This window comes from Vidua chalybeata, chromosome 6, assembly GCF_026979565.1.
Source record: "Vidua chalybeata isolate OUT-0048 chromosome 6, bVidCha1 merged haplotype, whole genome shotgun sequence".
NCBI classification, from domain to species: domain Eukaryota; kingdom Metazoa; phylum Chordata; class Aves; order Passeriformes; family Viduidae; genus Vidua; species Vidua chalybeata.
In genome coordinates, this window is record NC_071535.1 from 51,279,029 (window position 1) to 51,423,207 (window position 144,179).

Here is a 144,179-nt window from a genome sequence, read left to right on the forward strand (position 1 = left end):
AGAAGTTGAACTGATCTGTTCATTTGCAAAATGACATTTGATGTGACCTCTGTTTCACTTCTGTCATTATATTTTCATCCCACTTCTTCCTACAGTTTGTTGATCTGAGCCAGGAATGTAGAGCTTGATTTTCAGGGTACTCTGCTTCTGAGATGAGAGGGGACAGAGGCATTGTCAGTCACCCCTAGCTGGGAGTAAAAGGAGGAAAAACTCAGCAACGTTCACAAATTTGGCATAAAGGAGCGATCTGAACATGTAATGGTGTGCCCTGGCAGCCTGTCTTCAAATAGATCACACTGGTCTTAAATCCAAATCCTGTGTGCCAGCAATCTTAGACAAAGAAATTGAAAAGCTTTGGGCTTGAAATCTGATTTAAATTTAAACCATAATTGATTTTTTTCCTCATTTTGATTTTTATGAACAGATGGACTATAGCTAGCAGTTGCCCTTGAGGAGTCTTTAAAAATGTAGTTCTGTGAACTGTTTCCCTGAAGATTGATACAGCTGTTATTTCTTCAGCTATCTCTGAATCATCCTCAATTACTATATGTCTTAATAAAATAATTATAGGTTTTATCCAGGAACTGAGCTTGGCTCTGTACTTTTCATAAAACACTTATACAGAGTTGGTTAGCAAAAGAGATGATTTAACCCAAGTTTTCAATTGCTTAGCTTTGAATTTTATTCTCTTATTCAATGTTTTGCTATTATGTAGAAGCTATATTTTCTTGAAACTGAAATGAAAAAGGTTTTGGCTCCTTTTCCATCTCTTTACACTTACTAATTTGTCTGTCAGAGTAAATCACACACAGAATGAACTTAGGAGAGTTATTAGTTCAGATGAAGCTATTCAGACTCAAATGAATAAATAAATTATGATCTTGCCCTGCAATGTCTCTGCTTGTGCAAACGTTGGTCCACTCTTCCCTTTTCCCTCTGTATGTACAATGGGGAAATTCTTTGTAGAAAAGATCAGTTTTAAATGCAAGCTGAGAATGAACAGAATGAAAGTACTTGGCATTAGCTGTGAATGACAAGGTGATGGAAGTTGGGGGGTTGCCATGTGAAAATGTCGTACGAAGGTGCAAACTCAGTTCACGATTTCATCAGGTCCTTGCCCCTCTGTACCTCCAGATACATCTTTGACAGTGTCTTGGGCAATGGCAGAGGGGAGGGCAGCAGGTGAAACATCTGCCACAGTCAGATGTCCAGTTGCTGACACATTAAGGCTGGCAGGTCTCTCTTTCCCTTCAGGTGCCCTAGGACATTTGGGCTAGAAAACACTTTGCTAAGAAAATGTTTTGTTCCCTCTGCACCTTCCATTTTTTGCCACCCTTAAAGACCTCTTTTACTTGTGGCAGAGATTGGGCTAAAGCACCAATCTTTCTTCTGGAGAAATGTGAGGAATTCAGGAGCCATATAGCTTTCCATGAGCCTTTATACAATGGCACAGTGGGGATTGTTCTTATTTCAAGGTGAGTTACAGATTATCAGAAGTGTTGTCAGTAAAAGATTTTCAGCTTTATAGAAGTTGTGTTTCCATCTTTGTTTTCTGTATTATTTTGATGCACATAACCTGTAATTTACAGGTACTGTTAAGGAGGATTGCATGTGCTAATCTTTTGCCTGGAGGAATTTTCAGTGTGTATCATACTGAAATGGAGAATGGAAGAAGTCTAATCCCTAGCTTGCTTTCAGTCCATTGTGCCCAGGGGCTGCCGCTGGAGTTTTGCAGGGCTTCTTAATGGAAGTTGTCAGTTCCATCAGGATGTGTTCAGAATAACCTCTGGATTCTGGTGTTTCCAGTATCTTCAGTACCTCAAGAGTGAGTGTTCAATAGGCATGTTAGAGATGTGGGCCTTTCTAAAAACCTCACAGATTTTGCTTAAATTACAATGGCTTACAAGTTCATCTTAGCATAAGTGATTCAATTTATTTTCCATCTTTGCTTTTTGTTTGTTTATTTGTTTTGCACAGCTCTTCCTCCAGATAATGGCACTGCAAGGGCAGACAAACACATTTGGGGGCTGTCCTGCATCACACTTTGGCTGCCTTGGGTGTTTCTGCTGTAAACATTGCACAAGGAAATAGAGACCTAAGGGTGAGGCGACTTGTTCAAAATCACATAATCAGGTCCTGAACTCATTCAGCTGAAATTCAATCTCATGTGCTGCTGCAATTAAATTGCAGTTTGCTGCCTCCTTTGATGATTTGCTTTGATGCCTGGAGTTCTCTAACTATTCAGGGACTACAGGTGCTCATAACACTACCTTTGTTCATTAATATTTTCTTTTAAATAAATGGGAGATAGATTGCTTTGGAGATGCAGCTAATCACAAGATCTTAACTATAACTCGAGCACCTTTAGAAAGAAATATGTGATGTTGAAAACCTGACATTTTTCAAGATAAATATATCGAATCAATTCTGCTCTTGAGATTGCAATTGAAACAGAGGCACATCTCCCTCTGTATCTGCTTAGAATTCACTTCATGTCAGTGGGGAATGAAAATAAGTTATATTCAGTGACTCAAACCATTGATTGGTAGGTGTTAAAAGAGCCCAGGCTTTCCATTTTAAGTTTGGTCAGAATGTGCCTGTGTCATGTAAGCAGGCAGGAGTATTCACACCACTCAATATATTTCACAGCTGCTATTCTGCAGGAGTAAAATACACTGATCTCAAGGTGTAGGGGATATATGCACAGAGACACCCTCTGTTTTACTGTCACCCTAAAATCTCACTGGTGGCCAGAGAAGTTTTGTTAAGCAGGATGCCAATATGAAAACCTAAAAATTTTCCAGTACTCTTTTTCTTATTTTCATAAGCCAAAGGTTTCATTTAGAGGAAAATCACATTTGCTGATTCTTCCAAATATTTGAATTAATGAAAAATTTTCTCTAAATGTCAAGAGTTAATTGCAAATATTTAAAAATGGTATAAGGGAAAGATGGCACTTACTGAGATTAAGAGAACTTGGTATAATACCTCTTGAAGCTGGGGTTTTCTTCCTCTCAGAACCCCTACCCTGATCATGTTAGACTGACCACAGGATATATTTGCAAAAATTATTCCATCAATTCCAGTGGAAATTCTGGAAATGTCTATTTATTGGCAATTATTTCCTTACAAAACATAATTTTCATCTGAGTCCGCCCTACAATGTCTCATTTCAATGTTATAATGCATTTAGGTCAGTTGAAATGCCTGCATGCCATGTGAGTAGCAAAGGAAAAGCCAGGAACTCTTCAAGTGTTTTTTGACAGCTGGGGCAAACAGCAGGGAAACATGTGGCACTCTGTGGGGCTGGGTACTTTCAGTAGAAGTTAGCACCACAATATATTTTTTTACAAACTGATTTGTTTTTAGAAGACAATCTGAAGTCAAGTCTGCTGTTCAGAAAAATATGCATTATGTTTCCTTTCAAGGGTTGCTCATTTACTGTATGATTGGCATGTGTTGTGCAACGAAATTTATTGCCATGAAGCAGTAAGAAATCAGAAAATAAAAAAAGAAAGTATCAATACCCACCAGCTGCTTCTGTCTACTTCAGGTTCCACATCCCTTTGCAAAAGTAATCTGTGACACTTTTCTAATTGAATTACTTACTCCAAGATCCTGTATGTGCTATTCCTGGAGACTTTTCATTGTTGTAGGGTTGTTGTGGGTTTTTTCCCCCCAGCCTGCTGATATATGGACCTTTTGTGTGTAGTTTCTGTATTTAGTCCATTAACTCCCACTCTGTCTTTTAGACCTGAGTCTCCTGTTCTGGGTGTTTATTTTTATACAATTTCCCCCTCTGTCTTATTCTCTCCTTTTCCACAACAATTTGCCTATTACACCTACATGAACTTTCTCAATGTTTTCTGGATTGGCTGAGTTTTTTTCTCTTTCTCCTTGATTTAACTTCCTTCACTGAGTCTTGCTTTTGCTTTGACATTTTTGCATTTGCTTTGACATGCTTTGACAGGATGGGTCTTGTTGAGCTGGGTCTGGTAGAGAGTTAATAGGAAAACAAGCCAAGAGGCACAGAAGGGAATTTCTCCAGGTCTCTGTGTCTCAATACATCTCTTGAGTATTCAGGTACAATGCAGCACTGGCTGCAAACAGGCTGTTCCATTACCACTTTCCTCATGTAAAGGAAGACAGTGTGGACAAGGATCAATAAATAGCAAATGTCAGAACGAGGAAACTGCTCAGCATTTCCTGAGGAAGAGACTGTGCTTTGGGCACAGTGGGTTCTCAAGGACACTGTTAGATTTGGACTCCATGAGAGGGGAGCAGAATCACACAGCAGGTATAACAGGATATATATATATATATATATATATATATATATATATATGTATCAGGTATAGCCTGTGCCATCCATCCACTACATACAACTGCTTCATTACGGCTGCTAGAGGTACAACATGTACATACATTGTATGTATATAGAACACAGCTAAATATACTACTGTTTTCTGGGAAAAGGGCCATGAGTGGTTTTTGAACAGTTTCCTAGTAAATGCAGAAAATCTGGTGGCTTCTGTAATGCCTTCTTCCCCCCAGCTCTTTCCTATTCTTTCTTGTTCCTCTTCCAGTCAAAGCGTGCTGACCTTCAGAGGTTAACTGTTCTGTGCAGGACAGTACTGCAGAGACAGAGAAATCCCTTCCTAAAGACCTGAACCTCTAGCTTTCCTGAAGAATCTTAATTCTTTAGAGCCAAGAAAATGGGACAAAGCTGTGAAAGGAAGAAATGTAAACTGAGACACTCAGTCATATGGGAATGGGAATGATGGGTGGTACCAGCAGGAAGGCAGTCACAGATTCTGATGTCCTAAGCTCTCATGCCCTTTACCTTTTTCCTCTCCTCAGCTCTCTCACTAAATCCAGCCTTGTGGCTAAGCTTTCATACTTATTATGCTTTTTTTTTTTAAGTGAATACATAATATATTTTCCCAATTCAGACAATCTCCCTGGTTTCTTATTCTCCATAGCATGTATCTTCATGTTCACTGAAGGAGAGTTGCATTGTTCTCAGAGTTTCCTTTTGATTTAGTCATAAATAATACATTTTGTGTGAAGCTATAATCATCCTTGCTTTCAGGCAAGGATAATTTGTAACTTGTTGCACCTGAAGGGGAGTTGAAAGGCAGGGTTACAATCATGTTACCAGTGTTCTGGCCCAGACTGGAATAACAGTGTTTGGTGCACGAATGAAACAGGCACATGAATACAGCAGGAAGGATAGAAGGAAAAATGCAGTATCCATGCAAGGAAAGTGTAACAGGATTTGGCTTGGAAGAAAAACAGGGAACTGTCACTGATAAAGAGGTGCAAAGAAATCCCAAAGAGTCAAAGTAGCAATTCCTGAGTTGGATATTAAATAGAATATCCGTAAATATCTACCTACAATAATTTAGGATAAAGTGGATGTTGTCTAAAAAGGGTCTGAGGGGCCAAAAAAAAGTTTGGTTTATGGAAAGCAAAATGAAGAAAAAGATGTCTCACAGTCATCTCCTTGTATAATACTCTGCACAGGCTCAGATAATTTTGTATCCATGTAATTTTTTAGCATTTACTAGAAAGATGTAAACTATTTGATTGACCTCTGGTTTTAATTCTTATCCTAAAATTACATAAGAAATGTTGCTTTAGGCTACCTTCTGCCGTGGAGGAGAAATCTCTTTGAATAACTTAATTTTTTAAAGTGGAAGTCTTATTTTAATGCATCTCCAGCCAAAAAAAAAAATCCTGCCCTGGCATTCTCCAGTGGAAACTGGGGGCTGCCCAGCAAAGAGCAGTTAAACTTTGACAGCCACATCACCAAGTAAACACTGAAACAAAGCATTTTATAAGAACATGATGAAACACAGAAAGAAAAGGGCTCTTTAGGCTGGACCACATTATTGAACAGTGTCTCACATTTAGCTTATGTTGAGCTATTTGGCCACGGCTTCAGTCATCTATTGAGATAAAGTAAAAAACTGTGTGCTGTAATCAATAACATTAATAGCGTTTGCAAACAGAAATTCTCAGCCAGCATTTTAGGTTAATTTAGTGTATCTGTGCATTTGAAATTATTACCAGTTGCATTAGATTTGTAATTTAGGGAAAAACTGAGTAAGCAACACGCTCTCATCTTGTCCTTGTCCTGGCGACCATGGAGGACTTGGGAAGCACCTGGCACACACTACCCAGAAACTGATTTGTATGCGCTGGGGATGGGTGTTCTGGGGAGGATAACTGATCTTCCCCCAGCTTGTCCAGAGGCTTTCTGTACAGCCGCAGCCAAACCAAATCATCTAGTTCTTGCCTCAGTTTGTCACCCCTAACATGAATGTGACATTTTATGGCGTTGCAAAGATGATGTAAAGCAGTCATATAGTGTCACGGATTGGCCAGAAGTGCAGATGATTGCAGTAAGCCAACTTAATAAATTGCATAAATTCTTAAGGAAAATCAGGTGTTTCCATGGCAAGATCAAATATATTTAGCCCATTTTACCAGAAAGACTGCAGAAAGACAATAATTTAAATACTTATTTCTGCTCCTTTTGAAAAGTTTTACCAGCTAGATCATTTTAAGGAAGAATAAAAATAGTAACTTGATAGTATTTAATCTTAAATATAATCTGAAGACTTTGAAGACTGTAGAATGTTTCCTCGCTGTAAAAATGCTCAGCTATTCTAAAGCTGGTTTCCAATTTTCCAGCTACTTTGATTCCAAACAAAACCATTCAAATCTTTTTTCTTTGTACAGTGAATTCAACCTCATTTTAATTTGATTGCAGCTCTGTGCTTAAGTGTAATGGAACATTAATTCTCTTAAAATCTGAGCCTTTTTTTTTTAATAGGAGCTGACTTCTTTCAGTAATCATGTTTGATGGAAGAAATCTAGAGGGTAAAAAATGAGAGGGTCATTATCATGATGTTCCATCTGAACACCTATGGCAAAGCACTTCTGGTTCTACTTACAAGTTCTGCTGGGAGCATTTAAATTTTCTGGCTCATTGTCAAGTGAAGTTAACAGCTTTTAAGGGCAGATAAGTCACATCTGAGTTTGAACTATCTGTGAAATGGAAACATCCCAGAGATTAGGCAGGATTTTGTTTGGCTTTCGTTTCACTCCCCCACAGCTAAGTATGAACATTTAAAACTAAACTCTCAGCTGGGTAGACAGTTTTAGATGTATAATTTCAATGTTTGGGTGTTTGGTTTTTGGTTTTTTTTTTTTTAACAATAACTGGAAATAATTCCTATGTATACTTTCACAGAATAGTTATGAAGGATATGCTTAGCTTTAGATTAATCTTGGGGTTTTGCAGTAGAGATGCTTCCTTACCATGCTGCAAAAGGAGGACTATTTAATATGAAGAAGACATGCTATCATTTGCTAATAGCTTGCAAGAATTTCAGCCTGGCTCTGCCAGTCTGAGCTGGAAGATCCTACTTTTGTCCTGGAAGGACATCTCAGGGTCCTCTACACTTGGGACAAAGGGAGATGCAATATTTTCCCCTCTTGCTGGCTGAGTGTAAAATGATCTCCAGAAATGAGATTCTTCCATTGCCATCTATCCTGTGATTCCATGAAAACAAAACAAAACAGAAGACTAAACAGAAAAGGAGTCAGAACAGAAAATGATCCTTGACTTTTGGAAGGCAAAAAACCCACCCCAAAATGGCATAATTTTCATGGGCAGTAAATCTGCATTTGGTTTCCTATAAATTTAGACCTGTCTTATAGGGAAGAGACATGTACTTTGGGCAGGGGTATTTTTTTTTTTAAATACGTCTCTTTTATTTGGTATTATAACTGCCTTGATTGATATGTAAATAATCTAAATGGTTTAGAAAAGTCCAAAGAGCATAAGTTCTAGAAATGAGAGCAAAATTACAGTGCAAAATTTGGTATATTTATAGATAAAGGAAAAAGAAACCTTTTAAAGCAAAACTTAGGTGAAATAGTATGCTGAAATGGCATAGGATTATCCAATTTTGTATTTAAGCGCTGTCATAGGAAAATTCATCCTTCATGAAAAATCGCTTTAGGTATTAGGATGTAAGAATCATGTTAGAGAGCAGTCAAGCAGGGAGTCTGAAGGGAATATGGAACAGAATCCACGCCGCAAAGTGACCCCACTGGATTTAGGTAATTGTTCAATGGGACAACAATTCCAAAGATGACAGGAGCTCCAATTATGTTGATAGTAGATTCTCACTCAAGTTTCAGTGACTTCATGTGCACCACTGACATAGCTTGGTTTCCTCTCAGTAACAGGATTTTTTACTTACACTGGAAAATAAGAACACTGGATGTACCCAGTGCAAGACTTTGAGAGAGATGCTGAGTGTGTTACAGGATGTGGTATCAGACGGAATTAAAACTTCTTTAGAAGGTGTTGAAAACAGGCCACCATTGTTGAAAGCAGGCCACCCACACAAGGACAGTGACATATGAGGTTTGATTTCTAGTGCTAGCAAAGGGAGCTTTGCAGCTTTCCCTCCACAAAAGTTAGCATTTTCTCATACCTTCCTATTCTATAGGAATGTGTAGATGTAGGTGTCAGCTTGATGTTAACTGTTAAAGAAACTGGTATTAGACAGGATCTCCTGGAGCTAGGCAAGCTCAAACTGAAGTGACTAAAGTGAAAAATTACCTTCAGTGGCAAGAGAACTCTATTCTGTTATTGCAGGATAGATTTTTTTTCAGGGTGTTACTGATAAGTATTTATACTTCACAGCCTCACAATAAATAAGCAGGAATGAACTTATTGGAATGAGAATAGATGAAATGCAATAAGGAAAGGTAAGCTTTTATGGAGAGATGGAGAGGATCAACCATATAAACACTGCAATTAGTCTTTCATGTACCAATCTGTTTCCTCCTCAGAGTTTCATCTCCAAATTGTTCACATTTACCATAAAATTTTCTTGTTATGGTTGAAATTGGGGTATCAAAAATAATGCCTTTTTGTTTTTCTTACTAGGGAAACCTAGATCTAACCTGGGCTTCTTTCTGTTTAAGGCACAATGAGAGTGAATTTGGCATAAGCCTCATCCAAAGACCACAACAACAGGCAGAATTACCTCTGTCATGTCTTTGGTATTACTGAAGTGTTTAAGGCCAAAATTACCATTCAGGGCCATGATTTTTTTTTTTTTTTTTTTTTTTTTTTTTTTTTTTGAGAATTTTCTTATTTTTTGATTTGGGAAAACGTTAACTTCCTCAGGGTTTATTCTGAATTTGATTGAACTCATTGGTTGGGAAGAAATATACTGACCCTGATGAATATCAGCTTCACAAAACCTTCAACTTTTGCATCTGGTCCTGGTTAGATCCACAGTTTGATTTTCAAACAAGCAAACAAAATATCCTAGATATTCTCACAACTGATATGAGCTTTATACAGAAAAATCCATTAACATTTTTAGGAACTCCCAGTTTGTAAGGAGTACAGATAAATTTTATCTGGCATGGTTTAACTTCAAATATGATCTCTTGATTCTAGATACATTGGAATGGAAAAATCTAAACACAACCACTTCTGTAGCCATGCCAGCACAAACACATCCTTCATTATTGCTTGTCAGTTGGAGCTTAAAATTAGAAAATCTCAAGCCAATAAATGAAAGCTCAGAATCTTTACACATTTATGGCAAATCTGTTCTGTTTGTGCTACTGTAAGATTTAAAAGGCTAGATAGAAGTGTTTCTGCACTGTGCTTGAGCTGGCCCAGAGACAACAAACTGGCAGCTCATGCCCTTGTAAGAAACCTCAAAAGTAAAGATTGTTTTAGTTTCCTAGGTGTCTTTTGAAAGGGTTGGGAACTGTGAGTTAGGATGTGTGTTACACCCCAGCATAAACCGAGGACAGGTTATTGAGTTCATCACTACACTTTCCCCTTCCTAAAATCAGCCTTTGTCCAGGTCAGGCCAGTTTGCAGCTCACCTGCAAACGAGGCAGGAATTTAATTCAATACATAACGTGAGCCTATTGTAGCAGCTCTGAGGGTTAGGAAACCTGAGGCACAGGACATGCAGACCTTTCTCTCTGTAGAACACAAGCTCTGAACAGTGCCGTGCTCAGCAGTGCAGATGTAACAGTGGGCCTAGAAAGAAATACAAAGGCCTATAGGTAGATAAAAACCCCTCTATAAAAGATACTCTATGCTCTTTTTTCAAACCAGTATACATGTTTACTATTTTTTTTTCAATGGACTAAACAATAAAAATTAAATTTCCCTATCATGGGAAAATTAGACTTAAAATAAATGAATCTGTGAATTTAGGAAAGAGCTTATATCAGTTTCTTGTTTTATTGCTTTCTTAGGTTCTCCAGGCTTCCTTTCAACAGTGTTTCTGCTTTGATGTCTTGCTCTCTACCCAGATTGCCAGAAGGCTTTCTGTTGCAAATGCAGATGTTTTCAACTGTTAGATACAGTTGTGTTGTATTATTCATCACCTCGATATAAAAATGTATTAGTGGGACACTTATTTTACACAGAGGACAAAAGAGGGATAATTGGAAAGATGGCAGACTGTATACAGAGGAAGATGTTGCTTAGTGAGACATGTTTGGCAGTGGAAGAGATAGGTTTGCATCTGCCCCACTCTGTTTCATGTGTATGTCCTTAAACCCTTAAAGCACTGTTTTTCTAACAGACTGTCTTGCCCATCAGGCTGGCATCTGAAACTAATTAAACATGGCTTTTGAGAAGTACAGCTCTATTCACAGAGAGCACCTAGGAATCATCATGGTATGTCAGGGTTATTTGTTGCATGCTGGTGCTTTTCCCTGTTTTTTTGTTGTTTTAGTGCTTGGTAAAAAGGCCAGGTCTTCCCTGAGCTGCTGGAATTACTAGAGATACCAGTGAATGGATCTGCAGGTCAAGGGTAATCTTGAGGCTTGTTACACATTAAAATGAACACCTCAGTCTTGCTCCTGACAAGGATTTCTCTGTAACACTTGCCCTGTCATTCAGAGATTGCTCTGTGTGCCACACAGACAAAGCAGAGGGACATTCAGAGAAGGCTGGTGAGTTGTGACCCTGCTCAGAGATGTGCAGTAACCCTGCTCTTAATGCTGCCAGCTGCAGAAGATTGGTATTCACCTTTCACTCCATTCAGCTGCTTCAGAAATGGAGGCAGAGCATTGCTGGTGAGAAAGAGCCAAAGCTGGACAGTGAAACCATACAAAACATATTTAGTACAAAACATATTTAGATGATAAAGGAATGAAGGAGAATCAGGGCTGGGGAGGATGAGGAAAAGGGTTGGGGGCATAAATAAGCCACTCAAAAGCAGATAAAATGTCAGAAAATTGTTTTCCCCTTCTTCCCATAAAATATTCCTTATCTTTCTTCTCCTCTGTCAGCTTTCCTTGGATGGACATTATACTCGGTGCATGCTCATCTTTCAGGGCACCCTGGCAGTCTCCCATTTTGAACACCTGGTAACTCTGTAGGCTTTGTATCTGTGAATCCAAACTTGATCTTGGGCTGTTAAATGGGCAGTAAGGCACTTTCTTATTTTGTATCACTCCAAAGTTCAAAGGCATCTTTTTGATATGTGTGCATTTGCTCATCTACCAACCTTTACACTTATGGCTTTTTGAAAATAGATATTCTAATCATCAGTCTTGAGAACTTTTGTCTCTGAACACAGGAAGCCCTTCTTTTGTCTGTCATCTCTTCTGTAGAGGCCTCAGTGCTTAAAAAGCATGCAGCTTAGCACCAGGAGATGGGAATCTCTCCTTAGCCGCTTCCCCATGCTAATAGCACTGCCAGGTGGTGGTGAAGCCGTTGTTTCACAGCTCCAGGTTGTGCCTGACTGGAATGGAGGCAGCTCTGTCCAATCCAGTGCCTGACACTGGTCAAGAAAGCAGCACAACGTTTTATTTGTATGGATAGGAGGGAATTCTTCCTTAAAAGCAGATCTTGTTTGGACTTCGGGAACAGGTTTACATTCTGGTTTCTGGATTTAAAATAGCCTCTGAGAGTGAGGAACATGATAATGTTTGTGTTGCCGGCTAAGCGTGGCATCATCTGTTGACTCTGCTGGCTTCCGGGCCCTGACCATGATCTTTGGTAGTGAATCCAACCATAGAAGAACGTTGAGTGAAAAAGTATCTCCTTCTGTTTCTAATTTTCTAAATTATAATAGTCTCCTTGCCTCTTATGCTATAAACCCAAAATGAGGCTTCTTTTTCTGTTCTACTCTACCATTTCTAGGCACGTACCTCTAAACTCCTCATCTCTGTGTTCTTAGATGAAGCTTTTCTTTTTTTTTTTTTACTCTCTGCTGAGATGAGCATCTTTCCAGAGCCTTAATCATTCATCTTTTGTTTTAGTTCTGCAGTCCTTGTGATGGGATAACCTGTACCATAACCTTCTTCCAGATGAGTTCACACATCAGGCAGAAGACCAGTATTGCAATTTGGGTATGGTTTAGCAGGTCAGAGCTTCACATCTTTGTCACTAAGGTGCTCCTCAATATCTAAGCCTTTCCAAGGTATGGTGAGTACCACATTTAACTCTTTAGTTGTTTATTTCCCTGTTTTGGTAGAAAAGGTGACTTCAGTTAACTTGCAAGTTTTCTTTAAATATCTCCCCCGTATGCAGTACAAACGTTACCTACAACAAAACTTTTGAGATACTAGAGGCCAGACTGGCATTGTTCAAAGGAAATAGAGACAGTATTTTTGATTAATCCTTTTCTTCCACTAATTTTTTTTCTCAGGTCATGTTTCTTCCATGAAGTCGGTAACTGTTTCTATAAGCTTATAATCTGACACGGGATTTACATGGTTTAAAAGGGCTTTACTTCTGCTGTGGCTGTAGAGCTGGAGCAGAGCTGGTCTTGTGCTGAAATGATGGGTGGCCTGTACTGCGCCCGTGTAGCAAAAGGTGGGTTCCTTAGGGTGCCGTGACTGTTCTCTGCTCGCAGCCAGCCTCAGCTTGCCACCATGGTTTTCCCAGGAGAGCTGCCGGCGCTCGCGGCCGTGCCAGGCCTAGCAGAGGCGGCTGCGACCACCAGATCCCAAAAGCTGTCATCACCGCAAGGCATCAGTCCGCTGCTGGCAAACCGAAACCATGGATTCTCCCTTAGGGGCCGCGGTAAACTCTTACTAACAGCCCCCAGGCCTTGGTTCCTCGACCATTTTGGGCTGAGTTGCTGCAATTCATACATTTTGGCGGTGGGCTAGGTTGAGAGGAGCCTGCGTGCAGGCTGCGCTTCCCTCGCACCTCTCCGCGCCCCGGTCAGCCGAGGTCTGCCCGGCCAGCGCCCGACTCATGGCTCGGTCTCTGCCGATGCCAGGGCGTGCTGTGCCGTGCCGTGCCGAGCGCAGCCCGTGCCCCTTCCCCGCGGCCGCGCCGCCCGCATATGCCCAGCGGCGGCGCGGCTGACGGGCCAGGGGCGGGCCCGGCACGGAGGGAGGCTCGGGTTGGCTCGGCTCGGCTCGGCTCGGCGGGACCCGCCTCGCCCGGGCGATGCCGGAGGGCGGCGGCGGCGGCGGCAGCGGGGGGGCGGGCGGGTAGCGGCAGCGGGGACGCAGCGCTGCTGCCCTGCCTTTCCCTGCCCGCCGCTGGCCCTTCCCTCGCCCCTCCCCGCTCCGGTGCGCGACTCAGCCGCCGCTCCGGGCAGGGAGGAAGGGCTGGGAGCCGCCTCCCGCTGCCCCCGGCCGCCCCCTCCCCATGCAGCCCAGCCCGCCGCTGGGAGCCCTCCCCGGGGGGATGTTTCTGCGGCCGCTGCCGGGATAACCGGCGCGCCGCCCGCCCCCGCCCGGACGGAGGATGCTGGCCGCGCCGTGGCGGGTTCCGACTCGGGCAGCAGCGGCCGCGTCCGCCTCCTCGGCTCCGGGCAGCGCCGCCGGGGAGAGATGAGTTCGCGGCACCAGGCGGACTGGATCCCTTACAGGTAGAGGGAGACCCCGCAGGAGGCGGCGGGTGGGGCGGAGGCACCGGGGATGCCCCTGGGTAGGAGCCGCTGCCCCTCGAGGGGTCCCCGCCGGAGCCCGCAGCTCAGTTGCGGGGCCGGGGCGGCCGGACCTCCCCTGGGCGCGGCCGGGCCGGTGGTGGGTCCCGCTCGGGGGAGCGGATCGCGGGCCGGCCCGGTCCGGGAGCGCCCGGTCCCGCCTCCCAACTTCGAGTCGGTGCCGCTCTGCGAAGTTCGGGGGCTGCTCTCGGGGCGAGCTGTCAGCCCCGCGGGGAGCGGGCAGAGCGCGGAGCTGTCCTGCCCTGCGGCCCCGGCTCGCGGGCGGAGCGCTGCGCTGTCGGTGGCGGCTACCGCGCCTCGGGCGCCGGCCCCGCGCTGCCCCCGCCGGCGGCGGCTCCGGGAGCGCGGCTGCGGGCGGGCGATGCGCGGGGCGGCCGCGGCCGGCGGTGCCGCCATGGCGGGGAGCGGGATCGCCATGGCAGCGCCCGGCCCGCGGCTGCCATTGGCTCCACCGTTGCCATAAGCTACGGGGGCCGCGGCGCGGCGGCGGCGGCCCGGGAGCCCCGTGCATCAGCGGAGTCGGCCTCGGGTGCGCGGAGCCCCCTGTCCCTCCAGCCCTGCAGCCGTGCCCTACCCCGAGAGCCCAGGTGTGGAGTGGGAGCATCCGCGGCTGGATGGAGGGAATAGTTGGTGTCAGACTTGCCGGACCGAGGGGAAACAGAGACAGATATTTCGCTGCGAGCGGGATGGGCTGTTCTAGTAACAGATCCCTTTCCGAATCTGCTATTCTGAGTACATTAACATTATGAGTTTGTTTGGTTTTATTTTTAGTTTTCGTTAAAGTGTCTTTTTCAAGCTGAATTTTTACAGAAGGAAATCACGAGGGGTTTAACAAGGTGCTCTGAAAACGACAGGAAGCATGTTTCTTTCATTTGTTTGGTTGTAAGTGAAACACGGTAGATACAGTAACATAGGAAACGAGGACACAGTCTTATGGTGCGCCAGGTTTAGGTTGGACACGAGGAAAAAGTTCTTCACAGAAAGGATGATTGGGTATTGGAATGAGCTGCCCAGGGCAGGGGTGGTGGAGTCACCATCCCTGGAGGTGTTTAAGGAACGACTGGATGTGGCGCTCAGTGCCGTGGTCTGGTTAACACGATAGTATTCAGTCATAGGTTGGACTCAATGATTTCAGCAGTCTATTCCAACCTAGTGGATTCTGTGATAAACCTTTTATTTTTGTTGGAACTAAAAATATATGCAGAGTGCACTTTAAAAGGAGGACAGCTGCTTAAGCAGGTCAGTTGTAGTTTCCCACATTCTTATTGACAGTGTTTGTAGCAGACATGTGCCACAATAAATGCAACATGAACACAAATACATCACTCCGTAATACAGAGAAAAAAAGCCCTAAGATAACTGCACAAGTGGAACTCTCCTATTTTGATATGTGCACATCATAGCTCAAATCAGTAGAAGAATTAGAAAGAAAGAAAGAAGCATGATTACAATGAATCTAAGAATATTGCCACTCTCTCAGCAATAGCACTTTAAGCCCATGCATTTTGAAAAGATGTAAGGAATTGGCAATAAGGCTTCAAAAATAACTAGTGGATGCATTCTGATGCAATTTGAAGCCTTGTAATGAGGACAGAAATACCAGAGGAACAGTTGTTCATGGTTCATCCCAGCAGCAGTGGAAGAGTTTCTCTCTTCTCTCACTGTACACAAGGCTCTGCAGAGGCCAATGCCAAAACTTTGCTGAGGGGTTTTATAGCAGTGGCCTCAAAGAAGGAAGTAAAACATTTCTATTTCTGCTCAGTGCAGCACGAACAAAGGGAGACAAAGCAGCAAATCTCAGAGAAACACAGATTTGATGATACTCTCAGATTTTCTAATATAATGTTATTCTTGAATGTTAATGATGTGTTTATGGTCAGAAACTGCTGAGGACTGCTCGAAACCAAAAGGCAACCAAACCACAGTTCTGCTCTGAAGTGTCTTTATTTAGGCTTCTAACAGTGTTCTCTCGAGAAGCTGACTTATTTTTCAGTCTTCAGAGGTAATTTTTGAGTTAGAGGTATATCGTTGCAAATCTTATTAGACTTGCATGTGTAAAGCATCTTCCAAGATCCCCTAAACATACATGCCCAGGAAGCAATGATTTCTGAATGCATGTGTGACTGAATTTACATGTGAAAGCACTGTATGAGTAAATTAGGTCAAAGTACCATTTCGAGGGAGTGAAATATACAAGGAGAAGGAGAGACCTGATGTGCACCTCTTGGAACAGATCATCTTCTCTCTGAGAGCAAAATGCTCCATGCTTATCTGCCCTCTTGCTTCACATTCTTGTTTACTGTGGTGAGTTCAGTGGTTGCTGACTCTCAGAACCCAGAGGGAGGTTCAGCACCTTCTTTATGGTCTGGGTGGCATGTGACAGCCAAGAGTGTCACTGCTGCTTGTGTGGGGGACAGAGCATAGGCTGCTGGGCATGCTGAAGTCTGGAAAGATGTATCCTGGCACTGGAACATATGTGCAGCTATATATCTGAATTAACTCAAGCAGAGAAGGCTTGTATTTCCACTAGTAAAATGTCATATTTTTCCTTTCAAGTGAAATGAGCCAGAGGGAGTCAGTTCCACGTGTGTCATGTACAATTCATTAAGCAGTCCACCTGCATGTCCACAACTTACAAACTTACACTTCCCCTTTTAAGATGCTGAAAACATTTTGAGTGAGTTAACAAAAAAGAGTAGGCAATTTTTTCAGTGTCAGTGCTAGCTCATGCTGAGGTCAATAAAAGGTTCATATTATTTGCGAGTTTGTGATTTCAGTGTTTTGCCCTTATGTCTTTTCATCCTCTCATAAGTATTCTGCTTTTGAAATGTTAATAGTCATAGGATGAGATTTCATTTCACTAACATTATGAAAAATAATTGGGAAGCTGTTTTTTAAAAGTAAATATATTGCATTTATTTTCATGAAACACATGTCATAGATAGAAATTTAAGTACATAATTAAGCACTTATATGAAGCTGCACACGAGGTACAATGAGCTAGGAATTCTTTAAATTGTACCTGCTTTTAACAGTGTCTCTGCTCTTTATTACAAAGGGTCAAAATAGTTTAGATGCAATTAAAAAAAAATCAGTTGCAGTCCATGTAGCTGCTCCCAGCCCCAAAAGTGGTTTGCAATGGAAGAGTAAGGTGTAGCTTCTTGAGGAATTATGTTCTCAAGCACAGTAGTGTTTTCCTTTGGTATCCTTCAGCAGTTTCTAGTAGAAAATACAATGCAGAAGTGTCTGGGAATCATTAAATTCACAGGATTTCAGGTTTTTTATTCAAAAGTATGTTTTTGTTTCATATATTTTTCTTGAACTCATTTTTAATTTATAGCATTTCTTAAATATAACATACTCGTTTTTATTTTATGCTGGTGTGTCTTGAATAAGTGAAGACATTCCTCATACTATAAAACTGCAGTCAAATAAAACTGCTGCTAGGTAAGATGAAAGTATCAGTAAACTCAGTTACAGTAAGGCCCCTGTCTCTATTATTATTATTTGTTCTTATGTTTTCAGCTGCTTCTTTAACAATAAATCTTGATCCTGTAACTTTAAAAGTAGCATTTACACAACCAGCTAACCTGTTCCATGAGAAATATCTAAATGCCACCAGCTGAAAAACCCAATCCACACAGGAATCAATTCAATGCAAGTCCCCAGAGTTCTCTATAAAGTATGTGTGGTGCTGCTGAGCCTTGGTTTGTGTGGATAAACCTGCCATGGCCAGAGGGGACCCCATGAACTGTGCCCTGATGGGGCCTGGCACTTGGCACTGAGGGCATTGAAGGCACTGAAGAGAGCAGATCACACAGCCTGCATTTGCAGTGGCACAATATGTCTTGAAATGTACATGATGGTGGTAATAATGCACATTATTTTTGTTTGTGACAGGTTTTATTATGCTCAATTTTTGTAGCTTTCGTGAATTTGCTCTGAAGTTTTAAGGCTGTGCTTAGATATTGCAGCTATAAACAGTCACAAGTTATTTACTTGCAAAGGGAAGGATTACAGTTGGAAGAAAATTGTGGAGCACAGCTGGGTTGTAAATTCATGAATCATTGCAATTAGGGCAGATAAGAAGATTTCTGAGAGTGTGATGTGTAAACAAGTCCTGGAACAAAAATGGCCTTGAAGACACTCATTTCTGTGCATGTTGTTGAGGTAGTGGGATATTATAAACCCTTAAATTGTGGCATTGTGAAGGCAGCAGTGCAGGTGGAGGGCTCACCTTGCTGCAAGGTGCAGTTTGTGACTGAGAGCATTGCAACGCAGGCAGGCTCACTCCCAGCCTCCTGCCGTAGGGAATGGCATAGATAATTTACAAGAGCTGCTTTTTTTAAAGAAAAGAGTTCAAACACTGTGTCTGTCCTCTTCTCTGAAACAGGCTGTCTTGTCTCAGGCTATTCAGTGTATAAAATTAGCCTGGTCATGTGCTTTTAAAACATTTAAGCTAGAGCTCCTCCTTAATGGAACTCTCTGCTCTTGCATGGAGTGTTCCTGCTGTGGTGGTTTGCCCATCATCAGTGTGAGGGAGATGTCAGAGGCAATTGCTACCCCGAAGCTGGTAGCCTAAATCAACCAGGCAGAAAAGAGAGGTGAGGAAAATAAGTATCCCAAACCGTGGAGGTTGCAGGGTGTTGGCTTAAATGGAAATGGGACAAGGCTCAAGGGAGAAGAGCTGCAGAGCTGGGTGTGAAACCTCGCTATCTTGTGCTTTGCAGTGTGCCAGAGGTGCATTTAAGAAATGGGTTGAAGGGGCTTTGCCACCCATTGCACAGGCCTTATGACAGTAAGTGATGCACCAGTTGTCCCAGAGCATGGCCAGCCCCCACCACCTTTGCGGTATCAGCAGCCAGATTGAGATGAAAACTGATTTTTTCACAGACCAGTGGATTTCTGGTAGCAATAATCATTTGCAGGTTCCTGGCAGTGACAATCATTTACAAGCCATCTGTGCCAGATTTGGATCACAGCCGGGAAGTGGATATGAAATGTAACGTCTCTCCTCTTGTACTTCTCTGAGTCGGTCAGTTTTGATTCTTATGCCTGAAGCTGTTTGGACATTCCCTGGAGTGGCATCCATTTAGACATGCAAGCAGCAGTTTTTCTGGAAGGTGGTACTTTTTAGCTAGTAACTAAAAATTGCCATTCTAGAGAGCTGGATTCTTTTCACACTTCCTCCTAATTTTTCTTCCTCTCACACTAATGACTTATTTTCTAATTCATGCTTTTCTTTTCTTTCTACCAATGAACAGGTTTCTTTTTGCCATTTTCCCTACATCTTGCTCTTCCTGCTTCTTTTTCTGTTCTCTTTCCTACCTTGAGATTAATCATGAAAATAGAATTCTGTCTTGTCAGCTGTATGGTGCCTGCAGAAGATACCCTTCTCTGTAAACATTTGCTATTTAATTTGTATTTTATTGTTTGTAGCTCTTAAAGAAATCCATCCCAACTTCTCATTGTGTTACTTAAGTAGTTAGTACCTCTGTGATTTTTTAAAATCTGAAATTATTTATTTTGTAGATTATTGAGAATTAATTTCAGTGTTTGCAGTGGTGTATTCAAAGATTAATGCCTTAAGCATGGATATTGCAATTGGTGTTTATTTTGTATCTCACTTACTGCTGAACATTTTATTCCTGTAGTATGTGAAACCCAGTAACTGGGACTAGGAGATGCCCTTCTTGGTTACAGGTCTGTGTTATGCACCGGGGGTGGCAGGGACAGAAGAACTGTTTTCCCACAGTTTTTGCAATCTCTTTTATCTTGATGTAATGGCAGGGCGATGATGATAACTAGCAAGTTCTGAGCACTCTCAGCTGAGAGTGTAACACCTCTTTGGGCCTTGCTGTCATTTACATAATGCTAATAATATGCAGGTATACAGCAAGGCAGTCTTCAGGCTGGAAAATTTTCAGTTTAGAAGGCAGGTACAAGGCAGGGGCGCAAAATGCAAATGGAAAGCTCAGGGTGATTGCTGGCATGGTTTTTTTTTTTTTTTTGCTTTTGTTTTTGTTGCAGGCATATGATCATTAGCTTCTTTGAAATATCTGTTCTTAAGAAAATGGGAAGTCAGGGGATATTGACTCAGATAAGGAAATGTGCTCTCAGGGAAGGGTGTATAGAGTGTACAAAGGCAACAGTGGGAGAAGGTAGAAAGACTGGAATAATTATTTTGGATGAGTACACATCATAAAAGATGAAACTTTTTTTCTTGACATAGTTATTTTATGCCAGGTTGTTTCATCTAACACTTGATGGCAATGTAATTTTTGTAGTTTACGTTTATGTTGTGTAGCTTCGTGACATTTAAAAGCATGGTTTGCTCCATAATTAAATTACTTTTTAGATGGTTTTGTATTTTATTCTTTTATGTTAATAAGAAACTAAAAGATATCTTTCCTTTCCCTTTCAGTGATTGCAGCAGAAGTAGGTTTCATACTTTTGTATTGCTAATAACTTGATTACTTATTTATCTATTTTTTTATCCTTAAAGAGAAATGGTGACCCAATTGAAAACACTTCCTCCTTCACAGAAATACAGTAGGCCCTGCAGAGAAGAGGAGAGTAACTGCTTCTGCCAGGACAAGAACTTTGCAGCTTTGTACATTCAGACCAGCATCCTTCCCCCTGAAAGCAGGGATGCTGCAGGATGAGCAGGACTAAGGCTGCCCTCTGCCATCCGTGCAGTTGTGTGGTTGCTTGCAGGGAGCTGTCACAAAGAGGTGGCACCAGAGCCTTTCTGACTTAGAAGGAGGTTAGACTGGTGCCATCCCTTTCTCTGAGCTCATGTTTTAGCTGAGCAAATAAGGGTGAGTGATGCGTAATGCATGAATATCACAATGTGCTTGTGAGTGACACACTTACCTTGCTCTCTGACAAAGCAAGTGCCCCAGTCATTCTTTCTTGAAGTTGAGTTCTAGCTTGGATTCTCAGATGTTTATGGAAATTAAGTCTTGAATTGCAAATTTCAGTGGAAACCTCGTGATCCCTGTTGTGATGCATGTTAACACAAGCCTGTGAATATCATAATTCATGATTACTGTAACTCATTTGACACAGGTAATGAAACCACAGCATGAAGTTTTTAATGGTAATTTCAATTCCAATCACAGTTCTAACTACCAGCAGATGAGATATTACAAGATGAAGAAATTCCTTGATTAGGTGCAAATGATGACTAAGATGGAAGTTGTATTTGCAAGTAAAATACAAGTACATTGGTATTTGATCTACAGTTAGGGAAGGGATCTGAACAGTCCTGTCTTTCAAATTTGGTATCAGTTTGAAAGCAAAATGAAGTTAAAGGCTAGGTATTTGCATTAGTTACTCCTGTGCTACAGCAAGAAACATAAGGAAAACAGGTCTGGTTTTTTTTTTTTTCAGAGCAGGTTGTTGCTAGCCCATGTTACTTACTACAGCAGCATTTTCACTTGGCTGCAGTAACAGAAACAAAAACAAATTACATTGCATCACATTGCAATTCTCACTTCTGAAAATTTGAGGAAATTATTGAATGTACTGTGGAAATTAAAGAGTAGATAACTTGTCCAGACAATGACTTAGACTAACTGCTCGGATCAGGCTGAGTGGAAACCAAAAGACTAAGACACATACTGTACCCTGGAATTCATCTCACTATTTTTGGCAGATATAAATTCCAATACTCAAGCCAGGAATGTGAATTTCCATTAAACAGTGTTTTGCAAACCTAGGAATTGCTTCAAGTCTTCTGTGCTGAAACTTAAGCTCAGTTGTATGGGTGACTAATGCGTCTTTTGGGACACTGCATCTGCAGAGCAATGTTAAATAACTTTAAAGATGTCTCTACACACCATTGAGTTAGACCTTGATAATAGATTCTTCCAGGTTACTGAATCTTAAATCACTCCACTGGCTGTTGCTGCAGATTTAAAAAGTCAAGTATAAGGTTTTAGAGAAACTTTCTGTGTTTGCTCCAGAATACCATTAACATTGTTTTATTGTTCTTAAGGCAGAGCTCATGTGCCTCTGCATGTGGCATATTGTTACATCTCTGCCATCATAGAATCATTTGGTCAGAAAAGATCTCCAAGATCATCAAGTCCAGCCATTTATCCCACATTGTCAAGCCCACCACTAACCCGTGTCCCTAAGGGCCACATCTACACAGCTTTTGAATACCTCCAGGGATGGTGACACCACCACTTCCCTGGACAGCCTGTTCCAAGGCTTGACAAATGTTTCAGTGAAGAAATTTTTCCTCATATCTCACGTAAATCTGACCTGGCACAACTCTGAGGCTGTTTCCTCTCATCCTATTGCTAATTGCTTGGGAGAAGGTACCAACCTCCACCTGGCTACAGCCTCCTTTCAGGTAATTGTGGAGAGCAGTAAGGTCCCCGGAGCCTCTTCCAGGCTGAATACCCCCAGCTGCCTCAGCTGCTTCTCACAGGACTTGGCTCCAGACCCTCCACCAGTTCCCATTTCCCTTCTCTGGACTTGCTCCAGCTCCTCAATGTCCTTTCTCAACTTAGAGGCCCAGAACTGGACACAGCACTTGAGGTGTGGCCTCACCAGTGCCCAGCACAGGGGACAATCCCTGCCCTGCTCCTGCTGGCCACACTATTGCTGATGCAGGCCAGGATGCCATTGGCCACCTTGGCCACTTGGCTCATGTTAAGCCTGTGTTGCAGCCCCCCCACTCCTTTTCCACTGGACAGTTTTCCAGACACTCCTCCCTGACCTGTAGCACTGCCTGGGGTCATTGTGACCCCAGGACAGGACCCAGCACTTGGCCTTGTTGAACCTCCTGCTGCTGGTCTTGGCCCATCAATCCAGCCTGTCCAGATCCCTCTGCAGAGCCTTCTGCTCTCCAGCAGATCAACCCTCCCAACCAGCTTGGTGTCACCTGTGAACTGACTGAGGGAACCCTTGATCCCCTTTTCCAGATCACTGGTAATGGGTCACATCAGAAATGCACAAGTGATTCACTCCTTCGAGCAAGGTGCAGTTCAGTCTGGGAGGAGCTGGGGACTGCCACATTTAAATTGTTTCCAGAATATGTGTTAGATTGTTTACAGCTAGGAATTGTTTACAGATGGGAATCTGCCACAGCACAGTTCACAATGGGAATATAACTTTTAATGTAGAATCATCATCTGGTCTGAAATAAGAATATTCATGTTTTGGTTATTAAAAGAGCACTAGCCACCTATGAGCCACCTAATATAGGCTCTGGCTTTTCAGAACACTAGGATAATTCTTGGATCTGCCAGGTATATTATTTAAGAAATACTTTATTAATACCCAGAGAAACTGGGCCATCATATCAGAACAAAAAGATCATAACATTGCTAGAAGTTTGAGGCATCCTGGAAGATGCCTTTTAAATGTTGGCTATTTCAAATAATGATATACTTCAGTATTCTGGCAGTCTTGATACAGCTTGAAAAAATCTTAATTACCTCCTTGAGGCTTGAATATCATTCTCAGAATTTGAAGATCAAGAAAAACCAGCACAGGAGAAATTTAATTGAAATTAAAAGTCCTTCCTAGCTTCCTTCCTTCCTTTCCTCTGTCCTTCCTTTCCGCCCTTTTTCCTTCCTGTTATTGTTCCTGGGCACCCACTGTTTTTTATTAATTTAATAAAATTGCCTTAGGATTTGCAAGATGTAGGTTGTTCTGAGTAGTATTGGAAGGAAAAAAGTCCTCATATCCTGTGCACCTTGAGTCAGAGTGATTTCCAGATTATTCTGTTGGAAAAAAATGTGGAGGTATCTTTGCATAAGATGGAAAGTGGGATAAGCAAGTTCAGGTGTTCAAGTCTCTGCTCCTTGTTTCATTCTTTGAAAGGTGTTTCTAATACCTCAGATGAGTGCCTGGATTTTCAGGTTATTTGTTGATGTGTGCTGGGCCCAAAATTTTGTTCTGAAACTGTGGAGGTCATTAATTTTATAAACTTTGGATTTGATAAATTGGTGTTCTCTTACAAAGATTTCTGGTAAGAGAATCCAGTGAACTCTAGACTTGGAAGAAAATATTTTAAAAGTTTAGGAAATTAATTTTGCTTACAATAGCTGTAGTTTCTGAAAGCTGTCCTTTCATTGATATATCATCAAATAGTGTAAGCTATAACCAAATTGAAGGAGATAAACAACTGGGAGATCACTGGGAGCTTACTGGGAATGACTATCCTGTTTATTGCTTGTTGTATTCTGTTAAAATATAAAGTTTTGAAACAGAAGGTTTAAAACCAAGCAGAATAGCTGTATTTTATCTTTAGGCTGGTATAGGTCTTTCAAAGGATGGAATGCTGTGAACCTGTCTATGGCTGGATTTTCAAGAGTGCTCAGATTCTGTTGAAAATACTTAATGTGGTGGAATGAGAAGGGAGGAGGACTGTTGTGCTGCCGAGTCAAAATGACAAACAGCATGCAACATAATGTAGTTTTTACGTGTTCTTTGGCAAAACCAACTACTTTTCTTCTGAAAAAGCTTATTCTGAAAAAAGATGTAAGATACATTAGGGACACAAAGATTTTCACTGCATTGTGTGATGGACTGTAAATATGCCCAGTTGACATTGTGAAGCATCCTCAAAGTAAGTCTCTGTGTGTTGGGCTGAAAATTCAGCCCAAAGGGTTTTATTTTATAGCCAGCTCTGCAATATTGCGTTTGCTGTGGTCTTGGATGAACAGTGCCAAACACAAGCACATATTGCAATAAAGAGTGAACAGAAGGATGTTGTTCTGTATGGTTTTGCTTTTCACTTTGCACTTGATGACATCTGTCTTGTTGCTAATTTTTCATGACATGGCTATGATACTGTTTCTATTTTTTTTGTTTTCATGCCATTAGAATAGGTCTATGACTAGCAGTGATTGAGCCATTATTAATAAATCCCTGAGTTATTTACTTTGGGAAGTGAAGGCATTTGTTTTCTTTTTACATCATTAAATGCCTGCCTCTGTTTCCTAATGATACTCAATACTTAAAGAAGCTTGTTTTCCTTGTTTCTGTGGTTCTTTTTTATGTGTGTCCTCTGTACCTGGCTGATGTTGGTTTTGGGAGAACAGTTGATGTGCTGCTGGGAGAGTGCCTGGACATAGTGTGGCTTGTGCTAAATTTGACAGTCAGTGGCAGTATTTCTTATAATCTTCCAGCTCTTCTTAAATTAAATCTTTCAATAATCATAAAGCAGATAAATATTTGAGCAGGATTCTAGGTCTCTGCTGCCATCCAAGAACTGTCAGCAGCAGTCTTTCTACAGTAGATTCCAAACTCAGGAGGAGGTCCTTCTGTCAGCAGGTGGGAGAAGGGGGAGCAGATGTGTTCCCTGGAGAGCAGCCTGGTTTGCCAGCACACAGAGCTTCAGAAGGGTGGGTGAACAGTCTCTGGTCACTGCTGGGGTCACTGCTGTGGGTTGGCAGTCCAGAGAGCCACCCTGTGTACTGCCCAGTTTGACACTAGTGAAGATAAGAGTGGGTGCACTGGTAGTGTGCAACGCCATCCCACAATGGTAACACATTTGGAGGCTCTCATACAGAAAGCTGTTGCTGTCTTATAAATTTCTAGCTAGCTTGGGCCAGCCAGCTTTATTTCCATAATTCTGCTGAACCTCCTTACCCTGTTCCAGTTTTGGTAGAGGTCCTGAGTGAGCAAGGAAATTGAGCCCTCTGAGTCTGACAGAATGAAGCTGAGTGACATTCCGTGGATGCTCCTTCAGGCTGAAATGGCTCACCTTGTATCCTGCAATAAACACAAACTCATGGGTTGTGCACTGAAGTATTAGAGCTATGAAAAATGTGCCAATAACAATGATCACATGCTGCATCAATTAGACCTTCTGTGCAGTGGGCAATTAGTGTTTCATAAAGAAACCAGAAGATACACAGTCATATGTATTTATCAGAGAGAAGAAGAAAACATCTGCTGGTGTATGTTTTGATTAGACCCAAAGGGGGAATCTTAGCTTCACTCCTTTTTAATGGTCCAATAGCTAAAATCATTCTTTCTGCCTTACTTAAATGCATTTGGAAATAGCTTCCCACAGTGCCTGAAGTGGTTTAATTACATCTGGTATGGTTAGAAGAGATCTCCAGCTTTGTGTTGCAGAGCTTCCTCTAGCTGAGAGGATGCGTGCTCGCTGATTACACATTTGGTTGTCTCCTTTGCCTGGCATGCTCCTGGTGATTTACAGTGTGGCTGTGGCTCAAGAGCTCAGTGGGACAGGCCCCTTGGTGTGCTGGATGCACCTTGGCATTGTGCTGGAGTGCACTGCCAAGGCTTGTGACTCACTGCCTCGTGTCCTGCTTGGTGTGGAACTCCGGGAGAGATTGCGAAGAAAGAGATGTATTACCCCTGTGTTACTGATAGGGACCCTGCATATACAGAATTATGGCTTTTCCAGGATGAAAACTCAGTAGCAAGACTGGGGATGGAATTATATTTGCTTTAACTTCCACCCTTCTTTCCCCCAAATAAGATTATCTTCTTTATTTCACTTATATTGCTCTTTGTCAAATCCAAAGTGGGCTAGTGACAACTATGCATAAAAAAAATGAGCCCAGTAAATTTTCTTCGCAATATGTTGCTGTTGGAAGGAATCTTCTTATATATATCTGTAAGAAATGGTCCTAGGATCCATATGAAGACTAGGATCCCTGCATTTCAGATAGCAGAATTCCTATAGCTGTCCTTCATAATGTTCCCTATGTGGATTCTCATTGCTCTAGTCATATTAGGGAGCTGAGCCCCAAAACATCCTCTGACAGAGAAACTGCTTAAAGCCTTTACCTCGATCCAGCCACCATCTTAATTACAAAATCTGATGGATTTAGAAATATTAACCCTCTTTAATTTTAGTTGAAATTAATCAACTGAAGAAATTATTATAGGCATTATAATGCATAAATCTTTCTTCATTACAAAACCAGGCAAAACCTCTTATACAAATTGTCAGTGAAAGAATTTGAAGTTTGAGTACTCTGGTCTAATTTTATTATACAGGTCCCACAGAAATGAAAATTTTTCCTGAAACTTCCAGAGGTTCCCTGCCTTCTACAAAATGTGACATTAACATACATGTTTCATGGGAGATAGATAACTTTAATCCGTCTCTGACAAAGACCGAAATATTTTGAATTTAATTTTAGTTATATGGTATGATCTACTTCCTGTTCTAGGAAATCAGCAACCAAGCTGATAATCACATATTTCTGCTGACATTTTACCCTTTTTAACTGAAAATATTTAATGGGAGGGAAGTACCAGGCTTACAAGTGTGTCCAGAGACAAGGCTGTGCATGGCACATCAGCCCCCAGTGGAGATTCCTTTTGCTGTAATTGTTGCTAACAGGCATCATACTAGGTGAAGTGGAATAATTAAAATGGCAACTTCAGCCAGGTATTAAAAAGATATGAAAAGGGTGGTGGAAGCCCTTTCCTGTAATGTTTTGCTACGGATGTCACAGCACCTGAACAGCTCTTTGTTCAATAAAAATGCATTACATCTTATTCTGCCAAGCCTTTGCTTCGCAAATTAAACACAAGACAGCCTCCTGGCAAGATTTGTATGTTTTTGCTGTGCCTTTCATATCCACAAAAGGTGTTGGTAAACTTTTCTGTGCAGTTTGTCAACACAACCTTTCTTTAGCAGTTAATCTGATCTACTTCAGCTGTGATCTGCTTAGTTACATTTTTAAATGGCACATGGGAGCAAATTAGATTAGGCTTGTTTTCTTTGTTGAAAAATGGAAAGCACAAAATCCAAGACTTGTAATATCTTGAATTACCTCAGGACCTGTTTCTGTCACGCTTAAACAAATCTGCTACAAGGGCATGGCTGCATCAGTGTTAGCTCTCTAAAGCTGTACCGGTTTAGAAATCAGAAATTGAAGTGCATTTAAACAGATTTTTTTTTTATTTTATGATCAAAACATTTGGGGTGGGAAACAATTTGTACTTTTTTTGAATACATGAAGAGTGCCATTTGCTAAATTCTACATTCTGGTTATCCTTTCTATCTTGAAGCTTTTTTATTAAGTTGTAACCACATAGGAAGCAGTACTTGTCACAGTATAATTGCATATTGGAGATTTGTGTAAGTTCCATACCTTGAATCCACAAGCTGAAGTTCAAAGTGATACTATAGTTCATCTTCCTTTAAAAAACAAGGAAATAACACAAAACCACCCCCAAAAGTACCCAAACCCAGTGATACCCAATTATGCTCAAACATCTGAATTATGTTTTAAAGAGGAGAATTTGTCTGTTCTATGCAGTCTGTAGAGTCAATAGGTTTTTCCTATGTTATTTCTTATCCCTGTCTTTGTGTGGGTTGATAACATGTCTGAATCTTAGAGAATGAAGAAGAAAAAGACAAGCAAAACAGATTTTGTGTTAATTGGTAAGTGAACTGCAGTATCTGTATCTAGCATGAAAGCAACCATTGGAATTGCAGATTTGGCTATCCATTTTGTTTCTAGGAACTGACAAATGTACAATTTGCAATGCTATGTAATTATGATCTGATTCTAGAGTACTGTAATTTCTACCAGTATCTAGAAATATATAATTTTAGCATAAATTTTCAGTAGAGAATGTGCAGGGATTCGTGGCACAACCTTAATGAGAATTACACTGCTTAATTCCTTGGATATGATGCTGGTATTGTGTCCTTTATCTATTTTGAGAGGTCATATTATACTGAAAATCTGTAGCAGTACATGAACAGCAAAGGATACTTGTGGCTTTGTGTGAGAGCTGTCCATCAGTTTATAGAACCTCCCTTTTGCTTAGCCACTGGCACATGGTGAAGGGAAAAATGGATGCTTAAGTAAAAACAATTTAAAAAATAGTAGATTGGATAAATGCTGACATCTTTTTATCTAGTTCTTTTGGATATTTTGTTACAGTCATGAATGACAGCTTCTTGCCAGTTTAAGAAAAACAAATACTTAGAATTGATGCAGCTTTTTAAATCTAATTATCTTATGTGTGCTTTATTTCAAAGACAAGGTTACTCTTTTTTTCATGTAATGTATTTGTGCAAATCTTAGGAGTTTTCAAAGCAACAATAAAAAGCATCTTAGTGTCTTTCTTTTTTATTATTCCTCCTTGATTACTGTTTGATGGCACTGGTGAATATTTGACAAGCAGTTTGGAAAGCAAAGATAAAAATGAATGATTGTTTTATCAGCCATTTATTCTGGTGTTTAACATTCTGTGTGCTATAAGTTTTTATTGCGCAAATACTTAGCCATTTGAGCAGGTCTAGATGGCAATATTTATGTCCAGTATTAATAAGTGATGTTAGTCAGTTCAGGATCAGAACCCTAAAACTTAAGTGGTGCATATATCAAACCCTGTTTTCAATTTGATTCAAATGAAGTAAAAATAATTTTCCAGAGTCGGAAATGCCTTGCCTGGGGGACTGACTTTGCTCTCAAGCAGTACCACACAGACTATTCATGTGACAGTGTTTTAAAGCCCAGAACAATAATTTGAAAAAGGTAGTTGCAGTTAGAAATATGAATTAGTTGGGTCATGATCATTAGCTCTAATTTTTTCAGTAATTTGGTAACTGTGTCAGCTATGAGCTGCATACGGCAGAGGAGATTTTCAGCTGAAGATCCAAAACTTTTTGGGGACATGGATTCCACATTCTCTGAAGCTGTGAGTCTGGATGCTATCTTGACTCCTCTACCACAGCCTTTCTCAAAAGTCTCATTTCTTGCTGGCAGCACACATTTTTGCATGTTGTATACATCTCACAGAGCAGAACTATGTGTCCTTAAAGGAATTGCTATATCAATTAATTGCCCAACACTGAAAGAATCCAGCATTTGAGTCATACCAGTTAACGATGATAATTTTACACTGTAGTAGAAAAAAAAGTAGTAGTTTTCCAATTTTTGTTTTTTATATATATACACATATATCTATGCATATATACTTAAATATGAGGAAATAATGTCTTGTCTGGTTTCTGTTGAGACATCAGGCTGGATAGAGCAGATAATGTATCACTTTTCTCAAGCTATCACACTCCTTAATAATGAAATGCTTTTAAAATATTTTTCCATTTATACATCACTGCAGCAAGGCATTTTACTTAGCTTTTTTACATTACCACACAATGTACTATGAAGTGTTTTCACTTAGCTTTTTGTAGCACCACACAATGTACTGTGAAGTGTTGAGAGAATAATCCAGAGTAATTATTAGACTAAGTGATAATTTCATTGGAGGTAGTTAAGGAGAACCAGATGAAGATGATTGCCAGATATAACAAAAATGGTCACAGGGTAGTCATAAAGAAGTATAGTTGGGATTCTGATAATTCATAGTGAAAATGGAACTAAAAATACTGCAATAACATATACCTGACCTGTTTTAAATTTGACTAATTTATTTGAAATACTTCAAGCTGATGTGCTAAACTAGGTGTATAAATTCAAATTGGTGAGCATGGTTAATGTTTATGAAAAACAAAGATGATTGAATTTTATGCAATATACATATTTTAGTATGCTGCAAAAAGAGGTGTGTTGCATAAGAATACTGAGACACTTACTTGATGTGACACTTCAAGTACTTTAAGTGTAGTGAGTGCATTTTGCTATTAAAATGGCTATATTTTCTTCAATTTGAAACAGAAAAAGCATGCCAGCATATTTGGGGTTAAATTAAGTATAGCCAGAGTATGTAAATATGGGTTGAATGGGACAAGTTAGGCTTTTTTCCCTAAATGTGTCAAAACGTACTACTTGTTCCTTTTCCTATTACATCCTATGACATGTGACTGTATAGTATTATCCCATGTTATGTTTTTCTCCCCCTGTTTATTTTCTCTCTACAGATATTTTTACTAGAGAAAGCAAACTCTCTTGGCTGGGAGTTACATACAGATGTGGAGAAAAACATTTAATGTAACAAAAAGAAAGAAAAGCTGAAGTGCATTCCAATAGGTTTGGAAGGGGCCTTTAAAGGACTCATTGGAAAACAGAGCTAGAAAATTTGCTTTCAGTGTACACAAACAGTGTGGGTTCACAGCTGCAGCAAACCCTGTGTTGTAAAGTTTTTCTGCTGCTTCTTAGGTCTTGAGAATAGATTCCATTTACCACACTTGGTTGCACTCAGAAGCAAAGAAAAGGGATTAGCTTAGTTTTGAAGTAGACAACAATGTTCTTCAGGTTGTTTCCTCACAGGATCATCTTCACACAGGGAACTGATAAATTGGAAGATTAAATATGTAACTTGTTTTGAAATTATCTTTGAATGCCATAGACATCACTGGGATTGAATACCTGTGTCTCACTAAAGGGGAGGAAAATCACCATCCCAGCCTTATTTTTGCTATAGTTTTCTAAGATTCATTTAAATCTGAGAAAGAGTCTCTTTCTGTGCAGGCACTGTGTATACACATTGTGAAAACAACCCTCTGTCTTCAGGAGCTTATAATTAAAAACTCCAGCCTGGAGGGATTTATACATATGCATCTTTTTATACAATGTGAAGATAGTGGCAACTTTCTCATGAGATTGAATTCATGGTTTTGGGGATTCAGGGCCCAAGAATGAAGATCAGGCTGTATGGAATACCTCATCTGTATAGAGTGCTGTTAGAAATAATGACTTAGTTTTCATTGTAGGGAACAAAATAGAGACCAAATGGTGTTTGCTACTTTTGATAGCTGTCAACATCTTGCCAGTCTTGAAATCCATATCCATGTACTTATCCATGAGATCTGACAAACTCATTTTCCTCTCACAATGTTGTCCAGGATTGTCAGTATTTGCTACTAGTATAGAAGGTAATACAGAGAAAGAAGTCAAACCAAAATGAAAAATCTGCTTTCCTCAGTTCCAACAGAGTACTAGGTTGGATTATAAAGATAGTATGTGTGTGGGGGGAAAGTGACAAAATATTTTGTTTCACGGTTAGTATTTATCATGAAATGACATGTCTTCCCTTAGAAACTCTATTCCATAGAAACTGTAAAACCACCTGTAAAAAGGAAAAGGGAGCTTGGCTGTTTCAATTCACTAGCATCTATCAGAGTTACAATTCTTTCTGTATTTTTGTTCAGTTTTGATTGTTAGAGCAGCAAAGGTAAACTAGATAATCTCTTTCAACTTCATGTTTTCAATAAATGGATAGCTTGATTTTACGATTTCTTTAAAAATACAGTAAGTACAACTCCATCTTTTTTGTAAACACATGCACAGGCAGTGGGATCCGTTAATACTTTGCTGCATGAGTGAATTACCTCAAATATAATCCATTTCAGCAGCAGCATGTTTGATCTACAAATTCATGCCTGTGTTTGCACTCCTGCTGCAGAGAGAAGCCTCACTGAACACCTGCAGCAGTGACCCTATCGCTGGCATCAGTGTTTTGTTTGTTAAACACTTCACAATTATGTTATTATTTAAAAGGCCACCATTGTTTCTAGGTTAATTACTGTACCTGTGAGGCTTCATTCTTGCTTCACAAAGGTGTTTCCAAGAGGAGTTAAGACTTGTTTGTTACTCTCATTTTACAGGTGTCTTGGAAGGTTGTACTTTTTGATGTACAATAGGCCCAGTAGCTGCCAAGTGGACAAACCCATGTTTCATAGAGCATGTATAGGACAAGGAGGGAAGGGAGCCAGCAGTCATCTTGTGCAAGTTTTCTCTTCATCACAGTGGCTTACAGTGTTTTCCACATCAAAAAAGCAGAGGTCTGTTCTGGGTGATGCCTTTTACCTGGTCAGCAGTAATGGAATGGGAGAATCATTGTGGCCAGGCAGAGAACTCTTGCTCTGCAGTGTGTGTATGTGTAAGTGCAGTCTCCTTATCCAGACAGTGCTTTTCCCTAGTTTCTGCTCATTTAATTTACTGTTTGTTGTGGTTGGGTGCTTTGTACATTAAGGGGTTTGGTTTGTTTGTGCATATATTTTACTGTTTTAACAGCTGAGATTGGTGGGGTTTTGGTACTGAGAGAGAAACCTGGCTGCTCGGGCTGGATCTTTCCAGTGGCTGGCAGCAATGTGTTTTTGATAAAGGCACTTCCTGAAAGTCGTGTCATTTGTCATCTGGATCCATCTGCATTGCAGGTAGTGTATCTCCAGGTCACAGCGGTTTTTTTTTTTTTTTTCCTTTCCAATTTACTCCTGTTCAGGTACTTCTTGTCAAACTACTTTAAATGCAATTTTAGCATAGATCACCCAAAGGCTATTGTGTTTCACTGCTCCATCATTCATGTTTATTAAATTCACTTGTCTCTTTTGGGACATAGATTCCTTCTCTTATGTTGTGTTCAGAGTTTGTGTATTGAAGGAGGGCGAGAACTCAGCTCTTCCAGTAGGTGATATTTTCATTACCTGCATTTTACTGCCATATGCTGTCTTGTTCTGTTCTGTGTAATTGCAGAGAATGAATCTGTACAAATATTAGTTCAACTGATCTTTCCAGGGCAGTAGTTGCAGCTCTGTAGTTCAGTTATTTAAAACATGCAATGTGCTGTAGGGAATAGTTTTGCTTTTCATCTCACTAGATTTTTTCCTGGCTGCTTATCATCCTCACTGAAAGCTGTCAGCCTAGGCATTTCAGATCCTAAACTGTAGTTTCTTTTTTCTACGACTACAGTTTTGTTCTGATTTTACTCAAAGCTGGATCTCATTACTTCAAAGCATATCTGAAGTATCTGCAGAGCTCCTGTTGTTCCCTTCAGCACTGAGAATCTCTTGGGTTATTTGCTCAAGAATGGTCAGTGTTTGTTTTTATATATCCTCTAATACATCTGCATCTAACAATTGCAATACAATAGATCTAACAATATATTTTACCTGACTCTGATGGGTTTTTCAAAAACTTAGTCTAAGTAGAACATTTACAATTGCTGTTGGTTTCATATACCAACATGTTGGTTTCATATACCCCTAAGGTTGTAACAATTGGAGATCTAGTTTGATGAACTGTTCTAATTAAAACAGACCAAAATGCTGTTATGGAATCATAAAATGGTTTGGGTCAGAAGGGACCTTAAAGATCATCTTGTTCCAACTCCCCTGCCACGGGTAGGGACACTTTCCACTAGACCAGGTTGCTTAAAGCTTCATCCAGCCTTGCCTTGAGCACTGCCAGGGATGGGGCATGTGCAGTTTCTCTGGGCAGCCTCTGCCAGTGCCTCACCACCCAAACAGTAAAAATGTTTTTTCTAATATCCCATCTAAATTGACTCTCTCTCTGTTTGAAGCCATTCTCATTTCCTGTACTACATGCCCTTGTAAAATGTCCCTCTCCATTGTTCTTGTAGCTCCCTTCAGGCACTGGAATGCCACAAAAAGGTCTCCCCTGAACCTTCTCTTCTCCAGGCTGAACAACTCCAACTCTCTTAGCGTTTCCTTATAGGAGGGTGCTTCATTTCTCTGATCCTCTTTTTGGCCTTCATCTGGACTTGCTCCCACAGGTCCATATGCTTCTTATGTTGTGGGCCGCCGAACTGGACACAGGTGGGGTCTCAGGAGTGCTGAAGAGAGTGGGAGAATCCCACTCTCCCATCCCAATCTCCCATTCCCTCACCCTGCTGTCCATGCTGCTTTTGATGCAGCGAGGACATGTTTGGCTTTCTGGGATGAGAGCTCACATGGCTGGGTCCTGTTGAGCTTCTCATCAACCATCACCCTCAAGTCCTTTCCTTAGGGCTGCTCAATCCCTCCTCCTCCCAGCCTGTGCTTGTGCCCTGACCCAGCTGCAGGATCTTGGACTTGGCCTTGTTTAACTTCATGAGGTTCACACCGTGCCACCTCTCCAGCCTGTCAGGGTCCCTCAGGATGGCATCCCTTCCCTCCAGTGTGTCACCACACCACACAGCTTGGTGTTGTTGGCAAATTTACTAAGGGTGTCCTTGATCTCATTGTCCATGTCAGCAACAGCTGCACTAGTCCCAGTACTGACCCCTGGGAATGCCACTCCTGACTGGTCTCCGCTTGGACACCAAGCCATTGACCATGACTCTTTGAGTGTTACCATCAAGCCAGTTCCTCATCCACTGAGGGCTCCATCTGTTAAATCCATGCCACTGCCATTTAGAGACAAGAATGTTGTGCAAGACTGTGTCAAATGCTTTGCAAAAGTTCAGGTAGATGATATTTGTGTCTCTTCCCTCATCCACCAGTGCTGTAGCCCTGTCACAGCAGGCCACTAGATATTTCAGGCAGGATCTGCCCTTACTGTCACAATGTTTGCTGTCACCAATCATCTCCTCATTTTCCATGTGCCTGAGTTCAATAGGAACTTCCCTGGACTGCCACATCATCTCAAGTGTGATGGGTGGTGGCTTAGCTACTCCTTTTGCCAGTTCCCTCAGGACCTGCAGATGCATCTTATCAGATGCCATGGACTCCTGCACCTCCAGGTGCCTGAGATGGTCTCAAACCTGGCTTTCTCCTATGGAGAGCAGTTCTTCATTCTCATAGTCCCTGCCTTTCCCTTCTGCACTCAAGCTGTGTGGCTGGAGCACTTGCTAGTGAAGTCTGAGTCAGAGAAGTCACTGAGTACATCAGCCCTCTCCATGTCCCAGGTAACCAGGTCTCCCATTTCCTTCTGGAGAGACACATATTTTCCCTTGTCTTCCTTTACTTGGCAATGTACTTTCAGAAGCTTGTGTTGCTGTCCTTGACATCTCTGGCCAGATTTAATTCTATCAGGGCTTTAGCTTTCCCAACCTGATCTCTGGCGATTGTGTGGCCATGCTGAGGATTTGGCTGGAGTTAATCTTAACAATTATCTACGTGGAATTAAGAAAAAAAATATTAATGTGTTCCTGTTGTTACATTTGCTCTCAGTTAATCTGCAGAACCGTTGCCAGACATAATGAGTGTCATAAATCTTAATGTACAAAGGACATTTAGATAAACCTTACTGGAGCAAATAGTATCAACAACCTTTCAGGAAGGTCTCATTAATTTGCTGATTTTTAAACTAGTTTGCCATTCAGGATTTGAGAGAAAATAAAGTATTTGGTTCTGTAATTATTTGTGCAACTGCAAATGCAGTCTGCTATCAACCATCTGGCCTGCAGGCATTACTTTCAGTGCCATTTGGATCATCAAAACAGTGTATGATCCTCTGCATCTTCTGTTTTGTGGCTGGCTTGGTGCTGATACTTCTCTTACAAATATCTGTTTCATGTTTCTGCCTTTTTTCCTTATCCTTTTCCTTTATTATTTTCAGTCTTCTTAAGGGTCTTCTGCACAGGCAGAAGAGGTGATGCTGTACTCTTGGACTGGCATGCTTTTATTTATTAAGTGAGATTCACAGTGAAACACTTTATTCTTCTGAAGCTTTGCCTAAAGAAATGCAATTTCCATTTCTGCGGGAGTTCCTGGTGTCTGTATTTTCCTGGTCAGTTCAGTGGTGACTGAGAGGTGGCCTGTAAGAGTAGGTAATTGCTCTCTCTGTCCTCTGAACATGGCATGGGAGAAATCCAAGCACTGCTGTTGCTGATCTTTGCAGTAGAAGGGCAAAATAATATTCAATGTCCTTGGGTTGTTCCTCAATATCCAGACTTCTGCTGACTTAGGTGGCCCAGCAAAGCAGTCACTTATTTTACTATAAAGAGAAGACTGCAGGTTTTACTCTAAATGAGGTGACTGAGCAGCTGCTTTAGGGTCAGAAAGCCTTGATGATTCCTAGCATGAGGAGAGCCCTTTTAGAGTGCTTTGTAAGTCTTTGATTAGCCTATGTGCCTGATACAATAATGTTCTCCCAAGTGGCTTCTGGTGTGCTGTTTGTGGGGCAGCAGACCTTGTTTTATGCAGGGACTTGCAGGTGTGGGGATTTCTGCTGACTTCACTGCTTAGGAGTTGGTTGAATTTCACTTGTTTGAAGACCCTAATTGTGTGCCATTCCCCCCGGAGCATGACTTCAGCCTGCAGGTCCCTAACCCTGTTAATGGTCTTTTACAGTAGCATTTCATCACTGCTGCGGGAAAGCTCATTCTTAAGGACTTAACAGTAACATTATTGAGAGCAGTTGGGCTTTATGAAACTACAGAAACTTTACAGAAATTAAGAGAAATGTAATTGGGTGGATATGACAGATTGTATCCAGTCAGCCAAGTGCTATCTCTTTACAGGAATTTTATTTCCTGTGTTTTTGGAGACTATAATGTTCAAATGGCACATTACACCCATTCTTGTTCTTTGGAGTCTGTTGTGCTCTTAAGGATCCCATAACCTGTTTGTCTTGACACAGCAACATAGCAGCTTTCTTCACAGCAGGAGTGCATGGAAAATATCTGCGTGATCTTGAAGATTAGTCTGGTATGGTGTAATATTTTTTTCTTTCTATCTGGCTTGATCATCCATTGTTTTTGAATTGCAGCTCACAATATGGCAGAAGAAACTCAAGATGAAAATACCCCCTTTAATTTTCCATTTGCTTCTGGTTCAGTGTTCTAAATGGGAGGAACGATCTCTTATCCAATTATTCGTCTTTTTATAATGTGAACTGTTTGTTTCAGGAATTTTCTCTGTATATGTATATTCATTTTGCTTGTGCAAAGGTCCCTGATTTCACACAGAGTTTTTGGGTGATACTATTAGTAATATATTATAAAGCAACAAAAAGAGAAAATGCAAGGGTGACACTTCTTAAACAATATGTTAAAGTTGAGTGGTAGTATGAGTCTGCTTGTTTGACCAGCTGTACTTTTTGGTGCAGTTAGTGCTAGGCTGCAGAGATGTGTTGGGTGAGATTTTGGACCTTTGTCCTTGTAAAAAAATTATTTTAATGGAAAATGTTCCTGTATGAAGCAGTGTCAGGAAGGAAAAAAAGCATTGCCTTGTTCATCAGGCAGAAGCAATAGAATTGCTTTACTGTGGCAGATTTTTCTTTTTTAAAAAAACCCTTAAATAAAATTAGTGACTACATGCATTTTGGGCATTCTAATTAGAAACATTTCTTGTTAATTGTTTTTTCTTGCAATGGTTTCATGAAATACAAGCAGTTTGCATTTTCAAAGAGCAAAGGCGAAGTACTTGCTGTGAAAAGTGTTATTTGAATTAAGTATTTTCAGATTTTACTTTAACTTAAATCACCCCATGTGGAATTACAGTAAAAATGTAGCAAGATGCTGACTTACAGAATCTTCTGCCTTCATCTCAGCAGTAAAGTGTGGAGCTTTCTGTGATCATGAAGTTCCATCTTTAAAACCTGACTAGTCTCGGGTTTCTCTCAAAATGTTTTTTAAGGAATAGAGATTATAAAAAGCTTAGAATACTAAAATTCTTTCATATGTTTTCATCTTTGTTATGACATGCTTTAGTAAGTACTGTATGACAGTACTTTAGTAAGCCTGGCTTGCTATAAATTGAATTTAATGTTGAAACTGTTTCTGCAAAATAGATTTTGTGTCTTAAAAGGGTGGTATGAAAAAATAATACTTTGACTAAAATGTGATTTTACTTTTAATGTTTTTCCCTGTAAAAAATAGGAGTTGAGATGTTTGAATTAAATGCCGTAATTTAAATTTAAAAATAATGCTATCTAAAGATAATACTTAAATTTCTGTAGGCCTTGGTCCAGGAAACTGATAGGAATCTTTGCAATAGGTAGCTATAGGCTTGACTTCTTAAACCCAGCACTAGTAACTTCTAAATGGGTGGACTGTTCAAGTTCTGTATAGAAGGATGGTTTTTTCCTGAATCTGTAAGGAAATATATCCAAGCTCTGATTTGTCAGCTGAATTTGGACTAGACTATTACTGCAGAGCTGAAAGGCTCTATATTATTACAATATTATGTATAGTGTAAAATTGCTTTTTGTTTTAAGTGGGCCAGAGCCATAGCCAAGATGCCAGGCAGATGCATGATCCTTGATCTAACAGGAGTAAAAATTAATCTTACTGGATCTTCAGGATACTTCAGCATGCTGAGCAGATTGCGAATATGTATGCATGCTCTTCAATAATTCAATTTTCATTAATTATAAAGTTATATTTCTCTATTAAATCTGACTGAGTTTCATGCTGCTCCTGAGATTTTCTAGCATCACATCAAACATGTAGGCAGAATTGTTCTAACAGCCTCTCTCTCTCTCTCTCTCTCTCTCTCTGAGATTATTTCCTGCCATCTTTCAGACAGGTTTTCTGCTGTACTGGGCCTTTAGTTTCTGACCATCCCAGTTATTTGGACCAGAGTGCAACAAAAAAACTAGGCAGGACAGGCTGAGTCCTCACCATGTTAACAACCCTTCCAGAGGGATGAGCAATTGATTCCTGCTCTTTTGAGGAAGGGCAAAGGCTGTGCTTCTGCTCACATGCTTTTTTGTTTTCCAAAGAAATAAAAGACAGAAATTCAGAACTGATTTCAGCTCTTGGACCCTGGAGCATCCAGGAGAATGCCAGATGTTGTGCTGAGATGATCTGCTAAATCGTTTTGCAAGGACTCACTGAAGCATGAGAAAAAGGGTCAGTGGCACTTACACACTTCATCTCAGAGTCCTCTGCAGATGTTTTTCAAGGCAGCAGGAGTGAGGGCCTGATGGAATTGGTATGGAAACAGCTTATATTATTTATTTATTACTTATTTATGCATGCATATATTCAAACCCTGACTTCCCTTAATGGCATATCTTGGAAGTCACCCAGTTTCAGGAGACTTTGTTCGTTGGAAATTGGGGAATGTGAAATGTTGGCTGCTGGTCAGCAACTCCAAGGTCTAGCAGTTCTGCAGAAAACACTGACAAAGTGCAGTCTGAAAGTGGAGGGTTTGTTGTAACAGAATATATAGGCTAAATTGAACCCACCCCTTTTGTATTTGGAGTTGCATAACTGTTATTAGACATCAGGAAAGGACAGAACTGCAGCTTTCCAGTGATACTGGAACTGAGTAACTGTTAAAATTGAATTGGTGGTAATAAGGCCTTTTTTAACATTATCCTGTGAACGATTCAGAGGAGTGGTGGGGGCAAGGCATTCTTGTACCAGTCCAGCATCCTGGAGGGAGAGAGGATTGTTGAAGCAACCATATTCTACTGAATCTTGCTGTCAGTGAAGAAAGCTGGAATTCAGTTTTATTTGTTGAATGTTAAATGCAAGGCTTGTCATTAATGCATGCCTAAAAAAGGTTGTGGAAAACTACTCAGAATTTTATAAAATATGAAGTGGGATAAGGAAGGAGCTGGAAGCTCCTTGGAAGATGACCATGGAAGATGACAGTGTCATCTGGTTTTCAAGGTATGCTGCTCTCGGTCTCAGCTTTGATTGCATCTATTCAGAAGCTTAAAAAAAAAAGTCTTGCTGTAAGTAGGGCCATGTGGAGAGGTGTTTTAGCATTGCAACATCCATAGATTTTGGATGGAGTTTTGGTTTTTTTTGGCAGTCCTCTGGTGTATCTGATAGTTGTTTTGCATTCCTGGAATGCTGAATGCAAATTACACCATTCTCTGACCGGGGTTCGCTGTTTGGTGTTATTTAAATTGCCATGTTTACCATGCTACAGCTGGGCATTAAGAGACATCAAGAAGCTGTGCCTGAACCTAAATTTGCCTTGTTGTGGCTTCCCACGCAGGCACAGGACGTTTTCCTGCCCCCTTGCTCCATGCAATGTGTCATGCCAGGACATGGATGCTAGGATGGTGTATGCATTGTTGCCTCTGCAGTTCTTGGGGTCTCTGTTAGCATCATTGCATGGTTTTGGCTTTTTTTCAAGCATTGTCTAAAATGAGGAGGATTTGTTCAGGCCATTGAGCCTGAAACTTTACAGTTAGGCATCTTTTACTCAATTGTTTGGCCAAAAATCTCCATTAGGGTAGTTCTACTTTCTGGCAGTGCAGCTAATACTGCTGCAGTTGTAGTGAAACACTCTTCTGCAAACCTGATATTGTATACCATAAAGGAATGTGTGTCTTCCTTTTATAACTTCTGTCATTTATAAAATGAAGAATGCTTGGTGTAAAGCAGGATATTTTTATAACTGTGAGGGTTTTTTTTTCTTTAATCTTTTTTGTGGACTATGGGTAATGCATTACTTCTACAAGAGATAGTAATTTCATACCTGAGGTACTTGAACAGCATAGTTTTAATCTGTGGAACATCAGCCTTTTGTAGCATATAACCTAAGAAAAATTGTAAAAGGCTGATGCTACCAGAAATGTTTAATTATAGGTCTTTGATAATGCTGGCATTGGAAAGAGGGCATTCTGAATGTCTTTATTAGCTGTTCTGTCTAACTGTACTACAGTATTACTGTCTCCTAAAGACTGTGAATTAATACACGAGATTCACATTTTTTATGCAATTTTCATTGCAATACTCTTGGTTTGTATGTAGGTCAGAATCCAGGTAGGTTTGTCCTGGATCTTTTTCTTTTGCTCTTTTGGATTGTTAAGAGTGATATAAGAGAAGGGGCTAACATTTTATAAAAGTGTATTGTAGGAGAAAATGAATTTTCCTTGTAAGAGGCTATTGTTTTTGTTCTATAGCACTATTTTCCTTGTACGTGACCTATTACTGTTTAAAAGATTCAATTATCTATGTTCAATGTTTAACTATAGTGTTCTTACAATAGAGACCTTTGTTCTCCAGAAAAATAAAGCCTAGTCAGTAGTTTGCTAAAGTACTGTGCAAAAATAGCTTTTTGATTTCAATGCCAGTCTTCAATATCTAAGTAATGAAAATGATTGAATTCACAGGAGCTAATCTCCCAACAAGCAACAATTAGCAGAGAGAAATATGGCACTGAGCAATGTTGTTTGTCTTGTCTACCTCTAAATGTTGAAGTGTGTGGCAATAAGTGTGACTTCTCAGATATTCAGGAATAAATTATGGTTCTCGGTGTGCAAAAATTAGGTGGTTAATTTTCCTACCAAAATTTTAAATACTGCTGAGTTGCTAAGCAGTTCACTTACACTTCACCCTTTTTCTAGGTTTTATATGCAAATTTTCAATTTCAGTGCTCTATGCATTGATGTTTTGCATTGGAAGAGAGTGGAAAAGAAACCAAGCTGTAGACAAGTGAATATTGCATTTCTTTTTGAGCTGTCTGATTATATATTTCTGTTGCCGTTTGTGTGAGCCAGAGTTTTGCAATTTTTTGTGGACTGGCTTTAAATCCTCTGAAGTCAAGTTTTTTCAGTTAGGGCAGGCAGACTTCCATGGAACATAGTAGGAGTTTTGTATGGATAACTGCTGTGAGAGTTTCGTCTACTGGATGCTATTAGGTGTTGTTCTCACTGATAAATTTGTTGCAATTATGTGCTCTTTGTCTTTGCAGTGTTCTGGATGATGAGGGGAGCAGCCTGCGTCAGCAGAAGCTTGACAGACAGGTAGGATTTTGGACGAGGACCTTCTTGCTCCCTAAATTCTGAATCCTGGAGTAATGAAAACACTGATAAGTCATAGAAAATTGCATCCTCTGATTGGGGGATGCAGAAGAGAGATCTGTGGAGGCTGAAGTTAACTCACAAGTCTAACTTTCATTAAAATTTGTCTTCTGACTGTGGTTTGAGTGATTCCCACTGCCTTGGACTCATTTTAAGCTGTTGTACAATGTATTTGTTACCCCATTGATGAAGCAGTCACACCAGCCAACAGAGGTTAACCACAAATTTTTCATTCAGTGGATTTAGCTCTTGTGGCTGTAACTTAGTGGCACTATGTGCTGTGTTGTCTATTTTCTGACTGCATTCCTACATGACTTGTACAAGGGAGTCAGAACATGAAATCTGAGGGAATTGTGTCATCAAGCTTTAATGGGAGTTGAGGTTTCTGATTTTACTTTGATTTCTGTGGTCTCCTTCTCAAAAAATGTTGCCATTTTTATAGTTAAACCTTGTGAGTTTAATTTTATCCTTTTCTATTGCCACTATTTAATCAGCCTGCATGTCTACCAGCATCTCATTTTCAAATTCAAGTACTATTTATGCTATAATCCTGTACTTAATTCTGATTATGGTGGAGTCATGTTGAGGTGTTAACACAACTTAGTGAGCTGAAAGGGTTCACTCTCCATTTTTATTCCTCAGTTTTATTGCATCTCCTTCCTATAAGCTAAAATATCACTGTACAGAAGCAAGGAAAAGGTAAGGTAATAGATAAGTAAAATTAACAGTTCAGTTCTCTGAGGTTATGGAAGAGGGCTCAAGTAAGGTCCCTATGGTGCCACTGGATGCCAAAAGTTTTGGTTTTCAGCAGGTCTAGCTGAGAAATTTAAGTATTTAATTAAAGTTCATCTATTATAGCTGTTAAATTAGGCTCGTGTCCAGTATTATCAGTCGATTCTAGTTTGCAATTACCTGCTTTTAATTTACAGAAACTGAAATTGGCATCTCTGCCTCATGCCCTTGCTTACCCTCCCATTGCTTCATAGCCAGCATTTTTACACTTGTTTTCCCAAGGGTTATTTCCAAGCAAGCTCTGACAGCTGGTGGCCTGCTCAGAAAGATGTATTTTAATTATTTGCTGTTTTCAGCAGAAGGTGTTTCAGCAGTGGGTTGGTTGTGGTTTTGTGGAAAGATTTCCTGTAACTCAACATCCCAATCTCCCTCCTGCCAACTGCCGCCGCTGCGGAGCCAGGGAAGGAGTAAAGCTGACCATTGTTTTCCATCCTAGGTTGCTGCTGTTTGGAGTGCAGTAACAGATGCTTTTCTCTGTCTTTTCTCCAGAGAGCACTGCTGGAACAGAAGCAGAAAAAGAAGCGCCAGGAGCCACTGATGGTTCAGTCCAATGTGGACAGTCGGGCAAGGACGCGCAGGACGAAACATTCGGAGGAGCAGGCCCCGCTGGTTGAATCCTATCTCAACAGCAATAGCAGCACCATATATCATGGTACAGAATGCCACCTCCTGCAGGTGTATTTGCTGAGAGTCTTAGTGTAGTGCTCATTTTATGCTCAGTAGAACAAAGGCTCTTGTTTTGCGTGTTTTAGTAAATCATTGATATCCTTTACTTATGTTTGGGGATAAAACCATCAGAATTTGCAATTGTAGCCTAATGGGAGGGAGCAAGGTACCTAGCTGCCATTTCAGTGCTGAACTGGGAAAGAGACAGCTTGTCCCTTCTGTTGTGACTATTTAAGTTTATTCAGCCTTGCTTCCTGCTAAGTAAAGCTGATGGGTTCCACTCTGAATGTTCCTCTGCATGTAATTTTACTTAAACCTGACAGAGGTAATGATAAATTTGAAACCTATTAACTAAGTTCAGCTAGGATTGAATATAGTAATTTCACAGATTCTGTGTTTCTGCAAAGTCCATTAAAACAGGTGGAGAAGAACATGTCAAACTTGTACAATGTTTCCACTTTCTCATTAAAGATTGCAGGATCCAGTAGGGATAGAGTCAGTTAATGTGTCACACCCACAGGGGGAAAAAAAATTATAATGCCATTTATTTTCAAAGACCTTAATAATCAGAAATAAATCCTAAGAAAACCAGGCATTATTTAGTTCTGTCCTCATATTGCCCATGCTTTTTGGCCCTCTAAAGATGGTATGGCCATACACTTCCTCAGGATTTCCTGGGTAGCTTGGGTAATCCTTGTCCAAAATTTGACTCTTGATATCATTCCAGGTTGATAACACCGCCAAGATATATAGAGAGCAGTAATTTTCCAGTTTTCTTGTTTTGCAGATCATTTAAGTTGAATGTAATTCATAAGGGATTGATAAGCTTCAATAGCAAAAGGCTTCCTTCCCTGACTATTGATGAGTTTGTGGGACAGGAGCAGAATCAATATCTACTGACATTGATTGGGAATGCAGTTGGCAGCTTTCTGGTTGGGAATGGTGTTAGGTGGCAGGGTACTTAGGTTTTGGGATTTACACATTAAATTTTAAGATGCCTTTGTGACTTTAACTGTGTTAAAAATAATAGACCAACCAGTATCCTGCTCTTATACAAACAAAAACTTAACTCAGCATTCTGTTCAAATTTCTGTCATTTTCACTCCATGTGCTGTACTTTTTGTCTCAATGTTGTTTTATTTTCACTTGGTGGTCTTATTTTTCCACAAGAACAAGGTGGGTATTTAGTAGACTAACAAATTCTGCTCTGAGAAGTGCAGGTTTCAGAGTCTTTCCTCCTGGTTATCAATTGCTGGAATTTTTTAGCTGATTATAGCTACAGAATTTACTGTTTGAATTTGGAAATTGCATTGTTGAAATGTTGAGGTTTTGGTAATAATGGGCCTTTTTAATCTTGTTTCTGGAAGCAAATAGGATACCATAAGTGGTTTCAGATGAAGAATTATTTTTTCAACTTAGTATTATTTTAATTATTTTTTCTAATAAGTATGTTAAAAATAGTAATATTTCTCTTTACTGTCTGTTTCTCAGGGTCTGGGATGTAATTTTTCAACATTAAATTGAATTGCTTTCTAGTCTAAACCAAAAAATTTGATTTAGCACAAACATTAATTTGTTTATTTTTTAATCAGACAAAATAGAAATTTTCTCTTTTTCCTCTTACACTCAAGAGTTTATCAAAGGTACAGAGCTGTTCTAAGAAATAATATCTTATCATAGGGAGCAGGTGCTGTTTACTAAACCCCCTATATTATCAGTTTGTCAGGGTTTTGATTTTCACAAATCAGTGAAAAAGACATTATCATCCCAAAACTGGTAACAAATTTCATATATGCATTAACTGAGCTACATTGTACAACAATTTGCACCAGAGTGGACTTTCCCACTATAAGTGAGATTAACTGTGCTCTCAAGATAAAAGTGACCCTTCCTGTCATATTATACCACATCATTCATTGGAATACTTAGGATTTATTCTCCCTAAATCAGTTTGTTCTAAATTTGTCTCTCAACCCCTTTTAATGTTTCACAAGGTTTCAGAGAAGCAAAGAAATATAACGTTTCTCATATTCAACACGACATTTGTTAATCCCTTGGGACAGCTCTCCTTGTAATAAACCATGCAGTTTGCAAGAGCCAGCTTAGAAGAATTTAATTACCTAGCAGGGTGTTTTATTGCCTTGTAAAATCCTTTGTTAGGCACATTGCTTTTGAAAATATTACAAGAACTCTCAAAGTGTCCTTTTTTGGTGTGGCCTTCTCTGGGAACGTGCTTAATGTCTTCAGTTCCCCAGTTTGCAGGGTACATTTTGGGGTTTGATGACCATTTTTATCTGTTGCATTGAGCTTTAGGGCTGGCAGGATTTTTTTTCCCCTTCAATGAAAACATTTCTCTGTGGCAGTGTCGGATGCATGAGACAGCTGGGCTGTTTCTAAAGAACTATTCTGCTCTTTTCCGTTCATTTGTTGCTGTTATGGGCATGCTGATTCCAAGTTGAGAATGGCTCTTTGATGGCACTTGATGCTCTGCTGAATGAACTGCACTGCTTGGATGAGCATGTTTGTGAAATCAATTCCTGTGCTAGCAAATGCTACAGAAAGAACACTTCTTTCCACCTATCATCCTGCTCTACTCTCTCTTTTAGCTTGTACTGATTCTGTGTAGCACAAAAGTACTTGTTGATTTCAACAAATAATTGGATGCCTGTGTGGAGATCTCTCTATGGTATTTTGAGCAAAGTAGGTCAGAGATAGCATCTCAGCAATTCTCAGATGCTGGGCTTTCTGCTGGGAAATTTTCCTCCATACACTGCCATTGCTTATTCTGATGCCATTATCTATGCTGGGAAATTTTCCTCCATACACTGCCATTGCTTATTCTGATGCCGTTAACTGTGCTGCAGTGGTTCCCTCATGGGCAACTCTACTCTGCAGTAAAAACTCATTTAATTCCATAATAATTATCAGAGCTTGGAGTAGAAAGTCAGTTATTCTTCTTCTGGAATAAAATATCAGCCTGGTGAGCTACTTGCGGGTAGATAGAGTAGAACACCGTATTTTGCTAGTTAAGCTAATTGTATATTGCCAGAAATGCCATATTTTTTTTTTTCTTAGATGACTTCAAGGCAGAGAAATGACATTGGTAGGAAAAAATGGTATTTATGTTCCCTGCCAAGGGTTGCTAGCAATTCCTCTGGGTACCATGAGACTTTTATGGAGGTGGGTGCTCTTCCAGTGAGGAAGTAGCTCTGCAGAATCCACCATGCACAGGTCTCCACATAGAACATTTCTTCTCATTTGTCCCATATTTCACCTATAGATAAAAGTCTTCGGATACTGTAGCTTGTAAATGACTTGCATGTAGTGTATCTTTTTTAAACCTTTTTGTTGTTGACATAATGCCTAATGAACTAATAACAACAAAAGTTACCTGCAGAAGCTGAGATGAATTAGGCTGAAAAGACCAACATGCGATAAAAACTCCTTGGCACTCCGGTCTGTAAGGGGTTACCCAGCCAGTGGTAACACAGTCATCAGCATCTGTAGTTCAGGTAGGTGGAGTTAGGCCCTACATTTATCTGCCTGCCCTTTCAAGGAATAGGTATCCTTCCACTGACTTCCATGATGTTGTTCCATGGCTCTAGCTGGTACTATTTACAATAATGCCTCTCTCTCTCAAATGCAACTTGATTGCTATCTCTTCATTATAAACAGCCATATAAGAACCAATAACATCTTTTTGTATTGCTATTAAATTTAAATTCTAAATAAAAGACAACAAAGGCATTCATTCACCAGAAGAAATTTAATCCTTCTTTGTAGGAGAGAGATCACTTACATTGTCTTCTCCTCATGTGTTCTGGTTTATTTTCAATTCAGTGTCCTTCATAAGGACATATTGCTACCTGTTTGTTTAAAGTTTCTTTAGAATTTTACTTGCTGTTCTGTAATATGTCACCATTGCATCTGCTTGCTTGTTTTCATGTATTTCTACTCAACTTGTTCTGTGAAGTTTGTTGAAAACCTGAACAAACATTTTAGCCTGATTTGACATTGCAGAATTCTGCTACAAATACAGTTCATTTCAATCTGGATTGCAAATACTGAGCATTCCTGGAGCCAAATAGCATGCAGAGATACACTAATTACTGCAACAATTTAATTACATTATTTAATTACATTTAATGCAGATGCTGAAAACCCATTTTTACAGAGATTTGCCTTCTGTGAAAATGGTGAATTTCCACTGGGGAGTGATTTTTTCTTTTCACAGCACTGAGGAAGGCAGAGATTTGAATGAGTGCCAGATATGCTTTCATTAATATTGCCATACTTTGTTGCAGCTGTGGTGTTTTTATATAAGACTTGAAATTAAAAATGTTTTCAATTAGATACTCTGAGAGTAATTTTCATTGCAACGTCCAATTTAGTGATTTAGATTAACCATGTGTAAAAAGGCAATGACTTTTTTACTTCTCTCCTCTGACATTTGGCAGCACGTCTAGGTGTAATGGTTATGTGGTGTGTTAAACAGACCTCTGATGACAATTCATAGCTTTGGATTGTTAAATTTGACGTGTCATTCTGCTATTTACTATGAATGATGAGAGAGAGTTTTCTGATGAGTATCGTTAGCTGACAGCTTTAAAAGATGAATCAATTAACTATTAATTAAAGAAATTATATATTTGCCTGTTCATCATAAGGGTGTCTCTCCATCCCTGTTTTCCATTGACCTTGGAATGAGTAGGTATTAGTTTATTTTTTGAAGAGAGCAAGGAGTTCTTTGCAAAGGCTGTTATACTGAGAGATCAGGCAGCACTCCAAACATCATGTGGGCAAAATACTTAACTTCCAATAAGCAGATATTCTGAAATCTTTATTTCAGCTGCAGTCTCTTCACCTTAATCTTTAAAGCATCTTTTTGATTTGTCAGCAGTCCTTACTGCACCAGTGCACTTCCAAAATAAACAAACTAACCCAGCAGCAAGGAGCAGAGTGCAGTAGGTAGCAAGTGTTCCACAGGCCTTTTTGTGGTTCTTGGTATTGAACGATTTGAGAGAAAAGTTTAGAAGAAATGGCCTGAAAAACTCCCTTCTCTTTCCTTTAATGTCCCACTGCAGTGTATTTACTTTCAGTTACTACTTGATATTTAGCTGTTTTCTGTCCTGGGCAGTACCTCAGGTGGTGAGGTGAGGGTGCCCACAGCATAGGAAATGCCCTGGCAGGCAGAGTTCCATCCCAAAGGCAGCAAACAGGGCAGGCAGAGCTGCCAACAGCAGTCCCAGACATGGCAAGGGATGAACCAGGGCCAGGGCCCTGCAAGGCACCAGTCAGGGTGGAAAAGAGAAGCTGCAGTGCACATATCTCCGTTGGGCAGAGGAGCTGCCTGCAGTGCCAGGATGCTCCCAGGAGGCAGGCTGGGTAGCAGCACCTCCAGCACAGCCCTGGGCTCAGCTGGAGGAAAGCCCATGGGCAGGGTGTGGGTGGAACCCCCCAGGGAGGCTTGTCAGGGCAATTAAATCCTAGTCATGCCCTTAAGGCTCCATTATCACAAAGTAATTATGTAATTTATCACTGTCTTTCATCTTCCTGGCCTAGGTTTTTCATGGATCATTTTAGCTTTCCTTATTAGTTGTCTGCTTTCCCAAAGTCTAGTTCATTGCTATCAACTCTCCACATGCTTCCTTTGCCTTCCCCCTCCCCAGGATTAGGCAGCAGGTACTTGAGGGTTTAGAAGACTCTCTTAATTCCTTCCCTTGTTCTCTCTGAGGAACTCTTAGACCAATGAGCTTTTAATAATGTCCTTAAGGAGCGCCAGGTTCCCAGGTACATTGGTTCCTTTTTTTTTGAGCACTAAAAAACCCATCCCATTTCGTTTCTGAGTATTTTCAGGTTTGCAACATCAGCCTGGTCATCGCATCACTTTAGAGGTATAAACTGCAAGGAGCCTTAGGGAATTTATTGGCAATAAAGTTTTGGGAATCTGGAATGCGACTGGAGGTTACTACCTGAAGCAGTAATGTTTTTGATTATAAGCATTTTGAAGCAGGAATCAAATTTTTGCATGTGATCAAACAGTAACTAACACATCAAAGTCCTTGTCCTTATCCAGATCCTTGTATTTACCTATTTGTGTGGTCTATGTAAAACTAATAGAAATATTTAATTGCACTGTAAAATATCGTGGGTTTTGCCCATCTTCAGAATATTTCTGATAGACTCCAGTGTCTTTTAAATGATTGTAGAAATAGTAGACCAGTTCAGAATCTAAGTTGATTAAATAAACTAAGAATGAACAACAGCCCAAATAAGCAGCTGGACTGATGAAGGCTAGAACTTCACAAAGAAAAGCAACAAGCCATTCTTACAGTGAAACACAAGAACTTCTCAAGCAACAGCAAGAAAAGGACAACCAATTCACATTGAGTTTTTAAGGTACACCCTGACTGAACTGTAGTTGATCTTTCTTTGCATGGTACTTGTTCTGGGTTTCACTTTTATTGTTGAGAGGATGTTGGTAAATAGAATGAATATTTGCCTTATACTTGCCTCACATACCTCATTGTCTGGTTCAGCCTCTTTCTACTTAAAGTGTTTTCCAGACAGACTGCACAATTTTAGAATTGTTTTTTCTTTTTGTGATTTTTCATTTACTTCATTCTTTGCATAATGTACTGATCAAAAGCACCCTTTTTTTAGCACATGGCATTTTTATGTGATAGAGATTGGTAAGTTATGATTCATAGAATTTTCTTTCCTTCTCTAAGATTGTAAGAGTGTACAAGCACTCATATCAAGAAATATGGTCATACAAATGGCAAAAAGAAATCTGCATTTTCGTTCATGCTACTTTGAAACATATTTATTGTGTGAACGTCTCATCATGAAGGCCAGATGGAAAGACATGTTTTACATTTTCATTCACTCATATAAATATATGTGGGTAATTTACAGATTTGAAAAAAAACTTGAGTTGTCTGCATCATAGTTTACTCACATGCTTATAAACTGCATGCTTTTAATTGCCTGTGCATTGTAGCTCTATCCCTGTAACCTGGAGTGTTGTCCATCACAGAACTGGTTCATGGAGAGGTTTCTTTTTTCCCCTTTCCTAAATTAGGCCATTGGTAGTGCAAGGCAAAGCCGGGACACTGCCCTTGTCTGCCTTAACAAAGCCCTTCCATACTCACCTGTATTGTGTTAACAGGCTGTTTGGTCCTCTTTCTTTTCATCTCAGATCCTGAATTAATATTGCAATCTGTGCTCCCTTCTGTCTCCCAAAAAATACTTTTTAAAATACTCTATTGAGGTTAGTAGTCAGTACTTGATTTAATGAACATGGATGAATAATACTGAAATTAAAGTCACATAGTTGTTTTATTTGTAAGCTTGGCATTTATCTCAAAACCATTTTTTTTAACATTTTATTAAGTTCAAACTAGAGTGAAATACCAGGTCTGAGAGTCCAGTGGATTTTTATGTTTGAAATGCTGACTCACTACAGCACTTGCTCCTCCATTTTTTTCTTGTCTGAATGCAAATTCTAGTGCAAACAAATAATTCTTACGGAAAAGGAAATTTTCTGGGTTTTTTTAAGTGAAAATTTAATAATCTGGGGTGGGGCATATGACGTATCAGGATAGATTTTCAAATCTAGTCTCCTATTGTTTAAGATAATGTCAGTAGGGATTTTTAAAGCTGCCTAAATGGGTAGCTGAACTGAAATTAATGCATTTTTGAGTGACAGTCTTTGAAATTTCATCCCCATATAGCTGCATTTAAGGTTCTTAATTTATTTATCCTCTGGTGCTGCCTATCATTGTTTTTATCTTTTTGATGTCTAGTGAAGGACATAGTCATATTGTTGTATCAGTGAATACTATTTAGGGAGCCAGTTTCTCTCATTTTCCTTATTCAGGCTTTCTTGCAAAAGAACTGTAAATTGTTTTATGGGCTATCTAGAGCCTGTGGAGAATGTAGGCTAGAGTTAACCTCAAGGTTTCCATCCTGCTGAGAAGGGAAATTCTTGTCAGTCTGTTAGATAATGATCCAAAGATGCAGCAGAGGGCAGAGGGGAAGACATTTGATCCTCTGACAACATGGCTGGGGATAAACATTGCCTCTCTGACTTGCTTCATCTCCACAAAGGCAGCCTGGAAGGAATGCTGGTAGGAGAAGTTCAAAGCTGCACATGCTAATGACCAGCTGCAGAGTGAGTACACAAGGCTTAGAAATGGTCCTTCTTCCAACTCTCCAGGGCAGGAGAAAGCACTGGAAACAGAAAACAGGATTTTTTACTTTGCTCCACATCCAAGCCTGCTGGACTAACTGTGAGCAGGGGAGGCTCACAGACCTGTTCCTTTGGGTTTGCAGGCTGCAAGGATCCAAATCCTGGCTGGCCTGTTGACAGGAACTTGCCTAAATGCAAGGATATGCCCTGAACTGAATTTGTACAGAAAGCAAACTTTCTTTGGTATCTGCAGACATCAGAGAAAACATGAGTGAGTGGGTGAGCCTTAGCTGAAGTCTGCTATTTGCCAAATAGCTAAAAGCTAAGAATGAGATGGTTTTGTGGTGGAGATGGCATGTTGGGATTAAATTTGGATTTATTATAGAGGTAGTACTTTAAATGTAATGGTAATGCTCAGAAATGTATCCTTTAGAAACAGGACATTCTGTGCCAATTCCTTTCATGAACCCAGGCACAGTGTCTTTATCTTTATGATAATGACATCTTATTTTGCCGCCTCCATCACTTGTGTCTGAAAGGCCCATTTACCACAGACTGCAGCCAAGGTATATGCTCAGAATGGCTACTGGGCTGAAATCCTGTTCTCTGCCTCACAGAGTAAAGCAATAGAAATACTCCCTTCTCTCTCCTTTGGAACTCCCTCACTGAATTTATTATAAGATACCTCTTGCTCAAAGTTTTGTGGCAAAAGTAACTCAAAAAACACCAGGGCTTTACTTGTAAGATGAAAGAATGGCTGGCAAGATAGAGAAGATAAGTCTTTAACTTTGCAATTGATAATGTCAGAAAGTTTCATCCTTTGCTTATTGATAATTGCTTTGGACCAAATAAATGGTGCTTCTGAGTGAATGAATGCACCCAGATTGAAAATTATTTAGAGAACTGCCTGGTCATTTATTATAGGTTATTTGTAAAGTACTGAATTTAATTATAACATGGATTATCATCTTCAAAACAATTGAAAGAACACAGCCTAGTTTTTAAAGAGAGACTGAGGTACAAATATAGCATAGGTGCTGGTTTGGCAAATCACACCTATTTAAAGACTGTGGGAAGCTGACTCTGGTTCCCTGTATAGTCTGAGGCTGCCATGCCCATGGAGATAGGGCCCAGTGTAGTGTCTTTTATGTGCCATTTTCCCTGTGCACTCGCTCCTTTGATTTTGTCCTATTCATTTCCAGTGCTCCTTTCCACTCAGCAAAGGGATTGCAGTGCTGTGATTAGTGTTTGACAAAGGCAGACATGAAAAATTGGGTAGTGACAAGCTGTTTCTTTGGACTTCAAGTCTCTCCTCTAATAATTTAATGTATATTCTCTGTGGAACAGAACTCTTCCTCTGCACAATGAGAAAAGGAGCGTGTGTTTCAGTGCCTCAGGTGCCTGCTGTGTTGTGAATGCAATGCTACTCATAACAGATTGCTGTGCTGGGGAGGGTAGCAGCGGGTTTGGGAGCTGCAGTCTACACAGACATGACTAAATCTGTTTCATCTTTCTCCTCTGAGAATCTCCCTGGTGTTTCTATTTCTATTGGTGTGCTTGAAGGATTTGCTGAAGAGGAAAGTTGCTTCACAGACCAGAAGCTTAGGGAGAATTTTCCCCTTCAGAGAGAGAATAGTATCAGTCCACACATCATTGAGAATCATTTAGTCTTTTGGGCATTTAAGAAGTTTGTCTCAATATTTTAAAAGTAATTTTAGGGCAACTAGTTATTTCCCATAATGGTCCTTAGTGGACTTTTTTTATCCTTTTAAAGAAAGCACTTTAGTTTTGGGAAAAGGAAAGGGTGGGAGACCCATGTGCCAGGGAGAGAAACCATGGCAACCACATGAAGCTGCTGGGGCTTAGCACTTACCAGTGACCAGCAGCCAACCCCAAAACCTCTTGGTGCCCACTTGTAGTTTGGGGTGTGAAGTTTGACAGTTTTTTTATGCATTTCACGCAGGCAATTGTGATATTTATCTAACTTCGAGGTTTGGTCTAGCCAGAGGAAAGAGTTATGGTGTGCGTTGCTTTCAGAAACCCAAATATTGACCTCAAAGTGTGTCATGCTTTTAGGAAAATGATAAAGCCTCTCTTTACTTTGAAAACAAGGAACACTGCATGAATTATGCTGACACTCACAGTTTATGGCATGCATATTTTGTAGAGAGTCCTTCTAAGGAATTAATTAATTTGTGTATGCTACAAAGTAGGGAGAGTTTTTAAATTCAGCTTGGGTATAATTTCACCCTAAAATGCATGGTCAATCTACTCATCATGCTGTGTTACACGACTGTGCAAGATGTGCTTTGAAAGTGACCTTCAGATGATTCCCTGTTTAGAGAGTTAGGATGTAGCTTTAAGCATGGATGCTACAAAGTCAAAATAAAATTTTTCTGCCTTCATGCTGCCACTGTTGACAATCATTCTGGCAGAGTTTTACTATGAGGAAAAATGCTTCCTACAATAGCTCAGTAACACAATAACATTTTGATGTCACTTTTGGACTGGAAGTTTGGAGTTGATATATTACTGTGAGGAAGAAAAATGTAAGGAAATATATCTCAGCTAACCTAACACTTTGAGATTTTTACTCCAGATTTGCAAATTCTGGTTTACTTGGCTCTCCTCATTGCATGAATTGTCTGAAATACCAAACTCTGCTATGTTTGCTTTCTCTTTTATGCCTTTGCAAAATTCTCAATTCATTCTCTCATCTCTCTCTGTTTCTCTTGTCTCTCTCTGTTTATTTTCTTCTATGGTGGGGTACCCTGAATCTCTGAAGCAGTGCAGGAGGCTGAACAGGAAGATATAAAGGTGGTAGTGGACGCCCAAGCTCCGAAACCAACTAAAAAAACCAAGGCAGCAGCTTCAAGCTGTCAGAGTAGCAGCACAAGAAAGGAGAAAAAAGGGAAACACAAAGGTTAGCTGCATGCAGCTGCATGTCACATGTTAAATTCATTGTTTTGCTGTCAGTTCTCTCTCTTGTATTTGATATAATTTATTTAAAAATCTGAAAATTGTCTAAAAGTAATTTCCTGAAATTTTTCTGAGGTTGGAAAGTGTATGTGACTTGGTCGTGTCTGGGCATGTACAGCCTTGGAGTCAAAAAAATTGTGAATGGAGTCTTTTCCAGAGGAGAGTGCTTGTTCAAATTGCAGAAGAGGAAGAAAGTTCTGAAGGAAAAATGATGGTGTTTTCTTGCAGTGGTAAAAAGAAGAGAATAATCTTAGAAGAGTGTGCTTTTTTAGATTATCTGAAACTAATCTTATTAGGAGAAACAGCCTTAAATTGCAGTTCCTTCTGTCCAGCTTAAATCTTCTGAGTGAGGTTTAAACTATACAAATTAGAGGTTAAGGGGACATTTTGAAAATCAATTCAACAAAACTGAGATAACATCCTCAAAGGGGTTTTTCAAGTTATTACTTCAGTGTTGCTTTGTCCCACCTGGCTGACAAATGGGAGGTGTTTGTATGAAAATTTTTCTACGATTACTTTGTATATGATGAGGTAAATGAAAAAAATACACTATTGGTAATAACAAAAGGGTAGGTAGAAATGACATTGCCACTCTTAGATTTACAGTTTGAGGTAGGTGCAAGAAGTAATGAGCTACTTTACTGGTATTTAAATTTATATGTGTGTCTGTGTGTGTGTACACTCACAGAAAAAGAGAGGCTGTTGTACCACATACAGTTACTTTTAATGTGGTGCTGAATGACTAATGAAATGAAATAACTTTCCAATAATTTGCAGTTCTTGAATAAGGCCACTGTAACACTGTCCAGCCTGTATTCCTGTCTTGTGCATGTCCAGCAATTTCTCCACTGTTGCTTCAGTGAGAAAGTAGTGTATATCCTTGACAAGTCTTTTTAAAGATAGCAATGACTAATAAGGTTAATTATTGAGGTCAAAGTATTGGGGCTTATCTGTAGGGATTTTGCAGGACTTGAGCCTACCTTAGTCAAATCCTTTGCGTGTTGCAGCTTAATTCTTGAGATCTGAATGTACAGCATATCTCTGTCTGTAGTTCTTCTGGCTGCAAGGGAAGCTCATAGTTTATACAGGCTTTAGAGCCTGGGCCTGAACTAAAGGCCGTTCATATATTTGAGAAAAGACGGTGTGTGTCAAAGGTAAAATTAGCTCAATGTTAAAATTATTGGTAAAATAAATTAACACAAAGTGAACGTTTCCCAGTTTAATGTAAAAAGTAATGACATTCCAGCATGGTAATACAAATGCCAAATTTTATTTTGAGGTACATCTTGCTGAAGAGTAAAAATTCTTTTGCTAGTTTAAAAGAAAACCTGAAAGGGAGTATTATGTGAGCTAATACTTAAATCATGGTTATGGCATAGCCTTGAGGCTATATAATACCTCTTTTGACATGCCTGTGTCTGTACTGTGTTCAAAACTGAAGAGATGGTGCTGTTGAGTTTTTTATTATCCCACAGCAGGTAACACCTAGTATTTTTCTCGCATGCCATTTATAATTTTACTCATCTTCTGAAACATCCCCCAAGCAGGCAGACGTTGGCCTACGTTAATAAAAGCAAGTTGTGTCAGTAAAAGTGAAGTCACTTGGTGTAGACTGAGAACTTCGGCATGCTGACACTGCTCCATGTGTTGGGTACTAATATTTTAGCCCAAGAAACCTCAGCCTCTGCTGCAATTCTTACTCCTCATCCTGCTCTGCTATGGGAGAGCCTTTTCCCTGGCCTTCAACATTTGCCCATCAGTTCCAAGTTTTCAGAGAGTGGAGGTGTTATTCGTTGATTATATGTCAATTATAGCAAAGAAAATGCTGAGTATCTCCTCTCCTGAAGTTCACATTGATGATCAGAAGCAAATGACAGCCAGTCAAAGTACATTCAGAGCATACACATAGCACCTCATCCAGCTCATCTACTTTTTCTGTACCCTGGGATTTAGCTGTTCATTCATGTTTAATTTTACCCTTGGAATAATATCTGGTTTACCTTTGACAGTGCTGTAAACTTGGAAGGATTATGACTGGATTTTCAGTCTTCCGTCCTTATCAAAGCTGCAAAATATTTTTTTTATTGGATGTAAAAGTAAAACTAAATACATCCTTAAAATTCCAGAGGGATTTTGCTGATAAATCCACTACAGACATAGCTAATTTTGAACTTAGGAATGAAGAAAATGCAAGTGGCAATAGACCCCTGTAGTGGAACTTGTATTAATTTTCAGTTACTTTTAAAAATAAATGTGAGTATTAAGGAAATCTTTATTTATAACAGTATTGAATGGATTTGCTAATGACTTCAGATCTAACTATAAAAATGGATGAAGGAGGAGTGGTTTTATGCCGTGTTTTAGCACAAGAGATTTTGCTGAGGGAGTTCATTGGTAATTAGAGCAAATCTTGGGAAATTTTAGGTTCTGCTTTTAGCTTTGCAATCGCTTCAGGTTTGTCTCCACTCTGAGTGTAACCTTTGTATGTCCTGTAAATGAGCAGGGTGAATGCTGAGGGGAAAGTACACTTGACATGCTAAAATAGCATTTTAAAGGGTTTTGTTAGAATTTAGCTATAGTGGACCTTCCCTTTCTAAGCATAGCCCAGCTCTTTGTGCTTTAAGAAAAAAGAACACTTAGACCAGATCCTATGAATAAGAAGCTAATTCAGAGCAAAAAATTGTTGAATTATACATGAGTAGCTGTTGAAGCTGTAGTGTAATGACTGCACTCTGGTTTTAGATGTGTAATGCTTTTTTAAGTGGCTTGATGAGTGATGAAGCTGTGATCAGAACAATGTACTGAAGACAAACGTGAGAGAAAAATCAGGTTTAATGAGGTTACACTGGCATAAAAAAAGCAATGTAGCTAACTGCTCATGTCAGTGCACTTTGTAATTCTGTGATGGGTAACATGGTATTCAACAATTTTTTCTAAATCTGTGGTTATCACTGGTATTTCTTAATGGCAGTGTGCAGCGTGCACTGTGCCTCTTTTTAAAAAGAACCATAATTTTTGTAGGACAGAGCCTGGAACTGCAGTAAATTGATGACATTTTGTAGTAGCTTAGCTCATTAAACTGGTATTTCTGAAAGCTTCAGTCTCACAGTTTATTGCTTGGCAAAATATTCAGTATTGGAAAAAAAACCAGATGTAACAAATGCATATGTGAAATGGTTGTCTTTCAAATGGAGATAGTAGATTAAATTCTGGTTTGATTTGTGGCAGATGGGGGTGATTCAGGATAACAGTGAACCCAGTGTACAGCATCACTGGGTGGTTCAACAGAAAAATCATGCAAATTAGTGAAAATTTTTGCAGCAGGAACCTATGAAAAGTATGCACCCTACATAATATTACAAAACCAGAGCATGTTTAGCTATCAAAGATCTTGACGAGTCTTTAAAAAAGGAGATTAATGACAGTATTATAGGTACGTAGTGGTGTTGTTACTTTGTTTGGAAAAGTTTACAAAGAATTTAATAAGTATACAGGATAAAGCGAATTTTTTTGGCTGTGTGCAGGGAATGGGGCAAATCAGGAAGGAAAAATGGAACTTTAAAAAGACCCCAGAAAAGCATGAGAAGCCAGGAGTTAATACAAAGTGAAATCTAATATGAAAACTCAGGAATCATTCTGTGAAAAGTTATTGGTGGTTGGTTGGGTTTGGTTTTTCTTCCCAAAACTCTTGCACTTAGACTATATAAGTACATTCCAGGAAAATTCTAGGAGATTCTGCTCTGAACTGTCATGGACAACATAAATTAAAATTTCTTTCTTGTCAGTGAAATCAGGAACCTGAATGTGTTTAAAATATCAAAATAAACAATAATTTCACAGAAAATTTACCTTAAATGTAAGTGGTACATTGTGTATTTCCTGCTTACTTTCTGGGAGCCAGGAAGCCAAGGAGCTGCTCTGACACACAGAGCTTTTCCTGCCAGGGTGGCTATTCCATGTTTTGATTTGGTTGGCTTCTTCTGTTTTCTTCTCTCTCTTTCACGCCTGTCAGTGTTTTGATTTGTGCATACTGTCCCATTTTCCTATGTAACAAGCAGCTACATTAACACTGGCTGGCTCAGAAAGCAGCAGCAGTTGTTGGGTAAGGAGCATCATTTCTCACTGTAGCACTTCCTTTCTGATGGGGGAGGGAAGTTCATGTAAAGCAGATTTATCTCAGCTTCCCTGGGCATTAAAAAAAAAGGGTAGGAGGAACAACAAGTGAATTTCCACCAAGAAAATTCCTGTTATTTCTAGATCTGACAAACTTTTCAGGCTGTGCTTTGGCAACATGTGAACTTGATTGTGAGGAAGTAATTTTGATCTCCTAAGGATAAAGATTTATGAATGTACAGTTCCTGTTTACTGTTTTAGATTTCATCAAAGTGAATATAGAGCTTTGTGCTCGAGTACTTGCTTTTATTGTCCTGATCTGGTGCTAGCAATAGTCCAATGGAGGTTTGGACTAGATCACTCTAGACATCCTTTCAAAAAAAAAATTTCTATTTGCTCCCTTTCCCTCTAAATAAATCCCTTTGTGATTTTTCAGTTGCTTGAACCCCTATCAGTGGATGCACAGCCCCTATGAGAGCAGGAATATAATGGGAACTGGCTTAGGAAATATTGTCAGCAGGGTTAGCCAAGTTCTCTAAAGGATGGTGTCAGATCTACCTGGGATTCCCTGTCCTTGACCTCAGAGCAGGCCATCCTTTAAAGGGTTGTGCTGCCATCCCCCAGCTGGAGGGAGAGCTGCTCTGCAAAGGTCTTAAATAGTATTTGCACCCAGAGCCTTGGGTGTTATCCACATGGATATGACTCCTTTGTCAATAACTGAGCTCAGGAAATGCATGTTCTCTTCCAGAGGCCTCCTGCCTGACCTTGGTCAACTCTCCAGGTCTGATCTGCAAAGGGCTTAATCATATTCTTAATCTGTGAGCAGTGTGGCCAGCTTCATACATCAAACTTCTTGTGCCTTAAATGCTCTATACAAGAACTTCCCTGTCCTGCAGCTCTGCATTTGTAACGCAGGGACAGAATTACTTGTGTTTCTATGCTATGTTCCTTTCCTGGTACGTAATCTTGTTTGCCATTCAGTAGTTTAGATTACCAATTCTTAACAGATTGGTGCTGCCTATTTATAAAATTGTCTAGAAGATTTAGGTCTAAGAGAATACAGGCATTGATGAATAGTAGCTTGCAGGCTATAAATGCCAGCAATGCTTATTTACTGATGCTTTTCTTTTTTCTCCAGTATTGCTTTGTTTTCATTTCTGGTACCTCTGGTTTTCATCTGAGACATGATCATGCCAAAGTATACCAAAAGATCTTTTCTGAAGGGATTGGTATTCTGAGGGTAGTTCCAATCTTCTTTCCTCTCTGCCCTCCTTCACATTTGCCTCTCAAAAATTCCCCTTACTTCTTGGCAGGTATTCAAGGCTGTCTCTGTCAGACTTTCTCCCTACCTGATTTTTGGGAAGCATTGTAAAAAATGCTGACCACAGCAATAAAAACTTTTTTGGCACAACCCACTCAGCTTCTTTGCGTCTTTTGGCTATGTCCTTAAGCACAGAAACTATAGATAGTGGTTTGTTTTATTACACAGACAACCAATCTTCTAGGGAGTGGATGAAAAGGAGTCATTGAGGCAAAGAGGGGGAGAGATCCACCTTGAATATCATGGTTACACAAGCTTGGAAGTGTTTTCAGATGTTTTCAGACATTTGGTAGGTGGTGGCAAAGCTGCCTTTGAACTATGGCTTACATAGATGCACTTATACCTCGTGATATAGAAAAATGTGTATGTATGCTGGCATTTAATCCCATTTTACACATGCATGTGTAGCTACAAAGATTATGCACACGCACAAGTATTAAGTAGCTAATGCTGCATTTGCCACCTACAGTGTTCTAATGCAGCAGAGGTTCTTTTTTTTTCCTCTTTTTTAAAATCCTCTCTGTCTTGCTACATATTTCATTCCCTTAAATTGTGCTCACCAGTGGAACCACTCCTAACGCTTAATAACACACTCTACCAGTGATGCGCTCTTCAGAACACTGAAATTGATTTTTCTTCTCTAAAACTGTGACCTGCCAGTGTAGCCTTTGTCCTGACTCCTAATAATACACGATTTTCCTGACAGCATGGGATGTGAGTGCAGATGTTCTGCAGGCATTGGAAAAAAGCAGCCTCAGTGCAATCTCCAGTGCTGTTGAAGGCATTTCATTTGCTGCAGGTCAATGTCTGCTTTTAAGAGGAATAATTAAGGTGTTTTGTTCCTTCTCAAAATTAGGTTTGTGTCATCCAGTGCTTAATAAGGGGCTAGGTGTGATATGCATGAGGCATCTTGTAAACTCATGGATGCTTAATACTTTTGAAATTCAGAGTATTAAGGTAAAACCTATCTTTAGGCAGCGACTTTAATGATAATAATTAATATTGTAAAGCTGTTAAAAATACCACAGAGAATCTGAGCAGCTACCTATCTGTTCTAGAGCACCTTTGCAGTGGTGCTTCTCCTAGGATAAATTATAAGAAAAATACAGTTCTCTTCAGTGCCATATTATACCTGCAGCACAGAAGATGATACTGTTCATTCTGTATCATGCAGACCTACTTCATCCTAGCAAGGTCACAGAGACATTTCCATAGACTTTATCTAGGCCTTCAAGGTTGGATGGACAGATTATTTATTTGCTGTTTGTCGTTGTTGTTGTTGTTGTTAGCTTTGCTGCGAGTAAATCAGAATTTGCAGACTTGGTACAGAAATTGTCAGGGTCTGTGTAATGCAGATGAAGCAATAACACCTTGTGGTCTTGAACTCTGTGGGTTTAACACCTCTGCAGTGTTAGACTGCATCTCGTTGGGTGGTTGCACAGCCAGTGCTGTTCCTGGGGATATGAACCACTCTTTTTTCTACTTATGCTTCATATTGCAGTGGTAGTGACAGCAGATATTGCGAGGTACAGTTAAGCGTGCTAAATGTATAATCCAGCTGTCTTTTAATGCAAGTTGACAACTGCTGGCAAAGCAGGATGAAATGGTATTCTTGGAGACTTCTGCTACAGATCACAGTCAAAAAAAAAAAAAAATCCCAATCCCTCCAGCTCTTTCTTACAGAGTTTATTCAGCTTTGTTTGGTGTGAGAAGCACCATATTCCTTTACTGGATTAGCTTCTGTAGTGCTTGCTAACTCTCCACAATGTTGCTTGCTTATTAACAAAAAATTTCACAACAGCAGGAGTATACAGCTCATGCTATTTATTATATCTGTACATGAAAATATTACCACTTTTATGGATACAGAGGTGAATTTTTATATAGCTGATTTAGTAACATATTCCAGCTCTGTGTCTTCACTAAGAGCTGAAGTACATTTGCAGTCTGATGTTTTACCTCACTGTCCTGAAGAAACAAAATGAAATTGACTTGTGGTAAGAACACCCCCCACCCCTTATTTTCTTTTTCTCTCTTTGCAGGTGATTTACAGCCATAAGGAGATAAATAGTGTCTTTCTGGCTGTGGTCAGGAGCCACAGGATCACAGCATGGCTGAGGATGGGATGTGCCTCTGGGCACTGTCTAGTCCCTCATCACTGCTCACAGCAGTGATGAGGGACTAAACACTAGACAAACAGCAGATTTAAACATCTCAAGATGGATGGAGGTTCCAAGGAATATGTAATATCTTCCTTATAGTTTTGCTCTGATGCATTAACTGTATAGCAATTCTGCTAACTCAAAAGGTCTATTTTGGCTTGTTAATATACTGCCCCACTGGCAGATCTACTTGTGAGTTTTCCAGGTTTTTTGAAGCTTTAAAATATTTCATGATAGCAGTGGTGTTTATATGGGGATATGGCATAATCTGGGACTCAGGTTCATCTGTTTCTGGATCACTTGTGTGCCCTTATTAAAATTTTATCTGTTTTCTTTGTCAGTTCTCTCCAGTGTGTTTCTTTTCTGCTTGGTTTTCAATCTTTCTGGTGCATGGGGCAGGTGTGCTTTGGGGTGAGGAGGGCACTAGTGAAATCCTGATCCTCTCCTGGAGATTTGCCAGTGTAGTATGTGGGAAGTAAAATGTTTGCCGTGGAGGCTAGCTTAGTCTTGTTTAAGTCTAGAAATATTATTGAATGTGAACATCCAATCTGTGATTCCTAGAAAAGCTGCTGGTTTTGTGACTGAGCAATTCTCTTTGCAGTAACTTCTCGACACAAAGACAACTAAGGCTTTTGCTGTCTGACAGGGATTGATGGCCCAGCTGCTTTTCAAGATGATGTTCAGAAGATAGGAAGTCAAGTGCAGATTCTCACAGTTGGACAGTCTAGCCATGATGAAGATGATGGTGAGAAAGTGGCTACTGGCCAACAACAGCAAAGCAAGCAAGATCTTAGAACAGCAATGCAGAAGAAAGGTAAGTAACTAAAGCTTCCTTCATATTCTCACTGCTTGCTTGATGGACATTGACTCAATTTCCTATTCTCAATTTCTCAATTCTCCTATTCATTGACTCAATTTCCTATTCTCACTGTCAGCCCTAGCCTAAGCACAGTCTGTTAGTTCTGGGTGTGTTCTCCTCAGAACCTGTTAGGCTCTATTCTGTTTCCTAAAAAAAATCCAAAACCCCAAACCTAAAAAAATATAAAACAATGAAGTTCTCTCTTGCCCCAAGGAACAAGAGCTCTGCAGGCTCTCAGGGATATGACTTCCCCATCTGCAGTGCAGTGCCATTATTAAGGTACCAGGCAGATGCCAATGCTCACATCCATCTGTTCACATTTTTATAATGCACAACTCTGGAAATCACTTACTTGATGGTTAAAAACCAGCATGAAATAGCAACATTCAAACTAGAATATTAATTTTAGTGGTGGGGTCAGTTACACATTGCTCATATTTTCGTAGTTCTGTTTAGGATTGCAGAGGTGAAAAGTACACCACATTCTGCAGCATTTCCCATGCAGAGTCCTCAAATGTTCTGGAATTTATTTTTCTTTTTCCAGAGGCATGCATGCTTTGGGAGATAGATTGTGTATGTACACATTCATGCATCTGCCTCTTCCTTCCTGCACTGTTATCTCCCCTTAGACATGAACCGTAGGAAGGAAAAAATAAAAATCCCCAAACCTTCACAAAGCGTTTTCTGAAGACATTTGCTTTGGAATTGTTCTTCTTCAGTGTACAGCTTTTGAAGCAAAGATGGCTCAAGCCAAGAGTGCTCTGATGCTTTAAGAATAAACTCTTTGTGTATAAAGAGCAAAATGTAAGTGCAAACTTGACTTGTGTAGAATGGACTATTCATACCTAAATGCTGCCTCTTGTCTGCAGAGCAGTTCTCACTAAGATTCATTTTTTCTGGGACATTACCCTGCAGATGTGAGCAGCTCCAACTGAAATGGGCAGATTTTCTCCAAGTGTGCTATTTCCTGGGCATTTGAGTTGCAGGGGTGTTGGGCATGACAAACAAGTTCTGATCTGTGTGGTGATTGTGTTGCCTTAGACCATGGCTCAGAATATTTAATTGTTGGGCACACTACTCAACTAAAGCTGATTGACTTAAAAAGTACCCACAGACTTTGCAAATTAGGTCACAGCACTCAGATTTTTACTCTGGGAGACACTTCTGTGTTTGATAGTTTTTTGCCAGGTTATTATATATTTTTATTCTCCACAAATTTGTTTAATTTTTAATAGAAGCAGAGAGTGGAAATTTTTTGATTTGTGTTGCTTCTGTATATTGTCAAATATATGATATGACCTTTTTTACCAGGTCTGAGTATACTCCTGCTCAGAACAGACACTGCTAAGAGTGAACCACTAGTGTGTTTCAAGTTGAGGCAAGGGGGACACTTTTATTTAAATGGGAATACTGAGGTTTATTTGTTTTTATTAACAGCAGAACTATGCTGGGTGAGACACAAAGACAGGTATTAAAATAATGCCAGCAGCATCTCTCTGAATTGTTTTTACTATATGTGTATGTTTTGCTGCTTGATACCAGCAGAGGATGCTTGTTTTGAGAAAGTTTTGAGTATCCCTCCATTAATGTGATACTTTATGCAGAGATAAAGCTCTTCATGTGGATTCCCACTGCCATTTCACTGCTTGTGGCATGTCCTTACTGGCATGTCACCTGAAAAGTGTTTAGAGTTGCTGTCTCCCATCAGGACTTCTCTTGCATGGAATAGGAGCAGAAGGAGAAGTGCACAAAGATAAGGCACTGCAGAAAGGGACCTGTGGGCCCTTGTCCATGACAAGTTGAACAGGAGCCAGCAGTGCCCTGGCAGGCAGGAGGGACACCCCTGTCGTAGTGGCATCAGGCACAGCATGGCCAGCCGGGCAAAGGAGGGGATTGTCCTGCACTGGGGTGGCCTCACCTTGAACAGTGTGTGCAGTTTTGAGTGCCACAGTATAGAAAAGACATTAAACTGTCAGAGAGTGTCCAAAGGAGGCCACAAGGATGGTGAATGTCTGGAGGAGAAGCCGTATGAGAAGTTGCTGAGGGCGTGTGGTCTGTTCAGCCTGGAGAAAAGGGCACTGAGGAGAGACCTCGTTTGGTCTTCAACATCCTCATGAGGGGAAGAGGAGGGGCAGGCACTGATCTTTTCTCTGTAGTGACAGTGACAAGACCTGAGGGAATGGCCTGAAGTTGTGTCAGAGGAGGTTTGGGTTGGATAACAGGAAAAGGTTCTTCACCCAGAGGGTGGTTGGGCACTGGAACAGATTCCTCAGGGCAGTGGTCAAAGCACCAAGCCCAACAGAGTTCCAGAAGCATTTGGACAGTTCGCTGGGACACATGGTGTGACTCTTGGGGTGTCCTGTGCCAGGAGCTGGACTCCATGATCCTGAAGGTTCTCTTCCAACTCAGCTTATTCTGTGATTCTATGAAATGCTAACTGGTCTCATGGCAAAAGCTGAATCCCATTTGATTTGCATAGCTCTAATTCGTGCCTGTTCTGCTCTTTGGCACTAATGTGGTGGAGAGAAACTTCTCTTAGCACGTGTCTCTCCTTCCCCAATGAGTCAAGCTCTGTAACAAGACAAGAGGTTATAGGCTACCAAGTGTGAAAAGAATATGCCACTTGCAAGAAAATGCCAAATGTTTTATTTGATTTCTCCATCTGTTGGCAATTGATAATTTTCCTCCTGTAGGAAATATTCATCCTTTTAATTTCCAAAGTGTTCATCTGTAGAGTTCCTCCCTGGCAAATGATTCACTAGGACAGAGTCAGACTTCCATAAGTTTTAACACTGAATAACTAACATGTAGTCCTCACTCTTATCAGTTTCCAATATGTCTCTGTAAAGGACATGGAATGAGCAATTTGGGTCTTAGTTCTTCTTTGCCATCTGAAGTCTTTAGACTTAGGGAAGGGATCAATTTCATTTCTGGATTCCAAAACAGGAGCTCCCTGAAGCATTTTTCCCCGCAGGTTGTGAGCGCAGATGTTTCTGAGGCTGGCACAGAATTTTCACCACTAAAGTATTGGTGGTGAAATGAGCACAGGTGGGAAAATAAACCAGTTCTGTCTGTGAATATGAATTATGACTTTATTGTGCAGCTGCCAGCTGAGGAGATGGACTGTGTCCATTACCCATGCATAGAGGCTAGAACATGATTTTCCTTATAAAGAAATAATGCTTGTGATTAATGAGTGTGTGATTAATAATGAATGAATTCTACAGGCTTTGAAAATATCTGTTGACCTGTGAACTCGGGCCTCCCTTGCATAACCAGGTCCTGTTGAAAGGTTTTGCTGTCGTGCTCTGTGGTGTATGTCAGCACTGGGGGAGTTGAAGAAGTGGATAATGAGAGCTTTCACAGGGCAGCTGAATGCAATGCAAGCATTGCTTATGCTCCTGGTTTACTTTTATACCCTCACTCTTACTACTCTGGTGGTGTTTCACTATCCAGCGTGCATCTGGATATTCTAAAGGGATATGCAGTGAAGTTACTGGAAGCAGCAATAAAAGCAAAAAGCATTTTAATGCTTTTTTTTGCTGCCTTTTTCTTCATCTGTTCCAACATTTGAACTGAAGAAAACCATTTCTGAGTCTATATCTGCTGTTTATATTTCTGTACATCAGATTGGTTTTGTCTGCTTGTTACAGACCAAGTTCATATTCCAGAAGACAAAACTACAATAAAATCTTTATGCATATCCCTGGAGCTTCCACAAAAACAGCTTAGAGAGCCTGATTTGATCTTTTGATGATAAGGACACAGTAGGCACAGGGACTGAAGTAGAATTTAGGCCATCTGAATATGAATCTGAATACTTATTTCAGTGTTACTAACTCAGTATTGTGTAGAATCTATGTATATCACTTATGTCAATCAGGTTTGAGGGTTTTTATTTTGTTAGAATTCCAAAGCAGGCCCAAACCCCACCATGCAGTGCACATCACACACAGAAGTGTTGGTGGCACAACTGCTCAGTGTGAATAATGTTTGCTGAAGCTTCAGCTCTGTAATCCAGGGCTTTTTCACTTTATTCAAGGTACTGAAAGTGAAGATCACAGCAGGTATAAGCAGGTAGAAAGTGAATTTGATGGTGCAGTGCAGAAATTGTGAATCCAAGCAGCAGCATTGTGGCCCTATCCCAGAAGCCTTTAGCCCTGTGTGGAGTCCTCTTGCCAGGTTACACTTGTTCACTCAATGAAGGGTTTGCAGAATCAAACCCTTGGATTTTTTCCTTTCTCAGATCCCCATGCAAATACATCCTGGTCCTCTTCCACCTCCCAGTCCAGTCTTGTCGCCCTGGATCACGTTCCTGGTGAGTACAGAAGGAAAAAGTTAATTATGTCCATGCTGCTTGGCTGTGGAAATTTGCATTTCATTTATCCTTCTGCATTGGACTTACCCATAACAGGAGTTCTGGACCAAGTGATGTTTTTTATTTTTTTTTTTAAGGATAGAATATAGCCTGTAATATGTGGAATCTAGAGAGCTTGAACTTGGATATGGAGTGGCTTCATCTGCATGATATTCTTTGAAAAACTAGGCCTGGCAAATGTCCCACCATTGATGCTTTTTGCTGCTAAGACCTATTTGATGTTCAAAGTTGTGTTTCCCTTTGAAATGTCTGAGGTTTTGAATTCCTGTAAAGTCAAATTTTCAAGTGCTGTAAGGCACTTCCCTTGGCCTGGGCTGATACTATTCTTTACATGAAATAAGATGCAGGAGAACATTTCCTTGATGTGAATGTTTCTTCTTGGTCTAAGATGTGCTCTTCAGCAGATCACACAGCTAAAAGTGTGCTGTAAAAGGGCTTGTCTTTTAATTGTGAGGGTTTCCAAGTGGCTGTGCTAGGTTGTCCTTTCAGCTCCAATTTCAGGTTTATGATTTTGTGTTGTGTTTGAAGTACTTGATTGGATGATCTGAATTTAGTTCTTAACCAGATATTTGCTCCTGTATCACTGGGTAACTTGATCCTCTCTGTGGAATGGAAACCATGACGTTTCCTGTCTCTTTACCTGAATGTTTAGGCTTCTCAGGAGAGCTGCTGTCTGACCCATGTGTTCATGCTGTGCCTCACACAATGAACCACTCTTACACATCCCCTCACTCACCTGTGAGCCTCAGGGTGCAGCAGTCTGATAAGTAGTGTTTTACAGCAAGTATGGGCAGCTTTAATCTATCACTATTTCATATAAGTGTGCTGTTTTCTCCTCAGGCATTTCAAGTAGCATGAATTTTGATGAGGAAGAAGATGAGGAGGATGAAGACAGCTCCAGTTCTTCACAGTTAAACAGTAACACCCGGCCTGGTTCTGCCACGAGCAAGAAATCCAATAAGGTAAGGGGAGAGTGCTGAAGAAGGAGTGTGCAAACTGCTATGAATTGTGTGATTTCAGGGTGCACTCAGGACAGGTCTGGCTTTCTTGTTCTGTGTTTATTATGCACTAGAGTCTCTCCAAGGTGATTTACTGTGGTATCTCTCAGGCTTCGCAAGAGCAAGCAATGAAAATAATGACTTGGAGAAAAGAATGGCAAATATTGTCTGAACTTGAATGAAGAGAAAGGGAAACAGTAAATATTTACCTTTCTACTTCTTGCAGGTGTTCAGAAGGATCTTTTGTTTCCATTGACTTTTTCTGGGCATTTTCCCACCCTATTCTCTCTGCTATAATCTGAACATAAAATAAGACTTTGGCTGGTTCAAATATTCTAAATCACAAGATCTTGCTAAACCAGTTGATGGTGCCCTGCTCTTTAATATACTGCTCTGACTTCTCATCTTTGTTAGATCTCTCTGGAGCTTAAACTCTTGCTCTCTATCCCATTCCTTCCTTCCTTCCATCAAAGGCCACCCCTCTCCTTGAGCACAGCCTTTCTGACAGAAGGAGTGTGATGAGATGGGAAGGTGTGAGCCAGGGTTTGCTCTGTACAGCACTCTGTCTGTGCAGCCACCCTGTTCTGTTCCACCAGGCGAGTCTGTACACAGAGCACCAGCAAGACAATACGGCCCTTGGTTTGACTTTTTAAAAGTGCAGCTTCTATCAAATGCCGTTCCTTTGTGCTTATAACCTTGTAAATGGAAATTAAAAACCCCTGAATTTTGCTTATTGTTTTAGGAAGCAGCCTCAGCCCCCAGTCCTTCCACAAATGAACCTGTCATAGATGTGGATGACCTGGAGGAGTTTGCTGTCAGACCTGCCCCACAGGGGGTCACCATCAAGTGCAGGATCACAAGAGACAAGAAGGGAATGGACCGAGGGATGTACCCTACTTATTACCTCCACTTGGAAAGGGAGCATGGTAAAAAGGTCATAACATAACTTGAATGGCATACCAGTTGCATCTGAATATTAAAAAAAAAAAAAATCTGAAGGAGTCTTAGAAAGAAAATGTAATCTTGTATTTTGGATACATTTTTGCTTTCGCTAGATCTACCCTACAGTCTTCCCAAAACCAAAGAGCAGTATCACTTTCATCCACTGCCTTTCCTCTTATGTCCCATCTTTGGCTTTAAATAATCCATGCATGGCACCTTTATGTGACTGCCAGCAGTTGGAGCTCTCTGCATTCTGTGGCCTGAAAAGCACCTACTTCCAATTCAGCTGGAAGAGCCAGAGCAAGTTAGAATGAAACATTTAATAAAATAGATCAGATTTAATTATTTAAACCATAAATAATGGAATGAGGGGTTGAGAAGTTATTTTCCGTTACCAGAGTTTTTTTCCCTGGTTTTGCTAAATCCCAGATCTTCTGCTACTTGGCTGGTGATGCTTAAAGACAGAAAAATTGCTTATGGTTTCCTTATATCAAAGCAGGAAGTGGTGTGTGCTAGCCCTTTAGCATTCTAGAATATGCTTTTTTGCATTGCTTAGGTGTTTCTGTTGGCTGGAAGGAAACGAAAGAAGAGTAAAACCTCTAATTACCTCATCTCTATAGACCCAACTGACCTGTCTCGGGGTGGAGAGAGTTTTATTGGAAAACTGAGGTAAACAGTGATAAGTCTAGGAATTTTCTTTATATAATGCAAAGTTTGTTCGATATTAAGAAGCCTGTAATCCACTGTGTCTTCTTAGTTAGAGGAACCAGTATCCAGGGCATATTTTCAAAAATGTCTCAAGTACTTACAGGATCACATTTCATTAAAAGTTAGCAGGACTGAAGCTCTTAAGTGCTCAAAGGCCAAATTCTCAAGGGTGTACCAGCACAACTTATCTTAATGGGATTTTCAGAAGTGCATGAGTACATTGTGTCTAGCTTCTATTGATATAAATACTTTGGAACGCACTGTTACACAGTCTGAAAATCCCTTTGGTTTTGCCTGTTCCTCAAGATCCAAATTAGTTATTTACAGGTAGTGGAATTATTTCAGAACCACGTGTTCCTTTTCTGTCTGTCCCCACGTTGTACAGCCAGTCTGCTTTGATCCCTTCGTGGAGCCTCTGGGTGTATGTTCAGATCATCTATGCCTGTGTTGTATTTTGCACTCCTTTCCATTGCAATAGGAAAGATTTGATCTCACTAATGGCTTTATAAAAGTCACTCCCTATATTCTAACAGAGTTTAGTAGTCAGGTAAGAAAGCAGATGGTTTTGTAGCAAGTGTATTTTAAAAACCAAGCAGACACACAAAATAACCGCACCCAAGTGTTTCCTTACAGCTTTCTTGTATTTCCTAGTTTGCAAGATGTTATCAGAAATCTCCAGCATGATAATAAGGGACCTTTAGTATGCACTTCTGTACTGTACCTTTACATTTTTGTCATTTTGCCCTTTAATCCAGGAATTGCCATGTAGTTGGGATTAGAAATAACAACTCTCTTTACTCAATATTTGCCTTTCCTCTGGTGCCACAGTGCAGTAAAGGATAGATGTCTCAAGCAGCATTGCTGACAAATGGTGATTGAATTTTCCTCTTTTTTTTTGGTAGATCAAATCTTATGGGAACTAAGTTTACAGTTTATGACAATGGAGTAAATCCAATGAAAACAACATCCAGCCTGGAGGCGAGTACCCTGCGTCAGGAGCTAGCTGCTATTTGTTACGTAAGTACTGCTCACAGGCACAGCGTGCAGGAAGGGCAGCTCACTTTCTGAAACAGCACACTGAATTTCCTTCTCACTTATGATTATGTAAATCAGCATTCAGACTTCGATGTAACCAGGCAGCTGATCTCCGCCAGAGAAACCAGGAGGCTCAGTGCAAAGTAGAGGTGAAAAACCTTGTGCACTGAACAGGGTTGCCCAGTTCTCACCTTTGGTGAGAAGGAGGTGTTGAAGTTCTTACATAACCCTCTGGAAAGGGTAGGATCACAGCCTGCAGGCACCACCTGAGGGAACCTCCTAAACTGGGAAGAGTTGTGCACATGCCATTACTGCTCTAAAGTATGATTGTTTGTTACGGTGTTTTGGAGGAGGCCTCTCTGATCCAAACCATTGGTAGCTGGCAGCTAGGTCTGCAGCAGCTGAGATTGGGATAAAAACTCTAAAACTCCTTTTTACCAGGGAAAAAACCCAAGTACAATCCAAAATTTGATTGAATGAGAGAAACCAGGCTCTTACAGGAGAATAAGTAGCATTTGTCAGGAGCAATGCAGACAGTCAAGACTTGAAACACAGTTGCTGTTGTTTCACAATTGCTGGATGCATAACCTTTTTGGTGAGAGTGTTCTTTCTGTCCAGAAATATTTGGGGCCAAGAAACCCTTCCAGTGAAATCTGATATGTACACTGCTACAGAAAGTTGTCTGGTTTCACAAATCAACAGCTTCGATAAAAATATCCAAGAATGACTTTTCTGAAGAATTCCTGCCCAGATCTAATCAAGGATGCCTGGAAATCTGTAAGGCTGAGGTCCACCACATACCCCATGTATGCAAAGAATCTGTTCCCAGAAGGGTGAGCTTTGGGCTGTGAGGAGCAATGCATCTGGAAGATTTCCATGAGCAAGGAAGCTGAGAGCCATCCCTTCCGTGCAAAGTGCTGGGAGTTCTGAAGGAAGCCAGTATTAGCTGCCAGCACATTCTCTTCCTGCTGCTTAGGATGCAGTTTTAATGTGGCAGATGAGCAGATACATATCCCTCCCTTCCTATTGGATTTGAAATTTTGAGAATTTCCAAAAACTCAACTTGCAGGATTTAAAATTACACTCCAGCATTTGAGGTCACTTTAACTGAAGTCTCAGTAGAAGCCTAGCAGAACATACATGTTTAATAAAGATAGTTTTACTGGTTTATATAGGATGGCATTCCCTGGAGCCAGGCAACTAATCTCGTGCAAACTGGAAATGCAAAAAGAAAACTAAAGCCAATTAAAAAAAAAAAGTTATATATTGAGAAATGTAGGCATTGCTTAAGTCAACAATAAACGATACTTGAATGGTGAACAATACCAGATAGAAAGCTGTTGTGGTCAGCAGAGGTAATTAGAAGTATAGGTGTTGGAAAGAACCAAACCATAACCACTGTTTGAAGAATGGGACTGAGATAAGCTGCTTTTATTTGTCTGTAATCAGCAGTTTGAAACTGGTACATTTGTATAAGAAAATTACTTTTTCCATTGATATTTTGGTACTAATGGACAAAGGCAGCAGGCTTGCAGATGTGCTGTGGCCAGAGGACAAAGGAAATTGGAATTGTATTTCATTTCAAACTAGCCAGGTTTGCTGAAGTGAGATTATTGTTCCTGGCTGCAGCAGAACTAGAGCAGAGAGTGCCAGGAAGAGCAGAGCCGAAACACCCTTGTCCTAAGGCAGTCTTTTAATTCCTTTTAAATCCTGAGATTTCCCCTGCAGCAAAAGCTATAAAAACAATACTTTGAAAGTACCACTATGCCTCTCACTGTCCCTCAGCTTATCTGAGCAAGTACCCATGTAGAGATCAAGCTGTACCCAACTTACTGAGCATGACCTGCTTAATCATCTCAGCAGGTGTAATTTATATAAGCAAAAACTGGTGATGCATCTGTGGCTGACTGTGGGATAAATGTGGTGAGGGCTCTCTCTGTGGAGCTCACCTTAAGATGTGTTTCAAGCAACAGGAACAGAGCTAGGCAAGGTCAGAGTTTCCTCTGGTGCTGTTGACGACTTTTACTCCCCTTGTGTTCGCAGCCCAGCATATTAATAAACCTGCAGCAGCACCTAATGGCTGATTACAGAATTGTTGGCAAAATTTATCCAGGAGCAGTGGAGGAGCAAATGTGCCACTCGTAGCAGGATTTTCTCTGCTGGATTCCATAGTATCTCACAGTTCAGTTTGTGTCAGATTCCAGGCAGTGAGCTCAGCTGATACTCTGAGGTGTGGCTCAGGTTTCAGTACAGTAGCAAGACTGTGTTCCTACTCAGGCCTCAATCACTTGCATTGCGCTCCTCCAGTGTTGTGGGTTCTGTGAGCTGGGCATTCCTTAGAATGGTAATTTCTACAGAAGATATTAAGAACAAGGCACAGCTGTGTGAAACAAGCCCAGGAAGGGAAGTGGCTGCAAGAAAATAAGGGTAATAAAACCGTGAATCTCCTGGGAGCTGCAGGGATATTCACCATGCTGCTTTTATCATGGCAGCTATTGCCACTAAAGCAACGTGCTTACATAATTATTTGAAAGTATGCAATATTCTAAAGGCAGCCCTGGGGAGAAGCTCTTCCAGCCCAATTTATTGTGAGGCTGACTGGATGGGCTAAGGCAGAGAGTGCAACAATCTTGGGCTAAGTCCTGAGCTGCTAAAAATCATTGGTGTCCTGGCTGAGTCAACAGGGCTCTGCCAGTGACCAGCATTTGTGTTCCTGTGTAAACCAAGACTGTCACTGGCATTAAAATGGTGTGAAATCAGAATTTGGTTTATGTTCCCCTAATACCCTTTGTAGTCTTCCTTCTAGGCACACAAAAAAGAGTGGAGGAGGGAAATAAAAGAGAAGCAGGGAGTGAGGCAGGAGGTGAGGTAATTTTAATAATTTTCCTCACATATTCCATGTTTATATAATTTCAGTTTGGTACTGTGAGTTTAGCAAAAGGGTAGCATTTGCCAGCACAGTGTGTGATAATTGGTGATGGTGGTAATGTGCAACTAGTAACCATTCTCTTATCATATGCCAGAGGTACAAATCTCAGTGTTTCTGCATAAACCCAAAGAATATAGTCCTGTTTTTTTCCTCTGCTTGTTGGGAGGGAAGTGATTCAGCACTATTATTTAATTTTACCTTCAACAATATCTTCAACCAGTCAGCATCTAAATTAATTATGTATAGCATAACTGCAGCTCGAGGAGAAGAAAAGCTTGTAACACATAGCAGAGAAGCCCAAAATTGTCAGTACTTAATGGAAAATAAGCATAAGCATGAATCTTTTCTTAGAACTTGTCCTCTCGTGAGCTGAGTCTCTTCTACTTATAAAATCTGCTGGAAGTCATATCAGTTTCCATCTTGCCATGATGCAGAACCAAGTGAACTGATAACATGTTTTACTTTGCCAAAGGAGGGGACATAAATGATTCAGAAAAAAGGCAGAATCTTCCCATTAATGTGCAGAGCTAGGAAGATATATGAATAAGCCTGGACTGCTTCAGGAACATGCAGTAAAATAATCCTGTAGAATTTCTCTTGCATGCATGCAAATCTTTAATGAGTTGTGGAGAATCTCCAGATGATTTGCTGGAACAGGCAAAGTTATTTCATAGGTCTGGTGATGTCAAAGCTGTGGGTATTTTAGGTGGGTATTTTCAGATGTTTCCAGTGGGTTGAGATGCATGGATTTTTGCTTGCAAAAGTAGAAGTGTTTTAATAAGTTTAGTGTTTCAAGAAATCAGGACATTTTAATTAAAAATATAAAAGCAGAGACAGCTGATTTTGTCACTTTTAAATATCCCAGTGGTAAAGCCACACCAGCTGGAGCCTAGAGGTATCTGGTTCTTGGCATCCTGTAGTATGTTGCTGGGAATAATGAGAATGTTCTTCCTGAGATTCCTTAGTGCACCTCCAAAGCCCTTCATTTCAGTTTGGCAGATGGGGAAAAAAATAACACGTGACTGAAAAGTGCTATCACAAAACATGAGGAGATGGACTTGAAGGTGTCACTGTTTCATTCACTGGGTTAATGTTAAAATGGGTTAATGCTAAAATCGGGTTTTACTGGAAAATATTGCTCTTTACCTTTTCTGGTTCTCTTGTGAAAAGCTGGTCAGGAAAGCATCAGATCACTTTTAATGGAAGAATTTGTATTTTCCATGGATTTATTTTTGCTGTCCATGTGGTTTCTTTACTTTCCCTGTCTTCATAGCTAGAAAATTTGCCATTATGCTAATGTGTTTGTTTTTTTTACCGTGGTCATCTCTAAGCAAACTTTGAAAACCACAGTACTGCTATCAGATGTTCTGACTAGCATTTTGTTTGCTTTTGTGCTGGCTCTGGAATAAATGAAGCTGATCCCATATATTTAATTTTGTCTCACATTAAAATGTGTGACTGCATTTTATGATTTTTAAATTGCAACTACTTTATTTTGGGATCTAGCAGTAGCCAAGCAATCTGGTTAATTCATATCCTTTCTTAACAAAGGATTTTTTTGTAAAAAAATGATATTAAGGTTCCTGGCAGCCAGTGTTAGGAGTGTTTTTGGAAACCTCTCTTATTTCCATTTTTCTTGTTGTCGGAACTTCTAAGACAAAGCTAGAATGTTTGGCAGTGCCAGTGAAGGTGGGAGTTTCAAGATGTTTTTTGAGTTGGCTAACAAATAAGTTCCCTGCACTGCCACAGTGTCTCTCTGCTGAAAAAAATAACTTTAAAAACAAAGAACATGATGAAATCTTTTCTAAACATCTTTAGGAAACAAATGTCCTGGGGTTTAAAGGACCTCGTAAAATGAGCGTGATCATACCAGGAATGAATATGGATCATGAAAGAGTTTCCATCAGACCACGAAATGTAAGTCTTACCAGCAGCCAGCACTAAGAATTACTTGAATTCTTTTTCAGGTAGAGTTGGGGTTTTTTATTTGCATTTCTGAAGGTCTAGCAGTTAATAAAATGGTATTCAAACAATTGCAGAACAATGGGATGTGTGGCTACTTCTGTGACTCACAGAAGCTCTACAAACAAAGTATTTTGATAACAAAAGGTACAACTAACATTTATCAAACTGTGGAAAGGACTCAAATGCACATTTGCATTTAGATCCTCACAGTTCTCAGTTTCACTTATTGAAGTTGTTTTGAGGGTTGAGGGTTTAGTCTTTGGGCCAGGATTGATGAATTTTTTCTTCCCTGTTAATGTATTTTTTGACGTGTGAGCATGTTAAACTGAAGAGCGTATCTGTGGTGTGTGCAGGAACATGAGACGCTTCTTGCAAGGTGGCAGAACAAAAATACAGAGAGCGTCATTGAGCTGCACAACAAAACCCCAGTCTGGAATGATGACACCCAGTCCTACGTTCTGAATTTCCATGGTCGAGTCACCCAGGCCTCAGTGAAGAACTTCCAAATTATCCATGATAATGATCGTAAGTAGAGCTCTCTGCCCGTAAGGTGTAGGAACAGCACTGCACTGGGAGGGATTCTGCCCTTACAGTTGTCACCTGAGCAAGTTTAATTGAGATCTGTATAAGAGGCTTCAACAGTCTATATAGAACCCATCGTCTGCCTGTTCTTGAAAAAAGCACTTTTTATATGTGTCATTTTTTTTGACGCTAACAAGTCTTGCAACCCTTTATCACTCAAGCTGTCCTTGCTTCTCGCTCTGCTATCAGCACACCCACTTGCATGAATAAGTGCTGTGAAGTTTGATGAGTGAGCATGTTTGAGTGGTATTTCGTTGCTCTGGGACAGGGGGTAGGGTTGGATGCCTACTTATTTAGTGAGGGCTGCAAACAACAGTAATGCTTTTTGCTTTTCCTGACCTTTCTGGCAGCTGACTACATCGTGATGCAGTTTGGCCGCGTGGCTGAGGATGTATTCACCATGGACTACAACTACCCAATGTGTGCACTACAAGCCTTTTCCATTGCCCTTTCCAGTTTTGACAGCAAGCTGGCTTGTGAGTAAAGGGGCGTGGGTGAGCATCCTCTTGAAGGAAGCAGTTTGCCATGTGATTCCCAATTCCTGCTGGTGTCGCTTATGGTCCATACTAAAAAGGTCAGGGAAAAATACAGTTGTGGAGGACCACTCTGTTGCTGAAAAGAAAGTAAAAGGAATCTTCTAAAAATTCAGGACATTCAGGAAATTATATTTTCCTTTTTTTTTTCTGTCATATTTTTCTGGAAGTGACATCAAGTTTTTGTAAATAGGAGCTGTCTCTCACTTCCCTGGTTATGTTATGGGTGTGTGCCATGATGTACCGTGGCCCCAGTAGCACCATGGCAGTGGTGTCTTTTTTAAAAATCCAGAAAGTACGTGAGTGCTCCAAAAGGTTCTTTTTACATCTAAGAATCATTCCGAGGCTGCAGTCGTACCTCAAGGTTGCATTCCTGCATCAACTAATCAGAGCTTCACATCATCCAGCATAAGAGAAAGATGAGGAAAAAAGATGCACCTTTTTTTTTTTTTTTTTTGATTGTGCAAGGATCTCATGTAATATAAAGCCAAGTCTGAAGGTTGAAAACCTCTACAGGACTGAACTTGATGCATTGCTATTGTACATGTAGTAGGGCATGATGAATTTTAATTGCAGTAGGAGGAAACGGAGAAGTGGAAAGCACAAAATAATGTTGCACAAGTCACTTGAATTCTAAGCTGTCATTATGTTTTAACATCTACATGCTTTTTAATTTGTTTCAAATGGAAATGTATTTGCAGTACAGAAAGGGAAAAGGAAAACATCTCAATGCCAAGAAAGCATAACTTATGTTGCATTTGGCATTTTGTGGGCTGGGAATTTATATCCTTGTATTGCTGTGGTAATTCAAACACATATTTTGTATGAAGTGATATAAACAATTGGATAAAGGCACTCTGCAGAGAGTCTTCTTATTTTGAACAGGCCGTGTAAAGCTGAGGAAGGTAAATGGAAATATTTTATTAAATTTATCTGGCCTTTTGAGCTTTTACAATTTGTTGATCACATTTTTAGAACTTTGAGCAACAGCCACTTTTCATATTTATTTCCCATTGTAAGAATGCTTGAAATCAATTGAAACTGTGTATGTTGTTCTCTGATGTAAACGTGCCAGCTACTGAGCTAAATCCTTATAGGCAAATCTAGTGTATGCTGCATACAAATGAGACACTGGCAGGACACAGAATAGCTTAAAATAGTGCAGATTTTGCATTTCCATTTTTCTGATCTATCTGGAATATATAAACAAATACTATTTTAAAACAAAACACAAGCAAAGAACAAGTCATTGTTATCTTCTGTCCTGAACATTTCAAAAGCCAGGAGCTGCAACTCAAAAGCACATTGTAAAAATAATGGTCACACATCTTTAAAAATAATGGTCTTGCTGCCATTTTCTGTGCAATGTTATCCAGAATGGCACTCAGAATAGTAGAATTTATGTTTACCAGAAGGGTGTGGAAATGTGAGTGAAGTAGTAGCTGTGTTTTATATTGCGTGTATTCAGGCCTACCTTTTTATTCCTTATAAACTCTTGCACTGCACAACCAGAGATTATGCAATGTAAAAATGAGATCAAATCTGATTGTCTCATAGTTGACAGGCCCTTTTTGACTGTAGGGGACAGGCCATAAAGCTCTCCTCAAGGTCGTGCCATTTGGACTGTATCATTTCAACTAACAAAAGAAATATGCTCTCTTCACCTTTGCCTTCAGCTCTCCTTCCCAGTATACAGACAAAGGAATTTCAGATAAGAGATGAAAATAAATAATTACCAACATTTTTTCTAATCTTTTAAACAACCTATGGGAAGAAAGTCTGCTGGCTTTAAACAGTGTTTTGTTATAGACTCAGCGTGTCAAATATTCTCTTCAATTAACAGGAAGCTCTGTCTTTTTTTGTCCCCTCACCTTTTTGCAAGGAGCCTTTCCATGCAATGGTATAAAATGGAAAGACACCTTTTGTTTGAGAGAAACGAGCATCAAGCATCGATTCCCTCCATGAATGATCCAAGTGCTGAGTCATGAGCTGCAGGGAGATTCTTTGGCTTTGCACATGGGTGCTTTGTTTTTCTCTCTAGCTGATGGTTTCCCATAATTTCACATCCCCATCTGTCATCTCACTATGGATTTAACAGAGAAGGCCCTTAGGCCTTTGCTTACCTCATGTCAGCCTTTAAAAACTAGCTCCCAGTGATCACCAGAATTTTTTGTTTGCACTACTGTAAAACCAGTCAGGAGTTCCAAGTACTGTTATTTAGGTGTGATGTGGATTTGAAGAACTCTGCAGCATGGGAATGGCTGAATCTGCATGGCTTGAATTCTGTGCCTTGCCAGTCACATGCTTTAGAGCCTGAGAAAGTGGCACCTGACACAGTTTTCTGCCTCTCTCTGTGCACAAGACTGTGTCAAAGGAACTGAGTGTCTCATGGTGCAAATACACAATCTGCTGGCTTTAGTGGTGAGGCTGGTTTAGGAAGGGTTATTTTTAACCCAGATCATAACAATGGTCTGACTCAACCCCCAGGGAATTGGCATGAAAGGAAACTCATGTGCAGTGAACTCCTGCACAAGGGTGAGAATGAGGGGCTGGGGAAAGGCAGCAAGTTCAGCATCTTGGGACAATTCTGCTGCCAGCACATTGTGTAACTTCACTCTCACTGCATATTCTTCTCAGACAGGTATTTTTTTTTAACCTGTAACCATGCCAGGAGGAAAGTGGTGACTCAAATTCCCATAATCTTAACAGAACCGTGCAGGCCCATCAGACAACAAGCTGCTGAGGGAAAAACTCCTCACAATCAATTGAGGTCACTAGAGCGGGATGTTAACCTGGGACTAGGAATGAGAAACTCTCATTAAATCTGGTGCAGTTAGAATAGGATTTGCTCCTAATGCCCTTTGCCAAAACCCTAATTCCTCACTATTGTTGAGCATGGTACTGGGTTTGATTCACTTGGCCTTCACCATTTGCCCTGGAAGCAGGTTCAATGATTAATTTTGAATCTATATAATTTCTGATGGATAATTTTTGCTGGGTATTTTCTGATAAAGGTCACATGCAAGGTGATGCTACAAGCTTTCCAGCACATCTCTAAATTTTGTCCTCCTAGCTTGGAAAGGTCAAACCAGGTTCTGTCTTAGCATAGATTCATATCTGAAATTACATTTTTCTCATGAAGTTACATTTTCTTCCCCATCAGTAATAAAATCTTGGTACTAGTAAGTATTTTCAGAGACATGTGCACACTAAGTAACCAAGGAGTAGTTAGTGGTACACTCCTGTTAGTAACTTCTGCTGGGCCTGCATTCAGTGTGCAGCAGGGCATAACCTTGTTTATTCAGTGTGACAAAAGAATAGAATGGCCCCAAGCTGTGTATTTCCTTCACACAGTCTTAGTGAATGTTTGGATACGGTAGATTTAATGTTATTTAAAATCCCAATATTGATGATTTTTTGCATCTGCTGTTGATTTTGGCAGAGTTGTAAACAAATTCCTTGCCTGAATTGCTTATGGGCAAATGCTGCATGCTTTAATGAGAGTTCTTAATCTAACTTGTCACTCTGTTTACATCAAACAGTTTCTTCCTGGCCTTTATCTAATTTTCTTCATCTCTGATGTTCTGTTTCCTTCTCATTCTCTTTACTATTCCTTTATCTGCTCTTCAAGGATGTGCAGCTCAAAAGTGTTTGACAATATTGCTCAGTGATCTCTCCACAGATGAATAATGCCTTTGGTGCATATTCAGTGATGCTCCTACAATAGAAGCCTTATCAGAGGGGTGAATTTGGCCCTTTGGCTTTTCAGTAGAGTAAATTAACACATTAAAAGGTAGCAGATAAAAAAGCTTGCCTAAAATATAATCAGAGTTTTTCTCAGTAAACATTAAGTTTCCAAAGCATTGGTTGCAAATCAATGAGCAGAGCTGTCCACAAGCCTGAAGGCAGGCTGTTTGATTCCCTTTGTAGTGCTGCCTTATTTTTCCTTTTTTTTAAATTTTTTTTTCCAAAAGGTTGGAAGTGATTTTGTGAGTTGAATTGTGTTGGTGGCCTAAAATAGTTTATTTTTTAGAAGCTAGGCATCGCTCTGTTCCTTTTGTAGGATAATATATGGCACATAAAACAGTAATGTCATAGGCTCTTGTTATAAATTCTGCTGTTAAGAAATCAGTGAGAATGGTTTTGTAATAATTACTGGGCAAATCTCTTGTTATTCAAGTTGCCTTACAATAGTGTTGGAGTTCCCAGCTGGCTGTCTTCATGAGGTCCTACCACTGAAGGAGTTGGAGTGAAAAGGGCTCTGTAATAAAATCTGGTGGCTGCATAATTGAAAAAATATCATTGTGGAGTCAAATGACACCACAGAGTTTTATCCGTCATGGGGAACCAATGCCATCAATTCAAACTTCCTGAGGTTTTGCTCCCTTGTGGTGAACAAAGGAGGGGCTTTAAACAAGCAGACACCAGTAAGCTCTCTAAAAATATTGGGCATTAGACCTACTTTTCTGCAATTAAAATCTTACCCCTACCTGGGTGATGCCCATTAAAAAAATCAGAACATGAATCCAGTCCATACTATGGAAAATCATTCTCAGTTCTTGTGTCATAGCTTTTTACAAATTTTATTATTAATTAATTTGTGATTTCACATAAGGATAAAACAAGGATGGGGAAAGAAGAGTTTTTGTCCTGAAGGGATGATGAGTCTAGACCAATATCAGATTATTTTGGTTTTGTTTATTGTAGTAGGACAAGACATGAGGTTGCCTGGTGTTCTGGGCAGAGGAGGTTTCTCCTAATGTATCACAGGTGTTAGAGGGAAGATTTTGGCTTTGATCCTGTGACATTCTAACTATGTGCCCCACACTATCCCATTGCTTTCCTAAAGCATCATTTGTGAGATTTTTTTCCTGCTTTTACAGAAGCCTGTGCTCACTAATCAGATATCTTTGCTTGGCAATTAAGGACAGCACAGAAGTCACCTTTAATATAATTATGGGCTGATGACTCAGATTTCTCAAAAGGCCTCATTTTGATTACTAGAATAAAGTAGTTTTATACATATAAATCTCGCAGTAGAGTTAATCTAACTGTAGGTGCAGGCTTCTCTTGTATGTGCTACTTAATGAAATCAGGTTCCTGTTGTTCCTCGTGTACAAAAAGTACCTTCCAGGGCTCTGCTCTGTAAGTGTTTGAAATTAATTATGTAGGTATTCTTCAGTTCTTTTTGTTGCTCGCCAAGGAACTAAGAAAAGAATTTGCACAACTATCTCAATGCTTTGGTGTTTTGCTGTGAACTATAGCTCAGTAGCTGATACTCACAAATGCCTGTATATTGGATGAAAATGCATTAAAACTTATTTTGTATGTTGTATTTTATTTAACTGCCTATACATTTTCGATTCCCCTTTTTAAGTAAGGGTATGTTTATCTATACCTGCACTGAGAGGATTTGAATTAAGTGGCTTTCCTGAAACTCTTTAATGGAACCAGTACTCTGGTTTGCTAGGAAGAGGACACTGTTCAGAAAAATTATGCATACATTTTTGAGAGAAAACCTTCCCTATTCACATCGTAATTGGATTATACAATAACACTGGAAGCTTATCATGGTTTTATTTAAGTCTTCAATGGCAGTTTGAAAATTACTCTGACAAAAGCTTGCTAAGCATACAGACTGTAACAAAGTCCTGCTCGAGTGTCAGAACCTCACAAGTACCTGGAATACTTGTGATCTATTCTGTGCTTGTGTACAGGCAAAAAAAAAAAGTCCTGAAGAGTCAAAATCTGTGTTAAAGTCAACACAGTGTTCTAGGCTGATTCAACACAGGCCTGGGGATCGGGTCACCTGGGCTTTAATCCCAACGGAGCATCTGACGTTGTGCAAATCTTAGAACCTCTTTGTGCCTCACTTCCAATGAGTTGAATGGAACTCCTGGGTTTTGGCCTGGCTCTGTCCATCTCTGTTCTGCTGAGAGGATTTCCAGGAGTGCTTTGAGGCTGGTGGGTGACAGGTGGTATTGCTGTGCTCAGAACTCAATTTAATGCTCCCTGAACCAACCAAGATACGAAGTTTTCTGCTGCCTATGTAGAAAACATGTAACTGACCAATCTCTTAGGATCAAATCTTGATGCTGTTGAATTCTTGTCAATGATTTAACTGGGGCTTCAATTTTTTTACCTTGTGTTATTTTTGGTTACTAAAAGTGCAGAAAAAAAACGGTAAGGACAAACCATCTGATACACTATTCCTTCTGACAGTGTGTGTTGTTGGTTGTGTTTTACTTCCCAGCATTTGCTGTTTTAAAACTATTATTCCTGAACACATTGCAGAGGTTCGGTTAATGCAATCACCTATTTATGCTTTTATGTCGCAAACTGAGACACTTGGCAATGTGCTGCAAATTGTCTTTTTGTATTTTTGTTTGCTTTTTTCTTTCCCTTGGATGTGACTCAGTTGTTCAGAACTATTGTTACTGCCCACTTTGACTCTGTCATGCACATCTGATTTAAAAACAATGAGCCTCATGATTTCTGGCTACATTTATACTCAGCTGGGATGTTTACAGTGTTTCTCACATTTCACCCTGCATCTGTGGCTTCTTACTGAGGCTGTCCCGTTGGCACAATGCCATTAGAAGTGTCAGTAATTTATGAAGTGTAAGAGTAATTCTCAAAGTAACAGAATGTAATTTATAAATATTTTTATAAATTTTAACATTAAATCTAGCTAGGTTTAATGCTTACAGTTTGGATGAAATTGCAAGGAGATTATTTGTTCAAAATTTTCTTTCCTTAAGCTTGGTTTCCAGCTTGAGTTTGCATTTAGGAGATATAGTAAGCTTTAGTAAGGTTCTGATCCTGCAGCTCCATGCAGATTGCCAAACTGCTGCCGGCAAGCTGTCAGAGTGATGAGGACACACTAAGTGATGAGAATTCCAAAGTCCTGGCAAGAGTGCACTTCTTAATTCTCTTAGGCACTCTTGAGCATCACATAGGAAATCATGTACCTTTCATATATTGACTTACTTACCAAATAACAGCAGGAATATTTTCACTCCTTTTGAATTTTAAATTATTTTTTTAAGGCCTACTATCTAGGTAAATGTAATCTTAACATTTACTCTTGATATGCTGGAAAATTACATAATGAGATCACTTATTTTGCCAGTGCAGAAAATCTCACCGATACATGAAACCAGAGTGTGTTGGGTGGGCTTTGGACACTGCTCATGGAATCAGTAAGGTTGGAAAAGACCTGTAAGACCATCAAGTCCAGCCTTTGATGCTCAGTGTTTACAAAAGTTTATAAGCCCTGGCACCTCGTAGCAGGAGGTCTTCATTCCTGAAGTCTGAGTCAGAAGAAGATAACACAATTATTACCATCCTGTTCTCTTCCCTAGAGAGAATCTCCTGGCCTTCTAGAAGTAGAACGTTGTTGATCCTGATGTGTCTTTAAATATTACAGCATTTTTTAGCTATTTTAAAAACGTTTTCAAATATGTGGTTTAAGCTCAAATAAAAGAGTCTTTCAAGTAGTTAGAGGTGTACCAAGTGGGTTTGGTTGAGAGGCAGCTGCTTTTTCCAGCAATTTCCTCAGCTGTTGTATAAGCAGAGCTTGATAGTCCTGCTGGAAAAAAAACATAACATAGCTATTATAGTGTGTATATATATATATATATATATATCTCAGCATATTATATAATAATATGCTTTCCTTGGGTTTTGCCTAATGATGCTGCTGGTTTGTGCACCACGACATTTCTTTCTGAAGGGCAGAATTTCCAGTACTAAACACAAATAGAGCTGTGTTTTCTAGTAAAGACTCTGCCTCATTTCCTGCTGCCTTACATGTGGTTTGGTATTTGTTATTAAAAATATAAACTTTTCACCCAAGAAAAAAACACAGTGATTTCTAGACAAAATCACTGACATTTAGTGCTGTATGGCTGGGTTGGCAGAAGGCTTTTTTTCCCAACCAAGAATGTTATTATTCCTTACTGTTCCAGCTGTTGCCATGGGTGAGCACTAGGAGACTGAAGGTCTTCATTTTGAACTTCATCCTGAAGACTAACCGGTTTCACTTTAGAATACTGGAAAACCAAACCATGTAACTACAGAGTTTTCATCACGCAATTAAGTTGCATTGAAATTGAGTTTCATGCAAATAAATTTATGAGAATGACCCCAAAAAACATGGGAACACTGAACAAATGTCAGGAACTGAAAAGTTGCTCAGCAAAATATTTAAATCAAGCCCACTGAGTTTTCCTAAGTAAAAAAACAAAGAAACAAACAATGAGGCTCTATTTCATTCCTAATTGTATTTAGTTGGGGATTCAGTGTTTTATAATGTAGGCTGAAAAGAAATTTTGTGTACTGTTAATTCTAACTTCTGTTTTAAAGTAGGGCTGCAGCAGTGATGTGTACTCTTACAAGATTTCTAACAGTGTCACCTAAAAAAAGCTGATTATGGAATATAGCTCTAACTGAAGAATTCTCAAGAATTACTGAATCCAGTGATACTATGACAGGGTTTTTGTTGGTTTTCTTTTCTTTCCAAAAAAACCCCAAACCTGTTTTCAAAAGCACCATTTATTCTGTCTTTTGGACTACATTGCACAAGTCCATGAGGTTGAATTCCTATTTGGTATCACTTCAAATACTTTCTTGCAGGTGGTAGATGCTTTTCAGCTTCTTGGTAATCTGTGTTACTGGGATTCCTTATTTTGCTTTAAGTTCCCTGATTTTTTTTTCCATCCCATCTATAACCTTCTCTTCTTTCAAACGTGTAGGTTTTTCCATATGGGGGACACTCCAGAACACTAAGTCAGTGAAAGCTCTATAAAGTCAATATCTGTGAATTAAAATGTGTTAAATCCCTGTGTATATGTTCTCATTTTGAAGTAGGGTGGCCTTCAATTCTGGTTGCATAATCTTCCACTTGGGTATTCATCAAGTTGGGCAGTTCAAGTTTGTTGGGGAATTTTAAAGTGCTGAACAGGTTTCAGACCAAGCCCTGGTGAACATGTAAAGAGATTCACCCCTCTGCACTCTCAGGGTGTCACTCAGGACTAACTGTACCACATTTTTTGGCTTCTTGAACTCAAAGCTCACCACCTGCACAATAGAGGCCACATTTCCCAAGTCCTGTTTTCCTACTGCAGTAGTTTTCAGCACTCTCTGATTTGTTGCCACTTGCATGATGAATTTAAGCTTCCTGACAACAGTGTGCTTTCTACTTGGGATTTTGTGGCTGCCAGGATGCTTTACTAGTGTAGCAGAGCTTGACTCTAGGAGTGTGATGTAAACAATGCCTGTAGAACTAGGTTTATTTTACAGTGCCCATCAGAGGGTATGCTTGTTTCTCAGAAAATAATCTTCCTTTCTCTTTTTCTTCTTCATTTCTATCTGCCTGGATCTGGAGGATGAGAGCCTCTCTTAGCATTCATGCAAGCCATGTCAGAAAAGCACACACAGCGGGTTTCTCACGGAGCCATGCAGCTCTCACATGCTCACTGTCACCCTGCTCTGTCACAGTGCATGTTTGTCCCCGTGTGCTGTCCCCTACCTTGTGTGTCTGTCACCAGTCAGAGGACACGGCTGCAGAGACTTGCATGGAAGCTTAGCAGAGAAAATGCTGAACTGAAGCCTTTAAATTACAGCTCTCCCAATCCTGAAGAAAGAGCTCCTCCTGAAGGCAAAAACCGGGACCTGAGGCTCTTTAAGTTACTTGAACTTTCCTTGTGTTCGCATTGCATTTCAGAAGAGAACACCTTGTTGTTAGACTTGCACTATTTTGAGCCCTAAGCCCAGAAAAAGGCAGCACAGAATCCAAGGAGTGCAGTGGCAGAGAAGCAAACCAAAGTGCAGACAAGCTCCATTTGCAGATGTGGAGGAAGTCCAGCATGCAGGCTGGGCAGTGGGATGTGCTGGGAATGGCAGTAGGGTGATTTCCTGCCAGAGAATGAATGGGCACACTGCTTGGCACAGCTTGGAGGGAGTCACGGGTTTCAGTGTTCAGTGACAGACTGATGGTCACTGCTTATGTTATGTTATATTGGTAAGAACTCTGTCCATACTGCTTGTTTCTCATCTAAACTGCTCAATTTCTGTACAGATTTCTTCATGATGTCATTTTCACCCATTTATTTCCATGTCAGGCCTAATCCCAAGCCTGCTGGTGTAACCAATGTTTCTTTCTAACTTGTGTTGTGTCTCCATAAGACCACACTCATGTGTCCCTGCCAGAGTCCAAATGTCTTCTTGTCTTTGTTTAAATGTGGGCTTAACTGGATCACAAACATTGGGCATTATTGGCATGAACACTTCAGAAAATTGGATTTGGAAGGGAGGCCAAAGTTTGCTCTTACATACATCCCATGAAGACTTGTTGACACTCAAAGGGGGGATCTAGAATATCTGTTGATGAAAAATGTTCACCTTTTCCATTAAATATGCTGCCAAATTCAGTGATGTCATTATTGCTACTCCACAGAGCATTTAGAAAAACAAAACCTTGCCCATGATTTAAGGGATAAATAGGGTGGAACTGAACCTCCACAAGAACTAGCAAATCACAGGGAGTTTCCCTAAGAAACAAGGTCTACAAAAAACAAAACTCTTACTTACAGAGACTTACTGAAAAACATGTACAAAAAAGACAAATATTGAAGCTTTAATATTTTTTTTTATTATCTTAAAAGTGTAAACATCTTTTCTGGTGATTGAAACTAAGTTAATTTTAAATTAAAATCCTGTGCTCAGTGACAGGAAAATCAGGTCCTCTGACAGGTGTATGCAAAGTATAAAAGGGACATACATACATGCCCAGCAGGATTGTCAGTTTTAAGTGTGGGATGGGTTTAGTTTATGACTTTCCCAACATTTTCTAGGTTTAGATGTGCAAACATTTGTGCACACATGAATATAAATATGGATACAGTCTTAAGAACTTAACTCCTTTGGTGATACCTTCTTTCCACTCTGTTCAGTGACAGCATAAACCATGTTATTAATTTGCCTTGGGGTTAATCATTGCAAAATATCTCTAAAAGAGTCAGTTACTAGAAACCTCTTTTAAAGTGATTTTTTTTCTCTTGAAAAGATTACAAAAAGTTGTTCTCGCTCATGCTTTCCATGTGAATATATATTACAGAGAGCCATCTGCTTTTCCTTTGAGCTGACTTTTCAGTGGGATTCATCCACACAGTGAGCCAATCTCTACCCCATGATCACAAGACTGGGCTTTTGTTTCTCCTTTTTGAACAATTTCTTACACTCAAAAGCAGGGAAACAAAACAAAAAATGTCTGTGGAGGATGTTTTGTAATTTGTTGCACCTCTAAAAGTATCTCAGAAAGTACATACTCTAGAGGTGGTTCATTTCTGAGAGTTCCTAGTAGCCACTGAGCTGATTTGGTACTTTTCAACACTGTCTTCATCCAACTAATGACAGTCTGAAAGATCCAGTGTTTGGGAGCAGCTGTATAAATACTCATTTTAGAATATGCTGGGACTATATCTGCCTGTAAAGAAAAATAACCTTTGTTTCTGACTTGTTTACTTAAACTTCAAGAAGTAGAAAATGTGCTACATGAATGTTTCTGTCCCTAGAAAATGAAAAAGCAGATTAATTTTTTTTTTTATTCCCACAGTAAACATTTTCAGATTCATCTCTTTGCCTTTCTTAAATAAACCGATGTTATACCGTAGAATTTGAATATGTTATGGTCTCCATTGTCTTTACATTATATGGGGTTTTAAAGAATGGAATATATCAAATTTGACAAAAAATGACCTAATCATGAGAACTAATATTTAACCAGACATGTTTTTTCACCACAGCTATAACATGTCAGGCTTGTTTGCACACAAGACTGTCTTGGCCTGTTTTGAGTAGCCAGGCATCTCCCTTTTTGTTCAGACTTTAGAGAGTTTTAGATAAACCTGCAAGAATGTGCTTTTGCAAATTAAAATTTTTTAAAGAAACTCTTTGGTATTCTGGAGTAAATGTATTTATTTACCACTATGTGCAATGACTGATTTTAGTGTTTGTGAATTCAGAACACTGTGCCAAAATATTAAACTTACTTTGTTTGAAACAATGATGTCTTTCCCTACCCAAGGTCAGAAACACTTCAATAAATGACTTCCACTGGATATGGAATTATTTAACATTAGGAGTTTCCAGTGCCATTTAAACTTTATTTTTACAATTTCCTCTGTCAGGAGCAATATAGTTTGGGTAATCTTGCACTTGGGCAGGTGTTTGATCCCAACAGAGAGGAGCAGTGGTCTGTTAGCACTATCTAAGCCATCCCAGGAAGATCACTGAGAAAAAGGAGAGGTGTCTATTTGCTCTTTAGGAATCTGTGCCCCCCCAAAATACTGATGAAGTTCCAAAGCTGAGTAAAATCACTTGCTCAGACCAGCCTTTCCTGCTGTGTTTGGCATGCTCAGTCTGTCTGATCTGGTGTTGCATTCATTCGCTTTGAAATACATGGTCAGTATAAAACCATTGATATATAGATGATTTTCTAACACTTACTTGGTTTTTCTTCCTCAGTGTTTGTGATACATGAGGTTAGAAACATATTATTTTATTATTTTTATTAGAATTTGCAAGTCAATATCATTTAAATAGATTATTGCACTAGATTGTTCTGTGTTCTCAAAGGTAAGCATAGTTTCCTTATTCTTAACTGGAAAATTAAAAATCCAAGATATGGACACTAACTGCTAATGCAAAGAGTTAGGTCATAAACTTCTAAGATATTTATCTGTTCTCCAAATACTATTTGATAACTAATGCTCTTTAGAGTATTTTTGGGGCCAGCAGTGATCTTACTTTTTGCTTTTTTCCTGATCCCATGGAATGCCCAAAACAATCTGTAACCATTCTCAAATATCCAGGGAGAATTAAGCCCAACAGTGGGTTTTAAAATCTAGTTTTATCATAATATTTCGTTTTAACAACACATGTGCTCTTTCTTTTAGCATTAACAAAAAGTACAGCCATTCATTTGCCAGGTGGGAAACATCACAAGTAAAGGAACGTGTGCTTTTAAAGGGCCTGACTGCTTCCAATGGGCATCCACTTGAGCTTCTGTGACTTTTTCTCAAATTTCCAGCTTTGCTGATGTTCTGACCTATGATTTGATTTACTTACTTCATCAAAGTTCTCTTGAGAATCCTGATTTTGATCAGCAAAGCTCTCCTTCAAATTATGAATGTTCTGTAGTAGAAGTGAGCAGTTAATAGTTGAGAAAGCTGGAGACACATATTTGATGGTCCTTTTCTAAAATGCTCCTCTAAATAGACATTTCTGTTTCAGAGGGGGGAAAGCTGAGTCAAAGGATGAAAAGGAAATATTCAAACAGGAGGAATCCCAGTTTGAAGGCTGCTGGTGAGCTGCTACAGGAGACAAGGCTGGCTATGTTCAGAGAGCACTTACTGGTCCTTGGGGAGGGGCTGACAAGGCCATTGACACCTCAGGGATGAGCTCTTGAGGCTCTCTGGCACCTTGCTGCAAAGAAAGGGAAACCTTTAGCTCTGTCACAGGTGTTAAAAGTAGCCCTAACAACTCCTAAGGTGTAAGGGATTAGAGCCCTTCCAAGGCACATGTTAAAGGGAAGTTCAGTTCCTTTTTTTTCCATGTAAAAGTGGGGGTTCACGTTTTTCCTGGTGCTTGAAGCAATGGGAAATAGACCTGGCATTGAAAAGGGGACCCCCTTCGCTGAGGTTTTGCAAACCTGGGAGAAAATGTCTGGTACAGCATAATTATTCTAGAAGCACACAATAATGCTGTGCCAAGAGGATTGGGCAACTCCCATCTGGAGAACGATGGCCATCACGAGGAGCTCCTGATCAACACAAATCTACTTTCCCCTGGTGATGTCTACCTGGTGGATTCCCAGATTATGTGGATTACTGGTATGTTTGGAACCATTGCACCTGGCAGCTGTGGTGGTGAGGGCAGTTGGTGAGCCAGACCCATAATTCAGGGATACAGACACTCTGGGGGCTCGGCTGGTGGAGTTGGCATGAAACAGGGCTGGATGGTGACTCTGGATGGGGCACAGGCCCTTCCTATGGGTTGCCCCAGCTGTGGTGGGTGGCATTGCCATGGGCACTCCCCCCACACCCCATCCCAGCAACGATGTGAGCAGTTCTGTGGGGGTAGCCCCAGGCTGGCACCCCACCTTGACTGGCACCCAGCATCTGGCTTGGAGCTGGTGCAGACCAGGGGAATCCAATTAATTTCATTAAAGCAGAGTGTCCCAGAGGCCCATGGTGGATGTGTAGATGCGGTGGGATGCCTACCTGGGATGCTCCTCTCTGCCTCAGAGTGTCACAGTTCCAGTGACACCCAGGGAACACTCACCAGTCTGTGACAATCCCACTGGGCTGTGCCTGTATCCACAGCAGAGCTCCAGCACATCTCCTACCGTTTCCTTGGAAGCACTGGGGAATGATGTAAGGGCTTGATTGAACACTGGGGTGTGACTGGCACTAGATCAGATTGGCCAAAGCCCCAGCCAACCTGACCTTGAATGTTGACAAGGATGGGGCATCCACACTTTCACTGGGCACCAACTCCACCACTGCCCCACCGTCGTGACTAGAGGTAGCTCCCTCAGCCTACCCTTGTGTGCTGTGGGCCCCAACTCCTCACCATCTCCAAGGCCTGGGCTGTACCTGTACCCCACACATTAGTACCTTTCCAGGGCTGTGGAGACCAAGAGGGGACAGAGGAATCCATAGGCACTCACCAAATCCCAAAAAAAGAGAGGAAGAAAGAAATTTTGCTGTTATTTTTTTGGTTTATTGGTTTGTTTTTTTTTTAAATTTATTTCCCAACATTGAAAAGAACTTCCTATGAAGCAGCTAGAAGGGACCTCCATGTGAAGGCTAGCACTTCTTTCTGCCATCTGTTGCTTTGCCAAAGAAACAGTTGTCTACGTTCTTGGCTTGGTCTGCTAATATTCTTTATGCAAGGCTGACTTCACTCATTCATCAGGGATTGTTGCTGACCTCGGACTGAAGCAACCCCACCTCCAGACCCCAGGAACCTCAGTGGCCCTCTTGGGAAAAACTCCTGTCACCTCAGCACAGTAGCCTGGTGAAAGCCAAGTCAATTCATGTCTCCCTGAGGAGCTCCAGGAAGGGTGGGGTAGGGGATGAGAAGGAAGGGCTTATATAATGCATGGCAATCAACAAATGATTGTTGATGCCAGGAGATGGAATGGTTGAGCTAGTAGGACAGGCTCCGTGTGGAGGCTGGGACTCCATAATATTCCCTAGCACGTTTGCAAAGAAGAAATTCCTAGGGCTCCATGCCTTCATTATGATAACTTTACTCAGTTTAAAAAAACTAGTCTCAATTTGTTGATGTCATAGCCTAAAAAATCCCAGGGTGTAAGATAGCAGCAGCAAAGCAGGATAGGGGCATGGAACTGGAAAGTTTCTAAATTTTCTAAAAACCACCTCCTACTTAAGGGGTCATGGGAGCAAAGGTGCTGTCACCAAAGTACCAAATAAGGAGGATGACAGGATTTTCATCCTTGTCTTGTTGCTTATTTTTCAGTCAGGCAGGTGCGGATTTTGAGCCTCCAGAATTCCTGGAGGCATACGCTGGATGTCGTTCCTCGCATGTTGGCAATGGCTCTCATGGTGCAAGGGCTGATGCTCCTCCTTCTTCTCCTTCCCCTCCTCCTCCTGCACTGTCGATTGCCATTTTTCAGGCCCAGGGAAAGTGACTCCCCCTTTGGCTGCTGCCGGACACGTCTCTGTGCTGTCCCACACAAAGGTGGTCGGCCACCCAGCTCACTGCTCCGGTGGTTGCCTGGCAGGCCGATGTCCATGGGCTGCACACCTTTCCCTGGTGGGCACAGAGCCAAGCTCTGCATGGCCGTGACCAGGGAACTGAGGGCGGTGGTACTTGTGGCAGAGGGGTGATTTTGTTCCTTCTCTTCCACGGCCTCCTCCTGGCACATACCTTCCTCTTCGGTCATCATTGGAAGGGGCCCTGCTGCCATCCCTTGCAAAGGTGGTCTGCCAGCTGCCTCGCTGCTCTGGCTTTTCTTTCTTCCAGACTTTCATCAAGGGCCTCAGAGCTGGGTGGACAGGGAGACATCTGCTTCTGTAGTGCCAGAGCACTCAGGGGACTGGTGACATCACAAACAGCCACTGTGACTGGGCCATGAGAGTGGCCCAGTACATCAGGTTATGGTGGGCCTGAAAAGTGCCCAGGTATGGGAGAAGCAGGAGAGTAATGAGAGCTGAGGGAACCTTTCCTGGAGCCCATCCCACCTGCCATGCTGTTTGTACAAGACAAGCCGTCCCTTGGGCACAGGGACCTGCCACCTGTCCTTAGGAGTCCTTGGCTCCAGCACCCTCCTCATCCTATACCTGGGGTGGCCTCAACATGACCCTGGCAACAGCATTCCAAGAGCATAAAAAATCCACGGGTTTCCAGGAAGAAGGAAAAGCCTACCTGCTATCTTCAGTCTGAGGGTCCTCCTCATACTCTTCTCTGCTTTACAGACAAACCTTAACACTGCTCTTTTGGTTTTAATATCCAGGGATATTTTTAGTGCTCTCACACATTGTGGTCCACTTCCTGCAATCATCTGGGAATTTCACCACAGCTAAGGCAAAGTTAAAGCACAACTCACAGAGCTTGAGTCTTGCTCACACAAGTAACACAACATGGATTAGGCTACCATACCAACAATACGGAATAAATGGGAAAGGAGCTGTGGGGTAGCAGAGGAGCTTTGTGGATTGTGGTGACAGCAGTTTCTCAAGAGTAGAGAGCAATGACAGAGTTGAGAGAGTCATGTGTGTGACTATGATCTGCTCTGATGACCAGCTAACACCGAGCTAAGAGAAAGAAGGCATATTTTGTCCTTCAGCATCCCAGTAAACTCATGTATATATAAGGATTTGATTAACTCTTCTAACTAGTAGCACACAGATTGTTTTGAAAAAGCCAGAAGAGACATTTGGTTAACTCTGGATGACAAAGGGCAAAACCAAGGACAGCTCCTTCAGAATTGAAAAGGAACGAGTCACAAATATCTGTTCCAAAAGACAAGGCTTCAAAAATCAAGGACAAAGCACTGCTGGCAGCATCATGGTAACCCATGATAAGTGGGCATGAAAGAGGGCACTGCCTTCCAGTTTAGGCAGATGATGTGACTGGTACCATGAGAATGCAATAGGTACAAAGAAATGAACACAGAGAAGTCCTCAGTGGGAACAAAACCGAGGTGGATGACAGTTGATGACCTCTACCTTTACCATCCAGATGGTTGTCGCTCATCAATCAAGTACTTTGGTGTTGCGCTTTCTCAGCGTGCCTGTCTCCTCTGAATCACTGGGTTTTTGCTTTTCCAGTGTAGCATTCTCATTTTCTGACTCCACGGACAGGTCCTCTTGGCTTGTCTCTTCTACTTCACTGCAGCTCTCAGAGTGGAATCCAGCATTCTCTGCTATGACAGCAGGATCATCATCACAGCAACAGCAGCACTCCCCAGTGCTCTGGCTGGGAGGAAGGTCACTCTTCTCCTCCTTGACGAGAGTTACATCATCCTTTTTCTGCATTAAATCCTGACCACCCATTCCTGTGGTGAGATCACTTAGCAGGGTTTCATCATAAGGATACTCCTCATCTTCCATGCCCTCCATTCTTTCTGCCAGCTCTTCTGGAGAGGGCTGGCTCAGGTCAGGGTAATCTACAAGGATTGTGTCCTGTTTGCACTTGAAGCAATCGGAATTATCGTAGACAGGATAGGTCTCTTCTGGATAACCTTAGGAATAAATGGATATGCAGCTTGGAGTATTACCAGCATTTAAAAGGAGTCCTGATCTCAATGGTAGATGCAAAGTTGGCCAGGACAGTTGTTTTTCCTACTGCCAGTACAAGTGTCAGCTCTTTAATGCCATGTACACATCACAGTATGAAATCCATGGCAAGAGTGTGCAAAGCATGTCTTCTAGGGAGATAATGAAAAAAAATTCACTTACTTTTAGGGAGCCAGGACATCAACCCTGACTTTCAAGAGTGAAAGAGCTTTGCTGGAAGCTATGGGGGATAACAGGTAAAAATGGTATGTCTTAGATCTTTAAATGGATCCTTCTTTTTTTTTCTGCTTACAGATTGACTAATGCATGGTTTGAACACTTGCTATAAACAGCATTACTGAGAAAGTTGAAAAAACAGATACATCAATGACTTTGTGCATTTCATTTTAGAAGTAACATCATAAACTTGACTTTATGAACAGAGCTCAAGGCCACTGTTTATGCTTTTTGTTTTGAATAGTTTATGAAAGCTTTTTAAAAAACAAGAAATTAAGTTTGCATTTAAAATTATGATACAGAGCAGCTCAACTAAGATATCTTGAAAACATATTTATGTAGCAGCTAAACACCAAGGAATGAAAAGGTCATTAAAATAAATAGTTTTTAAAAGACTTCCTGGAGTTGACTTTTACAACATTGAAGCTAATAAAGAGCGACTAATCAAAAGTAAAAACTGTAAGTTATCTAAAACATACAGATCTGACTTCCAAGGGTTTTATGACTGTCAAGAAATCCAGCCCAGCACAGAAAGGGAAAGATATAAACCCAGAGCAGCCAAGCCCCAGCAGCAGATGGAGCATATGTGGATATTCATATGCCACTTTGGGCAGCAGATAGTGCAGTGTTTACACTAAAAGAAATGTTGGATACCTCAAAATCTATTTTTTCTGTTATGTTTGGGGGAAAAAAAAGCCAAGTAACCTCTAGCAAAGTTTTGAACACTGGCTTCTGGAAAAGGAAGGATAAAGTTAACCAAAACTTTGAAAGGATCTGGAACTTTATCCAATTTTTCTTGTAAGGGTAATGGTAAGAAAGGCTCTCGCTTACCTTCCCAATCTGCCATGTAAGGAGCTTCCTCAGCTTCCTTCTCAGGAGAGATGTCATCTATGAATTTTCCTTCTTTCATAACTCTAGTAATTTCTCTGAGTTGTTGAAGTAGCATTTTTTCCTGGTCTGTTGTAACATTTTGAGTCCTGCGAGAAAATATTAGACATCAGAATTTAGTCCACTGTTATTGCAAGCTATGAGAAGAGTCTGAACCTAACTGTTTGGTCCATGCCAACATCACAGTCTGGAGAAACCTATTGAAGAGTGTGATCTCAACATCTGCATGTGCTCTGCACTTCAGCTGGGTATAGTTTATCCCTTTATCCAAAAGCCTGCAATTTAAACAGGTGAAGGAAGGCAGGTAAAGCCAGTGTGAGAGCAAGATGGAAGTGACACACAAAAAGGAGTTACACTACAAAAGACACTACAGAAATTTCCTGCCTTTAAAAGTGTGTTAGGTAAGAATTAGGGTGCAGTGCCTTGTGCATTTAATAATACTTATAATACTTAATATTATAAGGAAATGAAATTCTGAATCTGTGCTACATGTGTAGCTTGTGAGGATGATGAAAATTTCTCACAGTCATTAGGCTCAAGACTCTAAAATCTCTCTTTATGACTATTAAATGTGCAAGTTGGACAGATCATCTTGCCATTATAGACAGTCAACAATGCAGCTTGGTGGGGAGGTGGGGGGCAGAAACAGGAAGGAAGATTTAAGAATGGAAAGAAGGTGTTACTTTTAACTGTCACTTGCCCTTTAGAACTAGAGGGAGAGGACTCAGATTTTTATCAGATTGAAAGCAAACATTTGACTGGTTCTACACCGCTGGATCTAGTAATTATTACTGCTTAGGAAATACAACAACTGCTGTAACAAAAATGCTTCCAACAGATAAGGTCATGTAGTAATTACATGTTATTTTCTCTGCAAAGAAACAAGTCTTTTAAAAATCTTATGGACAAAAAGGTAGTATTTGGAGGCGTGTGCTCTGCAGTCTGGTAACTCAGTAGGCCAGAATGAGAAAGACACTGGCTGCCACCAGGGGTGAAAATGGTTCTGACCATTGGTGCTTGTTTCATCTTGAGTTTTAAAATTATGATATCTTGAGGTTTAAGTAATTCTTGAGCAGTAATGCCAGTTCAAGCCACTCCTCTGGCACTCTTTTGGATCTGTGTATGAGTTCAGGAGCTGTTGCCCCCAGTTACTTGAAAAGACGGCCATTGGCATGCACAGAATGCTGAACTGTAGGTGGTATGTGAGGTCAGACAGATGATCTCTGGTGATCCCTGGTCTGGAGAGTAGACAGAGAGATAATCACCAAGAGTAGATTCACTAAGTAGGCTGCTCAGTGAAGTGTAGGGAAGAGATGGGAAGAAAGGAGCTGGAGGCAGAATTTGGCTTTAGGTCATTAGTATCTATGTAAGCCTCATTTTAGTTATCAGAACTCTAATAAACTTGCAATGTCCTTCTTCAGGTTTTCCTCTTACCAGCTGTTGGGACTGGAGCAGCACTCCAAGAGGTAACTTTGTGCCACTCTGCCTAAATGGGAATGATGGTGACATGATGGCTACTCCTCTAAGGGCAGCAAAGTCACTCTTGTTTAAAGTAAGATTAGCATTCTACTGCTGGTTGGTGTGATGGTGGTGGAAGTGCTGATCCTGGGCTGGATTTTGTGCCCAGCTGCAGGCACAGGTGTCTTTAACTGAACTTAGCTCAGGAGCTGGTTTGATTAACACCTACCTAGATTAAACTGCTTCCCTGAGATCACTTTTCTGCACTTCCACCAAGGAGCACTTTACCCCACAGTTTGAAAAGTTGATATCCCTACACTATAGGTAGGTTGCACTGATTTCCCCCAGGCTGTGGTGGCAATCTGTACCACAAACAACTGAATGTGTGAGGCAGCACCTTCCCAAAAGCTTGGCCTATGCAGATGTGGAATCTGAAATGTGAATTAAGAGGCCCACAAAAAGGAATGGTTTCATCAGCCTTTGACCAAAGCTGTGACAGAATTGCTGAACTAATCCTCTTTTAAGAAACAAAACTGTACCCAATTTGAATACATATCACTTGGCTGAAGACAGAGAGGCCTATCTCTTTAGCACATTGGGCAGATAAGCTGGCTCAGATAACAGGATCAGTCAATGCAGCTGCATCACTGTGGCATTTTATACAGGAAAATTCCTAGTATGTGGGATAACCTCATTAGAAAACACTCCTGTCTTACTGCAACACAAGGGCTCTATTTCAGAGTATTCTTCCTCCAAATACCTCGCTTAAAAGGCAGATTTCCCTGCAGAGAGGGAGAAACTAAAGCCCGTGTGTTATTTTGACTTCATTTAAGACCTCTGGGAAGACTTACTGTAGGTTGCTGGCAGTGTTTAAGACATCTGGCTGCCTGCACATGGGAGATTTACCAGGATATAATGCACTTAGCAATACTCAGAGGATAACAGATGCAGAAGGTTTACAGTGCAAGAAAAGGTCATTATTTTTGCTCTCTGTATTTGTAGCTCCAACACAAGTATTATTTTTCATAATGGCAATACTTACACTTTGTAGAGTCCCAAAGAGCTCACTAACAGATAAAGTAAAGGTTTCTTACTCCTATTGTGAGATTAGAACATTTCCTAAAGAGCCATCATGACTGCAGGGAAAATAATCTAAATAATCTAAAATGGCATCTCAGACATGTTAACTGGTATTTTTTTTAGCTTTGTGATCTTAAAGTAATCACTATCAAAATGCAGCTACATCCCAAAAAATGGCTCCCCACAGAGTCTCTTCCATATCACCTTTGCTCAGTTTATGATAAAAAAGGAAGCTTTTCCAGTTGACAGCCTGGCAAACAAGACTTTAAAAACCGGTAGGTGATCTGCATTACTTCTCCCTCTTACCTAATTACCAGAAATAGGAATTTTTGGTTACATTGTTGAGGGCCTGGCCAGGCAGTTCTTTCTTCCTCTTGCTTTCTTTACCTTGCTTCTCATTTTTCCTACAACATGCTAGGCCTTATTAAAAGTACCTGTACTTGTACTTTTTGATAGTTTTGCATTTCTGGAAGATTGTTTCTCTACTTAATGGTGTAGCAATTCCAGCTGGTATGCTGGTTTGGAAGGAAGTCCCCTCAGTTGGTTTGGAGGTTGGTCTTCAACTCATTAAAAAAAAAAGCGCAAATCCAAGTTTCTGGTTGCCGCTTTCTACAACACAGGCTGGATGTTGCTTTGCCATACCTGGTGTAAAGGGCCATGGTCTCACCTGGGGTCTTTCAGCATTAGCTGAAACTTGATACCAGTTATTTCTGTCTCTGACTTTTCTGTGTAAGGGTTTCTGTTTAAGTGCAGATCAGTTAGCAAAGCTCAAGTCATTTTTACTCTCTTATTCTTTCCTTTTTATTTAAATCTATCAATATCCAGATTGAAAAGCCTTGCTCAGTACTCTAACTACACTTTCTAACCATAGGTTTTATTTTAATAGATTTATCCAGTATTAGTGAAATTAATGAGTAGATTAAGAAAGCTTCAAAGTGTTTGAAAAGAGCTATTTGCTCCATCAAGAGGTGCCTTTCCCCTCCTCTTCAAAAAAGCAACACACAAAATTCTTCATTAGATTCAGATTCTCATTTCCCCTGAGACCTTTAGACCCATCTATATAAATAGTCTGGTTGAACAAAGAAGGGAAGTGCTACTAAATAGAGGCTTTGGGCCAATAACACAGAGTACAACAAAACTGGATCAGACCCTAAACCGATTTTCTCAGTAAAAAAACCTATTCCATCCTGAGAATCAGCACAATATCTGGGCAGTTCATAAGCCTATTTCTGTCAGCTTAGAGGAACATGTAGAGCATTGTGTCAGCTCCCCAGCACAGAGATGAGTGGCAGTCAAAGCAGGATCCTTCTGTTCCACAAACAAAACCAGGGCAGTTTAGGGGCTCTCCCACTGGGACCTGGCTGAACATGGGCAAGTTCGGCACTTTGTCTGCCCGAGACTGTACAGGGCACAGCACAATGTAGGCAAAACTGCACTCAGAGAGAAGGGGTTTGAGCCACAAATGAGCAAAATGTTGAGCACAGAATTCCTACAGGATGGATTAAAACAGGCCCTCTCTGATCCAGACAAAGTTAACATGATTTACAATCAGAACAGCTCTCATTTTCTGCACACCTCACCTTCATATTTATGGTATTTCAGTTTTCACATTGCAGTTCAGCAGGGTCCTATTGATCTGTTCTTTTTACTCCTTATGAACAACATAGACTTGTTTCCAGTGTTTCTTTGTAACATAGACTGGTGATATTAGATTTGTAGGAAACATTAATAAACATAATATAATTTTGAATGCTGATTTTACAACTCTTTGTCTTTTATATTTAGAAGCAAATGCATGAATTTAGAGTGGAACGAAGTTATGTAATCAGATTATTATACAATTCTGCCTTAAAGAAAAATGTTACGGTTATTCTAACAGGAATTTACATAGATTATAACAGCAGTTCAATTTAGGAAATTAATTCATAGAACTGGAAAAGAATAATTCAGGATATTATTCTGGTCGCATAAAACAGGCTGTTTTATGTACTTTTAAAATGTAGATGGTTTATCTTCTGTTTACATATACCTGTCATTTTCTTCCAAATAACACACTGTACAAAGTGGGGAGATGGGGATAATTGCTTTTGTAGTTAGGGAAATGAAGTTGGGAAAAATTATTCATTTTATATATAGATACTGAAAAGGGAAAAACTGCAGAACAAGAACTGGGATGTGTAAAATCAAACTTCTATAATGTGAACTAGCAATAAAAATGCTATTTTAATATAGATAATGGAAGAAAGTTTAATTTCTAATCAGTGTGGAACCTCTCCTTAAAATACTCTAATTTGAAACACACCTGTCATACATAGGTCCTACTCTGTTGATTAATTTTTCCATTGCTTCTTCTGTCTCTCTCAGTCTTTCCTGGAGTTGAGTGAGCTCATAGTCAGCTGTAAAACAAAACCAAAAAAAAATCCCAAGATCTGTCACTAGGAGCCTTGAAAATGTATCCCTGTCCCATTATCACAGGTAGCAAATGCTGTACCAAACCCAACTGCCTTTGAGGAAACGAAAACATTCAGCTTAGAGAGTTCTACCTACTTTTCCTGGCCTAAGAAGGGGAAGAATAATACCAGTATTACACCCGTTTAAGCAGCACAAAGGCACAATGGAACTTCAACATAGTAGGAATGGAGAAATTAATCAACAAACATCCTGCTTTTAGAAAGACCTCTATCCTGCACAGATTGCTATGACTTAATGCAACACTGATGTAATTATTTTGCATGTCTGAGACTTTAAAAGAAGAGGAAGGGGAATTGGTAAAGAGGAAGGAAGTTACTTCCTCCAAGTCACTATGTAAGTGGTGACTCAGTCTTCAGGTTCCTAATCCAGTGACCTGTCCCCTGCTCTGGTACAGCTGGCCATGAATGCTTTAGGAATATAGAGCATTAAGAGCTCTAGAAAAAGGCAAAATAATTTTCACTGTTAGTTCTTTGGGTATAATGATGGCAAAGTTAACTTACTGCAAAGTTACTTTCTCTCACCAAGCATCAGAGAAAAAAATATAATTACCATTGCTAATATATTGCCCAAAATTTCCAGGCACAATGCAGCATGAGTGCACTGGAAACACAATCGACAGCACTGAGCATATTAGGTATTCCTAATATGTGCATTAATGTCACGAAACTTACAGCTATATTAAGACAATTATCTTCCTGGTACCACTTTCTATAAAGCCCTAAGTAATTTTCTTTCCTATTACAGTTTAGCCAGCTAAACACAACACATTTAAATGCTGTAATGGTAACTACTCTTCCAATCTTCAGTAGTAAACTTATTAATTTATCTAATAAGTGCCTACAAATACTTGAATCTATCTCACCAATGTTTTGGTAGAATCAAATTAACATTTCAGAATACCATTTGCTCTCTTTATTGCATGCATGAAAACCCTGCATTGCAAAAAAAAAGGACAAATTAGGGAAATGCCTGATGATGGCTAAAGAATTCACCAGTTCAAAAAAAATTAAACTAGCTTTCATAGTATCTTTCTATGCTCTTACTAGACTATTAGGGATTATACAATAATTATAGCTGGACATCCTATTATCCATTTTTAATCATTAGTGACACAGCTTTTCAGCAAATCTGTGCAGTTAATTCAGCAAACCTCATGAAAAGTAATTTCTTCCAGAGAGGCTTGGGATCAGGCTGCTATCACAGCCTCATGGGCTGAATGAGCTTAGAAAGTGACAGTGCAGTAATTCTTTTGAACTCTTGCGCATTCTAACACAGAAGATTCTGGCTTGGTTTTGGGTGGGAGGGAACATCATCTTTACAGTGCACCCAGAACTTGAAGAACCCTGTTGGACCATTACAGAGTCAACAGCTACACAGATACAACTCAGAGCCATACTCACTGATTTTCCTCTTCATGTTCCCAGGTGTAGCAGGAGGGCATTTCTGCTCTGTGGGAGTAGTTCTTCCCTTGGAAGCCAGCTGATGAGGACAAGAACATGGCCCTTCTATCAGTTACAGCAATAGTAATAGATAAGCCCCAGAGACAATGGAAAAAAAATACAGAAAACTGAAATAGGCCAGAAGACAGCCACGGAAAAGCACACCCACCAGCAAAACCATGAAACATGCCTGGAAGATTTTGTCAGCTGAAAACTCCTATCAGACTCTTGGAATAAAAAACAACATGTGACATATAGAATACATATAAAGCGTAGCCACATACAGCAGGGAAAAGAATACTACGTGTATATTCAAAACTAATCTAACATTACTCTAGATGTGCACATGTTCCAGGAGGAAAAAAAAATTCTTAAGAAATTTTAAGAAGCCAGAGGCCAATGCAGGATCAGAGAAATCATTCCCTGCATTCTTAGCTACAGTCTTTGCAAAACCCACAGGATAGTCCAGTCTTTTGACCACCAGGCAAAGGTCCGGCATAAGCATTTTTTTGAGCACAGCTGAAATGGAACAATGTACTGAAATGAGAGTATAATTTTTTTTTCCCAAGTTTTTTATTTCCCTGACTTTTCAATTTATGTTGGTCTTACCTTAAATAAAATGTATAGAATATATAAAAAGATGCCAAATCCATATATAGGGATAATCTGTCCCACAAGGCCTCTTCCACTTCCACCAGTGCTTCCACTACCACCTCCACCTGCCTTGGCTTTGGCAACTGCTTCAGTAAGGTGAGACCTTGGAAAATGAGGGACAGCTCGGCTGTCGGGAGTGGCGTGGGAATGCATCCTCAGTGGAAAGCGACTGAGCTTCCCTGCAAAAAAACACACAATGATCATTTCCCTTCTGTTACTTTCCATCCTTTTACACATAGCATAAACCTGCAGCAGGTGCAAGTGACCTATTTTCTCTGCTTGTAAATTCACCACCACTGATGAGTAAGTAACTTGTTGAACTAAGTCTGTAAACTCAGCCCTCAGTCTCTTGTGATGTGCAGTGCTGGGAGTTAGGTTTTACTTAAAGCCATTTACTCCTAGCAATTTTACTCCTACACAATTAGGAGTAGAAGCATACAATTAAAAATCTCCTGATTTTAAGCAGAGAAAGAGCTGGCAGGGCAATTAACAAAACAGGGATTTTAATAAGTATATTCTTCTCTGAACACCCAACAGATTAGCATCTCCAGCAGGATAAAATGCCAGATTCCTACTTGTTTCTCTCCTCAAGATCCCCCAACAACGTTTTCCACTGTGAGCCTGATCTTTCAATATTGCCCAAAGGCATTTAATGTGTAAATGTATTAATGTCCAAACCATTATCCACCTGACACCCTGACACACGACTGCAGTGTTTGCCCAGCACAGATTTTGGAACTTGCTGTAAGAATAGTATTTTACCTCATTTTACCAAGTGAGTAATGAAAGATTAAGAAAAGTGGATTTACCTCAAGCTCTCAAGCTGTTCTCCTTAAAAAGGTCTAAGGTAAAGCAGTGTGAGAAAGGAGATTGAATATAGCCCAGGACATATTATCTTTGGCATTTTAGAGGGGAAAAAAATTTAGAGGTTTGTAACCTTTTTAGGCAGAGCTAATTTAACACAACAAAGGAGAGCAAGCATAAATGGATGTACAGATGCCAGAGTAAGACTGCAGAGAGCCTGAAATGGTGCTGCAAATGATTTCACGCAATTGAAGGGTGCAAGAACCTCAATAAATTTAAGCTCATGCATTATTCTATTTTCTTGCTGCCATCAATTCAACACTTTTGCTGTGAAATTCACTATTTTACTCCTCTGTGTAGTTGACATCCTGCTTTCTATCTCAATTTCCAGCTTGGATGTGCACCTGCACTCCCTTCCACCTACTGGTGTTGAGCCGAGTTACTCAGCTACTCTGCCATGGAATCTGGTGGTGGGAGGTGCTGGATGGAAGCACCGGAGATGGGACTGCCAGGCTGGGCTGCAGCTCACTCCCTGATCCCAGCTGGAAAACTCCCCCTCCCTGGCACACATGGCCTGGATTCTACTGCCTGGTGCTGGGACAGGCTGCCTGTGCTTGCAGAAAGAAAATGAAAAGCAGGTTTGAAGCAGCGCTGCTAATAGCTGCCTTTACTTCTGCGAGTACACAGCTGCAAGTGCTTTTATGAGACACAAGAGAAAAATTTCATTAACATTTGGTCTTGCTAGGAAACACCATCATAGGCAGCTAAATTCCTGAGCACAGAAAATTGCAGTAAACACTTACTAGGAAGTGATATCAATAATTCATGAAGTCCCACTATTAAAAACACATTTTTCTTGTAGATGATAGCACACATTCCATGAGTTCTTTAGTGTAACTGCCAGGGTACACTACCACTGACCAAAGCCACTCTCAGATTAGCTTAATTTCAAGGAAGCTGTTATCATGCACTTAAATTTTAGTGAATTATTCAAAGTCTGTGATGGAAAGCATAGCATCTTATTTACAAGAAAGGTCCCCCTGCTCCAGCAACAATGCCCTGCAGCAGTAGGTCACTGTGGAAACAAGTGTGATGTCGTGCAGAGAGCAGTATCACTAAGGCAGGGATGAAGCAGTATGGTAGGTAAACACTTATAAAACATCTTATACTTATGCAAATATTATTTATTTTTAAAAAAGAGAGATATTATGAAAGCAGAAAATAATTGATAAAGGTGAAAATGTATTTAAAGTGAATAGTTTTCTAAATTATCCACAAGCCCTTGTTTGTGCTTTAAAAGATTCAATTGAATTAAATATATTCAGGGCAAGAGGACAGACACTAGACATTTCATTATCAAGGTAATTTTAAAGGGGAATTTCTTGACTCCTATTTCTAAACCTACCCTATTGATTTTACACTGCTAGAATTATTTCCTTAATAAACAAATACTATCTTCCATAGCTTTTTATTGTGAAGAACCCATGTGAATTACACAGGAAACTGAGGGCACAAGCAACTTGAAAACATGCACAAAGGTCTTAAATGCACATTTAAGTATATAAATGGAAAATGTAATGATTTGGGTGTCACTGTGACCTGAACAAGATTCCACACTTCCAGGGATGAAACAAACCACTTTGAAATGGAGACAATAAGATACAGAAACAATACCATAACATCAAGAAAATCAAGTGACACTTGATGAGCACAGAAGGGCATGTCCTGGGTCCTTGTTTGCTGCCCTACCCAGCTGCCAGTGGGGATGGTGTGTACTTCAACAGGACATTTTCCTGTTGTGGGAATGCTGTGGGAAGAGCACTAACTCTGGTTAGCTTTGAAGGGTGCCAAAGTGCTGTTCTGCTTTTGAAGTATTTCTCTACTCCCCTGTGACAGCCCGAGGGCTGCCTTCATGAAGACTGATTGCTGTGTGTGGGAACTCCCACCAAGCACACCCTAGCCGGCTTTGCAATCTTTTTACCTAGGATTTATCCTATACATTTAATAATGTTGTCAGTTTTAATGCTTCAGATCAACTCTGTAAACCAGCTACAGGGCAAGCAGAGCATGTTTTGTTTAACCCAGTCCCTTCAGAGCCTGAAGTCCAAAAATGAAATTATGCCCCAGCAAACATTTGCATTGTTTAAAAGCCTCTAGTTTCTGAATGTAGATGAAGTCCTTAATGGCATTTTCACATGAGGATGAGGGTGAGGTTTTTAATCTTGTAACAATATTAACATTCAACTAAAGAGAAGCAAATCTTAAAATCTGTATTTACAACACAATGAATACAACCACACCAACCAGATGATGATACTCAGATCATTCAAGCATCTTTTTTTCCATGAAAGCTGTTATGTGTGGTACTTAATGGGTTTTAGGAATTGCTACTGAGCCCAACTCAACTATCTATACAGTTGTTTAGATTTATGTTACTGTACTATTCAGCAACTCTTAGTCTAGGTAATATGTGTCTCTGCCACATCATTTTCTTCAGGACACCAGCAGGCAACAGATGTGTGCATTGCACAAAGTCAAGTTGAGCAGGGCGGTTACCTGAATTGTCATATCTTTTTTTTTTGGTAATGCTGATGCCACTTGATTATTTGTAAGGTTTATCTGAAACTACAAAATACATGGCATATATTTATGAACACTAGACTTTAAATGTGTTTTAACTGCTAGTAGGCCCCCTTTTTACTCCTCTTTAACAAAATATAAACATTCTAATGCCTGCCTATGAAGTCAACTAGGAATGTGATACAAACACAGTAAGTTCTTTAAGTAAGCTTTGTCATATACATGAAATTATTACTGTGAAAAAGAACAGCATTCCTGTCTGGATGATAATATTAACTTCTATAGTTCAATGCTCACCATTTTTCTAAAAGAGACCTCTGAAAATGACTTTATTAGAGAAAGTTCCATTCCCTTGCCTAAAGCCTGTTTTGATAAAAAGTCTTCTAGTAACATTGAGTTCTAACAAATGGTACTAAATTTTAAGCATGTTTTATTCAGAGACATTTTGCCCCCCAGACTACCATAAGCACTTTATTAACTTCAAGAATGACATGATTACCTCAAGCCCCTAAAACTCCTGCCAGGTAACTGCAGTTATCAGTGCACCGAGGAGGACAACCAATGACAGAGATATGAATTAAAGTGGTTCAATCAAGATTTATTCTTCCAATAAAAAAAACAACTTCAGGTGAAATACAATTTGGTCTACAGAGCAGGTGTAATGAAATCCTTGCTATCAACCTGAAAATACGGACTATAAACTCTCATCTGAAACTGACCAGCTGAGGTGAGTTATTACATCCTCAGCCAAAGGCAGGTGCTGGGGTGCAAGAGGGGAGCAACTCTGGGAGCCTATGCTGCATCAGGCACACACAGACCTGTGCTGTCCTGTGATCTCTGCAGGAATGATGGCAAGTATTTACAATATTGAGGATGTAGAGAGTATTTATGTTACCTATTTTAAGCATTTAACTGCAGCTGTGATTAAGCCACCCTATCACAGCACTGCTCAGAAGCAGCTGTGCTAGAACAGCTACGAACATCATTCATTCAACAGATGGCACTGAAAATAATTGGAGGACAAGTTTGTTGTTGGGATTTTTAAAGCCATTTTCTGTCAGATCAACCTGCAGCCAAAGGAAGGAGCACCACAACATTAACTGTTAAGTGTTTAAGACTGCATTGCTGTAGGAAAACGGTGTGTCAAGTTCCATGATCTGTTACCACTATGGGATCAGTTTGGAGACGTGCAGGGACAGAGGTTAATGGGGAGCCAGGTGCCACCTCCCAGAGCTACCATCCCTGCTTTGGGCAGGTGACTCCACAGTCCTCACCTGTGCTGGCTGCTGGACCTTTACGGGTTTTCAGTGTGAGGAGATCCTGTAATGGAACTGCATACCTGCAGATCTACAGTGCTGACCAACCTACTCTCAAGTTCTTAAAGACCAAAAATACACCTGGTAACCATGAAAGGGCTCTTGTGGCATGGAAATCCTGTATTTGGCTCCAAGGTAACACTGTTTTAGCAGTAATTTCAGCCTGAAGGTCCTCAGAAAACCCTGAAATGAAATACTAAATGTAATCCATGTCACTGGAGAGTGCAGACATGGAAGAGCCAGGCTGTTGGAAGGATGCAGAAGACACAGTCAATGAACATGAGTCCCTGAGGGACAGCACCCTAAAGAACTTGTAAGTTCTCTGTGCTCCCACCAGCCTCACTTCTGGCTTGTGGGCAGCCCTGGGCAAAACTCCCTCTCTGATAAGACTAGGGGTTATGATACCAGCTACTTTTGTGAAGTGCCCTGGGCAAAAAAAACAACGTCTACAGTACAAGGCAATGGGCATAAAAAGAATGGGAGATGCTTATTTGAGCCCACTCCTTGAGAACTTAAAGAGAGGACATGCAGAGTTGGAGGGCAGGCACGAAGGACACAGCTTGGGGGGCCACAAGGACAGGACATGAGCCTAAAATAAACCACCACGTGGCCACAGCATTATGAGAATCTGGTGCATGAAAACAAAAGTTAAAAACGCTGGCGTAGGGAACTGAACAATGAAGACGATTCAAATGAATTTTTATTTAATATGCAACAACAAAAGCATTCCATACACAAAATAGCAAAATGATGAAGGGATGTATTGCAATGAAAAAAAACAAAACAAACGATAAAAGTGGAATATATCACTTTTCGGGAAGCTTTAATATCCCGCACATATATAAAACGATATTTTGAAGTTTTTAAACTACTTAAAAGAAGAATAAAGTAGATCACAGCGGCAACCACGAATGAATCCTCTGGCACTCCACAAGTCGCTAAGGGACGAGCACGGGGGAGAGACGCGCCAAGAGGGAACTACGCTACGTTTCCATACCAGCCGGCGGAGCTCCCCGCGTGCAGCCCCGGCCCCTCACGGAGCCCCCACAGCCCGCCCGGCTCGGGCTCACCCCGAGCGGGACAGCGGCGTCCCGGGCCGGGGGGACAAGGAGGGGCGGCGGCGAGGAGCGGCCTCTTACCCTCGGGCGGCGCGGCGCCGGGCTCCTGCCTGCCGCCGGCCCGGGGCAGGAAGGTGCGCGGCAGGAGGAGGGAGACGCAGAGCACCAGGCAGGACACGGCGGCCACCCGGCAGCACGTCCAGGCCGCCATGGCAGAGCTCGGCGCAGGCGCGCGCAGGCGCCGCGCGGGAGCCCGAGGGGAGCGCGGGAGGGGGGGGGGGGGGGCGCAGGAGAAGGCGCTGGAAACGTGTGGGGATTGCAGGGAATGGGCTCGGCTGCGGCCCTGGAAACGTGTGGGGATTGCAGGGAATGGGCTCGGCTGCGGCCCTGGAAACGTGTGGGGATTGCAGGGAATGGGCTCGGCTGCGGCCCTGGAAACGTGTGGGGATTACAGGGACTGGGCTGCGGTCTCGAGGGACAGCCCTGAGCCTCGGACAGCGGCGGAGGGATACGGCTCTTCTCCATCCAGTGCCTGAAGGGAGCCTGCAGGAAGGATGGAGAGGTTTTTTTTTTTTTACGTGTAGTGACAGGAGCCAGGGGAATGGCTTCGAACTGAAAGAGAGTAGGCTTAGATTAGATACAAAAGATGTATGCTAATGTCTTTACACACAATTCCATGGGTGAAGGAAGGTGTGGGTGTTAACGTCTTTGAAATGGGTGATAATGCCTTTGGGCAGCGGGTTTGTTGCAGACTGCAGACAGCTCGGCTCCCGACATACCCAAGGGAAAGCACAAGCCTCAACTTCAAAACTTTGGGGTAAAACAATACCTTCAAGGAGGGAATACGTGGTAGGTGGTTCGGGAAGGCTGTGCCTTCCTAGTACCTCAACAAATGGGGAAAGGAAGAGGGCAACAGGCAGCTGGGAATTAGGATAAGAGGAGGCTGTGCCATCCAAAACCGGTGGAGGGAAAATGCCGTGGGCCTGTGCCCCAGCAGATTCACTTCCTTTATTCGAATAAAGTTGCAGGACTCTTCTTGTCTTTTTTTTGGGCATAAACCTCTGGTGTTTGTGGATTTTCCTGACAACTGGGTGCTCGGTCTGGGATCGTCTGTGTCCAGCATGCAGTAAGAGGAGCTGGAGGCGCGCCTCACCCATTTTAGGTGAGCGGCTCCTTTTGACACTGGCCAGCACCAGCGGTTGCCGAGGCTGTCCAGGAGACAGAGGAGAGGTGGCCCAGGGGTCCGTGAAAGGGTCCGCAGGGAGAGGCAGTGAGTACAACTTTGGGGCGTAAAACATGGCAGGACACCCAAGCCGGGCTGCGGTGTTTGCGTGTAGCTTCCACGTGCTGCCGGGGTTTTCTGCCGCGGGTTCCCGGACACAACTACCGTGTCCCGGGCACGTGGGCTGGCCAGCCGCTGTTACTGTGCGCTAGGGATTTGGCAAAGAAGTAAGGAATTTGTCCATTTACTCTGTGCTGGGCTGGAACGGTTTATTGGTCACGTGGCGCAGTTTGATGGAAAGATGCAACCGCTTCCGGCACTCGCATGGGAGAAAATGGCGCCTGGGTGCCAGCGGGATAGGATTTTATGGAGGGGTGGGGCGAGAGGATCCACGGCCTGCCGGCCAATAGGGGCGGCTGCCATGGTGGTGACGTCAGCAACAGGGACCAACCAAGACGGCGCTGGGGCGGTTCCTGGGTCCCTGGGCTAGTGGGGATGCGGCATCAGGGAGATTGGTGGGGAACTCTCTGGCAAGGATGGGGAGTGTCTGCCTGAGTGATTGGGGTAAGCTCCAATAGCACACAGCTAGGAGCAAACAACCGCGGGGAGGGGAAACACGGGGGGTGCGTGGGATTACAGAACTTGGCTATCTAACATAAATTAACAACCCCTAATCTAAACCTGAGCCCCAGGATGCAACAATGGGCAACCAAGGAAAGTCAATAAAAGGGTTTTGACTCTAGAGGTGACAATCCCCAAATACTTCGAAAGGGTCCTTTGGGAGAATGTTGAGCTGGTTTGCACATTCTCCTTGTAATATATGTTATGGAATAATTCGTGCTAATGTAAAATATATAATAAATGGTGCTTGTACAAAAAATTCTTAAAGTTTGAAACCACAAGCCGCAGCTGGGGAAAAGTTGTGAAACCACAGATGGCAGCAAGCAGAAAGACCTCATTTGCAAATGAAAAAGTGTGGCTCTGTGTGGAAATGGGCCCTTTCCTGGACCATCCAGGAGACACCCAGCGATGAATACACGGGAGATATCTACGATCAAGATAGTCAGAGTCGTCAGGAGCATCCTCGGGAACACACATCACAGTACCAGGTTCCCGTAACTCAACATCAGCATTCATCGCTTCCCAGAAACAGCTTTGTCCAGCTCAGCACAGAGAAGAGAAGACCCCATGAATATGTGAAGCAAAGAGAAGAATAGGAGAACCTCTGCATCAGGCCGAAAAAACTGTGTAAAAACTGACTGGACAGAGACAGCATTAGTGAACAGAGGGGATCCGATGCGGTAGAGGTCGGATCAGTGTTCACCCAGCGCCAATCCCAGGCTCGGCACTGTCCTTTTGATTGTGGCTATCTAAGACCAAATCTTGGTCACGCAATAAAAATCTATTTTATTAATTATTAATTCGGCTTGATCAATTTTTACCTATAACATCCTGGAGGTCGTTAAGGACAGAAATGCCCAAGGAGGGGCACTAGGAGGCACGGAGAAAGGGTCTCAGCAAGCAGAGTGGACCATATGGTGTTAGTTTGGGAAAGGATTGGTTGAAGTGGGGTGAGGAGAAATAGGGTTAAAGCAAATAGCAGCAGGCTATGTGCTAAGGAATCTTTGGCATCTGCAGTCTAATAGTGGGAGTGGCTTTTGTCTTTTGTATTCCCAGCTTTCAGGAGAGGGAAAATAAGGAGGTGTTGTTCCTACAGCCCCACCCCTCCCCGGGCCATTTTGGAGCCTGGGTGGAGGATTTGGGTTTGTCTGCTTACTACCCTGGTGGCCTGGACAGTGTGGTTGGATGGGGACTGGCTCTGGTGTGTGGTGAGAAGGGTGAGCACAAAGAGGAGCAGAGTGGAATAAATGGGAAATGGAGATTGTACATGGAAGAATTAGGATTTTCTTTCAATGATTTTTTTTGGGTCACCAGAAAAATGAGTGATTGTGAGCTGTGGGAGAATAAGCACTCACATGCAGTAGGTGGAAAGGCAGAATAAGTCTCTGGATGAACTGGTTAGAAAGATACAAAAGAAGAGATTATGAGGAAAAGGTAAAGGCACAGGCAAGAATAGTGTCAGTTTTTACAAGCCCCAATGGGGAAAAGTGCTGGGTGCCCCAGGACCTAGGGGAAGGGGGCAGCCACCAGGACAGCGATTGGGAAGGAATGAAACATTAGACATGGATTGTCAAGGATGTCAGGATCTGCTATCATAATTTGAATTTGATGCCAAAGGGGGAACAATTGTTCAAATGTTATTTTCGTAAGTGGGAAAGATGTACGTGTTCATTTGAGTTTTGGTGGCAAATAAAAGTAGCACAGGGATGCTTGTGAGAGTTTGCTGAATGTGTGAGATATTCAGGGTTTGAAAAGCGTGAGTTCCTGGTTATTCCAAGTTGTGATTGTGGTTTGCAAGGAGTGGATTTGATGACTGGAGTTGGGAATGTGAGTTAGTGTTGTAAAGGTTGATGGGGAGGCTAGCACTGTTGGAGTGAACCCAGAGGTGTGTGCATTCCCAGGGGAATGTGGAAAACTGGATATGGAGCCTCTCCACATGACTCTGAGGAAACCTGGAGAAAAGGTGGCTAAAAAACAACAACCTGTTTTAAGGGAAAGTAGGGGTTCCAGCCTGTTGTTGTTAGTCTCTGTTGAAGGCAGGACTTCTGGCGCCGTGTGTGTCTCCTTATGACACTCCTGTCCTGCCAGGTAGGAAATCAGATGGAACTTAGAGAATGGTGCAAGATTATTAAACCCAGGCACTCCACAGTCTTTTATCATCTTGGACCTGATTCCCTCCTGACACTGCTACTAAAGGATGCTTTCTGGGGATGCCCACTTACAGAGCAAACAGAATGTTGCCTTTGAGTGGGAGCAAGAGGCGGAAGGGATTATTTGGGCAAGAGGTTAATTTACTTCATCCCTAGGAATGAGGTTATTGCAGTATGTGAAGGACTTGCTCTGCCTGTCAGGAGAATGGGATGAGGTGGTAGGGGAAGGCATTGTGCAATTATTCACTTTTCTGGCTGCAAGGGAGGCTCGAAGTGTCTGAAGGGAAGGCACAGGTGATGGTGGAAAAGGCTGAATGTTTGGGGCCTATTTTGACTGAAGACTTTGAAGTGTGATGGCTCAGAGGGAGTCCAGGGAATCTTGGAAGTGCCTTTGGCCAGGAGTGAAGGGGAGCTGTGACATTTTTTAGGATGAAGAGGGTATTGCCGGAAGTGGATTAAGGAGTTTTTATTCTGTGACTTTTTAACCCAAGATAGTCCCTATGTTGTTGTATAGACACCAGAAGGAAAGCGGAAGTTAAGAACATTATGAGAAAGGTTGATTAATGCCTCAGATTTTGTACTCCCAGGCCCAGAAAAGGAATTGGAATTGTATGTGGATGTTGAACAGGGTTATGCCAAAGGAATTCTAGTGCTAAAATGTTTTCAAAGCAAGGGGTTGGCTCCATTGTTTGCTGTAAGGTAACTGAGGTTCTGTTGTCTGCAGAACTGTGCAGCCACGGCTTTGATGGTAACTGATGGTAGGATTGGTAAAGTCTGGCATCAAATTCTAAATGGGTGACCAGCACTAGGTTGTTCCAGTATGAGAACCATGTTTAATGGAACAGGAGGATTTGGACTTGAGAAGCAGAAAAAGTGATGGATCTTCAAGAATCATCGGAGGAAAAGGAGTTACTAGATGTACTCTAGTAAAAGAAGGGAATTGCAAGAAGGGGGGAAGGTAACATGCACATGGTCAGCACAAGCACAGAATGTGACTGTGAAGGCAGTGGACTTGGGCAGGGGAACTCATTTGACAGGGGCATCCTTGAAGGGATTTGAGAATTCTGTGGGACATCATGCCTCCTGGCAACCTGAGAATTCAGGTCAAGTGAAAGGGATGAATGGAGTAATAAACAAATATGCTTTGAAGCTGGTGACAGAAACTAAGATACCATGGGTATGGCATTTGCCATTAGCTTTGGCAAGAATAAGAGCCACACCCGAGGGAATATTCAACGATTCCCCTTTGAATTATCTGGGATTCTTACACTGTTAATTTTCAAAGTGGCAGGGAAGTGAAGATACATATTTAAACCAGTGTGTGACCAGGATACTGTGTCTAGTGTAATCTCTTTGACAGGAAGCCCCGTTAGCAAGACGCTGCTTTTGGACTTTGCTGTCCAGAACATGCAGCCAGGACTGCAGAGACAGCAGCCAGGAGAGCTGGACATGGGTGGACCCTTGGGTCAAGGTCTCTAAAGGCCTGGAGATTTGGACTTCTCAGCTGGAAGAAAAGGATGGGAGACCTGGGCTACCAGTAGGCACAGACAAGTGTTGGCTGCCCTTGACCTGGTTCCATGGGGAAGCCCACAGACAACCTGGCGACAGATGCCCGGATAGTGTAATTGAATCCCCACCGAGAGACAGGAGGACACTCAGGCTGCTGCAATCCATGAGAGTTTATTGAGGTTGAAGCAGAGGATGGGAGGAGCAGAAGAGGAGCAGGGAGACAACCACTCGAGGGGAAAGCAAACTCTGAGGGTCCCTATCAGGGGAGGGACCAGTGTATATAACAGGGAAAGGGTAGGAGGAGCTGGGGTGTAAACAGACCAATGGGGAAAAGGCTCAGGGGAGGAGCAGGGATGGAGTGACAAACACAGAACCTACGAGGGTGAAGGGAAGGAGTGGTTTGCTGTGGGGAACCAGTAAGGGAGCTGGCAACAAGGACCTTTCTAGAGCCGGGGGATAGAACAACTAGTGATTGACATACACTGGGGAGGGCACAACATGTGATAGACAGACCTTCAACTGCATGGGGAAAGCAGGAACCCTAGGATAATATTTTACACCTGTGTGGTTTCCCCTGGCATTCCTGGGTGGTCTTCCCCAGGGACACCTCCCACATCTCCCCCTTTTCTGTTAATTAAATAAAAGTGCCCTAAAGTCTTAAGGGTTTTCTTAAACAGGGTCAGAGCAATAGAAACAATGAAAATAATAGGAAAAATCCACAGGAGTCCTTTCAAAATTGAGGCCACCCACCCAGGGACATCCCATTGCATGAGCAGTTTGTTCACAGCATCTACAGCCTGAGTTTCTGTTTTTAGGTCTTTCACTTGTGCTTGGATCCGCTGGGTATTGGCTTGAATGGAGGTGCTCTTTGAAGAAAGATTGAAGCAGCACAATCCTTCGAAATCCTCGCAGCTGTGGTCATGGGCAAACAGTAGAAAATCTATCGCTGCTCTATTCTGTAGAGTGGCATGTCTGGTGGTCTCTTCGTCTGCCAGTAGATCAGACACATTGAAAGGGGTTTGTCCACACTGCCCATGGCCATGCAGAAGTGGTCCTGTTGGAGGGATTTTGCCAGCGCGACCCAAACATTTTCCTTGGGCTGCGGAACAATCCAGCCTTCAGCTGCCTGGAGCCACATGAAGATGGTAATCGTGGTGGCAGCAATCAGGCTGCTGTGGGATGCTTTGATTGGTGTCATCTGGGCTGGTGTTGTCTGGGTGGCCATCGATTGTCTGAGTATAGTGTGCTCTGACGTGGTGATAAAACACGTGTTAATGAAAGTCCTTTTGGTTCCCTTCCCACCTTTCTCCCCCTTTGTTAACAGAATCAAACAAATAAGGGTAGGGTTTAGGGGGAAGGGGTAGAGGGTTAAGGGAAAAGGTAGGAGGGGAAGGGAAAGGGGACCTCAGGGGAAAGGATAATGGGGTTTATCTCGTCCAGTGGAGGTAAGTATCTCCTTGTAATGAGCACGCAGGAGACAATGTTGGAGGAGTGGTTGTCCTTTTTCTTCCGATGTCTCCACGCGACTGTGTTGTCTTGTGGTGTTTGTGTCTCAGGAGCGTGTTCTGGTGGAATGTCCTCTTTTGGCGTAACATCTAGATAAGGCTTGATCTATTTGCCTGGAATCCACCTGGGGCCCTGCTCAGTAGAAACACACCCATACCCTCTTCCCCAGGTTATCAATGGGTATGGGCCTTTGATGTTTTTGGATTATGGATCTCTGACAAGAACCGGGGGCCTCTCCTTTAACTGATTTGGCTCTCTGTCTGAGCAGTTCTTAAAGTTGAGCACATATAGTGCCTTGCATAATCTTTCAACAGGCGTCATTAACAGTGCGGAATCATGTTGCTGTTCTAACAGCCTTTTTATTTCTTTATGAACTTTTTCGACTATTGACTGCCCTGTGGGATTGTGCAGAATGCTCATGGAATGGGCAATCCCCCATTGCTACACAAAATCGTTGTATTGGTGAGAGGTGAACCCTGGACCATTGTCAGTTTTAATAGATTTTGGGACACCAAGGGTGGCAAATGCCATGTAAAGATGTTTGATAATATCCTTCATTTTCTCCCCGGTGTGCAAAGATGCAAATACTGCTCCAGAGAAAGTATCAATAGACACGTCTATTTTTTAATCGGCCAAAAGGCTCATAATGCGTAATGTCTGTTTGCCAAAGCTCTAATGATCCCTGCCCCCGGGGGTTAACCCCCCTCGCCACTGATCGAAGGGCAAAGGACTGGCAATTGGGGCAAGCTGTAAGGATGGCTTTACCTTGTTCTTTTGCTATCTTGAACTGGCGGGATAGAGCAGGTGTATTCTGATGGTAGAAAGCATGGCTGAGCCATGCTTGTTGGAATTTGTCAGGTACAATTGGCTTGTCTGGGGCAGAAATCATCATCATTGCCAATAAATTCGCTCTCCAGTTGCCTCTGAGATGGAACCAGGCAGGTCAGTGTGAGACTGGACATGCATAATATGGTAGAGTTGCTCTCTGTGGGAGATCAGCCAGATTAATTGTGAGAGCAAGTCATATAATTGTTTGTTTTGAATTTCTTTGAGCAGTGCATGTTCTGCCTGCTCTGCTATCCTGGCTACGTATGCTGAATCGCTTACCAGATTAAATGGTTGTTGGGAATTTTTGAATGCTCTCATGACCGCAGCAAGCTCTGCGATCTGGGGGGAACCCTCAACCAGCTGGACGTCAGACTCTCACTTCTGACTGTCCGGGTCTTTCCAGGTGATCACTGAACAGGTGAACACTGGGAGAGCGTTCTTTATAGGAGTTTTGCTTTTGAATGTTTTTGGCGCCAAATATAATGTATCTTTGAAAAGTTTGTGTTTTAGATAATGAATTGAGATTTGTCCAGGATAGCTACCAATTGCAATCTGCAAATGTTCATTCGTTTGTAACAGTGAATCCAATTGTTCCAAGATCAGAGGTAGGTAAATGCATGCCGGATCACACCCTGCAAAGGTCCGGAGGTGGGGGTGGGCCTTTATAATCAGTTTTGCCATCAATTCTGCAGGTGTAGATACAGTCTTGCTTGGTTGGTGTGGAAGGAACAACCACTCAGTGATGAGGAGTGGGTCCTCCTGCACAGTGTCCCATTGAAATAAAAGGCCATGGAAGTTTGGGCACTTACCCAAGACACAGAACTCCAACGGAAGGAACCGGACCACACCATGTGCTTGACTGGACTTCAGCGCGTCCACGATTCTCTCCAGGGCTCCACGGGCGTCTGATGTTAGTTGACATGGAGAAGCTAGGTGACCGTCTCCTTTCAGGAGGTTGAAGAGGGGCACCAGCTCCTCCGTGGTGAGTCCCAGGAGAGGTCAGATCCACGTGATGGTCCCGCAGATCTGTTGTACATCCCACTGCGTCCGGGGATCATCCTTGATGGCAAGAGTCTGGGGTACAATGGTCCTTCCCGTTATGAGAAAGCCCAAGTACTTCCATGGAGATGACATCTGGATTTTGTCGTGTGCTATTTGGAGTCCCACAGATTTGATGGCTTGAATAGTTTTTGCAAGTGCTGCCTCTAGGTAAGTTTTCGTGGCAGCACAAATCAGAACATCGTCCGTATAATGTAAGATTATTGCTTCCGGGAAAATCTTCCTGACAGGTGACAGGACCTGTGCCACAAAAGTTTGGCAGAGCACTGGGGAATTTTTCATTCCCTGAGGCAAGGTGGTCCATTGATACCTCTTATATGGTTCGCTCCGATTGATGGATGGTACTGAGAATGCAAACCTGGGAGCATCTCTGGGATATAACAGGATGTTAAAAAAGCAGTCTTTGATGTCGAGAACTGCGAGCTGCCAATCCCGGGGAAGCATGGAGGGAGAGGGGAGGCCTGGCTGAAGGGGGCTCATATCTTCGATGACATCATTTGACCCTACGGAGATCTTGGAGCAGGCGCCACCTGCTCCACAAAGACAGCTTGTTCCAGGGGCTGGTGGAGGGTGTTAAGTGCCCTAGGCGCACCTGCTCCTCTACTAGTTCATGGAGCGCTTTTAGTTCCTCCACTGGAAGGGGCTACTGGTCCACCCACACCGGTGTATCCGATTTCCAATTCAAAGGTGGGGTGGTGCGCTCTGCCGTGGCCCACACTAAAAATCCCACCTAGGGTCAGGGATGTCAAGCTTGTCTCCCCATTGGGATAAAATGTCCCTGCCAAGCAGCATGATATTCGATGAGACAACAAAGGGTCTGATGGTTGCAATATGGCCCTCAGGTCCCTCCACGCTTACCAAATGTTTACTTCGGAGGGAACTGACAGCTTCTCCCACTCCAGAGATTGTGCTGCAAGGGGACACCAACTCCCAGTCACAGGGCCACTTTGCCTGAGGGAGGATGGTAACGTCTGCTCCGGTGTCTGCCATCAAAGTCAGGGTGATAGATTTTCCCTGGAGAGAAATAGTAGATTTGATTAAAGGTCTCTCTTACATACATTCTGTGTAAAGAAAACACGTGGGTTGTCGTCCTCGCTATAAAGGTCTTTTGCGTCCAAAATGTAAAGCAAAGCAAAAGGTGATCATTTACATAAGGTGAATGGAAGGTTGGTGCACACCACTGACACCGTGATTTCGTTACCTGGTTCGATGAAAGCCACCTCCGGGAGGAGGGTCAGTTCATCGGGGGTGTGTTGACTGTCCCCGAGGAGGAGGATGGTTGATGGTAGGGTGAAGGCAGGGACCCAGCTGGAATACGCACCAAGTCCTCATCAGGTAGAAGAATGTGGATGGTGCTGCAGACTTGGCATTTATCCTGGTCTAGTTGGTTGGTTTGACAGAAGAGGCAGAGCCTGTCCTCGTGGCTGTGCCAATTTGCCAAAATGTACCGTTTGGGCCGTGGTACTCCTGGATGGTAGGGAGGTTGGGGCGCTGCGACAGGCCACTTGGTGTCATTGCGCTTCACTGTCCGTTTCCTGGCCGGTACTGCTGCCGATGGTGGGGGTTCCTGTATGGAGGTCTTGGAGACATAATGTTAGGTTGGAAAGCATGTTCTGGCGGCCAGTGGGGGCAGTTTGCTTGGACATGTCCAAGTTGGCCGCAGTTGAAACAGCGAATGTTGTTTAAATTCACCATGGCTTCCCCCATCCCTTTACTCACGGCCAGTGCCACGATGTATTCCATGGAAGACGCTTTTGAGCACACCTCCACTATCTGAGGGATGGTGGGTTCAGGGTCTTGGGGCAATGCTCGGAGCACCTTTTTTGTTTCTGAGTTCGCATTGGACATTGCCATCTTGCAGAGAAGCTCGTCTCGAGCCTCAACATTATCAATTTGCTGTTTGATAGCTTCTCTCAATCTGTCTATGAATTTTATAAATGTCTCTTCTGGGCCTTGTATTACAGATGAAAAAATTTGAAGGGGGGTTGTTCCGTCTGGGATTTTTAGAAGTGCGGCCTTGCCGGCATTGCAGATTTCATCTAACAAAGTATTTGGTAACAAGATCTTATCTTCTGGCTGGCTGAATTCCCCCTCTCCAGCAAGGGCTTCAAGACCCTCAATGCCTTCTCCCAGAACCTCAGTCAAATTGTATTTATCCAAGAGTGGTTTTAATAGTTTTTTCCAGTGGATTTCCCACAGGAGAAGTTCAGTGGGAGAGAACAAAGCCTTGGCAATATATTGCAAGTCATGCTGTTTAAGGGTGTGTCCTGAGAATGTTAAATTGCACACATTCTTAAAGAATGGTGAGTTGCATCCATAATCTTTGGTGGCTTTCCTTAGTTCTTTCACTTCTAGGTATGGTAATTGTTCCCATTTGGGTTCCCTCCCCTTCTTGTGGATGACCGGTGCTGCGAATGCTCCCAGATCGCTTGTGAGCTCTAGGTCCCTGTCCCTGATGGCCTCTTCCTAGATCCGAGCCCAGCCCCCCCCCCCCCCCCCCCGACGTGGTGGTAGTTCGGGGGTCGTCACTGTCCTCATCCGAGGATGAGGCAGGCTGGGCTAGGGTGCGGAGCTTCTCCCTGACCGGCGGGTCCCGATGTTGAGAGACCCAGCAGACCAAGATGGCTTGCTTATAGCCAGGTCTACTTCCGGTTCCAGTAGTGTGGGAACCGGAAGTGGCAGGAGAGGGAGGGGCGTGGCCTGACCCACTGAGGTGTGGCCTTCCTGTAGGCTGGTCCCACCCACAGGGGGCCCACCCAGGGGTGTGGTCAGGGAGGTGGGAGGGGTGGATCCTGACGGCGTAGATGTCGACACAGCGGGGGGGAGGGACCTGACGCAGGGGCGGCATGTGACGAGGGAGGAGGTGGCGGTGAAATGGTGGGAACCTGAAGGGGTGAAGGGGAAGGGAAAGCTCAATTTTGAGGGTGTCTAGGATGATGGTGGTCGGCAATGTGGCCCGGCACCATTTTGTGACAGAGGATCACTAACAGAACTACTAGAACAACAGGGGTTAGAACTGGGATCTGGGGATTTTGGAGTGAGGGAATGGGTAAGGCTTGAGCTGGGGTGGCCGGTCCCAGCATGAGAGAGGGACAGAGTGGGGTGGGAACCAGCAGGGAGACAGTAGCAACCCTGTGCCTTCTGGCAGGATCTGTCTCCCAGCCCACCCTTGGGGGAAGTGGGACAAGGATTGTGGGGGGAGGAATGAAGGGCAGGAGAAACGGGGGTCCAACTCTCCCCTTTTGATTTAATTAAATTAAAAGTCGAATCAAAAACAGGAAAGAAACATCCCACCCTAAAATTCCCTTCAACTTGGAAGTCATAAATGTGTCTCCCAACTCTCCCCCAAAACAATGCAGAAGAAGCATCTTCCCTAGTAACTTTGGGAAAATGCTTGAAAATAAAATTAACAAAAGCTTTTAAATCTGTTTTTTAAAAGAAATATTTCCCAGTATAAGGGTAGATTTAACTTGGGAGTAAAACTCCTGTCTGGCTGGGGAAAGGCAGTTATCCTTTTTTCCCACAACACAAAATTCACCCACCAAAGCAAAGGCGAAAATAAAAGAGCTGCTAAGCAGAAGCAGCAAAACTCACCCAAAAAGACGCAGGCAAAAAGAAAGGAGCCTCGGAAGGGTGGTGCAGTTCTGCCAGTCCTGTAGAGTCCAAGAGCTTCCCCCGAAGCTGCAGAGTTGGACGTGTACAGGGTGTCAGCAGGCCAGGAGGCAGAAGTCTTCCGTCCTGAAAGCACAACTCCTGGGGCTGGCTCCGAACGACGCTTGGAGTCCGCATGAAACAGGGTCACAGATCCAAAAATCCTTTGGAGACATTCAGACAAGGACCTCTAGGGATTAATGGAATAATAGGAACTGCCATTATCTGTTTTCTTCTCTGTATTTACTTGCTATGCCTGGTGCAGGGACAGACCAGATGTGGAAAAGTCAGGAGGTTGTGTTCCAAGGGTTCCAGGTTGCTATAAAGGATGAAGTTACTAATAACTCAGGTTTATAAAGAGAAATTGAGAAATAAGAGGAGGGATTGAGAGGCAAGCTCATGTCTTCACAAACAAGTGGATGGGTGCTAACACCTTTGAATTGGGTCTTAATGTCTCTACAGACTTTCAGACTTTGGGCAGTGGGTTTGTTGCAGAGCGCAGACAGCTCCGCTTCTGACACAGACAAGGGACTGCACAAGGCTGAACTTTTGCACTTTGGGGTAAACAGTACGTTCAAGGGGGAATACGATGTAGGCAATTCGGGAAGGCTGTGCCTTCCTACTACCTCAACCCGTGGGAAAAAGAAGAGGGCAACATGCAGCCAGGAATTAGGATAAAAGAAGGCTGATCCTTCCAAAATGGAGAAGAAGAAAACCCAGTGGACTCTCTCCCTTTATTCAAATAAAGCTGAAGGACTCCTCTGTCTCCTTTTTGGACAAAAACCTCTGGAGTTTGTGTGTTTTCCTCAAAACAAATGACCTCAAGTAAGCCCAGGAGGGACTCAAAGGACTTCAAGTAACCACAGGAAAACCCGGACCAGATTCTGGCCAGAGTCTGGAATGGACTTGGCAAAAGGGGAAACGCAGACTGGATTCAAGACAGAGTCTGGAATGGAGTCGACAAATTGGAAAACGCAGGCTGGATTCCGGGTGGGGTCCAGAACAGAGTCGGAAAATTGGAAGACCCGGACCGGATTATAGGTGGAGTCTGGAATGGAGTTGGCAAAAGGGAAAGCCCGGACTGGATTATGGCCGGAGTCCGGAATGGATCCAGCAATTTTTTTTTTTTTTATTTTGCTGGGTGGTTTTAGCATCATGGTCTTCAAGATCCCTTCCAGCCTAGACAGACCTCTCTGTGATTCTTCCTTACCATCCCCCCCCCCCCCCCCAGTAAGTGTTTCCCAGGCTCTGGTTCTTGCTTGCTTGTAGCACTTTGAACTTTCTGGGGGAAAGAAAAAAATCTCCACTGTGTCCTGTTTTTCACTGCTCTGCAGGGTCTCAGCAGGTCTCTGCTGGAGGCAGTGATCGGGCAGGTGGGTGCAGGGTGCACAAGGCATGGAGCATCCATGGGAGCATGGTTCCCATTCTCCCTGGTCTGAGAAGGGACCAGGACCTTTCCTGTGGCAGAACTGCTGGAGTTAGGGCAGACAGGCTGCAAGGGCAAGAAGGCAGTTTGGATTAAAGCACTGCTTGAGGCCATGGCTCACCTGGATTCTCCATGTGGACTTGTTTCCTTCATTTGAACATATGGGACAGATGTAGAAAAGTCCAGATCATATCTAAGCTTAATTCAATTTATTTCAACTATCTTAAACAACAAAAATCAAAAATGTGTATATATTTTCAAAAGAGGGTGTGAAATATGCCTCTTGTCAGTGCATTTGTTTAGGGTGCTGCTGTGCAAAGTCATCCTGAAACCAGCTCCCTACTGCATTAACAATTAAAGATCGAAGAGGGAAGTTTAGTGTTTGTACTTGTTTATTTTCACTGACTTAAGCAAAAAAACTGTCAGTCATGTCAAATTAAATTATATGGTTTTGTATTTCCATTATATTTATATTACACTGTATTACTGCAGTTGAATTAGACTATTTTCCATGGGGTCTGGGCTGTGACTACTGAATTTAACTCACTTTACGCAAGAGCTACCCTTAATTAGACTTGAGCTGAGAGCAGAATTGCTTTGACTAATGCTGCAGACCACTGTGGTAGGAGAACACCACAGGCTCTTAAATTACTTCAAAAGAGATATTCACTGTCTGAACTGCTGGAACTGGATGGACCATTCCAGAAATCCTTCTTAGTGAGCACCTTCACCCTGGGAAGACAGCAGTCCTTGGTCAGACCCCACCAGCCCTTACAAACCAGCCTGGCTGGACTGGCTCCTTCACCCATCACTCATTCACCAGGTTTCAGGCTTCTCACAGTAGGATTTCTGGAAGTCCCTGCACTGTTCCTGGAAATGAGAATTGTGGGAGCTGTCGTTTTGGTGTTTGTGCCTCTTTCCTAAACTTGTCAGCAACTCTTGATGCCTCCAGAGGCCAAGTTAACAAGTAAGGGCATCAAAAGGAGCATGGCCTTGATCAGAAATGTGTCATCAGTTCACTAAAAACAAACAATTCCCTCATTCCATTATGAAAAAATACATTGTTGTTCTCTAGCAGTTTATAATATTCAGAAACAACACTTATGTAGCAAAAATACCCTCCAGCCAGTAAAATAGATATTCAGCAGGTACCAATAGAAATCTCAAAAAAAAAAAAATTATTTTGAACTTCTGGACAGGAATGTTAGAAAGTAATTTAATTTTATTCCTATTTATTTAACCCTCTGTTTTCCCACCTACCTGTCTCTCTGCTATCACATGTTTGCTGACTTTTCAAGTTTCTCCTTATTATGGGACAAAGCTTTAGACGCAATTTAACCAGTATGAATCGGAGGTGGGGTTTTTTTTCCCCTTGTTTTTATGCTTTTTCCTTAAGGATGTTCTTGGGCTATTTTAGTTTGCAAGAAAGCTCAAAACCCAGCAAATGACAGTGGGAGTTGAGGAAATTGTAAACGTTCATGCTGCTATCACCACGCTGGCAATAATGAAGTGACCATACCTTTGCACAAGTATTTGTTACTTATTTTAAATTTTACCTTTTGTAGAGGAAGGGTCATCTTCAGAAGGCAGACCATTTTCCACATGTGTAGGTAAGGATCTACATGAGCTACAGGAATACCAAACTTCTGATTATGTAAAGCAATAGTCAACTGTTCTGAAAAACAGGAAAGGCATGAATGCTCGAGAATGATTGCTGGTATTTCAGTGAAGAGAAAATTAATGTGAAAGAACTTGAATGAATAATTTAAAGCCTGTCTTTTTATATTTTTTTTTTTTTTTTTTTTTTTTTTTTTTTTGGTCTGCTCATTCTTGACTGGCCACATATAAATTGCTATAAAAATGAACAATATCTGATATAAATGTAAATCAGGCAGAAATTTCTTAACTTAATCAAACTAACAAATGACACAAGAGCTTCCTCATTTGTCTAGGTTTTGTCAAAAGCTGTGCTACCACAGCTCCCCACCTAAATTAGGGAGGTGCCTATGTGCATGCTGCAAGCAATCTCACTGCAGAGTATCTTAGCAATAAAGAGCCAAATTCTGCAGTAGCAGGCAAATGCTAACACCAGTTAGAAGCTCGAGAGCTTGTTTTCTGAGGAAGAATGTAATTCCTTGGCAATTCCCAAAGCTGTTGATTCGCTGCAGAGCAGGGAAAAATCACTGGCTGGGCTGTGGAGGCAGAGCTCTCCGGGAAGGTCTCAGTGGTCTGCAGCGGGAACTTTGTGCACAGCACAAGAGCTGGCACAGCAGCAAAAATGGGTCACATCCTCCATGCCTTCTGGGGGCAGCCTGCAACAAGGATGTGGTTTCTTGTTTTCTGTGCATGAGGAAGCCTATTTGGCGTCTCTTCAAGTCTTCCCCTCGCTGAGAGCTGGAGGATTTGCCCCTAAATGAACAGTGTTGCCTGGTGGCTGCCTGTGTGTTTCCCAGCTCCGCGGTGAGTTGTTCAGGTAGCATCCGGCAGCAGGTGGGATTGCTTGCAGGAACACAGAAAAGGGCATACTTTAGCCCTTGGACAAGGTGATGCCTGGCAGAGGGAGCACCCTTTCCTGGTGTTATTGAGCAGCAGAAAGAAAGCTCGGATGAATTCGGTGTCCCTTTCTGTCACAAAAAAAAAAAAAAAAAAAAAAAAAAAAAAAAAAAAAAAAAAAAAAAAATAATAATAATAGTAGTATTCTGCTCCAATTAATTAAACAAACTGATATGAATTCCGTGCTTACATCACACTTTGCATATCCATAATCTCTGCACTACATTTTATGTACACTTTACCCTTGGGTAAAAATTTGTGAGCATATAAATGTTTCTCATATAATCTTGCTAAAGCACGCTCTTCCCTATAAATATTCATACTACTGCCAAAACATTTGCAAGCTTTCCCCAAAGGTGAAATATGTGTAATGTACTTTGCCTTCTGGGTATAAATATTATCCAATACATTTTGGTTAATATGAATACACTAATTATTCTTGTAACCCTTTTTAAAAGGGTCATCCTCATGATGTGAATTTTTAAAAAATGTAATTACAGTAATTGGATACTTAATCTAATTAAAATTGGCTTTATCTTTAATGGGAATTTTTCTAAAGAGGCAGAATGACAATTGACTTTCTGATAATCACTGTTTTCTTTCAGCTAGAGGATGCATTTAGTACAGTAGGAACCAGAGAACATGGCTTTTTTACCACATGCCAGCCACCTTTAGGGCCAGTTAAACTACAATTTTATCCATTACCAGGCAAAACTTCCACTTTACTTGGAAATAAAAGTTCTTCATGCTGAATTGATTTCATCGTGGCTCAGGTAGAGATAATTTGGAGCTGATTTTGATGCAAGGTGTGCCTTAGAGAAGATGTTGCACAGGGGAAGGTGCCAGCTTCCCAAAGCCTGGCTCTGTTCAAGTATATAGGCACAGTCATGTACAATGAGCTCCCCTGTCTTTGGGAGGTGCACTTGGATGGACCCCAGCATGCTTGGGGTGCATGTAAATTCTCACTGACATCGGCAGAACTCCAGACTATTTGGATTATCTCCTGGATTTATAATTTGGATCAACATTTCTAATGTGCTCTCTCTTAAAGTCACTTTCCATGCAGAGTGACAGGTAGGACTGCCACTGTTCAAAGGGGGAAAATCATTTTGAGTCCACACTGCGTCTCTTACGGTGGGAAGTCAAGGAGAACAAGTTAGGAGTTGTATGGGAAAGAGTGGAGAAGTGGGTTCGTGTCGCTGCCTTCATAAACATGAACATTTATGTCTGCTATAAAGCTGCTGCACCTTTCAGGGCCTTTGCTTTACTGGAAGCCAGGCAAGAGAGAAAGGCCTTCAAGGAAAATCAATCAACTGTTTTGTAGGCTCAACTTGTCAGTGGTGTGTTCCCATATGACTAAAGACAGACATACATTTCATAGAGGAATAAATCACTGTTTTCTAAGAAGGATAATCATCTACATCTACAAAGTGTTTTCTAAAGAAAGATCAGTGAAAAAAAGATTACATAGAATGGGTCAAATCATGACCTAGCGCACGGAGACCTCACTGATTTTGATATACCTATATTGACTGTTCTCAGTGTCAGCTGGGGGATGATCTCATTGCCAGAAGAGTCTTTGGGGTTTTGTCCCTGCAGCCTGGTCTGTGCCAAAGTGAGACCAGACCCCCCTGCAGGATGGCTGTGCCAGTTCTGATAGGAAATCTGTGCCCGTGTCTCTGTAAATGCACTCTGTGCCTCTCCCATGGGCCCAGCTGCTGTGCCTGGGGAGTCACCTGGAGCTGACAGTGGTACCAGAAGCACCAGCATCACATTTCCACAGGAAGCTGTTCTTTGTGCCCAGACATTTTCCTTAGGAAGCTGTTCTTTGTGACCAGAGAGCTCCTGCTGAGCTCAGCCCTCTTGCAGCCCCCTCGGGCAGGCAATCAACTAATGAGCAAAGGGTGAAAGTTGTAATACTGTGCTATTTTTTGGGTCAGGAGGAATAAATAAGTGTCTACTTCTGCTGAGCATGTGAGGTAGTAGTGACGGCAGTGCTGCTGAAGGAAAAGATTGTGGAGGTGATGCTGTGATTGAAACACTGTGTTTCAGCAACAACCTGTATGTGGAACACATGATAGCAAGGAGGCTTCTAAGAGAACCACTTATGTACTGTGAAAGATCATAAATTTTGGAGAGAAATTATCACTGATTAAAAGAAGCATTTCAATTACAAAACAGGTAGCAGGAAAAGTTGATCATAAAATGAATGCATAAGTTCAAAACAGTATCAGAAGTGCTAAGGAAGCCTCAAATTTTATCTAAGAACTGTAAGTGGGCTCAAACTTTAGCTTACAGCTTATGAAAAACATTTGCCATATGAAAAAATGTTCATATTGGAAATACTGAAAAGCGTGTTGCCAGGGCTCACCCCCAGATTGGGGAGACCCCGAAAGATGGAAAAGTCTCTCCTCCAACCCGTGCCTTCAAAGAAAGACTCAGTAGTCTTTAGTCGTCTGGTCTCAAGGTAGTTTATTGTATGTTATCTAAAAGATTTTCTTCCTGAACTGCTGTGGTCCATTCAGCAGGTCAGACAAAGGCACACACACACTCTCTGACTGCCCAGGGGGCTGGTGCCATCTTTTATATCATACATTATGTGTTAAATGTTTATGGTTTTTCCCCAATGCCTATTACCTATACTGAATGGTGACTTTCTACTCTAAACCAATCTGTGAGTGCCAACATCACCATGAACATGGAGGTTAGGAAGGAGAAAGAAGGAGGACAGGGCACGCTCAAATCCCTCCATCTTAGAACTTCTGACCCCCATGTACAAAACTCAGACCCCTCTGTACAAGGCCTAAAACCCCCCTGTACAGCACTCAAAGATTCTTCCTTTCACTTTGTGACTACTTCTACTATAATATCTAAACTTTTGTGATCTCTTGTTCTTCCTGCAAGGTTGGTAAATTGTTCCAGGGATCAGATTCAAAGCCACAGGGGTTTCTGGCTGCATGCCAGGGTCTCAAATGCTTCTGACCTGGGCCCGGAACATCCAAGAGTGTTTGAGGGACATTCTGGGTTCCGACAGCGTGTCAGTTCCCATCAGTTTGTTTAATCAAAGTGATATCTTTGTGCAAGCTGGACATTGGATAAAGAAATAAGGATATTATCTGCTAGCCTTCACTAAGCTTGAAGATTCCAGGTTGAAATTAAACATGGAGGCAGTATTGAACTTTTCAGTGCACCTTTAGTGGCAGAACCCCAGTGCACTGGCAGGTAAGTGGTCCTGTACCTGAGATACACAGGCATGGCAGTGTGGGGAGGTTCTGCTGCTATACAGAAAGTGCATTTTTAGGTCTGGCAGTACTGCAGAAATGCTGTGGGAGGTGAGGAAGGCAGCATTGTGGTGGCCAGTAGTGTGAACTGCCATTTTTCCAGACCGGAAGAACCTTCTGGTTGGTGTTTTTGTTTTGAGGCCATTATTACCTACTCAATACAAAAAAGCTGAAAGCACAATGACTCACTAGAAAAATCTGAGTTCTTCAGAAATAAATTTTTGGAGTACCATAGGAATTCCTGTCCCTATTTACAAGGCCAGGTCAAGCTACACTTATAGGCCTTGCAGTAGCTTGCGACTGAGGAATCTTGGCAGATGCCCATCTGAATACTTAGAAAAACAGAAACTATGTGGATTCACAATCTGTCTGGGGTAAAATCTCTGCACTGCTGATGTGGTCTCCAGATAGGCTTATTGTGAAACTAATATCAAACATTGCTCTAAGCATGAGAGAAAATTGTTGCTGGCTGAAGGGAATAGACGTGTCCAGGGAGGGAAAAGAGTCTGTTGCCTGTCTTCTCTTTGCAGACATGCAAATGTTCCTCATCTATCAGTGGTGCAGTTGCAGGAAGAGACTGGCAAGTAACCAACTTGACAACCATTTATCTTACAAAACCACAGGAAAAAATTTCTTGCCTAAAAGAAAACTGCTCTTGTCTAAGAGAAAGGTCTATGACAAAGTGTGATGTAAAAATCTTGCAGAGCAGATCGGGTGTTTCTAATGAAAAGAAGGCCAGACATGACTTTTGCTTTGACCATAGTCAAAAAAGTGGTTGCCACTTTCCAAAATCCTGCTATCCACAGGATTATTTCAGATAACAATTCAACACTATGCACAGTGAGAAATGAGCAGGCCGGGCAGTTGAGTGCTAGCAACTTCCTTTGCAGCAGCTTTGATATCTGACATGCATCACAGGCAGAAAAAAAAAAAAAAATCAGAACCCACAGGATTAGTGAAAGGCTGTGCAATTTTTGGATGTCTCTGAGGTCAGCATCCCTGCAGCATATGGAGTGTGGTGGGAGCAGGAGTTGTGCAGCTGGAGCTGTGTGTGGCTGCTGACTGAGCAGCCTATGTACCTGTATTCCAGCACTGTGGAGATGGGAATGAGTCCAGCTGAGTGTGGGTAATAAAACACAAATAGTTCACACATAGCTTCTGCCCAGCAGAGAGACAGGAATTGGAAGTGAAATTTGAGTAAAAAAATCCACTTGGTTTTGATAGAAAATATGAAAATATACTGAAAACAAGGCATGGAAAACCATAAAATTTAAATAAGAAAACTAACCCAGCACCTAGAAACATAGGTAGCGTGCTTGGAGGTGGGGGAAATCTTTCAGCACAGCCAGAACTACTGCTTAGTTAGTTGGTAGGATGTTCAATGCTAATTATCACAGAGTGGCTCAGTAAAGACCAAGAAAGCAGAGAAAAATCTACAATGCCATCTCCTTTCAGATGAAAGCTGCAATAGAAACCTCTTTACTGCTAAAATCCTGTGGTCAGAAAGCAGCTGTTCCTGGGTAACTGGGTGCTGGAGGCATTAAGTAAAGGATCCTGCAAAATTCCTTGGTGGGCAGCCCATTTTGTGTTTAGGGTTATGCTTTGTAAAGAAACACCAAACTGCTGGAGCACTTGGTCATTCTCACCATCTCTTTTTGATAGGAGTAGCCAACAAGACTCCACACATCACATCCATTCTTGTTCCTCAGCAAAATCCTCTGATAACAAAGAGCTGTGCAGCCATTTCTGCACCAAAACCAGGCATCTCAGCGACACCTAAAGCCTCTGATTTAAGAGCTTGTTGGCTTTTGTACTTAATCTCTCTCTTGCTCTTGAAAAGTTTCTTTCAAGGGAAAAAATTTGGAAGCATAATTTCAGTTTTCCAGGAGATGGCAGTGCCACTACAGAAAATAGCTGAGTGGTTGAGCTGCTAAGGTGACTGTTCTGTAATTTGCCAATTTAAAACTCATATATAGCAAGTTTTATTTTTTTTTTTAAAGAGATGATCAGATAATTATACTTCAATGACTGTCAAAAGCAATAATGATAGCACTCATTACAAGTTTAAAGTGTGTCTGAATTCCCAAGGGCTCACAACAAGCATTAATTAATCTGAATGGAAACAGGAGACATAACTGGGCAGTAACTCATTTCTATCACATATAGGATATGCTACAATTAATTTTCACCTCACGTTTTCACACCGATGTTGAACTGGCCTCCTTACCCCCATCTCCTTTGGCTGGGGCAAGTGCAGGTGTTGCAGAAATTGCAGCATCAGGCACGTAGGCAGCAAACTCTGGATGCAATCTGAGGAAACTCCATCGCACATCTAGCAGCACCCGGCAAATCTGAAATATAAAGCAGGTGAATAAATGTATTGAAAATTAATAAGGAACAGAGCACTGCACCAGATGCAGTGGTATGCTAAGTACATTGCTAAATAGATTGCAATATGCTAACTAAACTGTCTAAAATATATTCTTGCTTTCATGAACTCTGTGAGCTGATGCCTTTAATTTTCAGGTTGAGCTTGATTTCTGATTATTTTTGTCATATCATATTTCAAGGATTTTGTATTATGATTACATGTGATTTCCTAAAAATAACAGATCAATGAAAAGATGCAGAATTTGCCGTGCTTCTCTTTCCATTCACTTATTATATTTTTCATAAGTCTTTCATTACAAAAAAAAAGGCCTCTATTCACACTAGAAAGACTACCTACCAGTTCAGTGAGAAGAAGGCAAGCAAAGAGTTATTCTACACCCTGCTAACATATTCATATAAATCTCATCCAATTTTGTTAAGACCTTTTGTGGAGAATCAAAAGTTAGCTAAGATTGCATTGTAATTCCTCTTTCCTGACCTGAAAGTCACACAGCTGGATTCAAGTAGGCCAGAAATATGTGCTTTATAGAAGCACCTTGTGGTTGGGGCCTTTTTTGAAGCTCTGAAAGTTTATGCTGCTGATCCTGCCCCCTGTACCAACAACCGAGTCTCCAGTAGGACCTCACGGCAGAAGACAATTTGTCACAACTGTCAGATAGCTGGCAGAAGGAAAGACCCTTCTTGTTTCATCCATGTCAGCCCCTACGTTTCCCTTGTAACAGGGCAAGAGTTGCACACTGCTCATTAGACCCGTGAGATTCCGGTTCTGTGGGACACATCAAAATTTAAATACCCTGGAGGAAAATAATTTGCTGCTTGATCCAACAGCACCTTTTGAAGTCAGTGTAAAAATGTTCATTAGCATCAATGAGATTCAGATTAGATCCCTGTTTCATAGTCAGCAGTAATATAACATAATTGGCTGCTCAACATCATATTTTGCAAATCATAGGAATTTGTGGAAAGCCATGTCAACAGCAGTCTCATTTGTTAGAGCAGCAGCAGCACATCCAAGCTTTTTACAGCCTGACAGGCACAAATGTTCTATCATTTGCATCCCTCCTAGGTGGTGCTGAACTAGATCACAACCTGTGTGTGAACATCACTTCACTGGTGGGTGCTGGTAGGAAGGACTGATAATTTGTGATAACGGACATAACTTGATACAAGAAGGAAATTAAGGCATGGCATAGTAACATTTTTTATATGTAAATTTTAGATCTCATTGTTAATGATGATGGTGAAGTAATCGGTAGTGGTACTTTACATTACATACATGACAAAAACACCAGGAAATTAATGTACATGGCAGCTAATCTCTCCATTATTTATCCCTTTTAATTTACTCCTTAGTGTTTACAAAAAAAAAAAAAAGGTATTTAAATTATAATTTTTCAAATATGACATTCCACGTATTAAACTGCACACCAGATGAGTAGGACAGGGTGACACTAAGAGCTAATCAAACAGGAGCTCAGGTCCTATGGCTGATAACTCGTGTTAGGGACAAGGAAATTATCACTCATCATGATTTCTGACTAACCAGCTTCGTGAAGATCATGGCATGACTCTGCACTGGTGGGCAAAAGGATGGCTGGGCAGGGCTTGAAAACTGCACTTCAGTAGAGCCACCTTGATTTTTATCTACTCAGGATTTAATTCAGCTCTTTTAATAGCACAAGCAATGCCAACACAGGTGTCACAGACTGTGTCATTCAGAGGTGTTACTCTGTACATGTGAACAACAATGAGCACTGATCAGGCGAGGTCATTGCAGAGTGCGGGGCACCAAAACCAGCAGAAGGAGCACAGCAGGTTCCTGTCACATATGATAAACAGCCAAGTGTCAGGGGTAGAGCATTTCTCATGCACACACCTGATAGCATGCAAATGTCTGTAAAATTCCAGCCTAGACTCTGGAAGAACACACTCCCCCAAAAAAAACTGATGGAGCTGGAAAGAAACTAGATTAATAAGACTGAGAGCGTGGTCATAGTCATCTGTTGTCACCAAGGTAATTTTCAGAAGTAAAACCCTATGCCTTTGAAGGCATGTGCACCTCCCACACAAGCTTAAGAGATGTGATTCAATGCCATCCTTCTCATGCAAAAAATACATGTGTAGCCCAGCTCCATACAGCACATCCATCCCTCTGCAGCCCCAGGTAGGGTTAGTCACCAAAGGACAGGCAGATCAAAGAGCAGAACATTAACCAGGGTCTCAGGGGACTTGTTATTTCTGGGACAGTTACTCTCCATGTGTCTTTATTGAAGCCATTCAGCCTCTCTTGTCTTTAATTTCTGCTTGGTTGGAATCTTCCAGTTGCTACCAGGACTTCATCTCTAGTCCCCATTTTATGTTTAAAGCTCAGTTGAAGCCTCTGGGCATACCACTATTGCTACTACTGACAGATGGTTCCCACAAGTGAGAAAAAGAAGAGTGCCTTGAGTATGGCTTGTTTTAGAAAGTCCCATTCTCAGAAACTGAAGAAATACCCTCAAAGAAAGACACTGGGGCTACAAACACACCAGGATGAAGGAAGCCTTAAGGGCTTGGCAAAGAGGGTAGAAGTGATAGGTTGTGATTTTTCAGTGATTGGCTGAGAAAACATTCAAGTTTAAACAATCTCTGGATGTGAAGCTGTAGGGACAGCTAATACAGAGTTCCCATTAAAAATCTCTCAAGAGATCTTGCAAGATTAAATAAAATTAGCCCAAAGGCCCAAATTCTGTCTGCAAATCAGGCATCATCCACTGAAATGAAAAAGCCCCTGAAGAACACAAGAGCAGCCCAGCCATGTGGGCTGGCACTCACCCCATGTGTGTCTCCCTGCCTGGCCCCCCACCAGGACCTCTTGCCTGTCCTCATTCCTGCTCCCTCCAGCTCTGCTCCCAGCCACTCTTACAGCCCACTCTGAAGCTCATGTCTCTGCTGACACATGCAGTTACACATTGAAAAATGCCTGGAGAAAGGGCAGTTGGTTGATCCCCCCAGGACCAAGGCTGGATGTGCCTGATACAACTGCCATTGAAATCCTGCAAGGCCGGACACCTGCCTTTGGGGTAGGGATGGCTGTAAGGGGCTGTTTGGCTGGTACTGCTGGCTCACACAGCAGTGACAAAGGATGACAGCATGAAAAATATAGAGAAAATAAATAAAAGAAAGTGAAAAAAATCCCAGAGATATTAATGGGTACGAGCTGATGGTGCAGGTTTGCCTTACTTTTCCCCATTATAACCTTAGGCTGTGCAGCAGACCATCACATTGTGCCACAGCCTGTGATACAACTCCGGCAACAAGGCTCTTCTCCTGATGGCAGACACATCTCTGGTGGAACTGCTGCTGAGCTGCGGGCAGGAGATCTGTGAGCCACAGCTTTGCAGTGTGCCCAGCTCATCTAACACACTGGCCAAAATTTTTATGCCAGTCATTACTGCTTGCATTTGGCAAACCCTGGCATTGCCAAGTACCTGCACCTGCAAATAATTCCCTGGGAATCGCTGGCGCTGCTGGTGCAGCTTGGAGCTCAGCAGCCTCTCTGCTGGTCCATTAATTCCAGGAGATGTTTATTATGAAGAAAGCACTTATTCAACCAAATCTCACAACAAATAGAAAGCATAAGAAAAATATTAGGTCAGCACTTGGTAAAACAGTAAAGAATATGCTGTTTACCAGGGTAGGTCTCAGTGCTGTTTAAGTGGTGGCAGGAGGAGACCTGACTGCTCAGCTACAAGGCACTGCTTTAAGCAGACTTTTCCTCTCTGATCCACAAGAATACATCTGTGGGAGTTGCTCACCTGTGCTTCAGTCATTGGAAATGCAAATCTAGGTCTCTTAAACCTTACCAAAACCCAGTGGGATTTAGGCTAAGGAGTCCTGTGTGTTTGAGGACATTCAGGTGCCTCAGTCTGGCTGGTTGGGGTGTGGGAGGCAGTGCCAGGCACAGATTCATCCTGATGCACTGACACACAGTCCAAGATGTGGTGCAGCTTCTCCAGGACAGCATCCATACACATCCATCTTCAGTAAGGGACAGTTTATAGATCGAAACAGAGGATAATGGGAGGACGGTAATTTAAATCAGAGTAGTTAATTGCACGTAAGGATCCCTACCATCTTCTTAGTTTCCTAATTGCTAATATACTTAACACTGATTTTATCAATAGTCCATGATATATAAAATTACTTCATATCAGCTCATTAGTTAATTAATTATAGGAAGGACACACACATCAAAGCCAAATGTAGACTGAGGACCCAAACTTCTCCTTGAACACAAGGAGCAGCTCTATTGCAGTGGTGCCAATTCCCTCTGGTCTGTGTGTTTTTTCCAGATACTTATTCACAGCAATGCAATTCTGCAAAGGACAGGTAAGGAGGAGATGTGGCCACCATGCCAGGACCAGCCTATCATCTCAGCTTTTTGAGACTTTACCTTTAGGGACAAAGAAGCTCCTGGGTAAACCACAGCTCAGAGCTGCAGTCAGCAGATCAATGGCTATGAGAAAGTACAGAATTAAAATTTATATATATATATCTGTACCATTTTTTGAACCTCCTCCAAATAGCTGAATGAGTATGCTAAGAAATGGGATATAAAGTTAATTTTTCTATGAGAGTATCTCACTAAAGCAACAGAGAAAAATATTAGCTATAATTAGACAAGCACTCTAAACTGTGTTCAGTGATTGCCTTCTCTATGTCTGGTTTTGGTGAGAGTGAAACACTGTACATTTTTCCCACATTATAGAAGAATTGGATGAACTTAGTTTCTGATTACCCAACCCAACAAACAAAGCCACTTCAAGCCACCACGTTCTACTTCTAAAATAAGTCTAGGAAGGGACAGACAGCCATTAAACTGATGTGCAACAACCCTCTAAGTGATGGCCTGTCCATAACCTGGAGGTCATCCCACTCATTTATAAGTAAGGATAGATAGGATTGTTCAGTAATTTGTGGAGTTTTGCCTTTTTCTTTCCTGGTCAAAGTGGAGCAGGAAATGGAGGAAGGCTTCTGATCCAATAAAGAGTTTTTATCACAGAACAATCTTCTCTTTTATTGTCCAGTAAGTCAAAATTTGAATAATTCTCTATTTTAAGCATCACTGACAGAGCAAAATGATCACACTTTCTTCCCAACACTGGCAAATGAATGGTTTCAGTTTCCTCATCTAGTATCTCTCCTTTTTATGGGGCTGGAGACCCCTCTGACCAGCCCACTCTCAGTCTTCTTCCCTTCAGCTTCAGCATGCGATATATATGTACATAAAGAAAGTGTGAACAGACAGCTAAAGTGAACAATATGAATTTTAGATTTGCAGCTTTTCAATTTATTATTTACAGAGAAAACCAAACTCCAGTGTTTGCTTCATGCTGATTATCCTTCTGAGGATTAAAAAAAAAAACACCAAAAAACCACTGATTTTTCTTTTACCCTAATTTCCACACTGCTTCTGTGCAAACAGTCTATATACCCCCTTACATGATTTCTTTTCCTCCTGTTGAAGACCAAATTGAGGACTTTTTGCTTTTTGCAGACACGGACTCTTTACGAGTGCCTCGTTTGTCCCATTTCTCACCCCAGTCTACAGTTACCCCTCTGGTTTCATGTGCCGATTTATTGCTAAAGACTGTATTTTCCATTAGGGGAGAAGAAGGGAGGGAGTACCAAACAAACTCCAGTGGCTGCATTCAAAGTGTAATGCTTCTTATCACAAATAATTTTAAAAATGCAAGAACCCCAATTTGCAGCTAGGAGGCCCACTTGAGGGATCAGTTAAAATTTACTCCTTTATACGCATGCCAACTTTGACTTCAAAAAGACTTTATTCCCAAGGATAAACAACCCAATATTTGTGTAATATAATTAAGTGAAGGCATCTTTAAATGTCATACCAGCTTGTGCCATGCTTTAAATTGTTATGCATCAACAGAATTTAACGAGATGGCCAAGGATCCTGCTTCCTGCGTGAATGCGATAAGCCACAAATACTGTATAGCTCTTTAATAGATTGCCAAAATAAAGCATTTTGTATGCAAATTATTCATGGAGTGGCAAAGCTAATATAGTGCCAAAATTACGCCCACTGGTCCCCTGCAATTAGTAGTTAAGTTGAAGAATCTTCAAACTGCAGAATTTCTTTCAGTGTCTCCCAATACTTGAAACATCTTTTCATTTATGAAAATAGAAAATAACAGCTTTTATTTTCTCTTTAAGGTCTAGGGTATGTGTGCTATAGCAGAGAAGTGGCAAGAGGGAGCTAATCAGAATAATTGCACATAGGCTACGCAGGAAATAAATATGAAAGTCCAGTGACTTGCAAGAAAGTTGAAGGAGAAAGGAAAAATTTGATTTCCCCCTCCCCAGCCCATACCCCTGAAATAAAGTCTGTGAGCACTGTGAAGAAGGTCTCAAAAAGCTAAGTGGAAAAACCACAGCAGGACTGAAGAGAAATTACAAGCATTTACCAATAGGTGGGAATGGATCTTGGAGAGCCCCCAGGTACAGCACCTTCCCATCTCCTCCCAGAATCTCCCTGTTCAAAACACACCTGCATTCTCCTGGCAGTGCCAAGAGAAAACTTCCCTGGGGTGCACCAGGCATAAGAGCTGCCACCATGAAAGGCCCACACCTGTAAACCATTTAAGCCAGCTTCACTGGCAAGAAATCACCTGAAATGTTCTTTTCCAGTAGGTTCAGGGATAAGCCGTCCATAACCAGGAGTTTCTAGTTTCAGGTTAAGTACACAAATAACCAACAGCCACATCACCTGGGAAATAATTGCAAAACTCTCTATTTTTCTGTGAAGTAATAATGTTCTGCCTTGAATATTGGTTACAGGAATCCTTTGTCAGAAACAGAAAGTAAGAAAGAAACAGGATTTCCCGATCTCCACATTTCCAGTGAAAAATCTCTTTCCCTTTTTCTGCTAAGACAAACGTAGGGCTGGTGAGAGACCCATGGCAAGGGGGGGAAAGCAGCATTGCTCCTTGATGGAGAGGTTTTTTGAGAAACCTTAAACTGCAAAGCATCCAGGCTACATTTACCTTCTTTGGTCACTTGCAACAGCATGTGGAAATGTAGCTTGGTGAAGAAGTGGAGGGGCAGGTAGGTTCCTGTAGATCAAGTCCCCATTCTGTAGAGGGAACTCCAGCTGCATTTTCCATTTACAACCTAACCATCAGAGTAGTGTGGTACATGCCAGGGGTCTGGGATGGTGATTTAAAGAGCCTGTGTCAAACTGCTTGGACCTAGATGGCCTTTCCATGCTAACCTGGAGGATTTACTGCCAGCTAAACAACAAATGTAATTTCACTCACAAACTGTTCTATGAAATGTTGTGGAATACCATAAACAACCGTATTCAGTCCAGTGAACTCCAAAAGCTGTAATCCACAGCACTCTCATAACCTGTGGAGCAGTGGGGACACCCAAAGCCACAGGACCGTCTTCCATATTTTGATATCAGGAGAGGGATAGGACAGCAGGCCTTACAGCAGAAAACTGCAATCCCTTGGAAAAATAAATAAAAGCAACCACCACCACCACTCATAACATAGATCTTGCATTTTGTCACTTTTTATAGCAAGGCAGGTTTAAATGTGTCCTTTTTTATAGCGATGTGGGTTTTTATGTCTGCTCCGCCGAGGGGAGCATTTCCACAGCATCTCTGCCGGACAAGATTTGGCAGAAGGCACGGGGAGCACACTGCCCCAGCACTTCCATGTGTGCCTGGCCAGCAGCACCCCTGTGCCATGGGGAGCACTTGCCAGATGCTACTGGTCAGAGTCCCACACTGACAACTTGTCATCGATTCCGCCAGAAAAAAAAAATGGCAACCAATAAAAATCAATCTTCTGATGCTCCGCTGCCTTAAATACCACTAGAGCAAACAAACAGCCCTAAACAATACAGCAGAACCCATATATCAATTACCCTAAATGCTCAAGCATTTTTACTTCACAGCCTGCAACATCTGACTGTGGTACCCGCACCCACTGCGCCGGGATGATAATGGTGCCGCATTGTTCCCGGGTGTCTGGTGGCCTGATAAGGGCTGCCTGTGCTTAGATGATAATGAAAGTGGGCAGGCTTAACATTGTGATTGGAAAATTTCTTGGGTCTCAGAAAAAGGTTCTATTAAGCCCACTGACCCCAATTGAATATTAATTAGCTAATTAACAGATTTATTGTTCCACGCAATTTCTGGAGAGGTGATTTTTTTTCAAGTGCCATTATTTTTTTAAATTATTTTTTGCATTGTGTATAATTGAATCTTTGCAGCTGCCAGCATCTTCTGCATGATTTGGCAAAAAAGAGAAAGAAAAAGCACTTACAGCTTTCCCTTTTTTTTTGAGACCCAAATGTTTCCAATCGTTTTAGCAACTGTTTGGGGGTAGAGGAGGAAGGGAGAAAGACACAGCTGATTTATGTTAAGTTCTACAGATTTATTTATTCTTAAAAGCTTAACTTAAAAATGTCCACACTTTTTTTTTTTTTCTATTATGATTCACTGGTCTGTCTTTTAGCCTGAGGTTACTACACAATGCACTGCTATTCCCAAGGAAGCCACTGAGGTTTATACCCTGCCTTTCATGCACATCCTTTTAGGCATCACGCATCTTTCCTCTGCTCTTACCTGTTTGCTCCTGCTCTTTTCTGCCATGCAGATACTTTCTGCCCAGCTGGGGAAGGCAGGGGACTTGGGCCAGCCTGGCTCTGCCCTTCCTACTGGAGGGCCCCTTCCATGGACCACATGGTTCCAAATTTTTTTCAAAGTATTTTCCTAAATACTGAATTATTGGTGAAGAGAAGAGAGGTGATGTTTTACCATATGGATGATTTCAAAGAAGTTTATTTGCCACAGACTGCTCAAAGAACTTCATGTGAAAGTGAGCAGGGACCCACAGTGATCTATCACATTATGCTGTTTGCTGGGGTGAAGGGAGGATGTTGCAAATTTCTTACAAATAATTTACTGCATCATATCTTTTTCTAAATGAGAAAGATGTCTTTTAAATAAACCCATGGTGTTTTTGCTGTTCAAAGACACTAACATAAGCACTTTTTAAAGTTTCAGTATTAAAAATCCAGATATTCTTATAATGTTACAAGCTGTAGTAGAAAATGTCAACAGAGAACAGCATTATCCTGTTAAAAGTAGAAAAGACAGGAATAATCTTGCATTAGAGAATAGAGAACTCACAATTTATATGGTGCAAGAGGATGTACAGATCTCTTCAGTCCACACGCCTGACTTTGGGCTACTTCTGATGTCCAAACACAGGATTTGCATAATCTGCTGTAGCAAATGTGGTTCAAAACCTAGACCTGTATCTTCTAACAGTGTCTTCTTTTAGGGCCTTCTATGACCATTGTGTAAGACCACCAAGACAACTATATGTTGTGGTTAAAAACTATAAGAAGTAACACCCTGACGGGACATGTGAAAGACTCTCAGGCACTTACAGAAATTAAACTGTGCCTTGTGCCCCATGGACAGAAGACAATACAAGAGAGACAAGTTTATACCTGCGACAGCTACAGGTGGATGCAAGGATGAAAGCTCACAGATAGTTCTTCTTTGGTTTCTTTCTCAGAGTGATGATTTTTCTGTTATTTTTCTGTCTTTTAAATAAACTGCCAGTGATCAATGAAATAATTGATTCGTGGCTTTTAAGCAATTCATGTTTCTACAGCTCGCAGTCATGTTTGGAAACCTGTGAAACAGGTCCTTGATAACTCAAGACACATTTTGGATCCACAGAAATGCTGCCAGATTAAATGAGTTAAAATACACCTAGTATCTTGCTGCAGGTGACACCAGTGCAGATTATGGACTATACTTGCACAGCAGCATAAAACCCAGCTTGTAGTTTCTGTGGGGGGATGGACACTTTCTGTGTCCAGAACTAAGTTGTATGACCCAGAAGACAACAAGCCAGCAGAGACAGCTCTGGGCCCTGCCTAAATTTGGATCTAGCCAACAGTTTGCCCAGTCATGGGGAGAAATGCAGATGTTAGGATGCTCTTGTCCATTGCTGAGATAACTGAAGTATCAAATCACAGAATCATTAGGGCTGAGAGAGACCCCTGAGGATCATCCAACTCCCTCTGCCAAGGCAGGGTCACCTTCAGCAGGTGACACAGGAACACATTCAGGTGGTTTTGAATGTCTCCAGAGAGGGACACTCCACGGCCTCCCTGGGCAGCCCTTCCAGTGCTCTGACACCCTCAGTGTAAAGAAGTTCTTCCTCATGTTGAGATGGAACTTCCTGTGTTTCAGTTTATGGACATTGCTCCTCATCCTGTCACCAGGCACCACTGAAAAGGGTCTGGCACCATCCTCTTAGATCACCTTGGAGATATTTGTATGCACTTACAAGATTCCCTCTCAGCCTTCTCTCCTCCAAACTAAACAGGCCCACAGTCTCCTCACTCAAAAGATGCTCCAGACCACTCATCATCTTTGTGGCCTCTGCTGGACCCTCTCCAGTGGCTCCTTGTCTCTCTTGTACAGATGAGCCCACAACAGGACACAGCACTCCAGTGGCCTCAGTGGGGTGGGCTGGAAGGGAAGGATCAGCTCCCTCAACCTGCTGGCCAACTCTTCCCAGGGTCCCACTGGCCCTCCTGGCAACAAAGACACACTGCTGGCTCATGGTCAGCTCATTATCCACCAAGATTTTAAGGTCCTTCTCCACAGAGCTGCTCTCCAGCAGGTCACCCCCAACCCATGATGATACTTGGGATCATTCCTCCCCAGGTCAGGACTCTATTGAACCTCATCAAGCTTCCCTCTGGCCTAGGTGAATCAAGACATTTTCATGAAGTGCGGTTGACAAAAACTTCTTTTTATTCAGATTTCTCTGCCTTTTTTACAGCTATACCCAATCCTGAAGCATGCTGGTGAGGGAGGTGGTGTTTAAAGCACATGATCATTTACTTAAAAATGTTAGATGAAATACTGCTGGGGCTCCAAATAAAAACACCACAAAATGGGATTTCTAGTTAAGCATAAAAACACAGGGAATAGGGAAAGAGAAGCATAAAGCTTGCACTAGGCTTATGGAGATGTGTGAACTGTGCCAGCAAAGAGCCTGGACAAGACTCATCCAAATGTTGGTTGATACTATTTCATATTGACTTTGACCTTCTACTCTAATGTAATTACTAGGAACAATTTAAATAACTTTCCTTTCTTTTTTTTTTTTTTTTTTTTTTTTGGTTTTTTTTTTTTTTTTTTGTTCCCAGAGGAAAAAAAAAAACATTTTCCATGCTTAAAACTGGAAAACAAAATGTTTGATTGAGGTCATCTTGACATCCATTAGTGTGATAAATGAAGTGGAATTCAAGGCTGCTCCATTATCAAGGTTCATTTTCGTTGTTCAGATCTGGTTTCCCCCCCTCCCCTCTCCCTTCCTTTTTTTTTTTTTTTTTTCTAAAAACAACATGGCCTCAGACTCAAGGCTGATTACAATAATTACATTTTCTCCCCATAATAGTACAAATGATTCAAGGAGTTATTCAGAATGTTTCAATGTCAGCACTTAGATAAATGCTCCTTCTTTCCCAGGGATTGCATTTTTTATGCAGAATGTTAGTTAGCAGCAGCAGTAACGGTGTAGTTGTCAGAAAACCGTGAATTTACGTGCCCAGTAACTATATTCACAATTGTTTGGGACTCGGCCTGGCAAAGAGGCTGAATGGGACACCAGATAATTTATAACTGCTCCCCAATACAAGAAGAACAATTATATTGTGTGCAGTATAAAATGGTCATTATTTAGCTCAATTTTTAAAAATTATTTGAACAAAATGCCTATCCTTTGCAGGGCTATTTTCTTCTTGGATCTAATTAGATACCTGAGGAATACAGGATATATAAATTTTAGCCAGCAAATATATTTATGGAATTTTAATTCGCTTCTTGTATACCTCTGCCATAAACCTTGTAAGCCTTCTTTGGGAGGTTTTTAATCTTAAAAAAAAAAATAAAAAGGCAAAAAAACCCAAGAGCTGTACAAAAGGTAGCTGCTGTTTTTCTGATGAGCAGCAAGACGGCGGCTGTACATTTCTCCTCTTGCACCATAAAATTACTGCTGTTTTATGAGAATGAGTTTGTTTCTGCAGACTTGACAGATTGCAACTTCTGGTAGGGAGAAGCTGGGCAGAGCTTTGGAGGGGCCTCAAGCAGGTTGGGATCCATGGGACTTCCTAGCACTTGAGCTGAAGTTTCCATCCCCAGCCTTCATCCACTGCCCCGAGCCTCCCCTTGGCTTTCGTAATGAGCAGCAGACTACTGTGGAAGGAACCTCTCAGGCAAAATTCTCCACGTAGCTGTTCTGACATCTCACAGAAGAGAAAACAATCCCCAAACCAGTTCATAAGCTCCTGACTGCAAAGATCAAAACTCCCTTTTTCAGATGGAAAGGACATGGTAATGGCTACGAGTATGAGCTACTCCTGGGGATATTCCAGATAGACACAAGAGGAAATTTTTTCACAATGAGCACAATCAGCCTTTGGACTAATCTCCACAGGGAAATAGTAGATTCTGCAACCTCAGATACTTCTAAGATTCAGCTGGGCCTTTTTTTCTAGGTCATGCTTTTGCCAAGAAAGGTTGGACCACATGATCCTTGAAGTCCCCTATTCTATGATCCTATGAGTTATGACTGC

At 41.4% G+C, this 144,179-nt stretch overlaps 2 protein-coding genes across 8 annotated transcripts; one reads left to right on the plus strand and one right to left on the minus strand.

Moving 5' to 3' along the window:
* The first annotated feature begins 13,539 nt into the window (after nucleotides 1-13,539).
* On the plus strand, nucleotides 13,540-103,462 carry TUB (TUB bipartite transcription factor). Of its 3 annotated transcripts, XM_053944762.1 has the most exons (14): nucleotides 13,540-13,904; nucleotides 42,238-42,289; nucleotides 43,628-43,790; nucleotides 54,787-54,921; nucleotides 63,220-63,387; nucleotides 67,679-67,750; nucleotides 68,651-68,772; nucleotides 69,551-69,742; nucleotides 70,307-70,419; nucleotides 71,361-71,475; nucleotides 76,241-76,339; nucleotides 76,741-76,912; nucleotides 77,320-77,463; nucleotides 102,872-103,462. In XM_053944762.1, the coding sequence occupies exons 1-13, from the start codon at nucleotides 13,867-13,869 to the stop codon at nucleotides 77,451-77,453; spliced, it is 1,575 nt and encodes a 524-aa protein (XP_053800737.1). In that variant the 5' UTR covers nucleotides 13,540-13,866; the 3' UTR covers nucleotides 77,454-77,463; nucleotides 102,872-103,462. The 3 variants fall into 3 exon arrangements, with proteins under 3 accessions (XP_053800737.1, XP_053800738.1, XP_053800739.1); XM_053944763.1 differs by lacking the exon at nucleotides 54,787-54,921; XM_053944764.1 differs by lacking the exons at nucleotides 54,787-54,921; nucleotides 67,679-67,750.
* Nucleotides 90,397-109,526, minus strand: RIC3 (RIC3 acetylcholine receptor chaperone). Of its 5 annotated transcripts, none has more exons than XR_008431339.1 (8): nucleotides 109,380-109,526; nucleotides 103,496-103,719; nucleotides 102,848-102,926; nucleotides 101,278-101,371; nucleotides 96,381-96,526; nucleotides 93,463-95,278; nucleotides 91,667-93,345; nucleotides 90,397-90,990 (listed from the first exon to the last, which is right to left on the minus strand). XR_008431339.1 is itself a non-coding variant. In XM_053944765.1 (7 exons), the coding sequence occupies exons 1-6, from the start codon at nucleotides 109,507-109,509 to the stop codon at nucleotides 94,791-94,793; spliced, it is 1,161 nt and encodes a 386-aa protein (XP_053800740.1). In that variant the 5' UTR covers nucleotides 109,510-109,526; the 3' UTR covers nucleotides 90,397-90,990; nucleotides 94,764-94,790. The 5 variants fall into 5 exon arrangements, 1 of the variants encoding a protein (XP_053800740.1); XR_008431338.1 differs by having other exon boundaries at nucleotides 90,397-90,789; nucleotides 90,919-90,990; nucleotides 91,667-95,278; XR_008431337.1 differs by having other exon boundaries at nucleotides 91,788-95,278.
* Nucleotides 109,527-144,179: the final 34,653 nt, after the last annotated feature.

Bases quoted from the DNA above. Each gene is read 5' to 3' on its own strand.
- RIC3 (XM_053944765.1), bottom strand. From the start codon at position 109,509: ATGGCGGCCTGGACGTGCTGCCGGGTGGCCGCCGTGTCCTGCCTGGTG. The intron at 101,372-102,847 runs GTGAGTATGGCT...TTTGTTTTACAG, and splicing joins GAACATGAAGAGGAAAATCA to CTGACTATGAGCTCACTCAA. The intron at 96,527-101,277 runs GTGTGTTTCAAA...ATTTTCTCGCAG, and splicing joins GTAGGACCTATGTATGACAG to GACTCAAAATGTTACAACAG.
- TUB (XM_053944762.1), top strand. From the start codon at position 13,867: ATGAGTTCGCGGCACCAGGCGGACTGGATCCCTTACAG. The intron at 54,922-63,219 runs GTTAGCTGCATG...GCTGTCTGACAG, and splicing joins GAAAAAAGGGAAACACAAAG to GGATTGATGGCCCAGCTGCT. The intron at 76,913-77,319 runs GTAAGTAGAGCT...CCTTTCTGGCAG, and splicing joins AATTATCCATGATAATGATC to CTGACTACATCGTGATGCAG.